The sequence below is a fragment of the Aptenodytes patagonicus genome, chromosome 3 (genome assembly GCF_965638725.1).
Source record: "Aptenodytes patagonicus chromosome 3, bAptPat1.pri.cur, whole genome shotgun sequence".
In the NCBI taxonomy this organism is placed as follows: Eukaryota; Metazoa; Chordata; class Aves; order Sphenisciformes; family Spheniscidae; genus Aptenodytes; species Aptenodytes patagonicus.
In genome coordinates, this window is record NC_134951.1 from 85,300,128 (window position 1) to 85,433,438 (window position 133,311).

The window sequence follows — 133,311 nt, forward strand, 5'->3', positions numbered from 1 at the left end:
CTATAAGACAGCCTCCTTTTCTGATCAGTAAGTATCTCAATACAAGGAATTTGTTGGGAATGTATGCTCACGTGATTTTTTTTTCTAGACTCTACCATTTTGCAGACAGGTCCCCCACAGATATCTCAGCATAGAATGGAAATTATTTTTCTCTAACCAGGGGCAGGGATTTAAGAGTAAAAAATTTCTGAAGGCCAAGCCCATCCCTTCCAGTACCTAAGGCTTTCTCTCCCTATAGCAGACTCTCTGTGCTTATGGGCTGTCTTCCTTCCCACCTCATTTGCTCCTACCTTGCTGGTCAAGGGCTGGGCCTACGGACCATGAGAAATCCATTTGCACAATCTGCACCTGACTTAACAAACTCTGACAACTCTAACAGAGGTCTTCATTCCTCTTTGATCCCCCAAAACACGTAGCAGTCACCACAGTCTGGGTGGCCTGGAGACCTGCTGGCATGTCTGGAAGCCAGTTAAGACGGTCCCTGCAGGCTAATCCTGACCCTCTGACCACTGATGGCTCTGCATGGCTGATAACTTGATTTGGAGAAGATGGGTCTCCAAAGGAAAACGCGAGCAGTTGACGCGCCGGGGAAGTCACGCTGCATTGCTTCTCATAAGAAGTGGTGTTGAAAAGCACCTCTCAAGTCTCCATCATGCTGTTTTGCTACAGGTGAGTTGCAAAGCAAAGAAGAAAAGCGAGTTATGCTCAGATAGCGTCAAATACAACTTGTTCCTATTAACTGGGCCCTGGTGAGTATCCAGAACAGATGTTACAGATACACGTCTCACCTCTCTGAAACCGTCTTGACACTTCCTGTTACATTCTGGGACAGTTGTGAAATTAAATATTAGCACCGATGTTACAAAATCCAGCATGTGCAAACAGTGAACTGAGATGTCTTATCTTTTTTTTTTTTTACCGCTATACCTAGAATAATGACTAGGTAGCACAGGTGTAGGGTATATGTTGGCAAATGTGAATTCTTGGGGGCAACTACCCCACTATGTATTACAGTGACAGTGTTGGTGTTTGCAATGTCATTCTCTGTCACACTGCAAACCAAAAATTTCAAATGAAAAGATCTAATAAAGAGGTTGTGTATTCACTATTCTCCTTTCCTCTACCTGCATATAGCTTCATTAGTGGGAACAACAGAGGGAGAAATCCATCTTCTTCCTTCACCCATTTCTACTTTACACTTCACACGTCCCAGAAGCTGCCTCACCGTCACAGGGACCACTTCTTATGCCTCTCCTTGCTGAACAATTCTTAGCGAAAGGCCACAATAGCTTTGTGTATGTAAAATGTAGCAGAAATATTAAACCAAAGATCAAAGGCAGTTCTGTTCCTCAGATATTTTCCCTGACCCTTTAAACTGGCTAGGTGCAGAATGAATAATAAGGACCAGACTCTGCCATCAATTATGCGGAGTTAAATCCAGAGTGGGCTGTTGTAAATCAAGTTACTTTAGACTTACACAGTGTAATCGGGAGCAGATTTGGGACCTGAGTCTGTAGGCCAAAGAACCAGACCACAAAGGGAAAATCCCACCTCTCTCCCTCTTCATTTCACTTAAACTCTCCAGCTCTTCACATAAGCAGCCCCATCTGCCTGCCTAGAAAAGCACACAAAGCTAAGGCCTTCCTAAGCTACCCAGCCAGAGCAATCCCACCTTCAAGCACAGCCAAATGGATCACAGATAAAGGAGGTTTTTATTTAACTAATGTGGCAACATGCAGCCCAAAAGGACCAAACAACATCTAATTTTTATCAGCAGCTATAAAAGGTGGAGGGGAAAGGCTTGAACTGCCCGAGTGCAAAGCTTACTGGAGGAGAAATAAAACCAAAAGGCTTAAGTGTTGAGTAAAGGTTGTCTGGAAGCACATTTATACAATAAATTCTGTCTCTTCTCTTTCTCTTCCCGTTATATGACACTTCTCCCCCTCACACAAGCCTAATGCTTTAATCTAGCTAAATATCTGCAAATTGGCACCACATCAGATCAGGACAATAGAGGGGAATAAGCAAAGTGATGCAAGTCATGATACACTTCTTATTACAGCGATAGCGTTTCACAAGATTAAAGGGGATTTTCTAGGCAATGGAGACAAATCCAGCAACAGCTTTATTGAGCAAACGTCGCAGATGCTTCACCCGTTAACATGTGGTAGTGCAAACAAAGGAGATTATCTCCTTTTCCAAATGAGCACCATCAATGCTGCTATTCCATTTATTACACATTTTCTCACTCAAGTGTTCGCTTTTGAAAGGCAACGTGTGTTGGCCGTGGGGTCCTGGGTGACCCAATGGAATAGTCTTTGAAACAGAAGTCCCAGCCTGATTGCCACACCCGGGGGAATTATCAATCGGCGACACGGCTCTTGGGAGTAACACTGCCAACCAAGATGAGAAAAGGAGAAGGGGGAAAAAAAAGCAACCCCAAGCCTTTCCAACTTGGGGATTTTATGGGCCATGTGTCCTGAGAACCTCCACTCTGGTCCACCCACTGAGACAAAACTATTTGTAAACACCAGATTGTGCTATCTTTTTGCCACCCTGATTGCTAATTAATCAGAAACAGAAGTGCCTGGGTGAGAAATACAAAGTGTCAGCGGAAAATGAATGGGAACCTGTGCAGCAACTGCTGTCCTCACTGTGGAAACACCCCTCTGAAGCCAATAGACTGGACTACAAAGCAAACCGGGGCTTGCGTTAAGCCAGGACCCTAGGATCTAGTACTCACCAGCCCCGAACACCTTTTTATCCTGTTTATTACAGAAATGACGGCTGTCAGGACTATGAAGAGCTCCAGCAGCCCCAGGGCACTGCTTGGTTGCAGCCCTGACCCGGCACACTGCCACTTCCATTTCTCTCCCTGTGCCCCTCTCTCCTCCAGGGTCTTCTGCGTCCAAAGCGTAGGTCAAAATTTCAAGCCTCGTAAATGTTAAGACTCTCAGCTGTACAGTAAAGTGACGCAAAGGACCCATAAGAAAGCTGCTGTGACATGTCGTTTCACTTTGAACTGTCGCAGACGGATGAGGATCTGGGGCTGCTTCCTGGTTGGCCAGCCCTGGTTCATGCCAGAAAGCTTGACCAGCAAATGCAGCCTCCAGTCAGAACAACCTGGTCCCAATTAGGACCAATCTGTGGCACTTTAAAGGGATTTAGTGACTGCTTTAACTGACCCTTCAGATGAAGAACTCCAAAAATCTGGACTGGATCCCAAACGATAACAGTACTTATCAAGGCATCCTGTCATCAGGCTTGCCAAGTGCCTCCTGTCCGTTTCTCATAATTATTTTGATGTTGCTGCTCCCAAAAGCATTGAATGTAACAGTTGCTTCTCTGGATTTACAGGGGTAAAATGCCTGATCATCTCTACAGGCTGCACCTCGCATCCTGACAGTAAGCTCCCAATGCGACAAGGGGGAGTTTCACCTCTTTAAAAATTAGGTTAGAATCCAACCTGCTTGCTTCTTTTGCATTTTCCTGCTAAAGGTAACAGTTACAATAATATCACACTCCATTTTTTTCCTAGCCTGGAGTAACAGTATATTAAGTGTCCCCATTGCCTGAAGTCAAGCAACAGCAGATGTGTATTGCTGAAAGCCTGGGATCACAATCTCCCAGAAAATTGGGAATATTTTAAAAATACTAGGCCAAATCTGCTCTCTGTGACCCCACTACAAACATTACATTTGTACAAGTGCCTTTCACAACCAAATTTATTATGGGAACATTTTCAATGCCATTTTGATAAAATTTACTGAGTTTCCATTCTAACTGGGCAAATGACACATTCTGCACAAAATATTTGTCCAGTGAGTCAAAATCAGTTTAAGTTATACTTTAAAGAAGGACATGGAGACTCCTTTCTCAACGCACTTTGGCAGGAGAATATTATTTTGTGCTGCTGCTCTACCTCTCACCTCAGGCACCTCAAGCATTTGTGCCCTCCTAAGGGCAAAATGCAGCCAGGGATTTGTGCAATCAGACCTGAAATAATAATAAAGGGACTTGCTTTCTACTGGGTCGGTGATCAGCAAACCTGTTGAACTGTCCCTGGTGAGCTACCCACCAAAGCGGCCAAAAACTTGTGCCACACCTGAAAATCTTGGCCTAGCGTACTGGAGCCTTATAGTACTCCGATACAATAGGAAATTTTCACTGTCCGTGTCCTCCAGATGTTGGGGATGATGCAGAAAGCGTTCACTTGACTTTCATCCTTGGTAAGATCACAGATCCATAGAAAAATTTGGATCAGAGGAACCCCTGGGCAGTTTCTCCTTCCCAGTGCTGTACCACTCTCACAACAAAGACTATTTCCCATATGTTCATGTGGAGGGTAGATGCTACAATAAAGAGTAACATAATGGACCACATAGACAATACGGTCTGTTGGGAAAGTGTCAGCCTGCCTCCTCTGAAGGGAAATCCTTCTGGAAAGCTGCTGTAGTTGTAAGGGGTGAAGGCAAGCTTGGTGGTAACAGGGGTCCCAGGGACATGATACGGCTGGATTTCCAAAAAGTTTTTGACAAGATTCAACACCAAAGCTTGTTGAAACACCACCAATAAAAGGTCTATGCCCTATGTTTGAAGAATAAAACATAGGGCATAGACTTTGCCCGTGGCTCTGCTCTCCGCCCCTCAGGAGTGGGGCAGTGGGGTTAGGGGAGACCCAGAGGGACGGCAACTGAAATGATCGAGGAGATGGAGCAACTGTCCTATGAGAAGACACTAAAAAAGGCTGGGATGCTTCAGCAGGTGGGGAAAAAAGCAAGTATGACGGTGGTTTACAAAACAGAGAAGGCAGTAGATCAAGTCACACTCTCATTTACCTGGTCACCTGGCCACCTATTTACCTGTAAACTGCTCTTCACCACCTCCTACAATGCTGGAGCTAGGGGGCATGTGATGGAACAAACAGGAGCTCAGTTTAAAACAAAGAAAAACAAGCATTTCTTTATGCAGCGGGTGTGGGACCTTTGGGGCTGGCTGTCCTGGGCAGCTGCATGGGCAGATGGCATCGGCGAGGGAGAAGGCAAACTCACAAATAACAGCTCCATGCAGATACTGAAAGGACCAGGCAGGGATGTACCCACCAATGTCTGCCTCGTACAACTGCAGGCCTGAGTCAGATGCTAGAAGAATGATTGATTTAAACTTTAAAAACCCAAGGTTTCACATTACTTTGCATTTTCTGCTTGAATCCCTGCATATCTTCTTGGGTGTCAGCAGCCCAGGTTTTGGCCTCCTTCTGGGTCACCCAGATAAACATACGTGCTGCTGAAACTGTTTCCAGGAACGCCTTCCTCTCCCTGCAATCTCTTATCTCCCAGAGGAGATTGTCAGAGGGTACTTCAAAGCCCTTTGAAAATGGCCAGGGCTCTGCCTGTAGCCCAGCAGATACAGGCGCCCTCGCCCCGAGATGTCAACAGCCGCCCCGCGCACAGGCGTTCGGTGCCGCCTTATCACCACCACAACAACGAGCAGTGGGAGAGACTTTACCCCCTTGCTATCGCCGCTCAATCTTCAGTCTTTGCTCTGCGATACACTGCCCGCCTTCTCCCCACATTCATCCAGGTGGGTTGTGGCAGATCACGAAGGGGAAAGAAAAAGGAGTGGTTTTTCTCAGCCCTGAGGAACAGCGAAGCCTGAAGCCTGCTGAGCTTGTAATTAAAACGTGGAAAGGCCATGACCGAGCTCAAAAGATGGAAGAATGGGATACAGGGAGCAGAAAAATGCTGAGCACCAGGCTTTGGGCAACACGCCATTTTGAATTAAAAATAAATGAGAAAATTGCCTATAGAGAGAGGAACGCGGGGGGAGAGGCGGCTGTGGAAAGAGAGAATGAGTGGGGAGGGATATTGTTCGAGCACTGCCCTCAGACAAACCTTGTTCGGCGTTCCTCCGACGAAAGACTACAAAGTGTAGTGAGGCAGAGGAAAGTGGTGCAGCTGTTTCATGGTGTTATTACCCCTGCTGAACCATGGAAGACCAAGTGCCTGCCAGGACAAAAGACAGGACTCCGTGCACACAGCTCTCACTCCATCAGCAACTTGAAAATGGAAACGTGAAACATAAAAGTCACATTTCCACCTGGAACTTGTTTTCTGCCATCGTTAACAAGTAGCACCACCACAGGGGCCGGCATCAGGGACACAGATGAGATGGCCACAGAGGGCCCACGACACACACACGGCCAGGGACATCCCACCGTGATAGGAAAAGTAGCAGCTGTCTGGACCCTGCTTTATCCCATGTCATGTTTATCCCATCCATATTAACCTCATTAGGCCATTGCTGCTAAAATTACCATCCCAGAGAGAAGGATTTTTAAAAGATGTTTGGAGTTAACTGAATAAATTGTGGACCAGGAGAGAGAAAAATCAGATAGGTACATAGGGAGATTGGTGATGACAACACACTTTTAAGAAAGGGTGAGCAAAATAATTTGCAAGAGGTGTTGGGTTGGGATTGCATAAGCCAAGTGATTAAGCCTGTCCTCTGATGAACAATAACCAAAGGACTCCTATGTGACTCTGTGCGGCAGACACCGAAACTAGCTCCTTTGGGTAATTAATGCTTATGCACAGAAATGGCAGGCTAAAATTTACAGAGGACTTGAATTAGGTGGGCTGGACCCAGGGGACCACCAAGAGCAGCAAAACTCTGAGCAGCAGTAGAGGATCAATATTCATCCCGGCCAGTGAAGTTAGGGGGGAAAGAGCCATATACAGGCAATGCCATTACAAGCACGCCTCCAACTCCAGAAGCTTAACAGGGATCCCTGCTTGACACTTTTTCATGCTACATACAGCTTTACAGGTCTGCCTCTCCGCTGACCTCAGTGAAACGATTCCTCTTTCGCCCCCAAAAAATAAGATCAGGATCAGACCTAAAGAACAACAGATGCCTGGTGACACTCTTGCACCCACCACTAGCGTCTGAATCGGTGCCTGCGGCAGGTCTCCTTGCTCTGCGCTGAAGAGCCAGAGGAGCTCCCAGATCGGTGTAGTCCCCTGCAGATCAGCAGGGCTGCTCCTCACACTTCCTCCTCTAGACACATTTCCCTTGCTGAATTAAAAAAGCTGGGGCTGAGTTAAAAAAGCTGGTCCAAGGTGGGGCTTTATGCCTTTTTTCATACACATCACTGATTTATCCATCCTGTTAAAACAGAGTGGGGAAATAAATCAGTAACACTGCAGAGTACTCTGCCTCAGATGGCAAAATTCATTGGATTACACAACTGCTTGTTCCCCAGTTTATACCATACAGGACTGCACTAAATGTGTAATGAACAATCCTCATCACATTACATCTTCCCTCTGGCTGCCAGCAATGTGGGAAGCTATAGCTTTAGAAGGCCCTATTGGATCTTGGGGCCCTGCTATCGGCCTGAAACCCATCCTGCTCTTTCAAAAACATTAAACACATTAGGATGGCCGTGCTGGTTGATGCCAAAAGTCCACCTCATCCCACATCTTGTCCCTAGCCAGCACCGATGCTCGGGGAGAGAGTATAAGAACCGAGCAAACGCAGAGTGATTTTTCCTTGTAGTGCGCAGTGGTATTTCCTTCCAGCTTCCAGCTATCCACAGCTTTGAGACTTCCTAAAGAAAAGGCTGTATTTTTGTACCTAACAGCCCTCCTTGGGGCTGTTCGTTTCCCCATGCATGTCTCTAATTGGGCTTTTAATCTACTTAGGCCTAAAGTAGGTAAAAGTAGTTTCCCCATTGCCCAGGAGTCGCTTTGCCAGTTCTTCTGAGCTTTATAATGTCTCATTCTTTCCTGAGTAGTTGTTTTTCCCTTCTCCCTACCTTGCTGCATGCCAGGGCAACACTGAAGCCAGAAGCTGACAGAGGTCTCTTCTGTACAAACCTCTGAGGACATCGAATATCTTCTAGAGCTCAGAAAGGTTGCTCAGTTGTAAGGGCACTCACATGCTTCAGCGAGGTTCAATGTTTAAGCATAATACGTATGACAATATTAGGTCAGCAGCATGTAGTCATACAAAAATAATCTCTCTTGCAGCAGTCTCTCCCTCCCTATGGTCAGTAACTGATGTCTAGGAAGAAAAATAAAAAGCAAAGTAAGACTGTGGTGAAGTTTTCTTAGGGATTGCCTCTCCCAACTGGGTCTGAATGCCACATCTGTCAATGTCTCAGCTCTAGTCAACCCTCAATCATACCCTAGAGGTGTCCAATGCACAAAATACATGGGGAAAAATGGTAAAGGGGACATTTTTTTCCATGAAAAAAAAAGATCGATTTTTCCTAGAGCACTTTAAATTTCATATGAAAGAAAACAATATCCTCTCTTGGAAACTTCCATCCATCACAAAGTAGCAGCGATTTCAGCATTCCTGGAAAACCTTACGTAGAGTGGGCTTACTTCAATATGCTCTTATCAGCCTCAGCTGCCAGCCCATCCGGTATCTCAAGCAGGGCAGCTGAAGGAGCCTTTTGATTACAGCCGCACACACATGCACGTTACCCTGGCATAAAGGATGACCTGAACTGCCTTAGCCTCGTCCAGATGTTGGGATGCGTAAGACAGCAGCCCGCCTCAGCAGGAAAGCAACGCCCCACAGGTAGCAGAGGGATTTTTGTGCAGGGACTCCGCAACGGCAGGTTCTGGGCTCTCAGCTAGCACAGCCCCTTTTCCTGCAAAGTCAGCGTGCAAAGGTGGGGTGACTCGGTCTTCAGCGAGCACACCCCGACTTCATGCCACCCAGCACATAAACCCAGTGGAAGTGACTCTTCAAAGGCACCAGCAACGGCAGTGGTGATTCAACACCAGGTACTCACCAGAAAGAAGCCCACTGGTGAGTTGGGCACCCGGGCAGGGTTGCTGTGCTGCAGGCATGACCAGGTGAACAAGCCTCCCGGCAGTCCCCGGCATATCAGGTAATGAAGCAGAAAAGAAGCCAAGACTTTGTTTCAGTGAGGAACTGACCATGGGGAAGATGAACGGCATCAATCTCCTTCCTCTACTTCGTGCAGGCTGCATGTGTTTTGATGGTTGAAAATACATCAGCCGTATGACTCGGGAGTCAGGCAGCATGGGAGGGCATCCCGGTATGCCACCCCGGTGTGCCTGCTCCACTCAGCTCCCAGGAAAACAAATGCAATGGTGACAGTTTACAAACCTCATCCAGAGGTTCCAGAGCAGTTTCATAGCGGGACCACCGGCTCCACAGGGATGCCCAGGGATCCAGGTGCTGCTCCCCGCTCGGCTAACACAACCCCAGGGCAGCCATCACGGTACCGAAGGGCGGAAGGCCCCTGCACCATGGCCATCCAGGAGCCGGGCACAAACAACCTCCAGCCTCTCACACCTTGGCCCAAGTGCCCCAGCACGGGGAACAGGACCCAGGGAAGGGGTGACAAGACGCTTGGTGCCAAGAGGCAATGGGCTTCGCTCTTCAAAAAATGCCTTCTCTGGCTCCCCCGGGGCATGCGTGGTGCAACATGCGGCAGGTTAAACACCACGCCACTGGTCTCGGTGTCCCCCCAGCTGTCCTCAGCCGGGCTGTGCTCCTGCCGCTTGCCCCGCTTTCGGGGGCCAGGTACAACTAGCCAGCCCGCACCTTGGCAGCCGCAGCAAGAGGCTGCCGTGCTGCCGGGGAGGCAGAAAGCCCGCCATTGCACCCTTCCCACCCAGCCCAGCCCCCTGGGGATGGGGCAGCACAGGGGAAAGTCTGTATTTTTCAACCATGGAGGCCTTTTGCCGCTGGCCCAGGCTGGCAGCGCAGCTGCCTCCTCCCTGCCAGGTGTTGGCACGGTGCACAGCCAGGGACTGCCCTCCAGCCTCCCCGAGCGGGCAGCAGAGGCAGACACATACACAGGTTAGAATTTATTTCCAAATACCTCCTTTATATCATTCTCACATGAAATATTTCTTTCGGAATATAGCCTACACTTAGAAAACAGAAGAGAGGGGTTTTTTTATAAGGCACATCAGATTATAGACTACACAGAGACATCTCCCCCTCACTTGCGCTCATAAAATACTGGTGATTTTAAAAGTAATATTTCTAAAACCTAGACCCTGTGTAGCCCCGTGTAGAGCAGTATTCGTAAAGTTATCAGACCTCAGTTTACATACACCTAGTAAAGGGCTATAACAAGTTGTATATACATCACATTTTCAGAAACAGTCACAGCTGGCTACATTTAAAAGTAATGCTACTCCAGACTATGAAACAGGCTGTTTATAAAATATAACCTACTGCTCCCAGTACAGCGTGATACAAAGCAGTATGATCTTGCAGAAGAAATTTTGTTATTTTTGCAAATGGAAGCTGCTCAGATTCAAGCCTGTCTCCTCCCCAAACCCACATTTTTGATCGACTGAGACCATTTTACAGAGAAGCAAAGCACCCAAGAGAAATCTGGCTTTATGTTTTTCTCTAAGATGACGGCATATCTGAAATCCTGTCAAAGCATTCGAGTAAGAAGTATAAAGGCTCAGATGTTAACTTCATGACCAGTAAACATTAAACCATTACCAACCAGATGCAACCAAGTTAAATGCATCCAGCTTCTGTGCTATGGAAACTGTTTTTCCAGGCTGTTCCAGTGCAGAAGCCAACACATTTTTATTGAATCAGGCCCTAGGTAAAGATTTCCATCCCATTTTCAAGTTTTCAGCGATGGAACATTACCCATTCTGCACTCGTTTCACTGTAGAGGAGGAAAAAATACTGCCTGTGGAGCCTATGCCAATACAGCCCAGAATCCATTTACATAGTGTCATTTTCTTTAATGGGCCAGGAGGTAAACTGTGGTCAGCTTTATCAACTCAAATGGCTTCCACAGTTCTTCTTTATATCAGGCATTGATTCATTTCTGATGAAAAAAAGGTTCCGGCTTTCTGTCACTGCAGTTTAGTTTAAGACTATGAAAAAGGTCACTTCGAGGCTATGGCTGAAGGAAAAAAAAAAAAAAAAGAATATAATCTGATCTTGAAATATCTAGGGAATAAAAAAAAGCAGTCAGAGCCATAAAAAGGCAGACAGACAGACAGCATAAATTAAATGTCCTCTGCAGAATAAGTTAAAATACTGATTCTTGCAGAGAGTCACGTTACCCCTCAGGTCTCTCGAACTTGCCGGGGCTGGAATTAGGCTTAGTCCAGTAGGAACCAGATTTAGTCAGAGGGTAGGTCACACTCAACTCTGCACTACACTGATCACTCAGCTACATTTTAGGCACATTTCCGTTAATCTGTTGGACTGATCTGGGAAAAAAAAATTATCAGTTCAATTTCTAGGGTGGCCTCAGCCAATTTCACGACTATGAGCTTGGACAAGATTTAACCACAAGCGACTGCCTTTAGAAGGGAAACATTAACCTGATTGGGAACAGCATCATGAAGAGGACACAGCAGCCTCAGTTTCTAGAGTCCAGTTTGTTACAAATCTTGATCTGCCTGATTTGTTGTTTGTTTAGGAGCCTTAAAAGGTAAGGAGGGGCATCCTGAAATTCTTGGCTATAGACTTAAAACCAGATGCGGTTTACATGGTGCTGCACCGATATCTGTTACATCTCTTTAAAAAAAACCCAAAACAAAACACAACAGCATTTACATTCCTTTCAGCTGAAATAGATGAACTGTCGTCATGTCTGCAAAAATACAGAGGAAATCGCCGCTGCTCGAGGTAGGTTAAAGCTTGGTCATGTTCCTCGGGCTTCCACACGACTTCCTGGGAAGGGCAGGGGAAGGACAGAAAGGACTTTCACACAGTCAGGAGGTGACAAACAAGATGTCAGCTCCATAAGGGATTAGGTTCCCTCACCCCATGCTGAAGGTATACTCATGACCTTTCCAACCATGACATTTGTGTATAGATTACACCTCTCGCATACCCTTTTTAAAGCGATCCCTAAGAGCGTTGTCTTGGGAGGACATGGAGAAGAGAGGAGGAGTGGGGTTTTAAAGCTACAACTGTCAGTTAGGAGGCACGGTGTTATTTTTCCCTTTGACCGTCCATGCACAGAGCTCTACATTTCCACAGTCGCTCGCGCGTTCCTCCTGCGAAGCCCTGGCAGCAAAGGCCTCTGGTGTGCTCCTCCCCATCGCATACACCTTGTAACACAAGAAGTCGAATCCTTTGGACAAATCCTTCTACCCTCAGACACGTGGCGCTCTTCTTCCTTAATGAGACTTTTAGTCATGAAACTGGATGCCAGACCTGATTTATAGCAATTATTTAACTAAGAATCCTTCTGCCACCCTCGAAAGGGCAACCGAGATATCCAGTAGCAACATATACACATACATACAGATCTACACTATACACTTGGGACGACACAGAATGAGAATTCAGCTAATATAGCCTCTATTCGATTTCCTCAGAGCAGCACTCAGGTCCTTGCAACTCCTATACAAAACAGCAGTATTTTTTCCACCAGGATTTGGAGAGGTTTTTCATCTTGTCTGGAGTCCTACACTTTGCTTTCTTTGGTTGCTGCTGGGTATCCGAGTACTGAATACCAGCCACGATGGCCGCATCAAAGACCTCCTTGAGGTTTTTCTGAGTCAAAGCAGAGCACTCGATGTAGGATGCGGCTTTTATTTCCTCAGCACAGAGCTTCGCAGCCTCCTCCGAGACCGGCTTTTCTTTGCACTTGTCCAGCTCAATGAGAACTTTGACATCCTCCCGGAGGTCCGACTGTGTCCCAACCAGGATAATGGGCGCCTTGGGGCAGTGGCATCGGATTTCGGGAACCCACTTCTCACTCACGTTCTGGAAGGACGAGGGGCTCACCACGCTGAAGCACAGCAAGAAGATGTCCGTGTTGGTGTAGCACAGAGGCCTGAGCTTGTCGAATTCATCCTGCACGGAACAAAATCGCGTTAGCACCCCACGGAAAGAGCACATCAACCCTGGAGGACGCCCCGGTACGCTCCCAGTTCTAGCCTGCCGCTGACCTTTGGGGAAGCTGAGGATCACCTGCTGCTGCCATCTTGAGAGACACCTCAACATGAGCACCCAGACCACCCAACGAGATGTGTTATGAGCAGAAGTTGCCTGTACCCAGCCTTCAGGTCTCACGGCTGCTAGCCAGCAGGCACCCTGCCACTGTCAGGCATGCAGGACGAAGGTGGTGGCTTCCCCACGTAGCCAAGATTTACTGACTAATGCCACAGCTTGTTTTGAGTGCTTAATTATTTCCTTCGCTCTTCGTACACAGGCCCTCTGCCCCATTTCAGCAAAGGTGCAATGCCGCAGGAAGCAAGTTAGGGCACACGAGCGACAAAGCCAAAAGTGGAAGTATGGGAGGCAGAAGGTACTTCTACAGGTCCACCTCTCACAGGGGTGAGTCAGCGAGCCGCTCTGATGAGGAGTACCTGTGTACCTCAAAGCTGCTCTGCCAACACCTCTACCTCCAGATACAGGCAAGAGCGGAGCAGACAAGCAGCAGCAAGCGTACCTTTCCTGGAATCGGCTTTTAAACTGGTGACTACTTAACAACATCCTACAGGATATGGGAATAATTTCCCTGCCATTGTGCCCAGGGATTTAAATCTGATGGCAGCAATAACAACTCACAATGTGCAGGCTTAACATGCCAATGGCATAGAGTAAGAGCTTTACCTTTCCCTCCCACCCATGCCACATCAAACAAACTGCAAACAGGCCTTCCAGTGCTACCTTTCTTGCTTTTTTATTTCCTTTTAGTGCAAACTCCAGCAAAGCAAGGCCCTTTTTCAGCTTCAGGAACTAGCCACAAGAAAGCCAAACACCTCATGGTAACAAAGGCGTGCTGATCCTCAGTGAAGAATGCAGCAAGAAGCAAGGGTTAACTCCAGGCAGGCAGCTTTTATGCTGACAGCAGGATAAAAGCGGGGTAATACTAGCAGCCTGAACAGGTAGGATTTGCCTCAGCAGCAGTGACATTTTAATTAAAACGGACCGTGTTCTCAAATGCTCTGAATTGAAAGTGCAAAGAACACACACAGCTGAAAACATCTCTCTGGTACCAGCAGTTTACTGCTGAATTGCAAGTCCCATGTTAATTTTTGAGATGTGAAATTTTGCTTTAAAGCCTCTGGAGGCCCAGGATACAGGGTTTAAAGCCCCCTGGAAGCCTCAGAAGTCTTGTTTCACTTGAATGAATTTCTTCCAGCAGTATCTCTGAGAGAGACAGCGATTTATAAAACACGAGTCAAGAAAGCAAGCTTCATTAGCTCTCTTGATTCTCCGATTAAGCCTCAGAGGAAACCAGGCTCTCACCGCTTGGCTGAGAGAAACCCTGCATTTACTGAGAGCCGCCGCTCTGAAGGACAGGGCCGTTTACAGAGAGGCACCTTGCCATGTAACTGCCTCTTCTTGCTACATGATAAACCTCAAATGGGCTCGATTCAATGTGTTTGAAAGCCAAACCCAGACCTTAAGGGTTTCTATCCGGATGAAATAGTGCCCTTTATATTCCAAGTACACTCCTGCAGTTTCAATGGTAGGTACATGACCTGCAGGGACTCTACACCTCTTCGGGCTGGAGGCGCTGAAATACAATTTCCCTCTGCCTGGAGTGCTTTTTTTTGCCGCAGATTTCAGCAGCCATCTCACTGCAGCACTGTTTTACTGAAGTATCCAGCTAGGTATCTTTTATTTGGGACAGCTTCTGTCGGTTTAGATAACCCCTTCTTTTTTAAGGCAGTGACTCTACCCATTCCAGCTGCACTGGGGCAGCCAGAGCAAACATCTTAACCATTAACAGCAGCGAAGGCAAGAGGTGACGGGGCCTGCCCGTCCGTCCCTCCCGCAACTTCTGGTTGCATTTCCACAGGCGCTGCCTGTCCACTGGCTGTCACCCGATGGCAATTCCACCTGCCACACTCTGCACGTGAACACACACAGCCAAGGTTGTTGCGGTACCACCCCATCCCTTCAGCAGGGCAAGAAGTCACGGGACAGTTCTGCTGTTTTACTTCGTATCATTACCTGCAGAAGGCTGCTTGTAGGATTTTAGCAGCGTAGGCACACGAGAGTCCTACGCTGCTGTCTAGGACCGCACAGCCCTTCAAAGCCCTTTCCTAAGTAGGGCGCCCAGTTACAACTCATCTAAATAGGTTTGTATGTTAAGGCCACTGAGATTTTTCAGCGTGATTTTAGTGAAGGCGTAGACCCAGATCCACAAAGCTGCGCAGGAACCTAACTCCCACTGCCTTTAAACACGAGCTAGGTAGCAAAATACTTTTGGCTACTTTTGCCTATCCAGACTCAACCCCTGGCAAGCAGTGTTGCACACTGCTCAGGGTGGTACAAGCCAGGGACTTGCAGAAAATATAAGGCAGCAAGAAATGGGTTCTTTTTATGTATCAGGCAAACTAGGAGCTGAGAGGCATCAGCCACCCTCAACCCTTCAGGACTTAGGACTACAGCAAACCTCGGCTTTGGGGCAGCAGCAGTACTTTTTAAGGCGGTGGGAATGGCAAATACGAAGTCTCCACGGACAACACCCAATAGGACTCTTTTCTCCCTTAAGCTTCTGCCCCTTCAAAAACACAGTCTCTATCTCCGGACACCTACAGCTGTGGATGTTTTGCATGCGTACATCCCAAACACCATAATTCTTAAACCCACAGTTATTTAGCAAAAATAAAGACAGTGACAACTGCTCAAAGAGAAAACCAGGTGGCCCTTGAATCCCCAATATGTTCAGCCTTTCTAGTCAGGCTAAGCAGAGCAGCAGCTTGAGCCAGCAGAGCAGCAGCCTGTGCCCAGCCCCTATACGGAGGCACAAGCACGTCCCCCACCCTTCAACAGACACCTGGCAAAGCAGTGGGTTAAGCAGCAGTGCAAATGATAGCAGTTTAATAAGATGATCAAACACTGGCAATCCTTTCAAACCCATGAAGTCATTAGCAGGACTACTTTGCGCAACAACTTCTCCCCTCCCGCTGTCACTTAAATCAAATAAGTGGCTTCACTGACCTGACCAGCTGTGTCGCAGAGCTGCAGTCTCACCGGCTTGCCATCGACAGACACGACAGCTTTGGAGAGAAAGGAGGAGGGAGGGGGAAAAGTGTGGTGAGTCCAACTTTACACGTTTTCCATTAAGGAAAAAAAAAGGAAGGAAAGAAGATTTACCATCCCTCAGCTCTTTCAGTCTTCTCTTCAATTAGTTTAGATTTAACAACTTGACAGAGCTGGAAGGGAGTCTATCGCTAACACTTGGGCACACACAAGCCCTTCAGGGCTTTCCGATTCATTTCACTGCAAGAGAGGAGGTAGGCAGTGACCGCACTAACCCTCAGCTGGCGGAGGGGAGAGCGAGCCAAGCGGTCCGGGTCCTTTTTCTGCTACAAAGGGTTTAGTTTATTATCCTCTTGTACATCTTCAACACGCCCGGGACACAAAAAGCCCCCCGCTGGACCAAAGAGAAAACCCAGAACCTCCCCCTTTGCCACGGTGAGACATGGCAAGTATTTAAGCTTGCCTTTTAGGCGTTTCCTATCTCGCCGAGAGCTGGAAGTTTTAGAGCGGAGAGTTCACAATTAAAGCCCGGCTTTGGCCGCACGGCTGGGCGCGACACCAGCTGCCAGCCTGGCTCCGCTACACGGGAGATCAGCCGGTGCTGCCGGCTGCGATGGGAGTCTGACAAACTCCGGTCCTGCCCGAGTAGGGTCCTGCCCCCAAACAAATAAATAACGAAATAACCGAAGCTGTACACCCCCCCTCCCCCCCCCGCCAAGCAGCCTCGCCACGGTCGCGGGGGGAGGCACAGGCGGGACGCGCCGCTCCCCGCGGCGGCGGCACCCCCTCCCGCCGCCGCGGTCCCCGCGGCCGCCCCCAGCCCTTACCGGAGAAGTTGTCGAAGGCGGTGGGGATGTACTCGGTGGGGTACCCGTTGGTGGTGTAGCTCACCACCAGGCTGGTCTTCCCCACGGCGCCGTCCCCCACCAGCACGCACTTGATGCTGCGCCGCGGCTCGGCTCCGGCTCCGGCCCCGGCTCCGGCTCCGGCCCCCGCCGCGGCCCCGGCCCCGGCCCCCACCGCCCGGCAGCGGCCGCCCAGCGCCGCCCCCAGCGCCGCCGCCGCCCGGCCGCTGCGCACCCTGCGCGGGGGCACCGGCGGCACCTCGCAGCCGCCCGGCGCCGGCTTGCCGATGTAGCCCGCCTCGCCCTCCTGCTGCGGCGGCATCCGCGCGGCGACGCGGAGCCCCGCCGGCCGGGGGGCGGCGCGCGGCCCGGGGCCGCCGGCCGGGGGGCGGCGGGGCGCGGCGGCGGGGGCGGCGGGCGGGCGGTGCGGGGCCCCGGCGGGCCGGCAGGCGCGGCGCGACCGCCGCGAAGCCAGCCCCGGCGCCGCTGGCTCTTCCCGGGCGCAGGCGGTGGCGGCGGCTCCCGGAGCAGGCGGCGGCGAGATCCCGGCTGCGCTGCGCTCGCCTCGCCCCGCGCTACCAAGTCCCGACCGCCGGCCCCGCGCCTCCGCGTGACATAGCGCCGCGCGGGGAGGAGCCGGCGCCGCACGGCCCGGCCCGGCCCGGCACGGCACGGCCCGGCACGGCCCGGCAGGCGGCGCCACAGCGCCCCGCGCCGCCCGCCCCGACGGCCGCGGGCAGGCGGGCAGGGGGCGCGCCGCCGCCGCGCGGGCGCGCCCCTCATTGGCCCGCTCGCCCCGCCGCAGGGCGGCGGCGACCAGCCGCGCGCCGCCATTGGCTGGCGCGGCGGGGGCGCGCCGCCCGCCCCGGCCCGTCCGTCCGCCCGCGTCGGCGGGGCGCCGCGGGCCGGGGGCTTCCCCTGCGTGCCCGAAGGCGCCCGGGGGCGGGGGAGCCCCTCGCCCCCGCCGGGTACAGTGCCGCCGATAGGACTTGCCAGGGCGGGAGGGCAGTTAAGTTTCGGCGGGTACTCTCGGCGTGTTTGCCGCGGGAGCAGCGGGCGCTCCGTAAGCTCCCACCCGCAGGCCTGGGGAGGGATAAAGTGGGCCGTGTGCCGCGGGAAAGGGGGGACTACGTTTTTAGCACTGTTGAAATAAGTTGGCCTTGGAAAGTTTTGCGGTTGAGCACAGAAAATGAAAGGCTGCTGAAAAGTTTGGCTCTGCCCTAAATTGGGACCATTATTAACACGTTTCTTCTGGGGACCTTAACAGCCCTGCACACACATGAACGGTGCCACCTGGAGAATCTGGGATACAGCTGCTAGTATCCTCATTTTGCAGACGTCAAGTACAGGTAGCTTAAACGACATAAGCGTTGGGATTTCAGTTTACTGTTTTCAGCATCACTGAGTTCCTAGTGCGACCTGGAGCGCTGTTTCCCCATTCCCCGCACTGAAATGCGAGCCCACGGGATGCAGCTGGTTTCGTACTGCAGCGCGTGCTGCTGCTGCCCGTCATGCCCCAGCTGCCTGTCCCATGCTCACTGGCGGAGCTGGAAATGTTGGGCCTATGGGGCTGTCGTCTTCCTCCTTCTATAAACCCTGGATCTGTGGTCTGACCACCGAAGGCCCTGCCTCATGGAAATAAGCACTCGGTACAGCTAATCTTGCTTTCCTATGTGTGCTGGCCTCTTCCATGGGAACAGCTGCTGTGGCTGTCCGTGGGGTTGCGGCACTCGTGCACTCTAGACAACATTTGGGGCACTCCAAAAGCAGGGCCAGAGCCAAGGTCCTCCCTGGCCGAAGGCAGCTGGGAAGACCCCGGGTTGGACACCCTGTGCGTGCAGTTGGAGGGGTGGGGAAGAAACAGCTCCCCCGGAGCCCTGCGCCGGGGCATCGCCTACCCACTCCCTGCGGGGAGCGCAGGCAGGCAGGGACAGAGCACAGCAGCCAGCAGAGCACAGGGCCTCAGTGTGACCCTCATGCTCAAGACCCATAGGGATCACTGACCCTCCTGTGGGACTCCTCAGTCCTGCAGAATTACCTTCCCTTAAATGAACAAAGACGGTGCTGTCACGTACAGGAGTTAGCGCCAGAGAGAGGCATCGCAGGGCACCCGACTACAACCAAGAAGCATTTCCCTGTCAGGTGCTTTCACATATTGATCCCCCTGTGATGAAGCCTGAGAAGAGGAGATCACGTGGGCAGCTGAGCTTTGCCAGGATCGACAGCCAGAAGGATCGGAGTGGGAGCCTGCCTGCGCTCAGGCATATAATAAAATAACAGAAATGGCTTAATTCGTACCTTTGGTTATTTTGGTGCAAGTCCTCGTGGGGATGCCTAGGTTAGAAAAAAAGCATTCTGTTTTAATTTAGTGTATTTATAGCCTGTCTACCTACAAAAGCTGAATTGCTTTAACAATACTGTTGCAGCTAACTCCCCAGAGTATGGATGCAGTTGTGCCGGGATAATGCTAGTATGGCTTATTCTTGTCGGGAAAGGGAAAAACATTACGTGTGTAGGTGCAGGCTCGCATTGCAAACAGCTGCAGCTGTTTGAAAGGTTACCACCACGGCAGCCTGTTGCCACACTTGTTCCCGGCGTTGCTCCCTCCATAGCAGAGCCCTAAAGTCTGCATGCTCCACAGCCACCTGGCTGCAAAGCCACAGCATTTGTTTAATTTGGTATTAGACAGCTTCAGCCGTGCAGATGTTTCACTGAAAAGGGTGAGAAGCCTTTGTGTGGCTGCTCTGCTGTAATGGTCGAGGGGGCTCAGAGCTACCTGTAGTGTGGTAACATCTTGAGCACCAATGCTGTTTCAACAGTGAACCACATAGCTTGGTGTAGGAGTGATACAGGTGACAAATCACATCCCTGATCAAAATCAGGTACCAATCCCAGTACCAAAAATTGTTATAGGTCCTTCTTTTCCTTCAGCTGAGCCAAGAGGAAAATGGGTGAATTAATTACACAGAGACTTGTGTCCCTTCTTCTGAATTGAAAACAAATTGCTTCAGTGAAACTTTGAAGGTAGTCAGGATCTACACAAAACAAGGAATAATATCTTCAGTCATTTCTGAAGAACTGCATGGAGCATGGAGACCAGGTGCTGTTATGTCTGGTGCATTTGCTCCCTACTGCTCTGTGCAGGGGGCAGAGCCACATTTGCAAGTCCCGCGTCTCATTTTTATTCTGCATGGTTCTGAGTGTATACAAAGCTGCATCTCTACACAAGACAAGGCAATGCTAACAAAAGGCACTTACAATGGGAAAAGGTATGGCTTTTAAGACTCCAGTTCCCTGTGAGAGTTTAGTCTTCAGGCTCCGAGCAGCGCCTGAGAAAGTTCTCCCACACACATGAGCTCAGGCCCGTTGTGCCTGAGGAGCAGAGATGCCAAGAGGAGTCTCCATCGCCATGCCCAGATGCTTGTTACCCTTCTCCTGCCAGAGCCCAGCAGTTGGTAGTTTTCTATCTCTAGAAATCCAGAGGAACTTTCCACCTTGAGGAACAAGAAATTGGAGAAAACTCAATAGACCAGACTCAGTTCATACCACGTTTATGCAAGGAAAGAAATAAAAGGAGAACTATAATTAAATTTTAACTATATTTTACTCTTGGCCGCATGCCATAAATCAGGTACCTTGTTAGTACTGTGGAATGGCATGTGATGCTGGAAGTCAGCATACGGTAAATACGCTGACAGTAAATAAGCTGATGGCAAATACAGTAAATACTGTATGCTGGTCGGCTTTGGCCATCTTGGGCAGTGTGTCATGGCATGCTGGAGTCATGACAGCAGATGAATTGCTGTCCGTTTTGGACAGTGTGCCAGCTGAAGGTGAGTAGACATATTGTGATCTCTGACACCAGGACGGAATATGACTCAACTGAGGACACAAGGATGCCTGAGCAATGTCACTTCTTATCTGCAGTGACAAATGGCAAATCTGTGGCCCATATCAATGCTGTGATGAGAACTCATTAAGAGGAAAGATACACAACCACAAGGAAAACTCCTGTAGGTGGGAGATGAGAGGGCGGGCAATATGCACTGGGTGACAATCCGCTTGAACGGTGGCGAAAGATGATGTGAGAAAGCTCTTCATGCAAATGCTGCGAGTGAAAAATGCCACGTGCACATTTTTAAACATCTTCAGTAGACAAATACAGTCATGGTTTGAGCTAAGTAGGCTCCAGTGAGATAGCTATAACGGTCTGCATTGTTTCTGTGCTCGGGGAGGGGGGGCGTGAGTGGATTCAGAGCTGCATGGTTGCCCTATACTGTAATGTACCCTACCAAATACAGTAGCCTTTTGTGTAAGAGGATGAGCTAACCAGTTGTTTTGCAGAGGGGGGGGCCCGTTTGCACCACAGCAGCAAGCCAGAGCAGCTCCCAGGCAGCCGTGCTGGCGGTGGGCTGAGGGTGCATTGATGGAGGGATGCTGTAACAGATAGCCGCTGTCTCCGAAGCTTTCGGCCTCGGCCCTATCGCATGCACACATCTTACAGGTTTGAACCCAATTGTTTTCAGAGCTCTGAGCTGGGGGATAAACAGGCTTAACTCCACATAGGTCAACAGGGTGGCACTTGTCTGTCTCAGGGCTGAATCTGACGTATTATCAGACAGTTCACAGAAAAGCTTTTGCTCTATCTTCCATGCTTGCGTTAGTCAAATATTATTCTTTGAGGAAAATGTCAGAGAGAGGAAATTATTTTATCAAGACGTGAAGCAGGTCATTGTTATATCCTGGCTTATCATTTTCCTTGCGATATAAAAAATATGAACTGGATGCTGGCCTTGTAGAATGAAAGCTTTCTTTTTTTTTTCTTGTAGAAACTTGAAAAGCCTGACACAGAGAGAGGCGAGGGAGTGAGGCGGCGCGCTCTGAGCATGACATGATGCACTGCTGCTTGTTCAAGGGCAGGGTACAGCCTGCTCTGCAGGGCTGTCACCAAGATCCTGTTCTTTGTCAAGAAGAGCAACCCCAAGGTCTGGAAAAAAACCATCTGTGATGCACCCGTTCATTTTCCAAAGAGCAGGATCGCGGCGACTCTGCTGAGCTGGCTGGTGGCAGAGGAGGTGGGGAGAAAAGAAAGGGGAAGTATGAGGGAGCAAAGAAAGGGCAACAACCTGGGAAAGAAAAGGCAGCTTGTATAAAGGACAGCTCTGACCTGCTCTGACTCCAGAGAAGTGCTTTTGAGGCTGTTCTTTGAGAACTAGGAGGGAAAGGGCTAGAGAAGTGCAAGATATTGCTGCTTTTATTATAGATTTGATTTGTAATTAAAAAAATATATATATATATTTGCTAGGGCTTTTTTTAAAGAACACTTTCACCACCCAAGATATCGATCGTAGGAAAGTTTTCACTGCCTGGGGAAAGGGATCAGTAACCAGCATACGTTATTAACACAATAAACTCTCCCCACCCCTCCAGCTAAGTTCTGATTGAGAAGACGCTACCAAAAACTCGCAGGCAAAAAGGGTTGTTGAGATAAACCTGAAAAACAAAACAAAACAAAGCACAATTGCTTCAAGCCTCCAAAATTCCTAGTTAATTCAGAAAACAAATTAACCCTAACCTGCTATCTGCAGTGCCTCTGCAGGGGAACCACGGTGGGAGGTGATCCCTTTATCTTGCTTTCAAAATCCTTTTCAGCTGATCAGGGGTCACAGCTGCTCAAAAGTGCTGCATGTCCTGTATTTTGTGTGATGGTCACCAATTTGCCTGCTTGTCCTGAAGCCCTTCACCACCCTAGGGCTGCCCCACACCCCTCCAGGCGTACTAGAGGTAGGAGATCCGCTCGGGACTGGCTGCTCTTCCCAGGACTCTCTCTGCTGGATCTGAGCGGGGACTGAGCAGTGGCCCCAGCAGGTTGCCTGGGCACTGCTGGGGTCAGACTGGGTAAGGTCTCAGTGGTGGCAGATAAATGTCTCAGTGAGAACAGTAATAAAGATACCAGTTTTGCCAAACATCTGAATGAAGGAACTGCCCCTGCCCTGTGGCATACTGCATTTCATTGCCCTCCTGCTCACTGGGATTTATAACCTGCCACGCTATTTCTGCCCCTGAAGCCCCAGTTTACAGAGACAATCTGGAGAGGGGAAGGTAAATCCAAGGAGTAAGCTGGAGGAAAAGAAAACATGCTCGTGCAATGTGCTGCACATTGGTGGGGCTGGTGAGAGTGGTGGAGGAGAGAGCAGAGCAGAGAAACCGCAGCTCAGTTTGGACACACATCTCTGAGGAGCCAGGGGCAGAGGAGCTAGCACTCAAAACAGGCATGGTATCTGCAGCATGGATGCTCTTTGCCACACTGCCCGTCAGGCCATATGTGAATCCCCTTACTAGCTTTTCTTAGCTACCACAACCCCACCAGTTCCCCAGGTGGACTCCCAAAACAGCTGTCAAAATCCTAGTCAGCCGCTCTTTCCAGCAGCTGGGAAAAACTTTCCTTCCTACTAGCAACACCCTCCCTGTCAGGACAGACTAGTGGGTAACTTTTTTCCACAGCCTTCCTGGCGTTTGTAGCACTCCTGGGAAGAAACCCTGCTGGCTGCCTCTGCCAGTTCCTGCTCCAGGCCTGCTCTCATCCCTGCTGAGAGCACTCTCTTCACCCTTCACCCATGCTTGAGCTGAGATGACCTGCATTTATGGGCATCTTCATGTGACCCCACAGGTAGACCTCCATGGCCTTCATGCCCAAGCCTAGACTGCAATCCACCATCTCCCATGTACGCTCCTACCCCAACCTTCAGTGTCGTAATCTGTGTTCCTGAAGTTGTCTGTACCTCAGAGGTATTTTCTGTACAGCAGACATTTTCTTTTCTAGCCAAGCTAAAAGACCTTTGTCAGTTTTTCTCTCAGGGTTATGCCAGGCATCTGTTTTGTTTTTATACTAATTCGACACCCAGAGTCTCTTTGAATGGGGATGAACCCCAGCAGTCCGTGTGCACCAAAATTCATCACCCCGCTCCGTACACCTCACCTGCACGCCGTACCCGAACCCCTCACCTTGCCAGAGTTTCAGGCCTCAGGGCTGCTTCAAAAGGGAGCCGAGTTCCAGAGCAGCCTGCCAGACCTGGGGTTTCCTCCCCAAAATGTCCACCCTTGTGGCACGACAGATGTAAGGAGCCGGATTGCCCAGGCCTGCAGAGGGAGAGCTGGGAGGTGCCAGGGGGACTCCAGCTTCGCAATGGGAGAAGCAGAGCTCGTGTCTGGACCAGGGAGTCCTCGGTGGCCAGACCTAAAAATGCTGACACTTTTACATATTGATAAAGTAAATGCAGGGATATGTCTTTGCATTGTGGATGTGGGGCTGTATTTAAGAATAAGGTCCCAGTTTGCAAATGAGTTGTGACAGAGGATAATGTGATCAGACCTCACTGGAAGACCGGGAAGAGGCAGCCAGAGCCCAGACTGATGGGGCGGAGCAGCAAGCGCAGGGGGAGACAGTCAGCAATGAGGCAGGTGGAAGGAGGCAGGTTTTGCACACCTTAAACCCAAATGCAAACATTGCGAGAGGAAGGGGAATGCAAGGGAGCACAGTCTGTGTCTCCCATAGGCATATGGACACTAAACAGCCTCATAATGCTGAGCGATATCTTACGGTGCTTGTAAAATATGCCCAGATCAGGCTGAAATGGTCGGTAGCCAGGGTGAACAGAGATCGGTACTCCCTGGAGAACTCCACCACCTCCCCACCGCTGTGGGATGTCCCCTGGGGCACCTCTTGCTGGGCCATACATGTCATTGCCTGAGCCCACGTTTCATGGGGGGTGAAAGCAGCTTCCTAACGGGGGACTTAACTTCTGTCAACGGTGCTGGGAGGTTAGGGGGGCAGAGACCCATCCGCTCTGCAGGGACACTCCCCGCACTCACTTCTGCACCCAGCTTCCCCAGTGGAGCTTGCCCCAGCCAATGGATCTGTGCTGATGTGCCTCTGTGGACAGTTTGGCCTGTGCATTTTTAGTTGGTTACTCTTAAAAGTCTGAAAAACAACAATTGGTCCTAGTGTTATCTCTTTTGGAGCCAGCCGCTTCCTCTTGGTATCAAACTTGGAAGAACCCCGTGGCCACTGCTGGAAAGCCTTTTCCCTTTCCACATGTAAAGATCTTTTCTGAAAGCAGTTGCTAGGATCTTCTTGGTGGAGATTAAAAGGCTTAGAACAAGCCAGCACAAGTGTCAGTTTTATTGAAAGTGAGCAGGCTGTGCTTCCCTGATAGCTGCCCGACTTCGAGGGTGGGCATCGCAGGACAGCATCCACAGCTGGCTCTGGGGCAGCTTAGCAGAGGGAGAAAAGCCGTGGCTCTTTCTGTGTTGCATGGTAACACAAAGGCAGGAAAGCAAAGAATGTGATTCACTTGGTGCAGAGCAAACCCTGCCATCCAAATCTGCAGTGTTCTGGCTCAGGTGTTTCCACATGGAGGCTCCCAGGTGCCTCCCTGATCCCCAGCTTAGCTGAGCCAGCTCCCCGCTGAGTCCAGCCCACCTTCCCGGCACTGGCAGCCACGGCTGGGAAGGAGCAGGTACTTCTCAGCAGGCTGTGCTTCACCCCACCAGAAATCTGCTTTGTGAGAGGAACTGTAAGCACGTTTGGGATACTGGAAAGCAGTTAGCCAGGCATTATGTTTATCTTCTTTTTCAGGGACGGGATGAAAACCTTCAATTCCCAGATTTCCAGGACAGAAATTTTCAGCCATAATAGGTATACATAATCAGATGTAGAAGCCAGCCACAATGTAAGTTATTTTTTTCCTTTCAAGTGTACTGTCTCTACCTGTTAGTCCCTTACTAACTATTCTGTTAGCAGCCAGAGTGTCGCCTGGCCAGCATACAAGGCCAGGCTCAGGAAATTGCCATTCTCATCCCAGCTTTCCTGCTCACAAACCTCCCTCTGCCTGAGGATTTAGCTGGATTTAGAAAGAAAGAGTTGCCAGAATGGTACTACCAACACGGCTCTACAAGGCAAACCCTTCCAGGGTGGTTTATTTTCACCAGCCAGCCTAGTTTAAAACAGTTTTCTGAACAGATTGAGATTCAAAGGACTCCTTTGCTGGATAACCTTGCCAGACTAGTGTCCTGTGTTAGCTGGGGAGGGAGAGAGAAGGCAGAATTCATGTGCCTAAAAACAGCTCTACAGGAAAACTTCTGTAGAGTGAAAACTGAGCCTCACTTTATCAATGTATGAGAAGATACTTTTAGATGTCTTGAAGTCCTCAGATTAAAGATGTGAACAAGAGCAAAGCATTACTGGTAGATTATGTGGTCCTGGCTTCAAACCTACTTCTCCCGCTGCTTTGCAGTTCTCCATACCTTTGAAAGAGAGTGCCAGAGCAAGAAGGACAAAAATGCTGAACCTCCCCCTGCTCCAACAGCTAAGGAGAGAGGTTTTCACGGAAAGGTGACCTAGGGGCTTTGAGCACCAGCCTCTGTCAGCTACAAATGCAAACCACTAAAAGGCCCCAGCGCTTCCCCACTGAAGTAAAGGCATTGGGATCAGGAGATTAATAGGTTGCCAGCTGTGTCGGCATGATAAGCCAAGCAAGGACCCGGATGCTTTCAGCTGAAAGTGGACTGAGACCTCAGCAGGGACACATGGCAAATCAGCCAGAAGCCACACATGGAAAACTGAGCAAGGGCAAACATTTCTTATCTTCGGTTTACGCCAATAGTAATGGCATTGTAAAAGAGGCAGAAAAGTATTTGCTAGAGAGGAAGAGGGAAAAGTCCACAAGCTTTTTTGGCTGTACATGTCATTTTTAAAATGCTACTATTTTCCTCAGAAACTTGTCACTGAAAACGAACAGGCAAAAATCACCCAGCGAGTTCTTCCAGAAGGCTGGTTGGTTGCTTGCTTGTTTCGGTGGATTTAGCCGGGCCGTGCTGGCAGGAATGCTGCCTGCCACTGCTGTTGCACTCCAAAGGCAGCTGAGAAAGTACAGCCTCTTAAACCAGCCCAAAACACAGCTGCGATAATTACCCTGTCTACTCTGATTTGCCACAAAATGGGGCTCGGGGGAGAGGCAGACCTCAGAAATCTGGGGCTCTCTGCAAGGTGATGCTCTCCGCAGCTGTCTCCCCATTTCCCACAGCTCCTGCTTCTCCAGCAGCCCGTCCCAGTTACCTCAGTCGGCTTTTGCTTTGCTTTTTGGTCGTATTGTTTTCTTTAAGGCTAATTAACAGAAGAGTGTATGAGGCCCAGACTTCTTGCGTGGATTTTTTTTTTTGGTGGTGGTAGTTTTCATTTTGCTGAGTTTTCTTTTGGCTTTTAAGCTATTTTGATAACGCAAGAAAAACATCTTTCCTACCAGAGGCAGTACCGAGCAAGGAGAAGACTCAGCGAGGAGAATAATGATTAGGGAAAGGCCATGAGCAGGTTTCACCTCCTCGGTGGGGTCCAATTTTGCAGCCCTACCCTATGTAGGTAATGGGCCCTCACTGCACCTCCGCTGTCAGCGCCCTGGAGCAGGGGAAGGCACAAATATTCCCACCACGTAGGAGGTGTGCAGGTGTCAGTGAGAGGTGAGCCAGGAAGAACAAAAGGCTGGGATAAATACAGCTGAAGCCTCACAGCTTGGATCCATATGGCCCCCGGATCTGTCCCTGCCCTGCGGACCCTCAGGCTGGCTGTTGGCCGGAGCAAAGCTCGTCGCCGGGTTATGGCCAGGGGTGGGCTCGCTGCAGCTGGGTGGCTTGGGGCAGGGCCGCCTGCCGCACCGCCAGTGGGGAGCTGCGGCTCCTGACACCCTCCTCCTGCTGCAAATCCTCACCCGAGGTGCACAGGGCTCTGCAGGAACTTCAAACATATGCCTGGGACCTGGCCTGGAAACCTGAAGGCACTCTGTCAAAAGGTCCAGCTGTGACTGTTCAGGTATCAAAATAATGATATTGCTTATAAAAAAAATCTCAAAATATGATTGTAGATAAAACAGTGCATTTTCACATAATGCCTTAATTAATGAACACAGATTCTCTGTAATCGCAGTCCCTGACACCATGGTGATGGACATGATCCAAGAGCAGAGGCAGATGACCCAGTAGCTGAAAGACTGATCATCTCCCTGTTAACAGAGGCATGGGGAAAATGAACATGAAAAATTCACGATGAACTGCTTTTTGTTTTTCTCAGCAGAGGAACTTCAGGCAATGCGTCTGTAAAGCACTGAGCATCCTCTGCTCTTCCTGACCCCACCAATTTCCTCTGCACAAACTATCCGTATGGATTTGACATGTGGTCTCTGAGAGGCCCCGAGGCCTCATATGTCCCAGTAAGGCAAAGCGTACGGGGTGGAGGAGCCAGGTCCCTGCCTAAGCTTCTGCAGGTCCCTAAGGGTCAAGTTAAGTGCAAGCCTGACCCTGTTCTCGGGACCAGACTTGCCCAGTGCATGCTTTAAGCTGTCCAGCCTCACCAGGCTGGGTTTCATCTCAGCTGCAGAGCTCAGAGAAGGTGGCCCTGTCTTGCCCTGTGCGGTCCTGGGCAGCAACTGCGCCAGACCTGGGGCATATCTCCTTGGCTGGCTCGTCCTCACCGACCCAAGGGGCTTCAAGCCCTGGGGCTGGGGCAGGAGGTTGGGAAACAAGGACCTGAAGGCTGCTCTGGAGCCACGTTGGCCTTTCAGTGTCCCCATGGGTGTGTTTTTCCTGCCAGACCCAGGGGCTGTGCAGTGCTTCCCTGCCCTGCAGGGATGCTAGGATGAGTAAATCCATTAAAAGCTGTGCAGTGCCGAGACACCAAGGCTACAGCTACATAAATTAATAAGACAGGCCAGGGAATGTTTTCCGCCCCTGAGACCCATCGGCGTGCCCAGCCATCCCCAGAGGGACAAGCTCTTGTCCCCCCGGTGTGGGAGAGCTGTGCCCAAACCGCCTGCTGGGAACCCTCCCTGGCCCACCTCGGCTCCCGAAAGATGTCTGGGCACCGGCTGAGGGAGTATTCGCTTGGTCTGGGACAAACTCATGCAAGGACAATGCCAACCATTTAACTGTACAGGCAACTGCCTGGTCCTGCACCCTGCCTTCGCTTTGTTTATTAGTTTGTTAGTACCTTGCTGCTAGCCTACACTAGTATAGACAGAAAGCCTGCCATTAACCAGGGCAATAAAGTACCTACAAGAGAAAAGTCCAAAGTGTTTCATCTGTTTTTATAAGAAAAAGGTGCTTTCTCATCTGGGGTTCAATCTCTTGTCCTGGTCACTCCAGAGCTGGGTAGTGTGATTTTTTGTGCGGTGCCTAGCAGACGGACCCCTGGCTGCCCTGCATCGCTGCCATCCCATCCCATCCTATCCCATCCCTTCCCATCTCATCCCATTGCTGCTATTACAAGTAATAATATGGCCAGGTTTAAGACAGGCCTGCCTTGCAGGAATATAATGATCTGAGTGGCCAGCTTACCAAAGGGAACAAAGAAATGATTATAGGGTCAGGGAAAAAATAAGGAAAAAAAAACCTAAAAGAAAACAAAGAGCCATTGACAAGAGGCACAAATTAGTTAGGTCTCGAGTGTCATTCCCCATCTGATAAAGCAAAAATGTCCAGAGCAACAATTAGCAAAAAAATATGAGGGGTAGAATATCTCTGTTTAGCTCCAGGTACTGACTATACACAGAGCTCTCTTTTTTTTCCTGGTGCTTTGGGTTATCTTAGGTCTTGGTTAATGTGGAGCTGGTTGCGTGTGTGTGTGTGTGTGCGGTGCAGTCCCTGCGGGTTTGGGAGCTGCCTTTTGTGAAGGGCAGCCCTCCTGAAGGGAAGCAAAGTGGGTGCAGAGGAAACAGGAATGTGCTTTGGGTGATCCTGGGAAATACACCTCAGGGGTAGGAATGAGAGCTTGAAAAGGACTCAAAACTAGAGGCAAATCCAGCATGTGGTTAAGGATGGGAAGACAGCACTGAATAAAACCAAAGCAACAGAAAAGGAAAGCTGTAGAGAGCGCCGTCCCCGGGCTGCTCTGGGGTAAATTGGGCATTGCTGGCTTGCCGGCAGGCAGCGAGGCAAAGGAGGGATGGGCTGCCCTCACGAAAGGGACCTATGAACAACGGGGAGCTGAACACAATTTGGCTTTGGCACATTGAAGAGAAAGGGAATAATCTATTCTCCACAGCACGTGGAGGTAAATAAGGCAAGAAATAATGAGCTTAAATTGCAGCAAGGAAAGCTCGATACAGGTGGCAGGACAAACTTTCTAATGGTACAGACAGTTGCATATTGCAGTTGCCTCCAAGGGCTGAGGCATCTCCAGCAAGGTGAGACACCCAGGGCTGTCAGGAACGGTTAGGGACAGCTGATTTTATTTCTAGGCAGCTGGGATGTGCTGGTGTTTCCTGACAGTTCTCTTCCAACTATACTATCGGAAAACAATCCAAGGACTGTAACGTGCAATGGCTCTGTGATGATTTTCACTGACAACGCTACGGAAACCAGACAAAGCCTAGGATACATTTCAATAGTCTTGCTCCCTCACCATAGTATTTCTTTGCATGTGTGGAAGTAGGTGTGCCTGTTTGATTCACTTTTTCTCCATCCATTTCACTGACCACCTCCTCTTGCCCTGTGGATCACCGCTGTGTCCCTGGAGCGCAGCCCGAAAACCTGGCTGTCCTCCTAGGAGCCCTCTTGGGTCCCTTCCCTGTGTGAGTGCGGCCAGCTGCCCAGCGGTGGGCACTACCTGCGGCCAGGGGACTGCTCGTCTCTGTGGGTGAGGCACACACGGGTGCGGGGTGCGGGATGCCGCCCAAGAAGCCTGTGAGAAGACATAGTCAAGAGCTGTCAGAGGTACAGCCAGATCCTGTTAAATGCTGTCTGTTCTGGATCTCAGGTTGCTCTCTAGCTGAAAAAGAGCACAGAAACAAGAAATGACACTTGCCTCTTACAGTTTAGTGTTTGGAAGCAGCAGTTGTTCTTACCTATATTATTTCATTTACCTGTGTCATACCATCTCTGTATCGTCTCGCTGGAAAAGTCCCCATTTAGTTTGCAGTGATTCCTCTTTCCTTCCCTGCTGGATCGACAGACTCAGCTGGTGCCCTCACAATTGGTCTGAATTCCTTCTACTTTTCACAGCAGCTAGTGGCATCATAGGTTATTCACTCAAAGTTTGCCCAACAATCTTGTTGCCGTGGAACGAAGCAGAAGGGAGAAGCCCTATCTTCACTGCGTTAGCTTTTGTCGTTCAAATAATTAACATTTCTTTTGTCAGTAACCTGAAGAAACATGAATTGAAGATGGACAAATACCTTTTTTTTTCCAGTGCAATAAGGACTGGATTCTGCAAACCCTCGTGCAGCTTGTTTCCCTGTTAACCCAAGCGTAAATGTTCTTGCGTTCAAGGCCTCTCTCCCCTGACTGGAGCTCTTCTGCACGGCTTGTCCTTCAAAAGCTACATGACAATAATAAATTGTCCTACCTACAAGGGACCTATTTCACCTTTTCACCACACTCATAAAAAAAGGGCCGTGCTAAAGACACTTAAAGATCAAAGGCCTGGTATGCAAAACAGGTCCTGTGCACCAAATTGACGGACTTCTTACAGATTTGTTGCTATGGTGCTATTGCCTTGACAAGTTAAAATATCCCTCGTCAGCCTCCGTTGGAGCCTAGACAGAAAAGTAACCATCAAAAATTAACCGAATATTGTCTTTGACTACAGTCACCAAGCAGTTAATTTTTTTTTAAGCTTTAATCACCCTTAACTTCACGTTTGGCTATTAACCCACCAACTGGTCATTAACTATACAGACTAAATGACTGATTTCCAGAGGATTGGTCCAAAGCTGGGTTGGCTTTTAGTTTTTTTTCTGAAAGACTTTAATATCTCCCACCAGCATGCCGACGACCGATTGAATCCCCCGTAAGACTCCGGGGCTGAGCAGGGAGATACTTGCAGGTTATCTGCCTAGAAACACACTGCTCAGAGCTGATAAACTCACTGAGGCTCTATCCTGCTTTCCAATTTAACTCAAGCCTTGCTAAGCGGCAGGAGTAACCTGACTGAATTGTTGTGGGTCACAGCTTGAGGTCTTTAATCAACATTCCTAGCTTAATCAACGGGAATTTAGCTAGCCTGAAACCCAAATCAGGATATTTCTGGTATTTAACCTGGTGCTTGTCCTTTTTCTATCAGGACAACTGGTTATGGATAAATGTAATGTTGCTGCAGAAATGATCAAATGTCAATTGGACTTTTTTTTTACCCCCTCCAGCTTTAAAATGCCTACAGCTGAAATTTTCTAGTGGCAACTTGCTTAGGCTGGTTAGAGACATCTGCTAATAAATGAAAGGAGCAATTTTTTTTTCATGAATAAACTCTTCTGACTCACAGTCCTTATCCTAAGCCACAAGACCATCCTTCCCTCCTGACTTAAGATCCATAAGACCTAAGAAGCTGACTCTGACTCACCGGAGGAGGGCTGGGATTGGACTGTATCTGCTATGTGCATCTTTCTCCTGAACACAACACAGCCAGAAATAAGACGGGAGAAAGCCTCCGGTACACTGGCCCTGATTTCTCTCTGGGAATTGCTGGGGTTTTGATTGCTCTCTTTGGTATGGGAATGAATTAAGCTCAGATTTGTAAACAGCGGTCTAACCACCCCTGCGCTGACAGGCACAAACATCAGGAAACATGTAGTTAGTTCCACTGGCGCTGCATCTTTGAACTTTAATTGTAAGTACCTCTGTCATACCAGGGGAAGCAGAACAACACATCTGGAACTAAAAGCTTCCTGCTAGACTTTTCACACTAACTATTTCCAGCTTTTTTCCAGATAGGAATTTCCAGCAAAGTATTTTGTAATTGAAAAATACTGATTCCTTAAAACTGTTGTTTTTCTTGTGGGAGCTACAAAAGAAAATATTCCCAATACATTTCTCAAATAAAAGTAATAAGGAAAAAAATTACGAATATCAAAGCACCACGTCTTTCCATTGTTGACATTTAGAATAATGTTTTCTTTTTTCAAATGTCTTCTACAATATAAATAATTTTACTTTTAAGTGATCAAAAAAAATCAGCTTGAAAGTACTGAAATGAAATATTTCTGTTGACTCAGACTGCATTTTTATTGTTTGCCTGCAAATATTTTCCACGGCTTGATTTTCTATCCCATTTTGTGACTTGAGGGAATTTTTCCATTTCAAGTACCTTCTCTCCACTGACAATAGTAACCAGATATTTTGTGCCTGAATAAAAAAATAGGATGAAGTTCCAGCTAAGGCAGCCCACATGTACCTTTGGAATATGTTCACAGAGGAGCAGCATACCTGTGCCATCGCTTCGGGTACACAGCAAGGCTCTGCTATAAGTCAGGCAGGAGAGGAGTGCTCCGTCAGATCAAACACGCTACCAGCCTCCTGCAAGGAGTTGCCAGCATGAGGCTCAGCAGGATGAGAAAGTGGACAGGAATAGACAAAAAAATGGGGGAGAATAATTTTTCTGCATATATTTATTGAATTTTCCAGTTGCAGAAATGCAGTCATGTCGATTCACAGTCAGCAGGATGAATGTCCCAGTGTATTAAAAGCACCAGGTTTCCAGTATTCATTGCTAATGCTAAAATCCTGCAGAAAAATCTGTTGCTGTGCGTAGGGAGGGACTGTACCTGATGGGGACAAAGCTCGCAGTAAAGTACCAGGCTGTAGCACTGGAGCCAAGAAGTTGCAGAGGCAGCTGCTGCTGCCTTTCTTTAGCCACGTTGCACGCCTGCCTCCAGCTCTGCACTGCGGTGGGACCGGGAGTGCACCGGTAACTCTGGCTGCATCCCGCACATTTGTAAAGCTGCCTCCTCAGGCTGCGGCAAGCCCACACTAGAAAGATTTTTCCAGCTCCCAGGAATGAAATACCACCTCTGCCAGTACAGTTTATAACAGGGCCTCAGGCAAAAAAGCCTCAGTATAACTACAGCCACCTCCATGGTCACAGTTGTCATTGCCCCTGAGGGCAGAAACCACAATAAAACCTAGACCCCCAAGCAGCAGCACTGTGCCAGCCCAGCCTGCTGCGTGCCCTGGGCTGGGATGCTGAGATGCTTGGGCTACTGAGCTGCTGGGTGTGGGGCTGCAGGGATGCTGAGCTGCAGAGCCGCAGAGGTTTGGGGCTGCTATGCAGCTTGGATGTTGCCGTGGATGGTGGGCTGTGGGGATGCTGGGCGGTAGGGCTGCGGGACTGCAGGACTCCTGGGCCGTAGGGCTGCGGGGATGCTGGGCTGTGGGGATGCTGGGATTCAAGGATTGGGGGCTGGATGCTGGGCTGTGGGTCTGCAGGGCTACAGAACTGCACGTTTGGATGCAGGTCTGCCAGTGTGCTTGGCTGTGGGGCTGCTGGGACGCTGAGCTGGGGGACTATGAGGCTGCTGGGCGGTAGGCGTGTGGAAATGACGGACTGGAGGGCTGTGGGCTGGGTCCAAGGCTGGGGGGTGCTGGGCGGCGGGGCTGCAAGACTGCGGAGCTGCGTGCAGGTCTGCTGGGCTGCGGGGCTGGGCTGTGAGGCTGCTGGGCTGAAGGTGGGCGGGAGGTGTGGGGATGCGGAGCTGCTGGGCTGGGTGCGGGGCAGCGGAGATGCCGGGATGCGGGGCTGGATGCGGGGCGGCGGGCGGGTTGCGGCGGCGGCGGCCGCCCCCTGCTGTCGGTGCCGCCGCGGCCCGGAGGCCGCCCGGGGGGGAGACGGAGCAGGGGCGGGACGGGGCGGTGCCGGTGCCGGTGGGGAAGGCGGCGGGGTGCCAGCCTGGCCCCCGGGGGAGCATCTCTCCGGCCGCATCCCGGTGCGGAGCGGGCGTGAAGGGCCGGGGGCGCCGCCCTCCCCTGGGAGCTGCTCCGGTCCCGCTGCCTGTGCGAGGCGCCTGTGACACCCCTCTGCTTTGGGGCCTGGCAGGCTGCAGGGCTGCCTCCTCTCTCTGCACTGGCAACGGCCACTTCCCTGCACGCCTGTCCCCTGTTTTGGCCGTAGCAGCGGCCTGAATTTGCAAGATCTTGACATATCGTGGGTTTTTTTCTTTTTTCCCTTTGTGCCTAGAGCTGGCAACAAAGGAGCCTGCAGTTTCCATGCGAGATGTCCTGTGGTGCCATCAGGTTACTGATTTATACCATTAGTCACAGCTTAGAGATCACAGCATCACACTTGGGGGCTATACGTCCACTAGTTGGAGTCGCTCACAGGACACCAAACCTTGGCATCGTCCTTGTTTGCAGCTTGCTGTGGCCGTGTGCGTAGCGGAGCTGTGAGCAGGAATGGCACCCGCAGTCCTCAGCACCCCTCTTTTCCAAACTGCAGGGCATCCCCATTAAGCAGCACAACAAACTTGTGCTTACAGGTAGCTTCCTCCTCCGGGGACTCCTGCAAGCTCCCTGGCCACCCGTGGTGGGGCTACTTTTTTATTCTCTTGCGTATACTTTTGCTTCCTACCCTAAAAACCCTCCACTATCAGAAATGTCCTGGTGTAAGTACAAATAGGCTGTGCTGCACTCATTTCTTAATCTCCTCTTGGATGAACTAAATAATTACTCACCTGATTGACTACTTCTCATCAAATATAGACAGTACTAACCTCTAGGACACTGCATGCAGTACAGTGAGTTTCCCAGAGCCGTCCTGTACCACTTGTGCAGTGTTAACAGCACAGCTAGAGCTCAGGGAGCAAGATCCAGTACAGCGCGTTTCTCAGCCCTCACGTGCTCTGTGGACCACTTTTGGAGTCTTTTCAAGCAGCCAAAAAATGATGCTTGAACTGCTCACGAACAGCAGGAGGAAAACACACTGGTTTTTACCCAGTTTTAGTTTGCAGACCCCAATATTTTCCAGAGGAGGTGCAGACCATCTGTCATGAATTTAAGGCAACTGACAACAGGGTTGATTTTCTTAGCTGCCTTTCCCCTACAGATAACCCATAGATCCCCTCAGGGCCTGCAGACAATAGGTTGCAAACTGTTGGCGTTGATAGATGAGCTTCCTCCCCCTCCACACAGCCTGGAAAAGTGCTTGCTTGTCTCCTACTTAAACAAATTAAATATTCCAACCCTAAACAATGCTAGAGCTAATAATGGAAACAGGGACCGGTTTTAGGATTCGAGTCTCCTACCTCCTCCCTCTGTTCTGGTACCTGCTTCTTAGATTTTCTTTTAATAACAAAGTGCACAGATGTGTGGATGTGTGCGTGTATGCGGACTTGCAGTGTTAACCAGAATGCCTGAGCAAGGCAAGGGACAAAAAAATAATTCCAAAGGTATCAGTGTTTCAAACTGTGGCCTTGATGCAGAGTTTGAGCTGGCAAGATGGGGAATTACAGTCTTTTGTACAACAAGAAAAAAATAACTTTCTGCCTTTCCTACTCCTAAGAGGCTCTTCTGCCTCAGCCGAGCGATACTCTCCATATGAGGTCCCAGGGATGGGAGCCGGTCATAGGCAGAACCAAACACGTATAGCTGCAGCACCAGCATGAATGCAGATATACAGAAGCAAGGACACATTGAGTGCTGTAGACTCCTGGAGGCAAGCTTGGCTTGCGGCTCCCATACCTGTGTGCCAAGATACTTATATGCACTGCAGTATAGACGTGTTCAAACCCTTGCACCACAAAATACTGGAACTATTTTAAGGGTGGGAAAGCATCTGGCTAGTAAACAAGCTTTGTGTGTTTGGGCCTGGCTCGTTTAAAAACCTTGTTTCTTCCAGAATATTGGAAGTAATGAAAGTGCCTGCAGTAAAATACCCGATAAGCTTCTCCTCCTCTATAGAGAGGGTAAATGCATGTCATTTTCCAATTAGCTCTTGCTCTGAGCAATTATGTTGATCAAATAATTGAATAAGTGACAGGAATGTGAATTCTGGAGACAGTTAATTTCATTCATCTGCCAGTTTATAGCTTGACTTGCATGAACACATAAACCAGGCTAATGTGTTATTTATAACTTTGAAAATACAATTATAATAGTCAAACATGAAGAGTTGTGTGTGCAGAGAGGAAGGTTTCTGCTAGTAAATTATAATGGCATAATGAGGGAGTTTGTCGTTTCTAGCCGGCATGTAGGACAGGAAGGATGTGTGGCTTGCGTTTGAAAAAGCGAACAAGGTTGGTGTCAGCATTAGCAGGGGGGAAATGGCCCTGACCTGAATGTGGGGCAGAGGGGCAGCTGAAGCCTTACCCTCCTCTTCTGTGAGACATTCTGTATGTGCTGCCCCAGGGACTGTCAATGAGGGCTAAACATCCCCCCAGCTCTCCCTGCCCCGGTACACATACACCTCTCTCAAAGTGAAGCTGAGCATCGTTTGGGGACTGTGATCCTTTGCATGGAGGTGGGTGCAAAAGAGACAAACTAGGTGTTTCCAGCTTTGGATCGGTCTTGGGCGAGCACCAGGGTGCTCTGGAGAAAAACCCAGTCGAGCATGCTCAACATCGAGGTACGGGAACAACGCTCACAAACCTGGTCCTGACTTCTATCAAAAGCATGAATCCTGCTTGGGAGTTTTCTTCAGAAATAATAATAATAATAATAATAATAATAATAATAATAATAATAATAATAAATAATAATAATAAATAGCTCAGCAGGAAAACAAACCATTTGTTTTTCTTCTTGAAGCAATCTTTAGATTGTCTTAACTAAATGTACCTTTTATCTGAACCCCCTGCAGCAACCTGGCCTACCATCCAACAGGAACTAATTAGCAGAGATATACAGTAATAAAAGTAGTGCGCAGGCATGAGCCATCGCCTCGCAGGGAGTATTACCTGGATGAGCGCTACACTGACTGCAAGGAGGAAATTTGTGCAATTAATTGCTTCCTGATTAAAGGCATTTGCAGTCTGGCCCTTAAATCTTCAAGGTCTAAAAACACATGCTGAGTTAAAAATGGAATTTGCCCACAGTAGTCAAAAACATTGCCCCAGACAGCAGGATTCGGTGCTGTAATTTTGGTTGGGAATGAACACTTTGCTGTCTAAGCATATTACAGCCCAAGCCAAGTACGTAGAAAGTGCTCCAGTCAAAACTAAAGGCCCACAGAAGGTCTTGCGTGGGTTTAAAAGTTTCTAAACCAGTTTAGTTGAACCCGTACAATTTTCCTGTGAGGACACCATCTTAGGGGAATTAATTTCACAGAGCATGAGGCAGCAGAGCCAGAAACCCCCCAGGACATCTCAGGCTGGAAGGCTATTTAAATGGTAATAAACTTCAGGGGAAAACAAAAAATGGTGACTGATTACAGGCACACCAGGAGAGGGGCTATTTGCTGTGAAGATGCCAGGAGGCAGCGCAGGGGCCTTCTGCCTACTGTGCACGTCACTTGTCGCCAAGCAAACAGGATGGGGTTTAATCCCACCGAGGGAGGAGACCTATTTCAGGCCGGGTGGCCGGCAGGAGGGAAGCGCTCGCAGTGGGAGGCGCTGGGTTTGGGTAAAACGAGGGAGGATGGAGGTGTGACAGGAGGCTGGGACTGCCGTTCCCGGTGCCAGGCGGCACCGGTGTCGGGCTCAGGCTGGGACTGCCGTTCCCGGTGCCAGGCGGCACCGGTGTCGGGCTCAGGTGGAGCCACACCCCAGGACTGCAGCTGATCCACCCTCCCTGCACACCCTTCATTAAGCATCGTAGTTTTCCCGAGGGCATTTCCTCCACCCTAACACAGTGCCACGTATCGCGCCCGGTCAGATGAAGCAACTTTATTTTAGCGTGTCCAACTCTATTATTGCTGCCTCCTGGAAAGTTGCAACGCTGGTGATTTATGGAGCCTACTGCTCCCGCTGAAGAAGGGGAAGGCTTTGTCTGGGACCACAATTTGTCACACTAGAGTTGAGGTGTCACAGAAATGCCCACTTCCCTCATGTGCTGCTGTTGCTCTAGTATCGCCCCCCTATCGCTTCTTTACCATTTGGTTTTGCGAAATTCAACAGAACTTTACTGATGCTCCACGAACGAAAAGCACTTTAACATCTAATTGACTGAGTGTAGGAGTGGGCCTCTCAAATTCAGGGGGACATATTATGCTCTTCAGTGTGTGCTTAAGTATCTTGCTGGATGGAAGTCAGAGGGACAAAGGTTAGAGATCTTTCCTTGCAACCCCCCCAATCCCCCTCCTCCCCACGTACATTGTCATTAGCGAGAGCAGGCAGGGAGGTATACGGCCTGAATTACATTGAGACAGATGCATGGACGGTAATTTAACACGCAGTTTGGCCTCCTTCCTCCACAAAGCCAATCTGGCACCTCTGCTGGAGAAGTTACATTGCGGAGTGGGAAAACAAACAATCCTGCCAATTGTTAGTGGGGGGAAAAAAAGCAGAACAGGAGCTGCTTATCAGACACCCACATTTTGAGAGGAAAATTCACTGAATCCTGAGGAAGGAATGATTCTCTGCAGAGCTTCAAGTACTCTTCTGACAACCCCATCCTGCAGGAGCTGGGGCAGGGAGCTGGGCCCCTTCCTGTTGTGAAAACTGGGTCCGGAGAGCTGAAAATGAACATAACAACAGGAGTCCCCAGACTGCAGCAGTGCTGTAAAGCTGCAATTGAAAAAAACCAAAACACATTAGTCTTAACAAATCTGACTGGCAGAGCCGGTTGTGATGAATTGTAATTTTAGAAACAGTAGGAATGACTCAAAGCCCAGAGAACTTGAAGTCTGGAAGTGTTTGAGGCAAAGTTTTCCCTCGGCCCACAGACAGGCGGGGGGGTATCGGAAGTTCAGATCTCAATTTTGCCCAAGTTTGCAGGTGTTTAGATTCACATGCCTCGTATCGCAAAGGATTTGGCTAACCCTCTCTCACCTTCATGAGAATTTTGATTTTGACTGGATCAGCTTTCTGGGAGGACAGAGAAAGAACTGTGTGTGTTGGTACCAAAGAGCTGCATGATTCATTTTTTTTAAATAACTTGAAATCATCATTAATCCAAGCATCTCTAAGGACTTCCCAAGCAGCAGTGAAGTTAATGCTACCTGCTCTTCTCCCTGGTCCACCTCCCTAACGCAATACATTCAATAATCACATGCCAACATATTAGCACATCCGAACAAGATTCCCAACAGCTGCAGGGCCAAATTGTATTTTGGGTAATCTTCGCCGATGCCTCAGAGTCCAGCTCCTGCCATCACATGAAGAGATTAATATCTCAGCTTTCACACCTGCTTTTAGCTCTTGTACCGATCTATGAGAACAAACTGAACGCAATTGTACCTGCTTGCATATACGGCGGGTGCCTGTTTTCCCTGCGCCGAGGTGATGCTCGCCAATGCGGAGCTCTTGTGGGACCTCCACTGGTAGCCACGTGCCATCACAGCTCTCTTCAAGTAATTTGGGGAGCAAGTTCTCTCCATCCTCCCATATAATCTTCTGCTTGGGTGAGAAGTGGGCTGCTCAGGCCATCGAAGGGAATGCAGCTGTGATCCAGCCACTGCATGGGGAGGATAAATACCACAGGGTCACAGAAGGGTGATCTAAAATTGCCTTAAAGCTGCCCTGATCAGCCATGTAAACCACCGGGGAGGGGGAATACTGCTCAGTGGTCAGCACAGGCCAGGCCTCTTGCTAGTACTTTCTCTCTGCTGTGTCAAACAGATCACATCTGTAGCACGGAATCTAGTTCAGTCTGTAACCCTGAAGTTGAGAACTGTATTACAGGGCGCGCTGAGGCCACTGAAGTTGTATTAGCGAAGCTTCCTAAATACTCAAGAGGTAATTACTCTGTGTCCAAGGTGGCTCAATCAAATTCTGATCTATTACTCTAGTCAGCATCCCTTGTAATTATAAAGGGCGTAAATCTATTTTCACAAAACCAGTATAAATACGTAAGATTGGGAAACATGCTTTCCGCAGTTTGCGGTGTTTCTCTCTCCGCTACCTTTCAGAGTCTGTAGGGATTGAATGCATATCACAACTCTTAAGCCTCTGAGGAAAAAGTATGTGTCTACAGGCTACGCTCACAAAACTCCTTGACAGGTAAGCCCCATTCTGGATTTGATTTTCTTCAGAGAAAACACACTGAGAGTTTGCAGAACTACTAATATTTTTAAGTAAATGGTAACCTAATTAAAACGTAAGAGTTGTGCAGCAAAGGGAATGTAAAGAGTGCATAAGTTATGCAGATCGGTGGTGGGGACCTTCCGCATTATTGTGCTGGAGTGCAACGCTGCGTTATGAGCATGAGCTCTCATTGGAATTTCAGTCCAATACTGAAGTAAAATGACAAGAGGTCACACAAGCTTGACTTTGAGAAGTCATTAAGCTGAACGTCTTACACAAGACAGCTGAAGTTGGGACAAGCGACTTTTCACATCTCTGCAGGGGCTTGCAGTCTAGCAGAGTGTCTCTCAGGCAGAACAAAAGTCACATGTTGGTACGTACCTTTAGAAAAAGTAGAAAGCTGAGATCCTCTGCAGGATGCCCGCCGACAGTATAAACACACAGCAGGAAAAGAAAACATGAAGAATTAAGAAATTAACAGTACAAAAATTAGAAAATGCAGAAGAAAAGCACTACCAAGGAAGGAGAAAGAGTTGACCCTAACATCTGAATCGTTCGGTGCAGCATCTTCATTCCCTAGCGTGCTACAAAACCATCCCAAGCCACGCTGCGAGGTAGCACAGATTTAATGCCCGTGCCTGCCCACGGCATACTGAGGTTTCAACGGACAGAACTCCACCTAGCGAGGAGATGGACTGTACTGCACATTCGGCATTCAAGTTAAGTACAAAGGGACTCCAGTGACAAAATAATCTCCGGAAGGTAACAAACCCTATAGCATTATGCTGCCCTGGTGTTGATAAGGCCTCACGTATCTACCCAAAGTCCCATTAGACTAGAGTACAGCCTCTCCTCAATTTGAGTCAGATAGAATGTGGAGAAACATTTTCTTCAAACTTCACCTTATTAAGCCACATGCTGACTTGGTAAGAATGTAATTGAAGTGACATCACTTGGCTTTTATCACCTCGCTGCCACTGACATCTCCCTCACAAACGACTGACCTGAAGCTCTTTGACTTCACTGGAAATTTATTAGTGTTCTTGAACTTTGAACCAACATCCCCTTTCTGATGGCGATATAATAAAACCAGAAATACACCACTAGTGTTGTATGTCCAAAAGTTTTAATACATGGTCCTCACTGCTCAGAAAAGTTATCGCATTAAATTCTAATACATAAATTCGTCTTAATTAAAAAAAAAAATCTTCATTTTACACATCACAATTTTGTCACAGCAGCTAAAGGAAACCAGATTTTATATGCAATTGTCTCAAAGCAAAAAAAATACAACTAGTTCTTCCCCAAATCAACAAAACTGCTATCGTATTATTCAGTAGTTACTGCAAATCCCAACTTGAACAACACTATCCCCACAAGTGTACAGCTCAGGAAAAGAGAAGTGCCATTCCAATTTATCATCTGCAAATCTGAAATTTATTAAACCAGGGCTCTCAGCATATGTTGACTTTTTCTGTTAACTGAATTAACATACAAAGCGTGTTTAATTTAATTGCACACCATTTTCTTTAAGTCATTGTTCTTCTTTTATTATGACTTGAATAGATTCACAAGTTACAAAATATCAATGCTACCTACAGCAGTTTATACAAATCCACAGGCGTGTTTGAATTGTGACAGGCACATGAACATGATATTTGATCACCCGAAGGAAAGGCCAGATTCCCTGATCCATTAAAACCAACATCCACATAAGCCCACTGCTCTATGGATGACAGCAGAGACAAAATCAGTAGGCCGTGCGTGCCGTAAATAGATTGATGAAGGGAGCGGTGACAGAGGCATAACAGAGCACATGGCAGAATTACATTCTACATTTCATCCTCCGACGAGGGTAAGATGTGCTACACCAGCTTGCAACAGAAGCATGAATAGGGCTCTCCTCCTATTCAGTCTTATGCCAGAGCTGGGAATCGGGAAACTACAATTCAGCTTCTTACACAAAATCCTCAAGCATCACAATAATCAGTCTTGAGCTGCAGTTCCACAGCTTACCCTTCTCTTGCACAGGAAAAAAAAAAAAAAAAAAAATTACATAAGGCTTATCTGTACTTATTCTGTGCTCACAAGATGCTTTCTTCCGCTGTAAAGAAAACAATAAAATATACCTGCCTTCTGAGAAAAAAAGCCCTCCCTTCTCTCTCTCCTCCAAAATACCCGTCATCATGGAGAGCTCTCACTTATAATCCACTTGCAAATACTTCTCAAATTAAGTAAGGCCAGGTTGCTACCTTTGCCCACTTTGAACAGATGACAGAGAATATATTATTTCGATATTCTTCACCAGGTTCTGGTATCAAAGATAGTTCACTAGTAAATATCTCCAAGAGAGAGCCGCACAGCTGTTAACATGTTCACACAAGTTCTAACTCTCACTGTCCCTGTACCTTAAAATAAAACTATAGCTATTTCAGTGGTTTTCAATCAGTTTTAGCTAAGAGCACCGAGTCACCCTTTAAAACCATTTTGTACATTTTTTTTGTGTGATTTGCTAGCAAAAGGCTCAAACACTGGTGAGCGAGTGAGCAGAGACAGTAGGATGCTTTGCAAAATCTGACAGTTCAAAAGGCATCCAAAGAGATGCGAGAAAGAAAACTAGCCACTAAAGTGAAAACTGCATTGAACCAGCACTGTGAAAACAGGGAGAAATGAAGCAGCTCCAGTATAAGCAGTTATGCAGAACATTTTACTAGCGATATCTTTTGTTTGTTCAGGCAGTCACAAGGCATTCATTACCATGATACAAATTGCAAAAGCTTTCATTTGAAAGCGCAAGAGGAATAGGATACTCAATTATTCCAGTTAAGAACACTTATTGAGAGTCTAATACAAGGTTACTTAGCTGTGACATGATTTTCTCACAATTAAGAAAGTCTGCACTAAAGGGGAAGAAGTTTACACAGCTTAGAAGATGATGCTGACAGCTTTCTAAAGCCAGCCTTTACACAAGACTTGGCTTATTTTATATCGAGACACATACTGAACGAGACAGCCATCACCTTCAATCCAAACAAACGAGCGTTTGCATAAACTTCCCCCATCTACATTAGAGTTCCCAACCAAATACAGCCCTTGTGTTTTCTGCAAAAAAGGTAGTTCTTCTTGGTTATTGCTGTATTACAGGAAACGACGCTAACATTTGCAGGAGAGACAGAGTGCATATTTTGAAGATTGCATCATTTACAAAAAGCCTCACACCCAGTCTCTTCATCTTGTGCTGCTTCTGTACAGCAAAACTAGCATTCTGTTTCTTCCAAACGAAACAGTACCTTCGGACCCTCTCCCTGCCCTGCACATCTCAAGAGCACTTATGCCTCTTCACTATGGTTTCTACCAGTAGGTAATGGCCCATCATGCATTTATGACAGCACCTCAAGCAAAAGCGCATACTTCATCCAATGGACTTGACCCCAATGAAGTCCGTAAGAAAACAAGGAAGGGGAACACAAAGGGGAAGGGAAGAAAGTTAGTCTCACTTCACTGAAGGGAACAAATGTTTCTAACAGCAGAAGGTTTGTTTTCAGAGAGCTGTAATTTAAGCCGACAGGCCAGCTTATTAAATAGAAGAGGCCCCTTCACCCAAACACAAAAACCTATACAAAAGACATTTTTTATTTAGATCTGCCTCTGAAATGAATGAAGAGAATTTGAATGTTGGAGAAACTGAAGAGTCTGCACTGCTACCAAACAAATCAGACTGTGCAAATCCATGTTGTTTATCTGCAGTGCTGAGTCACATCTGGATGGTGGACTTGCCTCACCGAATACCACACCTTGGAAGCGTTTCAGCACTTCCCCTCCTACCAGAACACTGCCTTAAAAAAGAATTCCTACAGTGACGTGATGAGAAGTGATCTTTTCCTGCCGTACGGTGTATGTATATTTAAGACTTTCACAAACATTTGGCCAAAAAATGTATATTATAGTATTTCCCAAGCCACAAACGCTACACAAGCCATTCTTACAGGATATTCTGTCCAATGACATGTGACCTCGACCTTACTTCTCGCTCTCCTACCCGCCATCCACCAAGCAAAGCATCGCATCCTTGCAGGCTTTGATTGTAAGTCTTCAGCTTCTGGAATGCAGCAGTTAGACTTCTGCATTTTTCAGGGACTCAGAAAAACCATTTAGCTCTCATATTCAATGTACAACATTTTCAGTAAGTGCTTTCACGCTCCGTTCGTAAGGACAGTCAGGTCACTTCACACCACAGAGGTGGTACTTTCCGGATTTACACGCATCAATCTTGAAGCATTTCTCAGATCCTGTAGCTGCTTGGCTGGCTTTCCAACTCCTTCCTCAAATCTTTTTTCCACAACAGGAAGGACAGTTTCATACAGGAAGGATGCATTCTGCCTAATGAATGCTTTTTTCTCAGGGTCCTGTTCACACCGTAAACTGTAATCAACATGCTGGACAGCCACCAGGATGATTTCCACAAGACTCTCCAAAAGAACCATATGCAGCTCTGGAAAGTAAAGCTTCAACGCTTCCTCCAAGAAGGCCATAGTCTGCTTAGTGAAAGCTACTACAGTATAGCTAAGGTTGACCCAGCAGTCATCACCCGTATATTGGTCAAAATTGCCTACCCCACAGCCCCTCATCTCCTCCCTGAGTTTCCCCAGCGCCTCTGGAGTCATTAGGTTCATCCTTCTCCACATCTCCTCAGAGTTGCGGTGCTTGGTGGCCTCGATGATGATATCCTTGTAGCTCTGTAAAGCATCTTTGATATCCTTTACCAGGAGGGCATGAATGATGAAGGTGAGATCCAGTCCAATCTCGCTAAGCTGCTTGCAGTGCTCTTTAGCTACCTTGGATATTAACAAAAAGCAAAGGGTGTTACTAGTGTGCAGGCCCCCTTTACATCTTACACATTTCCAGAATCTATCATTCTCAGAAAACGGGGAAGCGTTAGTCATACGTCACTTATTTCGCCTGCTCTAAGAAATTCCTTATTAATGAGAAATTAATAACTGAAAGATAAACCCTGCCTTTCAAAAATACTCTGGACAATTACATTATAACCCCCCCAGACACACTTCGCTCCTCCCCCAAATTAGCAGCTGAAAGAAACCATAACCTGAGAAAGTTAGTCTTGAAAAAAATTATGGAAATGTAGCCCAGGACAGGCTTGAAAAACAAACAAAAAGTCTTCAAAATACTCATCATTCAGATGTAGCTTACGTAAATTTTAGGACCTCCTACTGATTAAAGGCAATTTAGAAGAAACACATTTTGCATTTCTGATAAAGGCAGGGTTTTTCTTGCTGTGTATTTTCATCTGAATGCTTTCCTCTGTTAAACTGAAAAAAACCAAACCAACCCCCCATTAACCTTTCAATGCAGGAAACCTCTTTGGAGACCCACTCAAGAGCCAACAACTAACCTAGGGTTAGAAAAGAGGATTTACAAGTTTTGCAGCCTTTGGTTTGGCCATCATGTCACACCACCCTCTTTGGACCCTCTTACCTTGACGCACTCTGCCGCAGTCGACAAGCTCTCTTTACTGTCAAATACTTGCTTACTGAAGGCATCTACAAACATCTTCATGGAAGAGCGGGCCCAGACAACGAAGGCTGAGTAGCAGCCGTTGTTACCAGCAAAGTCTGTCTCAAACTCTCTCGCCGTCTCTAGAAGGCTGGTGAAGAAGACGTGGCAGAGCTTGTGGATGTAGAGCAGCGTGGCACCCTCGATGCGCAGCTGTCGGATGGCTGTCTGCACCGCGGCCGCCCGGTTCTTCAGGAAGAGCTCACACGCCTTGGTGGACTGGCCCAAGCGAATGAGCTGGGACACGGCTCGGCGGGTGGCCCGCGGCCCTCCTCGCAGTGAGCGGTCTGGAGACAGCTCAAACACCAGCACATCCGTAAGCTGCCGGACCCGCTCATCCACCTTGAGCCGCAGCTCCTTCACAGGCTGGCTCACGGGCTTGTCCCCCAGGTACTCGTTGAGTTTATCCAAGAGGTCCACCGCCCCCTCAAAGTCCCGCTGAGCAATGCAGACATCCAAATCCTCTGGCAGCTCCTGGATCCACTCAAGTGAGAGGTCGACCACCTCCTCCTCAGCAGAGGGCTCTTCCTCCTCCTCCTCCTCATCCTCCTCAAAGGGGTTGGTGGACTCAGGGGGCGTCGGGGCAGGCCGGGGCAGGGCCTCCTGCTCCAGGCGTCGCTTCTCGCTGAGAGCCCGGTTGCGCTTGGTCTCCTCCAGCACCTCCAGCCACTCCTTCTTGATCTTGGCGTTCTCGGCCTGGAAGATGCGGCTCTCAGGGAACATGAGCAGCTTGAACATGTCCTTCATGGGCGGGTTGTCCTTGACATTGACCACAGCCAGCCCATCGAGGGGGTAGAGGGCATCATAGCGGTAGGCACCGCGGCGGTTGGGCAGGGCGGTGGCCACGAGCAGGCAGTCGTTCATGAGGAAGGCATGCACCCGCTGGATCTGTGCCATGTGGTCGGCGTCGTACTCCACCAGGTCGCCGTTGTAGACCAGGTACTTGCCGGGGCTCTCGGGCAGGAGGTCGCGGCAGCCCTCCACCTTCTCCAGGAGGGTGGTAAGCGTGCGCTGCCGGCCCTCCTCGCTGGCCGCAGCCTCCTTGGCCGACAGCGGCAGGAAGGGGTCGGCGGCGGCGGCGCGGCGGGCGCCCAGGGCGGGGTCGTCGCGGTCGGCCTGGAGGAGCAGGGCCTGGGTGACGGCCTCCATGATGCCCTTCTGCTCGGTGAGGATGTGGCTGAGCTGGTACATCTCGCTCTCCAGGTAGCTGATCTCCCGCGCCGTCTCGATGAACTGCCGGTAGTTCTGGTAGACGTTGCGCTTCAGGCTCTGGGCCGTCTCCTCGCTCAGCGCCTGGATGCGCTGCCGGTGCTCCTGCAGGTCCCGGTCCCCGTCGGACTGCTGCGACAGCTGCTTCACGTACTCCCCCGCCGCGAAGCCCCCCGACTCCAGCTGCCGCCGCAGCCGGCTCCCGCCGCCTTCGCCCAGCGACAGCGCCATCGCCGCCACCGCCGCGCCTCCAGCCGCCCCGCTTCCCGGCGCCCGCCGCCCCGCCGCCGCTGCCGCTGCCGCCGCCGGGGAGACCGCCGCCGCGCCTGCGCACAGCGGCACGTACGCCGCCTGCGCCAGCATCGCCGCGCCGATCGCGCATGCGCGGGCGCCCCGCCGGAAAGCGACTGCCCGGAGCGACGCGAGGCCGCCGCGCTGGGGAAGCGCCGGCCTCGGGCGGGGCGGGGCGGGGCGGGGCGGGGGAGGAGTCGCGCACGGATCCCGCCGCGCGCATGCGCCCGAGGGGAGGGCATTGGAGGGTGTTCGGCGCATGCGTACTCGGAACGAGGTGGTGGCGTTGCGCCGTTTGTGGCGCAGTGCGCATGCGCGGGGGGCCCCCCTCCTCGGGCCGTCGGGGCCGCTGTAGCGCCCGGCCGTTGGGGTGGCCCCCGCGGCGGAGCTGCGCGGGATGGAGGAGGACTTCGTGCTGGCGCTCCAGCTCCAGGAGCTGTGGGAAGCGGAGGATAAGGAGGCGGCGGCGGCAGCGGCAGCAGCAGCAGCAGCAACCTGCCCTGAGGCCTCGCCGGACCCCTCGCTCCTCCGCCCGCTGTCGGTGGTGGACGAGGCCTGGGAGCTGCTGGACCCCAGCCCCGACGTGCACGGCCTCTTCGTGCAGTTCAACGAGACGCTGTTCTGGGGGCGCCTGGCGGCTGTCGAGGTGTCGTGGAGCCCGCGCATGACCCTGTACGCCTTCGGGGGGCTGGGTCGGCTCGGAGGGCAGCCCTGCGTGGGGAGGGGGCCGGGGCTCTCGGGCCGGGCGCGGCGGAGAGCGGCCTCCCGCCAGGCATCGCCCGGCTGGGGCGGGGAGCCGGGGTGCGGAGGGCCTCGCCAGGAGCGGGAGGGCGGCGGGGGAAGCCGGTGCTTCCCGAGCAGCGCTGCCGGATGGCGTTCGCGGGCCCCAGGTTTCAGAAGCCGCCGTGCCTCTGAACGGCCCCAGCGGTGTGCTGGTGCTGCGTCAGAGCTGTCGGAAGAGCCTGCGAGCCATCAAATAAGCAACGGCTCCTCTCGTCATACAGCTATGGGGTTTGGGGAGGGGGAGGAAAAGCTGTCGGTTGTCCCTCTGTGCCGCTCCTAACTGCGGCTTCGTAGGCACGATTGACTAGTGCCACAGCTTCTCTTCCAGGCATTTGAATCTCCTGCTTTTCTAACATAGTTCGTACCCCAGGACGTGGGTTGGTCGCTGTCGTTGTCTGTTTTGTCCTTCATTTGTCACCTTTGGCAGCCGTAAATGGCTTTTCCCGTGGTGCAGGCAAAACTAGAGAGATGTTAAAGTGGAATAACTTGGTCTTAAACCACGTATGTCGAAACTTACAAGAACGTACTTGCATTGCTGTTATTTTTCTTCTTCTCCATTTTCTGGTAGTTTTACAGCATGGCAGAAAGGCAAATATGAAACTATAATAGTGTATTAACAAGACAGAATAGTCTAGGAAGGGGAATACAGAAGAAAACTGAGATACAAAAGAAAAAAAAAGCTTGGAAGTGCGGGCTGCAGTTCTGCAGCAGATCAGCTGATGCAATTGCTGGCTGCTGGAGTCCTGCCCCCTCTTGTCCTCTGCTGGTTGCAGTACTCTTTAGACACTTGAAAACATTTGGATACTGAACTGGTAGAGTACTAACCCAATTAACGAAAAAAACACAATTGAAATGTTTCTGCTGGATTACTGTGGACAAGTGATGATATGTAAAGGTTCAGTAACTGTCAAAAGTTGGGGGAGGGTGAGAGGTGAAATTGCAGCAACCAGTAGTTAAGTCAGTGTTGGCTGCTGTGAATCTCCAGGCTCTGTTTTATGTATTTCACTCCATCAGGAGTTCTAATGAAAACAGTCCTCTGCCTCCTAAACAGGTTAGCTTGGAACAGTCCATTGTGATTTTTTTTCTTTTCCCCTCCAATTGCTAGCTTTGAATTAAGTGATTGCGAGAGATCTAATAAATTAGTTTCACTTTTGCTAGTTTAGTCACAGCTTATTCTAAGGAACTTGCGGGCTTTTTTGTTTTTTTTTTTTTTGCTTAATGATGTTGAGGTTTTCAAGTAACTACTAAAAGTGTTTTTTCATGTTCTGAGTTACCTAGTGTGTGTTGGAAGGGGACAATGTTTTAACTCCAATTCTCAATTTTCTTTGTGAACCACAGAAACAAGTAGCTTTTCATATTTTCTTTCTGTGTCTCTTTCAGCTGTGCTGGAGTGTGTAGATATGAAGGAAAAGGTGGAATGTGTTCCATTCGTCTAAGTGAGCCGCTCCTAAAGTTAAGACCAAGGAAAGATCTCGTTGAGGTATTTGAAGATTGTTCATGAATCTGCACATATAGTGTATTTTGCCTCCCCCCCACTCCATACAGACATTTTACATTTCATAGTGGGATTCTTATACACGGTGACTTACAGATCGTAAAATAGTGGTGACTTTATTGTTATATTTGTGTTGCTTGTGTTGCAATGTCATGGTAATCTTTCGTTTTTGTGTTTCTAAATGGGCAACTCTGAGTAGGAGTCTAAAGTCACTTGTTTATTTTACTGGCTTTATAAAGAAAAAAACCCTAACTTTTTTTTACTCCTAAATCATCCTCTAATAATAAAAATAAACATGGGCTGAAAGCACAATCAGAAAATGGCTGTAGTTTCATCTTTTAGGTCAAAAGGCCAGCAGCAGAAAATAAGGATGTAGGATATGACTGTAAACATAACTTTGTGTTGCTTCTTGTGCCTCTGTCAAGGCTGCTTGTTTGAGTTGGCTTGACATTCAGATTTGCTTAATGAACAGAAAAGCTGTAAAGTTTCAACCTTCTCACAAGTGTCTCTCTTTTGGGTTGCAGAGGGGATGATCTCTTTAAAGATCTGACTTAAGTTTGAGGATCATTCCTCCTTTTTGGAATGTCACTTACTATAGTAAAATTCTCTAGCATGTTTTGGTGGTATGGGAATAGAGGTAATTTGATTTGACAGAATAAGCATTATGTTTTTATGACCCAGACTGAACATGTGAATGCATGAAAATAAGATCACTACCAAGATAAATGTAGAAGAGTAAAATACTTCCAGCTTAGTTTTGAAACTATATGTAATGCTTTTCAGAAAACAGCTAATGATTTGCATCGTTTCAGACACTGTTGCATGAAATGATCCATGCCCTGCTTTTTGTTACTAATAATGACAAAGATCGTGAATCTCACGGACCAGAGTTCTGCAAACACATGCGTCGCATTAATCGCTTGACTGGAGCCAATGTCACAGTAAGCATAATCCACTTAACCTAATTTAATAGAGGTTTCTTCCTGATTTGGTTTTTTAGTATGCCTGCTGTGGTATGAGTAATATACTTGTTCTTGTTAGACACTCCACAGTTGGCACCAATACAAATTTGCATCCAAGTGTATGCCAGTTCCGTAGTTATTTTGTTGGGGACAATGGTGGGAACAGGTTGAGGAAGATGTGGTGAGTTATTAGTCATATAATTTTCAAGTATACCCTCTGTAAGTATTTTCCTTGAAACTTTTGTTTTAAACTTGAAACAATTTAATGATACCAGGGACAGAATAGCTCCATGTTCAGAATGGAACAAATTTGAGGAAAAGCAGTCTGTTTTAGTTAAGATTTATATCAGTAGAGGCTAATGGGTTGATGATATTTAAAAATAATGTGTCTGATAAGATCAATTAAGATAATAGCTGGAGGGAGAATACAATACTGGTATTGTTTACAATGCATTCTGAACAGTATGCCATGTAGGGTGAAATTAAATTGTAGATAGATTTTTAAAATTATATTATTGCAGTTCAAACAAGATAGCCAGGACATATTCCTATACATCCTGTCTTTTTTTTAAAGCTTTGTTTTAATGGTATCTAAATGTTGATCAAATTTCACCCAGGTTCAGCTCTTTTAGCTGGTAATGTAAAAATCACAGCAGTAATGGAAGGAAGGGAATGCTAATATATTTAAAAAAAAAAAATAGAGCTAGTGATATAAAATGAGAACCTTTCTGAATGACTGGGTGTTTGGGCTTTTTTTTCTTCTTTTTTTTTTTAAATCTAGATCTATCATACTTTTCATGATGAGGTGGATTTGTACCGCCAGCACTGGTGGCGATGCAATGGCCCCTGTCAAAATAGAAAACCTTACTTTGGATATGTGAAACGTTCAATGAATAGAGCACCCTCTGCACGAGACTTTTGGTGGGTTGAGCATCAAGAGACGTGTGGAGGTACATTCACAAAAGTGAAGGAGCCAGAGAACTTCTCTAAGAAATCCAAGGAGAAAACCCAGCCAGCAAAACTTCCAAATTCAGAGTTAACTAGCAAAGGTATTTAAAATAATTTTTTTTTCTTTTCCAAACTGTTTTTGTCCAAACAGTTCTTTGAACAAATACAGATCGAGCACTACATGAACTCTGTTTAGATATTACTGTTTCGTAGCAAAGAACAGGGCCCGTTTTATTTGTGCATTTCTAGGCTCCTTCTCAACTGTTTGCAAAAGGTTTAGTTTGCTGCACTGTTTTCAAGCAGCAGATTTTTCTGGTGATGCACATAAAATACTAAGCCCATGATTTGTATACAAAAAAGCTACTAACTTTTCTTACTTTCTTCTCTTCTTATTTTGCAGGCAAGACACAAACGCATGATACGCAAGATCTGATGCCTTTTAGTGGAAAGGGATATCGGCTTGGAGGAGACAGTGATCTTTCAGAAAAAAGCACAAATTCCAGCAGCAGTGTTAGAAACAGTGAAACACCTGGTTCACAGCATCGCTCAACACTAAAGACAATACCGATCCCGAAAAATGAGATAAAATTTGAAAAATCACCCCGTAGTGGCATCTTCTTTCCACTTTATACTGATGATGCCAGTGAGAAAATCAACTTAGCTTCAAAGCGTGAGTTTCCTAAACCCTCTGTTGCTAATACAAAAGCTTACAAGAATGTTAGTGGATCGCCTATCAAAATTGCTCGTGTTACAGAAGAAAAATCAAACCAAGGTTCTGCAAATGGCAAGAGGGTTATGCCACTTTATAACAGGCCACTGAAACAAATTTGTTTTGAGCAGGCAACAACAGCTCAGGTTGCACCTGAGAAAAAAAGCTCAGAACATACTAATGCACTGCAGCAATGGCCAAAAATGGAAGACAAAACTGCCTTTGAAAACTATTTCATTAAAAAAGGGAGTACTGATGTCACTTTAAGTAGAAATACACCTATGAAAACCAAAGCTGAATCTACAGTGTCCTCTGCAAGTTCCAGCACTGCTGTAGGGCAGGATAAAAAAGTCAGTTGTCCTGTTTGCCAGACAGAGGTTTTGGAGTCAAAAGTAAATGAACACCTTGATTCTTGTCTTGCATAAAACCTTTCGGAAAGCTGTCTCAAAAAGATAAACCAGGGCTGAAAACATTGCTTGAAAACTACTTTGCTCAGGGTTTGCTTAGCTGTGGTTACTTCCCTGTGTGCCTGTTCTGAACTGGAATTTAAACTACTGTCAGCATGCTGAACAACAAGTTTTGTGGAGTCGCACATCAGTGCTGACTAGGAAGCTAGCTGCTACTTGTGGTCCAAAGAATTGAATACTCACGTTTTAGTAGGTGGATGTTTGTGCCAACGTTCTTGCTGCGGAATCTGGGTAATACAAGAGAAGGTGGATACTTGCTGAACTGTGTGTTTTCAAGGCAGTTTTTAAAATTAAGACATTTTTAATCCTGCTAATTTGTCTTTGTTCTTAAGACCCCTTTGTTGTTTGGGGTTTTTTAAGTGGTTTTGGCCGTTCTTAACCACCTATAATAGATAAGAACTCTTCTGTTTACTGCAATGTAATTAAGTGGCATGTATTTTTAGAGTAGTAAATTTTTTGCATAAGCCACAATTACACTCTCAGGTGGTCCTTCTCACCCGTGACCTTTTTGAAAAGATAGGTGAGAGTGAGAATCTCAAATACGGGCTTTTGTCAAAGATGGGAGAGGCAGGAGCATCAAAAACATAGCAAAGCATCCATTTAGGTTTAATGGGTGGATTGTAGCAGGAAAAGAGAAAATCCAGAAGGGCAATGAAGGTGCTAGGAAATCAAGCACAAGATACTTGGTAGATGAGGAGAAAGCTCTACCCTTAAGGGCTAACTAAAAAAAAAAAAAACATTTTGAGGAGCTTGCTTTCAAAAAGGATTTAAAAATTAGCTATACTGTTAAAAGTTGGAGTGGTCAAATGGAAGCTAAGGAACTTCAGTCTTACCTGTGTCTTTTGGTCCAGGATCCCAGCTAGATTCTCCACCTGCTTTTTCTGATGGTTTGCACAAACTCTGTTTAAAGTTCACTAGTTTTTAGGATATAGGTATTACGTGCACGAGTAACTGACCCCCATATCCTGACACTAGTAAGTAAAAGTTGTGAGGAATATTGGTAGCAATACTGGTAAAGGCTGTTCCTGGCCATGCCATAAAAGCCTTCCTGATTTTTTCAGTTAAACTTCCAGTGCTGTACAGGTCAAAACGGCATTACATTGACATCAGCTGACAGCCTTCATTTTGCTGCTTCTGGAAGCCAGCCAGTATCCAACAAGCCAGTCAGTTGAGTACTAAAGCCATTGTGCTGTTGGAAGTTACGAATGCTGAGTGGATGTGTTTTCTATACAAACTCTCTGAAATGTTAACAGTTCTCTTGCTGCACTGAAAGTATTTAACTGGTTAAACAGTTAACAGCTTGATTCCTTCCTTGTAAAACTGATTATAAATATTTTTGTTTAAAAGAAAAAATAATTACGCTGTTTCATATGTTGTTGCTACAACTTTAAATGGCTATATTAGCCTCGGATGCACGTTTGCCTTTATATAGTGAATTACTTGCTGTTCCCTTTTGAAATTGAGAAATAAACTGATGTGCAATGGAATCTGGCAAATTATACGTTTACTCTTTTTAAACATTGGTGTATTTTTTTTAAATGCTGACACTACAGATGTTTAATGTTAATCGGATTGTTCTTGCATGTTCTGAATAAATTGGTACTGAGTTTTAAATTTTCATTAAGCCTGGGTTTCGCATGGCAGTTGTGGCCATCTTGTGTTGCTTACCTGTGGGCTCACCTGTATATCTAGTAACAGTCTGGTTTAATAGATCCTTTCTGTATTAACACTTTTCCTTCTTAAATTTCCCTGTAAACACAGGTGCTGGTAAATATGGACTGCATCAACCTCTGTCTTCTCCGTCATATGTTTAGTACAGTTTCACTTTTGTTGCATTTCTGTGGAAAATTTTACAAATACTGATTCTAAAACTTGATTTGCCGTGTTAATTTTCCATACTTCCTTCTTAAAACTGCAGTATCTGTCAGTGTTCCTGGTGAAACGTGACATTCACAAGGACGGTACTACTCAGAAGTATTTGTACTATCATATGTTTTTTAAGATGAGGACTAGATTCACATCATGGATGGTCTCTCACATCGTGAAGCATTTTTTTGAGAGATACTTCGCTTACTATTGTTCCCATCAGTTTCCGGGTTTGTCTTTCCCACTGCAACCGATAAAAGTAAAGGATTGCTCCGGGAAGGAAAGATTGTGGGTATCGTTAAATACATTTTCATATTCAAATAGATTTTTTTTTTTCCTAATGTCATCTTTTACATCAACTGTTCATTTGAACAACAAAGAGAAAACCAATGTGGGAATTGGCCTGTAGAATTCGGCGAATAGTACAGCCTGTTGGGGGGCTGGGGGGGGACTCAAGCGATAGGCAAGTCCTGTCTCAAATATACAAGTGTCCCAAAATAGATCTGTTTTCAGAACAATTGAGCAATTTTGGAGCAGCTGTGGAAAAACATCACCTCTGCCCAGGCATGTTTTTACAATGAAGTATTATGATGCCAAGATCTCTTTTATACAGAGATAAAGGTGACAAAGAGCTGGGTGGATAGGCTTTGCGGTTGCTACCTGTTGCAGGCTATTATTAACAGGTCACGGCCTTGTTTTTTTGGGTATGTTACTGTGAATGGTGTTTCTGTAAGATTTTGTTCTTGAATACAGTGTCCTTCCCACAATTACAACAATGACTACCAGTATGTTTTTAAAATACGCTGTTGAATTTGGGTCAAAGGTGAGAAGTTTCGTCTTCTGTATCAGCTGACTTTGTCCTGAGTGAGTTTAGATGCTGTCTGTAACAACACAAACTGGTAATGAATCTTGAACGAACATGCTTCACCGAACTGCAAAATAAGTTGCCTGACTGGAAATCTGAGAAACAAGTTAATATACTTGACTGTCAAGACAAAGCAGGTATGAGAGAGGTCAGCACATGGTTCTGCGAAGGAAAGGCAAAAGCAGTCTCATTCTGTGGTGATCTACTGGAATTGCTCAGAACGATGCAGATGATAACGTTTCTAGAGGTTTAACTACCTAAATGGGGGTTACTTAGCTATTTCATTATTATGAAAGAGGCAGCTCTTAAGTTGCCTTGAAACTGGTTATCGGGCAAGAAATCTTGAAGGTCAAATACTTTCAAGTATTTTTGACTTTTTAGGGAGATCTTATCTAGGAAGTTTTCAAAATACTTGATGAGTTCTGATGAAGGAATCAGAAGCAGCATTTTTCCCTGGACTGATAAAAACAAATTAGTATCTTGCAAGAAGATACGTAATAGAAATACTCTGCTTCATAACATGTTTTAAAAGTGATAACGTGCCATTCCTCTCTACTTCACCATCTCCAGTAGTCCAACCACTATTTGTATTCACTCGGGGTACCTGGGTCCCATGGGAAGTGTATTCTTACAGCACGTTCAAGCCCAATTCCTGTGCGTAAGCTGATGAGCAGGGCTATTTATGTCTCTCTTTCCCCACTTCTCGGGCAGGGAAGGTGCTGCTGCTCAAACTGTGTAGGAATTAGTTACCTGAGCCTCCTTTCTAGGAACGTTTTTCAAGAGAACAGCTAAATGTTGTTCATTTGGAACAACCTGCAGAAGGCCTTATGCTATGCTGTGCTACCTGCCGCTGTACCAGTGTTAGTAATAAAGGATACCAGGTAACTTGTTAGAAAATCAAAGGCTAGAGAGGGCTCAGTCGTAACCGAACGACTAGTGAGCAATTCCTGAAATGCGAAGTAGCTATTCAAACTTCAAGCTTCTCTTGCTGCAGCAGCAAGATGTGCTGTAGAGTAAATGGCTTGTAAGGATTTTTCTTCTTCCTTGGGTCTTCGTCTGGAGCCCCTCGGTTCTGTCGCATTTTCTATACACGCAGCATCCCTACACATCCTTCATGTAAAGCAAGTTACGTGGACTGAAGCGTAACAGCAAGAAGGAACAAACGGTGAGTTTCTGAGAAAAAGCGAGATGGACATCTCTTCTAAATCGGTTAGAGCAATTCATGGCGATGATGGGGTGACACAGACTGCTCTGGCTGCCACCACAGCTGTTTGCTTCATCGCTGCTGGAGCTGGTCATCCTTGAACACGGTGTCCATGCATCAGCTGTCGCGTTTTGCCACCTTAAATTGAACGGCCACTAAAAGGTTGGACTGGGTGACCTCCTGAGGTTACATCTGACCTAACTTCCCCTGTGCGCATATGATTGATTGTTACTGCCTGACACAGTAAGGACAGAAGTGAAACAGCTGCTCTCTGTCAGCTGCTGCTTACCTGCTAGCCAGCATTCATGAATTTTACACTCCAAATTAAATACCCAAGATCTTACTTGTGTCTGCGTTATTACAGCTGGTTTGAAGTCTTAAGCTTAAAGAAACAATTGCTTGTATATGAACGTAAAGACTCTACATTAAATTACCCTTAAAGTGTGGTTTATGGGTAGACAGGCCATGAAAAAGACTTGCGTTTCAGTGCGCGTGTGAAAATACACTGTGCGTTTTCATGTACTCGTGTATATGGAAAAACCAAGGCGCCAGGCTGTGTGGAGCTTTGGGATTCTTCAACAGGCCGTCAGGTGGCACTCCGTGCACTTAAGGAATACTTCTTTCTTCCTCTCCAGCCTGTACAGGGAAAGAACAGAAAGTGCAGAATTAGCAGCCTTGTGTTTCACCTACAGCTGCACTCCAGGCTGAAGCTGGATCGTCAGGAATGCCGACTGGACCATAAAACAGGTTAAAGGAGGAGGAATGGGGGTGGGGGAAGGTCTGCAACTAGCTGAGAGTTGAGAAGTAGAATTTACATCTAACTGGGTTTTCTGTGTTTCTTTTAACTTTGCTGCAAGAGGGACTTGGGAGATGAGCCAGTAGCTCCTTTTTCTAGTTCAGAGTTCAGTGAATAACCCAAAAGGCATCCTTTTGCGGTCTGCGTGCACCGCACCACTTGCATCCACTGCAGGGAAAAGTCCAATCTTCTGCCACCATATGGCATCAACCCAGTTCCACAAGAGAGGCAGGATGAAGTTGCAGGAAGTCAGAGAAACACAAAACTTGTCTCTGGCTCCTTGGCAAAGCTGGGGAGCTGGAGGGGTGTGACCGGCTGAGGAAAGGGTAGGGTACCGTAGGTGTGAAAGCTAAAAAAGGGAGACGGACGTGGCCTCAATCCCTCCGTTCGCTTTTAGCTTCTGCCAGGCCAGGCTGCTTTAAGATTAGATTAAATTTCTAAGAAGGTGCAGCAGCTTGGCCTGAATAGCTCACCCTGTCTCTGTCCCAACCACCCCCTATCCTTCACATCACTTCATCTGCTTTTTTGTCCTAATAAGCCTTAGACCTGACACTTCATAAACCGCATAACAAAGAATGTTTGAAGGAGCAAGAACCAACAAGCCAAATATTTGGCTCCCCCATTGCTTAATTTAGAAGCAGTAAATACTTTATTTTTCTTTAAATGACATTGATCTCTGGACTATAATTTGTGTGTTCACTGCAAGTACCTTCTCTTTAGAGATGTTACTAATTGCACAAAGTCTGGGGGAAAACGTGGACTAGAGCTCAGTGAAGTCCCAAAACAGTATCTTACCTACAGGAATATGGTTTAGTTGGGGTTTTTAATTCTTCTAGTAGTTTCATTCAGCGACTTACTGATGGGGGGAACAGCCCAAGGGTCTCTCTGCTCTTACTCCACTTCCTCCCCACTGCTTCGCTCCCCTGCCTGTGCCTTCCCACGGACCACCCTGGTCTCTTCCCAGAAGCATCCCAGTAATTACCCGCTTTCTTCCCAGAAGGATCCATTCAGTGGGTGTGCTGCCACCCAGCAGATTTTTGTAAGCGGATTTTTGATTCACCAGGAGGGTGTGGGTTGTGTTTTGAGAGAGGCACAAAGCAAAAAAGCTGTGCAAATTGCTTGCTCGGAGGGTGCCCACCTGCAGAAGCTGGCGCAGCCTCTGCAGCACTTGCCTGCAGCCGATGCGTGGTGGAACGCAGCCTGCCCGCAGCACCCACATGTGGCTTGAGGAAGCACTGTCCATTTTCTTCAGCTCAAGGGCAGCGCTTCTCAGAAGCAAGAAATAATTTGACCAGAGCAGTTTATTTTTTATGCCTCTTCATTTTGAGCTGTCCTGGTTTCGGCAGGGATAGAGTTAATTTCCTTCCTAGTAGCTGGTACAGTGCTGTGTTTTGGATTTAGGGTTGATAACACACCGATGTTTTAGTTGTTGCTAGGTAGTGTTTACACTAGCCAAGGACTTTTCAGCTTCCCATGCTCTACCGACTGAGGAGGCTGGAGGTGCACAAGGAGCTGGGAGGGGGCACAGCCAGGACAGCTGACCCAAACTGGCCACAGGGATATTCCATACCATGTGACGTCATGCTCAGCATATAAAGCTGGGGGAAGAAGAAGGAAGGGGGGGGACGTTTGGAGTGATGGCGTTTGTCTTCCCAAGTAACCGTTACGCGTGATGGAGCCCTGCTTTCCTGGCGATGGCTGAACAGCTGCCTGCCGATGAGAAGTAGGGAATGAATTCCTTGTTTTGCTTTGCTTGTGTGGCTTTTGCTTTACCTATTAAACTGTCTTTATCTCAACCCACGAGTTTTCTCACTTTTACCCTTCCGATTCTCTCCCCCATCCCACCAGGGGGGAGTGAGCAAGCAGCTGTGTGGTGCTTAGTTGCTGGCTGGGGTTAAACCACGACATGAGCGCAGTGTACCAAGTCCAATGTTTTTGGCCTGTTTAATGCATAACCCAGCACACACTTGCTATTTTACAGGCATTACTCCCAAGACTTGTAGGGGCTGTGCTATTTATAGCACACAGCACATCTTACGCTAGTTGTTTTTCAACCAACAGCAAGATAAACTCCCCGGTATGTGACAGGACCACACAACTTGGCACGGGCTGCTCCAGATAACATGGCGGTGGATGGATACGGTACAAAGTCTGGGCTGTTCTGGCAGATGGCAAATGGGAACATGTCCAAAGGAAAGAGTCATCCTGAGGATAAAACACCCTGGGGGCTTCAGAGGGGACAGCACCTCTACCAGGCGGGGTATGGAAAGCTGTGAGTAGGGGACCTCAGTCTCAAATCTGCTGTCTTCTGCAGGATATGTCGCTAAGAGTTATTTGGGTTAGTCTTTAACTTTGCATTTAGCAGTACCTATATGGGAAGTTTAATTTAAACGTAAGAAACAACTTTATTACAGTGAGGGTGGTTGAACACAGGAACAGGTTGCCCAGAGAGGTTGTGGAGTCTCCATCCTTGAAGATACTCAAACCCCAACTGGACGCGGTCCTGGGCAGCCGGCTCTGGATGACCCTGCTTAGGGCGAGAGGGCTGGACCAGGCCATCTCCAGGAGCCCCTTCTACCTCCACAGCCCTGGGTTTCTGCCGAACAACCCCATGAGCACTTCACAACAGAGTGAACTTACAGCTGAAGGAAGTTAAGATCCATCTGCTTGCCCTTGCGCTGGCGCAGCCCGGGAGTGCTCACACCATCTCTAACCATCAGTTTATTTCCAGCTGCACGTTTCTTCCTCTCCTTGCAAGGTTCAGCATGGGCAGCTCTCATCACTGCCACCACCCAGGCCATGTCCTGGAGGGACAGGTCCCCCATCCCATGCATCAGAGACTGGGGGACTTCAGGCAGGACCCAGGCACGTGCCATGACACAGACAGGTACAAGGAAGCTCTGCCCTGCCAAGCCGGGTGGAGAAGCAGGTAGCTGGGTCACCGCTTCTCACGGCCTGCCCTGGAAAGGCAGGTTTTAATTGCTGCTTCCTCGCCAAGCCACACGACGGGGGGGCACGGGACAGAATTATCAGCCCTGCAGATGATGTGAATTAAAGCTCAGACGTAATTAATTTTGCATGTACCTATAAGAGATTTAGAAGGCAGGAAAAGCATCTGATGACAGGAAATAGGTATTTCAGGCACTGCAAAACCCCAAGACTATTCAAGCTAGCTGGCAACATTTCCCAGGCAATTTGGCAGAGTTAAGAGGACACCACCCAAGAGGTTTTACTGCTAACATTTGGGCTGACGCTTGGGTCTCGAAATGCAGTTTTGCCGAAGCAGACACACGTCCCGACTGGTAAGCAATGCCATGACTTCGGAGCTTTTTGCAAGGCGTTATGGATACAGGCATCCCCTGAAGGAACAAGGAGACCTGAAGTTGGAAGAAAACACCTAAAGTTGCCTTAACGCAGCCTTCCTCTTAATGCCTTTACAGGCTCCAGAAATGTTACCTTCCCTCAGGACTCTTCTGCAGTGGAGCGCTCCCACACTAAACCAACGCTCTGCACCCTTAGCAGCACAGGCGCTGAACCACACATAGGGTCGTGGTCAGTCTGTGCCCGCCCTGCAGCAGGTACTGAGAGAAATGCTGCCTTAACTGCTTCAGGAAGAGAGCTTGGAGGTCTCTGCTGTTGGGCAAGCATCCTCACTCAGCTTTGGGTTGTTATATGATGGGTTGATCCCAGCCCCGAGTGTATTTTCACACGTGGCTGTGGATTTGTGTTGAAGTGATACCATTTTCAGGAGATTGACAAGTAGATGTCCCGTTTGCGAATCCTGCACCAGTTTCCAGTCTCCTTGTGTCTCTCCCTTTCCTTTCTTCAATAGAAAGGCTACCCAAGCTTGGCGTGAAACTGCTCCTGGGTGATGCTAGCATGGTTAGATACACTGCATTCAGCATCTACTGAAGGGTATGTCCCATGAACTGCCACGGTTCAGCTGTGTCATGTATAATCCTGCCACCTCTGCCAAAAGAGGAGGAGCACCCTCAGCATTTCAAGATTAGTTTGCTTCCCCGAGATGGTCAGCAGCTTGCCACACTGAGCTTTTGTCAAGCAGCACCAACTCAGGGCAGGTAGCAGCAGCAGCCAGAGGCTACACTGCTGGCCATGACTTGGTAGCCACTCCTCTCTAGGCATTTTTTTGCAACTCTCAGCCAAGGGCTTAGGTAGCACCTAACCGCCTGGAAGGGCAGGCACCAGGCTGCTGCCAGCCTTCGTCTCGGAGAAAAAACCCCAAATGTTTTCCTCAGCGAAGTATTTTATCGTTTAATCCACCACCCACATCAGGGGCGTAGCACAAAAGCCTGCAGCTCTGCTGAGGTGGGACAACTCTTGGGGAGCTAACGCAGCCTGGAAGGATGCAAAAGCGCTGGGTTAGCGAGGGGGCAGGAGAGGCCCCCACACACGTGCGGGAGCAGAAACGGCAAGGGAAGGTGCCGGGGAGGTAGGAAGCAGAGCTGTTGTTCTCCGTGCGCTCTCGCCGGAGGAAACTAGAGCAAATTTGCAAACCGACTGTAAGCACTGGAGGTGTAACCAACTGTCTCCCACTTCCCCTACTCCTTCATCCCCGCCCTGGTGGATGTTCAGTCGTAGATAAAGCTGCCTCGCGAGTACCTGAACAAGAGCTTACACCATCATAATCAACAACAAAAAAGCCTCCCAACCAAAACACGCATCCTCCGATTGCTACAAGTTAAAATAACTTTTGTTTGTGCAGCACAACATCCGCGAGCTAAAACAGAGCGACTTGATTTTGTCGTCTCTAGGACAGTAAGAACAGGTTTTTCCGCTCTTACGGAGAGGCCTTGCCCCGGTTGGGACACCAGGGGGACCCAGTCACCCGCTCTTGCTTCCCGCTGTCCCCGGGCGCAGGTTCCCCGGGCGTTTCCGCAGCCCGCTCCCTGCGCCCCGCCAACAGCCTCGGGTCACCCGCAGCAAGGGCGCGCAAAAACCCCGCACCCTGCGTGTTCTCCTGCATTTGTACAGGCTAACTTTTACCGTACAAATACATGCTCTCCCTGGTTATGTCATTGAAAAATTTAGGACCGAAGAGAGTTAACTTACTACAGTTTTTGCTTGTTCATTAAAATATGACCGTGCAGAACACGTGCCCAGCACCACATTACTTACTACTAGGTTGCGGCTGGGGAAGGGGAAGTGAAGGGAAAATAAATATGCCCAATCTGACAGCTCAAACCTTGCTCTTTGCTATTGGGAACACCATCGACCAGACTCTAATCTCAGAAAACAGATCCGGTTATTACCCATGGCCCCAACTCCCTTTGCCAAACGTTAGTGGTGTCTACAATCACATTTTCCTTGGAGAAATATTTACTCCTTGACATCCAAAGATGTTGCAAAGTGCCCAAATAAAAACAGTTCTTCTGAAGTATCTTTCAGTTCCGGTAACCCAGGGTACTGCACTCACCAACAGCCAAGACTGCACGGCTCAGGTTTGGGGGGTGGGGGGCGTGGGGGTGTGTGTGTGTTTAGCTTGTTGCTGGCTAGTGGTTTGTTGGGTTTGGTTTTTGGTTTTTTTTTTTTTTTTCCCCCTCCTTTGGCACATTCACTCCCATCTTCACTGTATGGAAAAACTTCTCAAGATTGCAACAGCAATTAATTAAGCTCCAAAATTCTAGTTTCCTTATGTTTCTTAGAGCTGCCACCATGTCCTCTGCTATAATGCAATCTTTATGTAAACAAGCTTTAAAAAGCTATTAATACAGTAACATAAGCAAGATACATTTACAACCCAAGTGACATGACTTGTCTTAAGACAGTTCTGATCTTTTTTGTTTGCTTGGCTTTTCGTTTGACCCTTGCTGTCTTTAGATAGTGAAACACCAGCTCACAACCCAATACAATATTCAGGTATTAGGCTTTCTGTTTGTGAGCAGGAGTCAAATCTCTGCATTTTAGTTATTCTGGATTAATTTTTTATTTAAAAGCAAAAATAAAATTGAACCACACCAGCTCTTGAAACAAGCCCAGGAGAGGAACTGGTTCCACTCTGGCAAACCACACCGACAGGCCTGTGAAGAGCACTGGATCCGCACGGTGAATATTCAGAGATGGAATTTTACTTCCCATCTCCAACAGCATTTGAAAGGAAGAATGGGTTTCCAGTTTGGACACTGCCCTGAAGCAGTGAGTCAGCTGCGTGCAATACTGGCAAGCTGTCAGTCCATCCCCCACCACTCAAGACGTGAGGCATGCTTTCTGCCACGTGAAGGTGCTGGTACGGGGCTTACAGGGTAAACGAGCTGCTCACCTTTTCCAGCATTTATCACCACGTTATATACAAGGTAGTTGCAGTAAGTTCTCCAGAAGAACCCATAAACTATTACCAACTAAATTTAATCCCGAGCTGCACATTTAGTAAGAGGGGGAAAAAAATCCCTGAAGTCCAACAACTTAAAACTGGAAGACAGACAAGGAAACCAACTCCTAGTTCAAGCCTAAAGTTACAAACCTCTCATCTTCAGAGATAAAAATACGCTATTTTGCAACACACATCCATGAAGAGAAAGGATGGATGGGATGCATCAACAATTGTCTTTCTGAGGCAAACACATTGTGTATTCTTTCTCCTCATACTTCATGCTCCTCCTCAAAGCAGACACCTATAGCATATTTCTGCTTGGCACCTCCCATATTCCTCATACCCACCCCACACACGTGTTTTATCTTGGTCTCATGCATCAGTCTCTTCTCATCCTACTTTACCATTTCTATTCAACTCATTCCTTCCCTCCCTGTCCTGCTAAGGGCTTGAGTCTATCCCCAGTAGGTTGGTGATTTGCATCTCATCTGCTCCTTCCACTTTTAGAGCCAACTCTTAGTACCTGGGTCGTCCATTTTTTCTTATTTCAGGAAAGGGATAAATGTGCTGTATATTCACTCAACTTGAAAGCTATGGGGAAAAGCTTGATGGAACTGAGTAAGTGGTAGCAAAAGTCAACAGAGCAAATTCTCTGGAACTGGTTTTGTCTGGTAGGACAGAGGACCTTGAACCTGCCTCTGACAGCTGCTATCCACCCCCACCAGACAGGGTCAGGCAACTCAGATTCAGCAGATATTCTAGAGCGAACACAGGTCTTGCAGCAGTATAATAACACAAACAGGCTTCAATGCATTTGCAGTAATTACTTACATTCAAGCTTTACTTTACACCCACAAAAAAGCTAAGCGAGTATTTTATATGAAAGCTGACTATGGGAGACCCAAGTTTCTGCAGATCCACACCCTCCCCCCCCCCCCCCCCCCGCAAGCAGATGAGATCCAAATCTAATTAAGTCCCATAAATTTCTTCCAAGTCTTTGCTGCTCAGTACTCATAAATTCCCACTATGTATTTGCAAGTGCATGCAGCTATCTGCATCGCTGCATGCCTGCAGGCAAGGTACACACGCTAGACTTCTGGGGTTTTGAAACTGAGTTTGCTGTTGTCATTTAGCAGTCTCCCCGCTTCTTCAAAGCATTCAGCAGGCACACAAATGGTACTTTCCAGCCTGATTACACTTACCAGTGTGACTTAGAGATGTGATCTTTCCACTCCTGACCTTAAAGTGGTCAGCACAGCCAGATGTTTTACGTAAGATACAGGCTGTCAGCTAGCTTCCTCTGATTTGCAAGCGTCTTTCTTTTGAAAAACACCCAAGAAAGACTTCATCTTTCCTTGGTGCAGCGTTTGACTTTACTATGCAAAATGATCCCCCTGCATATTGTGCTTAGCAATGTGGTAACTAAAAAAATAAACAGGTCTACACAGGATGGTTGCAAGTGCTAGAAGGCTTCTTCCTCGTTCAATGTAAAACAACGAGGGGGAATAGGCTATTTCAAGACAACACGTCAGAAGTTATACAGCACTGAAGCATGGAAAAAGCCTCAAGGCACTTTGGGACCAGCTCAGTGCTGCTGCGCTTAGGTTTCAGCCTCACACACTGGCAAGAGCAGAACTGAGCACCACGGGTACCCAAGTGCCATGAAAGGTGCACTAAGGCTGGCAGACTCATCCAGAGCTCCAGGTAACTCTTCCTGAACCAGCACAAGATGGACAAGCACATGCAGGGGGGCTTCACAAGAGTTAGAGCAATGGCAGAAGCACAGCCAGCAAGATGCTTCCTTGATGAACATACAGTCATTACGAAGCTCATCGAAAAGCTTAGGGAAATTGTGTGGCATCTCGTATGGATTCGCATCTATAAACTCTACCACCCTTCTGCCATCTTCAAAGGGCTCCTAATTCATTGGGAGACACGTAAAACTGAAGAGCTCCCATTAAACCTTACAAATCCTGTTTGAAGAGGACATCCATTTTGCACCTCACGTACCTGTCAGAAAGTGCTGAAAAAGCTATAGCTGCCTCTGTGTCCGTCATCACTCTCCAGTCAGCCTAAACTTGGTGCTGCGAGGGAGAAATCATCAGGAAAACGATCACCACACCGAGGTTAACTGTAGGCAGTCTAAAAAAAAAACCCAGATCCTTCTCCAGCGCAGAAACAGCTCTGATTTAAAAAAAAAAAAAAAAAAAAACACAACCAAAAACCCAAAACACCAACCCATCAAACACACAACAAAACAAAACACCCCCCAGAAAACCACCAAAAATCCACATGCCCCCTTTATCAGGGGGCATTTATAAATTAGTTGCTACGGAGTAGTTTTTAAGTTACATAGATTACAAATAACCACATAGTTTTCAAGAACCTTTATACATCATCTTTTTTAATTAGATTAGCTTTACAAGCAACTTGAGAGCTCTTTCATAATGAACACTGCTTTTCAAATTACACAACTTTATAGGCAACCTGTAAATGAATCCTGAATTTCTTTGCCTGCTATAGATAAAGGTCTCATATTTTACAGCTGGCTAACATCATGAATAAAAATAGCAGTATGAAGCTTTATCTTTAACCAGGACTAGACACATACAGATCATAAGACAGTTTAAAAAATAGTTTTAAAACAAGGACCTGCTTGGTGATGCTCAAGACCGAATATTCAACCGACATGAAATGAACAGTTTCTAAAGGACATTGAAGAAATGGCTGACCTGATTTGTTGACTTACATGGAGTGAAAAATTAAGCACTTTTTAAACCTGTCTGGCAAGCACAAACCTACAGTGTGATTAGAATTTGATACGCCGTGTAACTGCAGAAGTTTGAATTACAGAGGGACTGAAATGAGTGTAAAGGCTTATGCTTACATTTCTAAAACAAAACCAACCAAACTTCCGTTAAAGTAGTACTTAAAGAAGATGAAGTAGAAGAGGTGGCTTTTTTGCTTGTTTCATTGGTAGCCTAAATGAACTGCAGACCAGACAGTAATGAAGATTTGCACTCCTTGGCCAGGTTGGCAGAGGCACTTACAGTAAAGGTATCCTGTCTGTTTTTCTGGGAAGAAAAGAGGAAAGAGGAAGAGAACTGTAAAGGGCAAGAACTTACTAAAAAAAGGAAAAGCGAAATCAAAACAAAACTGGGATTTCTGTTGGTTCTCCTAAGTGATATACCAATACTGAATTTTTTCCCCCTTCTGTCCGTTTGTTACTAAACAATTAGCTTTTTCATGTTTTACATGAACAATAGTAATCTTTTTAATAAAAAATTACTGAGCTTTCCATAGAAAAGGTCTCTAATTGAATACAAACTATACAGATGCTAAAATGGTCACAAGTTGTAATATATACAGAAATATTTCTGTACACTCACATTGTTTGGCTAAGTAAGGAAATAAGGGACAGATAGAAAACTGCAGTGGGTAAGTTGATCAACCCCCAAACTCCTGTAAATATGAATGCTGTCTTTTATAGGTTTGCTTCTGTTTTCTCAAGCTTTTAAAGCTCAGGAAAAAAAAGAAAGGAGAAGAAGAAGAAAAAAATACTCAGTGTCCAAAACATCCATTTCTTAAAAATAAGAATATCAAAGTTTCTGCACATCTCACATTTATTCTGTGATGTCCCCTCTCCTTGATAAAATGAAAACAATGTAAAAGAAAGTAAATGTTTTCTTACTAAATATATTCCTCAGTATTGACCAAAGGGCAGTGCCTTTTTGGGGAAATCCTTCAGTACAGTGAAAACCTAAAGATGTATTGCACAAGGAGCCTACAGTGATGCACTTCAGCTTCAGTGTGCTGACCATCTCCTTGATCCTATATAATAGATCAAGGTGTCAACTTATAGACCGAATGGGACACCAACATTTGAAAAGGAAATTTAAAAAAGTGAATTTTAGATATTCTATTAACTTATATACAAAGGAAAGGGGGGTGGCAAGCATTCTTTAGAAAAGGGAGAAAGCTCAAAATTTTCTGTCAAGTACGCAAGGAGGTTCTGGGTACCTCTAATAGCCTAGGAAAGCCCTTGTATATTCTTGCAACTTGATGGTATTTACCAGGTCCCCAAAGCCAATGACAGCAACCGATAGTGTCAAGTTCACTTAGTGCCAGTCACTTAACAAAAAAACCAAAACAAAAAAAAAAACCAAAACAAAAAAACCAAACCAAAAAACAAAGAAGAGACAGAAACTTCCCCTCTGTGGATTCAACATACAAAACCACAAACTGAATGTTACTAATAGCAAGATACTGATTTGCTTCTGTTAATAAGGTTCAAGAGGACATAGTCAAAAAAAAACAATACAGCAGCAATCTTTAAAAGTTAAGATTAGTGTGAGATATGATATAAAACAATCAGGTTTTTAGCTGGTAATTAAAGTGCTCCTTTTCTGACTTAAGGTGTAAAGAAAATTAAAGTGATTATCAGTTACTGGCAACCCTTACATTAAATTAGGTCTTTCATGGCAGAGGAGAACAGTATGAACAGTTTTACAAAAATAGATCCATGTTATTTTGGAGAATACTGTAATTTTTTTCTTTTTTTTCAGTTTTTCTTTTTTTTTTTTTAAGACTCAATTTTGATAAACTGTACCTGGTCATACAAAAATTACCCAAAATTCAAACTTTTACCATATAAAAAAAGGGAGAGATGAATTGGATTCAGCTGGATGACAGGTCTGGCAAAATATAAGGATGGACAAATTCTATGTAGGGCACTTATTTATGTCCAGATGCATATGCTGTTTCTTACTGATTGCTTATCTTCTTCACATAAGCAGTCACAGGCCTGGAGTCACAATCACATAGTACAATGCTTCAGCAGTCAAAGAACCTTCTATTTGATGCAACATTGAAACACTGTTTGCTTCTTTATTAAAATGTTGGTTTGTTGTTGATTTTCCTTTATCTTGTTATTCACATTCAAAAGTTAATAGATAGCATCAAGATTTATCAGGGAGAATAGCAGGGGGAGTTGCTAAATCAAAGGCTTATAAAACGTCTTTCCCAACTGAGTCAGAAGGTTTATTAAGTTCAACCCTCACACCTTTTTCACCTGCAGAAATATGAAAAGGAAATCGGTATTATTTTTCAGCATTTATCGAAGTACAGTCTATAGAATTGCTACATCACTTTCCAGATTAGTTTTAAGAGAGTACTTCAAAGATTGTCTAGTACATATGATCTAGCAAGACAGACATTTTCATATACATGCTCTGTATCCTGTGCTCTGTAAAGTTAACGAGCCGCGGTTACCCATCATCTCTGAAAGCGGGCATGTATTTGGCTGCCCAAGTAGAAAACCGGATACTTCGAATCATACGTGCAGTTCTGAAGCTCATCATCTCAGCCTTTATAAAGGTAAGCTTTAAGAATGGCCTACTGAGAATCTGAGGATATTGACCATTATTCTGTATCAGAATATCTGGAGTTTCTGGGTATTTACCTTTGTAAAGAAACTGAGGGATTTTTAAAATGCAACATTCCATTTGACTTGCTGCTAAAAAATAAACAAAACAAAACCACCAACCAACCGACACCTCTTCTGTCCTTTTTTCTAAAAATTGGTAACTTCAGGTACCCCCAAATAAAAGTTTGACTATCAAAACATTAACAGACACAGTATCCCATATTCAAGAAAAATTCACACATTCTGCATGGCTTTAATTAGACTGACACTAAGCCAAAAATGAATAGTTTTCTATTTTATGACATTTTATTCTATAATTTTATATTTTATTGTCAGTAGAAAATAAAAAGCATCTCGCACAATTCTTGCTGTAGATACAGAGCAAAGAATGCAATTTTAATTGTAAATGAAAACTGAAATCGCAACAATATGATAACGTAAATCAATTACAGGGCAAACCGATACTGAAATTTAAACAACCTCTCCAACCCAGCCTTCCTTCCTTAAGTGCCTGCAGTTTAGGGGGACCCTGGAGAGGGAGGAGGGCCGAGTGGAGCACCTCCCCTGCAGACACAAGCCCACCCGAACCACTTCCCTGCACTCTCTCTGGAAGTGCAGCAGCTGAAGCTGCGCGGAGACAACCGAAAGAGCTCCGGTCTGGCAAGGCTGGCTCCAGGGGCTGTGACATGAAGACCGGCTTACAGACAGACAGGCTTCCTGCGGAGACCAGGCGGGCGTTATCCGGCATTCCTGACTGCCCGGGAAGTCACCGTGCCTCGCCGGGTATGCGCCACCGAGCAGCAGGACAGCCTGCCTGGCCGGAGCTGAGGGGCTCCCTGCATTTCTTCGCAAGCCAGGCAGGAGCTTCATTGCTCTTACCGCTCCCGAAATGCACAAAATCACTGGCTGCGCCAAGGGGGACTGAAATAAACTGCAGCTTTCACAGCCGCGAGATAGCTCTGGGGCTACGTATGAGCTTCAGACGCCTAACAGCAATGAAAGGAAACCTCCTTTGGAAATGACTGGCACATGTCTTCAACATCATCGGTTTCAGAGCTCTTGACGAAACCGTGGAGAAACTGGCCCTGTGCATGTATGCACTTGCGGCACACCTGATTTTGGTTTATTTTTAAACTACTGCAACAAACACAAAATCGTGATGGCAATTACAAGCATGACAGAAGTCCTAGGCCATTTCTCCTTATAATGCTAATTGGAACAGGAAAATTAGATCAACTTCCTCTTGAGGGAGAAGCCAGAAAAGGAAAACAGATGCTAGATATGTGGAATTGGAAATGGAGGAAGTAACTCCATTCTTTGATTCCAGATTTTAATTTTAGGCTTTTGTTTTTCCAATATAGAGATTCTAGTCAAGCTAAGTTGCATTCACTTGTTTAATCACTATATTTGATCAAAAGTGTTTCCAGGGCTCTCAGTTCTGCAGTGCCTTACAGTCTCTCATCCTCCACACCTATTAGGGAGACAAGACTAGGGAGAAGCTGTATCCCAAATAGAAAAATACCCAGCAGCCTCAGGTCTCAGAGGAAGTGTGAGCAGGACAAGGCACTGACCTGGATTTCCCAAGTCACTGCCTAGCAGCTCAACCAGTGGGTCACCCTCCCTGTAAAACCTGACTCTCAGTTACACTTGTTTTCTCCCCCTTTTTGTGCACAGGGTAGGCCAAGGAGGTGAGGCTGCACTATTTAGCTATTCTTCCAGAAAAAAAGAACGCGGAAGATATTAACAAGAGATTACCTGTTAGATATTTTACTTTAGCTCGTGCTCTTTCATCTGCATCAAAATACCACACTGTTATTGCGTACCTGGGGAAACGGATGGAAAAACAACTCCTGAACTATGAAGAAAAAAAAACAGTGAAGCACTTGACATAAAACACAACCTAAATGAGATGATACTTCTGCAGTCTGACAGAAGAAAGATTTCATAAAGCATAAAGCAAGCAGGTTTTTTTTTCCATTAGCATGTATTGTCTGAACAGTCATTGAAAGGGTGACACTGATGCTGTAAGTTTATGCTTCTTTTTCTTGATGAGTTGCTATTACGGTTCTTGCCCAGAACCTGTAACAGAATTTTATAACCTCTGTCCGTATCACCTTGCCCTATGACCTCATCTTTTACTTTACTCAGTCAAGTCTGCCACTGAGTCACACTGCAAGAACCTCTTTTTTTGAATATTCGCCATAAGGGAAAATTAACTACCCCTTCTTACACAGCTCCTCTGGTTTTCCCCTGCCCGTAAAGGATTTAAATATGAAATGCCAGCTGTTGAGAAAAGACTCTAAGGAGCTTTAGTAAATGGCATTTCACCCTCCGACTGCTCGGAGCACAAAGGGGGAGGGGAGAGCGGTACAGCCTCCCGAAATGGCAGTTTCAAGTTACTTCTTGCAAAGGTACTTGCGTTATCTCACAGCTCCAGTCAATGTTCAGTGCTCCGGCCACACAAACATGTTGCAACATGGGCAACAGGAAGTCTGGATCAAGGACTCCAATGATTCACCTATTAACGCTGTATCAGGAAACGCCACTCAAAATGTGGGGGCAGTGAATGCAGGTACCTTTAGCATCACCCGCTGTCCTACACTGAGGGATGAAAGAGATACCAAGTTCCCCTTGTGACTCAGACTGGGAGCAACTCCTCTAATACTCCATAGAAAGAAAAGATTTGTGTATCAATGGTCATTTCTGCCCAACAGCCCTCTCCCAACTAGAATGTGGTGGCTTAGTTTGAAAATGACTATTTTCTAACAACTCCCTCCCAACAAGAGGGGACAGAAAACTGAAGTACCTCATCAATCTTCCAGTAACACAGTAAGGTGCTAAGGACAAAGGGAAGGGAGGAGAGTGTAAAGCCATTACAGAGAAATAACGAGGACAACACCCCTTGGCTAAAGTGGGGTCTTCTTACAGCTCTGCGTGCTCCTACCCAGTTCTGTCAAATACACGCTCAGAAACTTCTGGTGTTTCCAGTCCCCCCTCCCACCCACCCAAGAGGATGTTTTCTCCAAAACGAGATCAGACACTGGTACAAACTCAGCAGCACAGCAGAAGCCTAATCAATCAGTAGAAAAAAAAAAAAAACTTCTCGTCATAGTGCAACTGGAACTGTACATGGAAAGACCTGGGATCAGGTCATAATGCATAGTGTAACTCATTTCTCATTAGGATTCACTTATTTCTTGATAAAAGAGGCATCATGCATTATATGGAGAGTCCATTAGTCCTACCTTGTAGCAAATGCTGGCTGTACTTCATGAGGGTTGCGGCGATCAGACCAGAAGAATAGCAGTCTATCAAATTTGGGTTCAATATCAGCAAATTGGGCTTTACCTTCTGGAAATATCCGAAGGATGCCTCCACTTACCTACAAATTAAATATTTAAAACCAGTGCTTGAAAACAATGTCTCATTGTATTTAAAAGTACTGAATATCACATTTGAAAATATTTCAGACACTTGGAACTGAAATAAAACCCTTTATCAGATGCTATAGAAATTACGAATCTACAGCTTTTCTGTTGATACATTTCATTTAACAAAACATTTTACACATTTTTTACTGAGTAATTTCAGAATGCTTGCAAATATTAAACCTCCATTCACGTTTAAGTAAAAAGCTGTGGGTTTAGATTGGTTGTTTTTTAGCTGCGTTAACCTACTCGCAAAAAATGGACAAGACTTACTGATACTACACAGGTGGCTAAAAATATGCCAATGCAGATGAGAGAAACATTGTATTTCACACCTGAGTTTCACCCTTTCCCATTAAAGAGATTGTTTCATTTAACAGCAGCACAAGTTCATGTCATGTTTCTGTAATTAAGATGAGAGAAAGACTAGGAAACTTCAAAGTGAACTTGGAATCTGTATTACTCCTGGTCAATTTAGATCTCTTCCAGGCTTTGAAAAAAACAGTTGGACCTACCTATGCACGCCTAGAAAACAGCACAAGTAGGTGGGGTTAATTAAGTCACTAGGTGGGGTTAATTATTTTTAAGTCACATTAACTTCTTCCTACTGATGGTATTGATGTTGTTAAATCTAACTATAGATAGCCACCATAGGCCTTCATGGGAAAGTCATAACAGTGCAAGTACTAACAAAGTAAATTGATATAAATGACTGTTTTTTAATTGTGATCTAAATCAGTGAACAAGAAGTGACAATTTATATCAATTTGTTCTCCTAAAGAAAGTTTGAGCTTCTTTCTTTGCTAACCAATATACTTGGTAACACATTAATTTGCAATTTAAAATAGATTTTGTAAGAAATTAAATACCTTTGTTCATAAATTAAATATCCAGCTAGTAAATTTTTCACAGTTATTGTGAAAATGCAATTTGCTTGACTTCTACACTCTGCTATGTATTCATTTTTTTCCAGGAGAGAAACTGTAAATCAACTAAAAGTGCCCCAAAGCTGCATTTTAGGATGTTCAGTCCAACCAATGCACTTATATGTGAAGATGCTATCATGGCAAAAAAGGCTAGTAATTTATTTTCTAATTGAAAGATCAAATTTGACATTTCAAAGAGCAAGTCAGAAACAGAAAGCTTCAAGTGCATCCATTTCTGACTCAGCTTTCCAATCTACCAGTTTTATGCGAGTATGTTATCAGTCTCATTGTCTCATCCAGCTCTTATACAAAATGGACAGCACTCAAAAAAAAAAAAAAAGTAAAAGAAAAACTCTCAGCTGCAACCTGTGTTATCCATACCTGGTGCACCCAATTCACAGAAACTGACTGCTTATGTGCTCTTCCGCATGCTACTTCCTAAGTATGACAGAAGTATCAGTAGTTTTATCTTTTTTTCATATACAATGAGAATAAACTTCTCCATAGCTAACTGCAAAGCAATCAAGGAATAAACAAAGCTATCTTCGCATTACTTTCATGCTTTCAATACAGCCAGTTAGCTATGTCCATTCTTCATATCTACCTAATCCCACTGAATCACTAGGAAAATCCTTATTAAAAAGTTACTTTATCATAGTCACTACATCTATGGAGAGTTTCAAGTCACTGGTGGTAAATTCTTAGACAACTAGAACTGTGTTATAAATCCTTATCTATTCTACACCCTGTATCTACAATGATACAAAGACTCGTGCTGCTTTGAACTACAGTGATACAGCAATAACCATAACACTTGGCTTATCTGAAACTGCTCCCAAGCTACAGCATCTTTCTTTTTATAAGCATACTCAATTAAGTAATCTAGTTGAACAAACAGTAAACTCAAGATTCAACACAAATATAAGGAGAAATAAACTAAAAGCAATTATCGCTCAACTATTCTTTATTTACTCTTTGTGTGTGTGTGGGTTTACCATACAAATAACGTACAGTAAGTTGCATAATTAGGTATTTATGAAACTTGGATACTAGCAGATACTTATACGTATAATTAAGAAACATAGATGAAAAACATGGAACTTTCCTTCAATCTCACCGTCAAGGAGGTCCTGCTGGCATCGTTCAAAACCTTGAAAATAAAAGCCTCATCTCTATCTGCTCTCACTAACAGCAGAATCGGGGGGCCAAAGGATACCCACAGTTAACATAATGTAAGAACACAACTAAGGCACAGAAATAAGGACATGAACAAAGACCTGTAGCAGAAGTGCATTAGCAAGTATATGTAAAAAAAAAAGTTATAGAAAGAAATTATTGCATACCTTGGCATCCCAGTCTTTATTAAGATAATATATACATGTAACACATCTTCCGTCTCCATTTGGATTATCAACATGGCGCACATATCCCGTTCCATTGCCTGGATAACAAGCCACCATAGCCTAGAGTCAAAGAATCAAACACAACGATTAATTTTATCTGTGTGTGTGGGAAAAAGTCTACGTTTTATCTGTATTAATTCCTCAGTAATTTTTCCTCAGAAAAATTAAGTTAGAAATAGTGGGAAAAGACTTTTTTAATCTGTGTTTTCTTTCTAGTTGAAAACTGGTTTTGAACACAAACAGACGTCTACAACAAAGGCAATGAAACACATTAAGAGGAACACTGTTAATTAAGGTATGGAAGGTGGGGCTGCTCCCATGTTGTGACTAATCCTTCAGACGTCCCTCCCTTGAATGAAATACAAGAGAGGAAAAATGTCTTGTGTATAATTAAGTAGCATGTGCTTCTCCTTGTGATAAGAATACTCGTTTTCCAGACTCAAGTTCACAGACAGCTATCTTTTTGTCTTTTTTTTTCCTTCTGTGTTTCCAATGCAAAGAATTCCTCCTCAAAAAGTAGCATCAAACTTTATTTTTAGCAGACTTTTTAGACAAGACCATTAGCCCATCTTACTCAATCACTCCAAGTGCATTCTTGGGCTTGTGTTTTGTCCTGTACATAGGAGGTCTTTGAACCTTTGTTGAAACAAGCCTACATGTATAACAAAAACATCCTTTTTAGTCAAGAAGTGAGAAACTGAAAACAGACACTGAACAGTAATCTGCAATAACCTTCTGACATCAAACGATTCCCAGTACAGTAATATATTTAACTTCCCATGCTGCACTTAGCTCAGCTGACTTGAAAGACCCCTAGAAGGTGGTTTGGTTTCTGAGTCTTCAGACATGCGGATGTGCATGTGAAACAAACTGGCCATCTTGCTAACGGATGGCCTGATCAGCTCGATTAGCTATCAGTTCACATGGCCGGTTTGTTGTATGGCACATCCCCATATCTTTATGCATTTGCTGGAAATAGTAATCATTTCAGGTTTTTGAAAGAGATCAGAACAAAGTTTTGCAGGCCAAGTCAGCCACTGCCACCACAGTACTCAGATGTCTGCACTGACAATATCCTATCTGCAAAAAGTCGTAACATGAATTTAAAAGAAAAGCAAAAAAGTGAGTTTCTACCAACAATCCAATACACTACTAACCTCAGTGAGTATCTGCTGTCTAAAATAAAACCTAAAAACTTTTAAACGCAATCATTCCTGTCTAGATTTAGCCTGGTTAAGTTTAAATTTAAAGCCAGACCTCTGGATTGCAAACTCTTTCACCTCTCTTATGTAAAATATCAAAAATAGTTTTCCCAATAAAGTGTTAACTGTGAAAATGTAACCCATCAGATTAAAAGTATTTCAAATCAACTGTTTCAGTACATTTTTTGATTTATACTGATAATTTTAACTTCCCCCCTCTTTTTTAAATGTTAACAAATAAAGCTTTCCACAGTTTGCATTACTTGCAAGAAACTGTGCTTTGAGGAGGCTGAGAAATAGTTTAAAGTACTCGCAGTTCAATCAGTAAAATATTTGTGTATCGCATGTAAGCAGAATGGATTTTGCTATAGCAGCAAACATTTTAAAATCTTTATTTCCATATATACTCTACTAAGGGAAGAAGCAACTTTTTGGTAGCTCCTTCAAGGCAGAAATCGGAGCACAGTATTTGCCAAGCAGTAGCACCATGGTTATAAAAAAACCCTAAAAATTAAGCCAAACTTCATTCACATGAGATGGAAGTGACTACGCTGCATGAAAAGTACTCAAAACTACAAAATTCAAGTATACTTGTAGTTTTGAGATTAGGCACTTCAGCTTCTCGGTCTCTTTACTGTAATCATAGTGTAGTCATCATTACAGGTCTCACATTACATAAACATATTACACGTATCAAGTAATGTGACCTAATATTTGGCAAAGTCATTACTTACCAGTTTTGCTGCAGGAAGATAAACCGACAAGAATCAAAACAGTGAGTTAAAGATACCAAATAATGTAATAAGGGTTCTGTAATTTCCTTTCTTACAGAGAAAAGAGGAACAAAACAAAAGCGAAGCTGGGCTGGAAAAGGAAGATATTTGGTTTCTACTGAAAGCCGGCCTTCTTGAAAAAAGTCCCACGTAACTCATAAACCCTATCAAGCTCTCATGGAGCATGAGCAGTGCTGAAAGCAGATCCAAGTCCAATCCTGTAACAGCATTCCTAATAACAGGAAAGTTTTAATTTAAGGGGTTTTGCTGAGAAGTTTCATGTAAATTAAACCCTGACATTAATTGTTGGTCAACATCTGCGTGAAACAGCTACTAAAACTCACTTAGAATGAAGAAAACATTGAGACCGAGTAGCTAAAGCAATGTCAATTTCTCAGTGAAATCACGAGGATTTAGACTCAGATATGAGAAGGTCTTTAGGCATGTAAATGACCTAAGTATCTGTCACTGAGCTAAAAAACCTAGTGTTAAAAGTTTATGACGGGTCCCACGTCGTCTCTCTGGCCAATACAGGTTTTTTTTCAAGGGTGCACTTGGTTACCATCTGTTCCTCAAAAAGATAATTTTGCAGTTAGAGAAGCATAAATTTGCATCCTATTGCTACATTTTCCTTTAAAAGGTACTGAAATGGGTACTTGTTCTCTTTGCTGAAGGGAAATCAAGAAAGGAATCTTTAACATCAACATAGCTGAAGAAAGAGGACCAGTGGCACTTTTTGGAAAGTCTGGGGAAACACCAGTTGTCATCAACTTCACATAAACAGCAGCCATATTCAATGTCAAACGCGTTTCATACAATCATTTGAGTCTAAAATACTGTCAATGTTTGAAAAAAGCCCTTGTTTTTGACTTTAGAGTCTGAAACTTCTGCTATCATCAACTGCAAGAGACGAGAAACAGTTTTGCTGCGATAACTTATCTAATATGTATTTGTTATAACAGTAAGAATGACTCAGCCTTTAGCGGCAAATTGGAAAGCAAACAAATTTGCGAATCGGCCAGCGTAGCATAATATACATTGCTTTTGCCAGTTAGTGTGACAATTCCCTCTCCCCGGTTGAACTATGATAAGGAAAGTCACAAAACTTAACAATTTACAGGACATGGGAAATATATTGCTTTGTGAAACAATATGAAGTGAGTTCATGTCCAACTGTCATGTACTGCAAGATTACCCACGTGGAAAGGACAAAAAAGTGACCCAGGCAAATAATGAAGTCACATACTTTTGTTGTTTTAACATTTGACAGTATAAATAAACAAGCAAATACATGTATGCCAAGCAGAGAGAAAATTCTGGGGTTGTGGCTTTTTTTTTTTTTTTTTAAAAACACTGTTAATGGCAGTCAAGAGAGCCAGGCATTTGAGACCAGAATGTCCGAGATTCCTTAACATTTTAGACTGTGAACAATAAAGTTGTTACCTCTCCAAAACAAAGAGCTACCTGTCTCATCAGTTCTCCCATAAAAGTAATCGATGAATTCAACTCAAGGCATTACCTGCATTTTCTTAATAGACAAGGAGGTCTCCCCTTTTGTGCTTCTTGGGCATTAAATTTTTAAGCATTCAGTAATCTTAATTTCTGCAAAGAATATATTTAAGTGACACTCTGGATTCGTTCACCCACTGGATTCCTTTGCAAACACTTTCAATATTAGCCTTCTTTAACCCAACAGCATTCTCTCTTAGTCTGAGCACTCATGTCTAGCACGAGCGCTGTCCTAAGACACCCTCTGGAATTCATGAGTAATCGAGAAAGCATGAAAGCGCCCTCGCCACTCTGCAATCCACCCAACTTTTGTCTCTCAAACCGAAGTACTCACACACTTAAGAAGCTGCTGATCACTCATTCACATACGGATGTTCTACTTGCAAATGTTTAACTCTGGAAAATTAACTTTAGGCCATCAGCCCAAACGAACAACATTAAGTTGTTAACAGAAGAACTAATTGAAACCATAGATTTTTTGCTAAGCGTCGGCATCCTTAGTGTGTCAGCCATTACTCTAATTAACAATTAAATGCACGAAGGTAACATCAGAGGGAATAATCCATAATCCATACGGTTTTGTTCACTATGTAAACAGGCATCAGCTAAGACACTCAACCCTGGGAGGCACAGCACATCAGTGCAGCTGAAAACGTGATTTCATTTGGGAGTAGCCTCAACCTCCTTTCACAGAGAAGTATGACAGCCTCACCCATATATAAAGGAAGACTTGCAGGTAAACAGACTGAAGCTTTCTCCTCTATCCTCTCCATTCCTTTCACAGCTGGATACCTGCAAGTTTAGGTATTGTTCCTAAAAAAAAAAGGAAGCAACAATAGCAAACTCTTAGGAAAGAGGGGAAAATACCAGTTACATGACAACGTAAAATTCCTTAAGGGGGGAAAAAACCCCAAACCACAAACATAAAATGGAGAGAGGACATGTGTTCTGTCATATTAATTTATTAATGTAAAATAACTTTATTGTTTAGTTCAGATTAAAGAAAGCTGCATCAGTCAAGGAGATGTCACTTTTGCTGTTTGCTGAAGGAACTGCAAATCTCAGTGAGCAAAACAAGATGTCTAAACGCAAGACTGATGACTTCCTACCAAAATTTATCAGATGCTCTCACAAAGACTTCACTGGAAATCCTCGGCATGGGTCATCTGACAGATTATTCAAAGAAAGAAAAAAAAAAAACCAAACCACACCCACAACACACACCACTGGAATGAAGAAGCAAAGAAAAGAAAAAAAAAAAACAAACAAAGTCTGACCTGTCCCTGTTTGGTCCATCTGTGATGTATTTCTAGTTCAAGAATTTGTTCATCCCTGACAAACCACAGTCCTGGGGAAATACATTTCAGTTTAAGCACACGTCAGTCTAAGATTTTTCACAAGGTGTACAAAATAACAATCAAATTGAAGGAAAAAAGACTGTATTGGTACTACCTCGTGTGAGCAGCCTCAAGATTACCGATTTAAACATGCTAACGTAGTACAACTTGGCTTGGATTCGTAACTCTTCTCCTGCAAATTCTTCACAAGCAGAGACAGAAACTTGCAACAGAAAGAAGGCACGGCCCCCGCACGCACGGAGGCTTTGACTGAGCCCTGAGGAAAGCAGGGCAATCGGAGAAAGACATCTCAAAAGGTGAACCGATGAGTGACTGAAACCAGTGTTATAGACAGACATAACAGGAAGACCTAAAATACACTTCCTAACTCCCAGCTGAAGTCCTGCAGCCCCCACTGCTACTAAACTGAGATAACAACATTTAAACATTAATGAGGTTCTCTCTGCTCACCTGTACCTGAGCTTGTAAAGTTGCAAGTCTCAAATCTCCAAAGGCAAAAAAAAGAGATCGCCGAGTCAGCTTACAAGCTTCGGGGGGGGGGGGGGGGGGGGGCGGGAAGATTGTATCTTCCTTAATAGTTAGCACACTGGCATTTTCCAGGCTGCTCGCCAAGTTAGGTAGGACATGCCTATTCTCAAAATTGTGCCAGTTTAACCAAAAGGTACTGTTTTAAAACTGAATCAGTGAAACCAGTGCAAACACCCTTGCAGTCCTTCAATCTTATGTAGGCCTAGCTTCCATTAACTTAATCTAACTGCTTATTAGGAAAATAAATTAGGAAAATAAAACTGGGTTCAAATCTAAGAAAGTATACAGAGTTGTACACTGGCTTAAACAGGATATTAAAAAAGAAGTAAAGTTTATCTAATGCTTCTCTGAATATAAACAATTATCTTCAAGCCTAAACCACCTGCATTCTGTTAAAAAAAAAAAAAATTAGTATGAGCACATCCAAGCTATGTTAGTGCTTCAAAGCACTAATAGCTCCTCTAAGGTTCAACATGACACATTCTAACAGTTTTGATACCAAAGTCTACTACAAACTTAAAAAAAAGAGTCAACAACCTAGAACAAACAAACCAAAAAAATCCCCCAGATATACCTAATGGAGGCTTCCCAAAGAAGGTAGATGAAAAGCACTGTCACCGGGGGCAGAAAGTTCTCTCTTAAAAGCCTAGGAGCAAACACAACACTCGACTTCGCAGCTGAGAAGGGTTTAAAGCATACTTTGATTTGTGTCAGCCTAAATCTGTCTGTGTTATGATTAAATAAGTTGACCAATACACTTCAGATTCAATCAACTGTTGAATAATGTAAAACGTGTTTGTAAAATTGGATGGCCTCCATGGATAACTCCCCATTCCCTCCAAGAGAAGCAGACTGGTAACTCAGTGTTTTGGTGCTGTACAAAACTTTGACAGAGAAGTCAATCAAGACAAATTTTAAGAGTCTGGTTTTAATTTAACACCATAAATGCTTTGAAATTAATAATACCATTTAGAAAATAAGTACTTCGAAACTTTTCTTCCCCAAGATGGGGCGGAACTTTCTGCTCTCACGTAAGACTAGTCAGCTTACTAGTTTCATCATTAACCATTCAGAAAGAGGGCAAAGAAGCAACAGCTTTAAAAACTAAAAATAACACAAACAAATTACAACAGTGTACTAAAATAGTAAGAAGTTAAGTCTCATTCAGCTACATCACTTAAAATATATTCTGACAGTAGTTTGTGCACACCAGATTTCCAGAGCCAACCACATGACACCAGCAGGCACACTGATGGATGACACGTGAAGAAGCGTGGTTACCTATTTTAAGATTATTACATACGATCAGTGAATTTGTTTAGTTGTGTGAGATCTACTGCATCAACTGAACTTACATTACCTTAAAAATAAAGCATGTACGCTAGTCCAAACTTCAAAGCCGGAGACTTTTTATACTTCTTAATACCAGGAGAGGCTAGGGAGGAAGAAACCCTAAGGATTAAGGATGGGCAAGGGGTGGTTGTTTTTTGTTTTTATTTTTAAATAAAACCTCACTGTAATATCTGCGAAAGTGAATGGCTGAGAGATTTGCCATTTAAAGAATACCACTCATCATTACTATCATTCTTCCCTCAAAACTATACATACTGAGAAGCCTGGAACTTCTTCCCTATAGAAGATAATAAACTGTACATGATAGTTTTGCTAAATACTAGGAGATATATATAAAAAGGAACTGGTTTTAGTTATTTCATTTCTTACTTAAAACTGTAATTTTGTTTCTGCTTTAAGGAGCAAAATAACCATATAACTGAAGTTTAGCTTGCAGGAAAGAGATCTTTATATAAATTTTAATGTTGTGCAACTGCATGGTAATAGGATTGCATGTTTAGTACTACAGTTAGCCAGATACTTGAAGGTACTTGTGTACTGTAAGCATCTTAAGTTTACTGCACCTACATGAACATTTAGTGAAGTGTCCAAGTCAAGGTCTCAGCTACCATCTCTAGATTTTAACCACAGAAGGATTTACTGCCATAAACAGTATGTTGAGGAAAATTATTTTTAAAATAGTTTTTAATGATATTTGCAAGGGGACATACATGATTCAGCATGCCCACAGCATTCCAAACTTGACACCATACACTACAGCATTCACTCCTACTATTAGAGACCAGACAATTCTTTGAAAATATTTACAAATTAAAAAACCAAAAAACTATGCACTGAAATGCTAATAGACAAAGCACTGCTTTAATTTATATTAACACTGCACAAAAGTCTGACTAAGGTTTAAAGCTGAATAGCAACGAACAGCCTGTAATACACTTTCAAGTCACCTACAATTTAAATACAAGAAATGCTGACTCTGCCAATACTGCTTCACATATAAACTGTCTCCATCCAAGCCCTTCTTTACAATCCCACCATCACACTGTAACAGGGCCTCTCTCCCAGCTCGTATAAACAACACATGGGGTTTTTTTGGTTTTAACCAGATCACCCAGTGCATCCAGTTCAAACGTAAGTAGGCATTATACAAATGTATTGGTGTTCCAGCTGTGTCAGGTTCCCATCAGCGCCCGGGTAAAGCCTTGAGGAACAGCTGTGGCCACACAGAGTTAAGGGCTGACCATAAACACCACAAGCAAGGACTGCTGACGTTGGCATGTGAGTCAGAAAAGTGACTCCAAAACCCACCCCTTCCATGTATGTCCCAGCAGAGCCATCCACAGTTATTTCAGGTTAAGGAGGCATTCTGCCGCGTTGGGGAGGCTGCGCTGGCTCGATGCAACTGCTGGAGGAGGGCGGCTCAGGAATGCGATGTATTTGCTCTAGGAGTACGTGGCCACGCGAGCATGAGAAAGATCTGAATGTACCCAACACTGACTCCAGGCAGCGAGAAACACCTGAGGCCCATCCTCGCCTAGTCGATGCAAAAGCCCCACCATCATCTTAAATGCCAATTCAGCTGACTCTACAGCAAGTTTACACTCATGGCAGCAACAAGATCACCTTTAGGTTAGGACCTCCTGCAGAGAGTAGAGCTCCCTGGTGCTGCTCCAACAGGCTTTTCCCCACTCTCCCCATCGGTCGCAACCACTTATGCCCCAAGAGACCAGCGTGATGGAAAAACACATCACCCTCACACCTTGGGAAAAATAAAAAGTGTTGCATTACCAACTATCAATTGATTAAAAGGAACCCATCTGGTTTGTTCCAAGTCCATTTATACTTAGCATTAGGGAACTGCTACGAAAACAACCAATCCAGGCAAAAAGTTACCTACTTTCCTCTTTGCCACTATTTCAATTAAAAAAAAAATATTTTATATATTCATCAAGTTATTCACCCTTCCTAAAAGGCAAGTAGGCTTCTCCACAGACAGGCCCTTTTCTGTGAACAACAACTAAAATACCTGTTGATGCTACCTGTCAAGGCTCCTGTCAATCACCATTGCTGTGATTATCTGTAACTCGACAAGTATTTGTGACCAAAAAAAAGATATAAATAAAAAAATATGCAAGAACATAATTGATGAAAAACTTTGCTTCAGCCTGCAAACCCTGAAACAACTCAAGGATGTGAACTCCTCATCATCTTAAGCAACAGCAGTGGAAATTGCTGATGGACAGATGATGTACAGCGAAACAAAAGGAAGATGAAGAAAGAGAAGCAGACACCAGAAGGAACAGCAGCACTGACAAAAGTCTGCACTACTGGAAGGGGGAAAATAACGCTGAGTGCCATGAGAACTAAGGAACAAGTGGAACAACAATCAATTCTGCAAAATGCTAGATTCCAGATTTCTATATAAGAAATCAACTTCCCTTTCAAGTCAGCAGGCAATCACTTCAGATTTCAGGGTTGGCAGACATATATTTTTCAGCCATAGAACATATTTTAAAATGAAATTTCTACATCATTACTGAAAATAAACAACAGATCTTCTAAAACATGCATCTGTTGTTGTACACTAACAGTGGATAGTAGTTTCTGAATAGGAGACAGCATTTCAGGAAATTACCCGAGGGCAGCCAACTGATCTACTAACTTCTATTACGTATTGTAAATGGCCCTGTATCTTTACACTAAAGATACTACAGATCCCAGAACTCACTTTGTATCCTCTCTAAGTCTTCACCTGATCTGAGATGTGCAACCAAAGAAGAAAACCAATTTTGAAGCCAGAGGAAGGCTGAAGGGAAGAAGAGGAAGAGGAGGAGCGGGTAAGAACCCGTGGATGGCAGAGGCGCTTGCCAAACATGCGCTGCAATAACAAAGGGAGCAAGTTCCACAGCATGGGTTTTAATTGTGACTGCCCTGCTACTAACCCCATGAAATCAAGCTGCAAGCGCTAACGACTGAGATACCCCAACAGGCCTCAGCTATAATTGCTTTTCTGTGTCCTCCGGTCCCTTAATCAACCGCACTACAAAACATCTCGGACATCAGAGGTTACTCTCAGCACACAGAATTGCAACTGAAAGTAAGAAAAAAGCCACCGCTCCATGCACGGCACAGTACTATCACGCTCACATCCACCCACTGCGTGCAGAAGGCTGCTCACATAATCTGTCTTCCAGATAAAATGTTCACACAGAGTGGTCTTGCAAAAAGCTAACTAGAAACAAAAAAAAGTAAATTCAAATTGCAGGTGCTGTAACAATTGATAACTGCAGTGTTCCTAACAAAATTCTTCCATTAGTTCCAAATGGAATTGACTTATTTCATGTTTCAAATAAGTACCTAGTTTTTGCTGAGGGGTGGGTACACACAGAATTATTATATATGAAGATCTAGCTTATATTTAATTATAAATTCTTCAGGGAAAGCACTGGTTTTGTATTGTTTGTTCCTGTAAGCAAAATGGGTTTCAAGTCTATAGGCAGTAACACATAATGATATTATCTGGTTACTTAAAAACTGTTTAAAACTAAATTCACAAATAGGAAAACAACAGAGCTTAGGATGCAATCTGAAAACAACACAGCCCAGGATGCTCAAGAGGAGCCAGCAGTGTACCGTGGCAGCTGGGAAGGACAACAGCATCCCAGGCTACGCTACCAGGAGCGGAGCCTGTAGATTGAGGGAGGTGTCAATCCCCCTCACCCAGCACTTGTTGGTCCCCAGCCCGTATCACTGCACAGGACTCCTCCAGGTGCAGGGCTTTGCATTTGCCCTTGCTGATCTTCACAAGGCTGCTGTTGGCCCATGCCTCCAGCCTGCCTGTATCTCTCTGAATGGCAGCTCTGCCCTCAGGCGTATCGACTGGTCCCCCAGCTTGGCACACACACAAACCCTCAAGCGCCAGTAAAAAGACTATAATGTATTTTATTCCCAGGATCAATACAAGCAATGCTATGCAGCTATCAGCAAGACTACTGAAAGTTACTCCAGAAAACAAGAATTTTCTTCCTCTGTAAAGGCAACCTCAATTAAGGGTTCCAAAGCCAAGATAACTCTTCTTTGCAAATGAAGGACAGCTGATGAAAAAAAGTGTAAGAGGTTTTTCAAAGGGAGAAACCTCAAAGGGACTCCATCTTCCTATCACTGGCAAATTCTGTTCTTCACCGAGCCCCTGAAGAATTCCTTCACTCCCTCTGGAAAGCTGTACCCAAACTGGGGGGGAGAAAAAGGAAAAAAAAGTGTTTTGGAATTTTCCCTCATTCTAAGGCAATTTTTCTCTGGGGTTTTACTATGGACCTACTACCAGTTGAACTGTAGAAGCTGAAGCCTCAATGGTGAGGAAGGGTCATTTCTTACTAGCTTTGTTTTTCAATGGATGTACGTTTGAAGTAGCAGGATATGTGTTTAGAAAGACTAAGAGGCACAGTAAAAAGTAAAAATCAGAAGCAACACCTCTGCAACATCCATGTTGCTACACGAGAAGACAAACTGAAAGTAAAGGTAGTTGATAGTATCTTCATCTACATTTTTTGTCCTGTAGAGGAATATTATTTTCCATGTTTGCAAGGCTCTTTATAAAGTTATAGGACTAAATAGGTAAAAATAATGTATGTTTATCTTATTAATGCCTATATAGCCTACAATATAACTTTGGCATAGCCTTTGGCTCATGAGAGAGACCACTCCTGTTTTCTATTTTCGCTGAGGAAAATGACAAAGTCAAGACTCCAGTCTAGGAACTCCTGTGTTGTTCTTGAGTCCGTGCCAGGTGTTAGGAGGCCTTCAGGAGTCACTACATGTCATTTTCTCCAAGTTATAATGGAGATCTAATAAAAATTTACTCGAGGCATTAATTTTAATGCAAAAATTAGATATTTTGAAGTATAAAGCATTTTAAACATGGATCTTACTCCCGAGGCATTCCAAAGTACTGGAACAGGCAAAGCAAATAGCAATAAAATAGTAAATTGCAATAGGAATTTCACTACAGCAAACTAACCTCCTTTCAGCGAAAAATGGGAGTTACCAGCAGGATCCCCACAGGACCTGTACTTTTCATACGTGACCTGGGAAAAGGGGGCGAGCAGCAGAGTGGCAATGTTTACATGCAGTATGGATATATGTTGCATAATCCATCCTAGCCCTGACTGCAGAAAGATGCACAGAAGGGTAAAATGATACCAAGTGCCTAGACAACAAAATGGCAGGTGAAATTCAGTAAAGAGTAAGTGCAAAGGAATACTCGGGGGGGGGGGGGGGGAAGCCTCCTTATACACAGTGATGTCTTCTAAACTGGATAGCATCACTTTAGAAAAAAACATAGTACCTACAGGCAGTTCTCCTAAGAACATCATCTCAGCACAGCAGCAGAGGCAACTGAAGTGTCATAAATCACTAGACAGGGAAAGGCGACACAGAATACACCACTATGCCAGCATACAAATTCATGGTGTACTTGTACATTAATACTGTAATTCTGGTTGCCTTAAAGAGGGATTAGCAGAACCAGAAAAGCAAAAGCTGCACAGAAGGGTGGCAGGAATGACCAGAAACGTGAAACAGTACTCATCTGAAGAAATACTAAAAAGACTACAATTCTTCAGTTTAGGAGGGAAAGTGTGTCGGCTGAAAAATATATGGACGAAAACGCCAGACTTCTAAAACCATAAAAAGTAAAACTACTGGGAAATGAGTTTTCACAATAGAGAGTCTAGGAGACACTGAAATCACCAGGCAGTAGGTTTTAAACAAAAGGAAGTTCCTTTTCCATCTAATCAAACTGCGGGTCTCGTTGTTACAGGATGTTGCAGAAGCCAAAAGTACAAATGGCTTTTAAAACAAGATTACCTAAATTAATGGCAAATATGTCCATCCATCTGTGTGTATTACGAGCAGTGGTCCAGATGCAACCTCTGGCTCAGAGTTCCTGAATTGCCAGAAGGTGGATGGTATATAAAAGCGTCAGTTTATATACATGTCAAAGCTTTATATACACACCAATTATTGATTATTTACAACAATGACATGATGGTATGAACATAGATGACAAATACTTGTGTGAAACGGAGACACCCAATAAGGAAGAACTCCCATCTAGCCAACATGAGAAGGCAACTTGCTAGAATCTGAAACTAATTAGCCAGACTGCAAAAACAGTGCAAGTTTTTAGCAGAGTGGGTCATCAGCATTTTGAACAGTAACAACAGCATTTCTAATTTTTTTACAGTAAGACTGGATACTCTTCAAAAACACATAGCTTTAACCTACAATTCAGGGATGGCCTAGCATCTAGTTCATACAGAAGGTCACTTCAGATGAGCACAACTCCATCTGGCTTCAATTTGCGACTAGATATAGGGCACGGATGATCAAACTGGCATCTCCCGAGAGGCACGCGGCTCTTATCTTTCGAATGCAGTCCTTGCAGAAGATAGTGCATCAACAGGGTGCCTGCAACTGCTGAATACCTGGCAGAGAGCAGCAACTGAGGCAAGCCTAGTCCTCTGCACCCCTGCCAGGGGCAGCCCGCCTCTCTCGGCACCTGCTCCTTCTCCCTTCTCCTCTCTCTCAAAAGCAAAGGAACCCACCACTGCAGACCGAGGTCTCCACAGGAGCACAGACAGGAGGAAAGCGGGCAGGAGCAGCAAGTACGTGTGGGGAATACAGATGGAAGAAGAATGGCTACAAGTTAAAACAGGGGGTGAGGACTCTAACTTGAGAGCTGCAGGTTTTTGATTTATACAACAGCCTAACAAAATATATGACCCTGACTCTTACTTGTTCAAAGGTTCCCTCCTCACACTTCTCTGATACTGTTTTTAATGTTAAGTGGGTGGCATTTTTCTTAAGTAAAATAAAACTAAAACATACTGAAAATAATTTTGTCCCGATGTTTGTTACAAATTTGCTACATAAAGTAAAAATATGGGAAATATTAAAGTAAAGCACTTTTTGGTAGTTTGTGGCTTTGAAACAGCGTATTTCACTTTTCTGTCTGTCTAGCAAAGAAAGGATAGCTATCCCTGGTGCACTATGCCCTCTCACTATAGAAGAGGTCCCAAAATCATATATAACTTTAAAACAATTTTGGAAAGAAAGTACGAGCCCCCTTATAGATAAATAATTGATTTTAATTTCTTAAACTTTTGCTTAAATCAGTCTTGTGAAGTGTACACATGCTTTAAATCAGCAAGCTATCCTAGCACAGGACTGCATAATGGGCATATGCACGTATGAACTGTAAAACAGGCAACATGGGAGAAAACAGTGAAGAGGCAGCAGCACAGACTGTAGTACAAGTGACCACCCAGATGACCAAAAGGGATTCAAGCCAGGAATATTTCAAGCTGTTACATTACATACATATCTGACCACAATGTTCCTTTAAGAAGCAAATGACCACTAGTAGGAAGACAGACGTCTGGTCACTTGACTCAGAGATGCAATAAGCAGGACGTACTACTGACTGTGCCATTGCTGGAAAAAAACCTATTTTAACAGACTGCAAAAATTGGTTTGTTTTGTATCTCCTCCACTCCAAACTGCAGTATTTTTTTTTTTCCACAGGAGGGCTGAGGTTGGCAGGCACCTCTGGAGATCATCTGGTCCAGCCCCCTGCTCAGAGCTGGGTCACCCACAGCAGGCTGGGTGACCAGCAGTCGGGTTTCGAGTATCTCCAAGGATGGAGACTCCACAACCTCTCTGGCAACCTGCTTCTCCGTTTGACCACCCTCACAGTGGAGAAAGCGTTTCTTACGTTTAAATGGAATTTCTTGCATTTCAGTGTGCCCACTGCCTTGACACTGGGCACCGCTGAGAAGAGCCTGGCTCCCTCTTCTTCACTCCCACTATCAGGTATCTGTACACACTGGTACGGTCCCCCCCATGCCTTCTCCCCTCCAGCAAAAACAGCCCCAGCTCTCTCAGCCTCTCCCCATATGACCTGAAAAAGCAAATCCACTATTATGAAGAGTGCTACTGACTGGCTGATGCTCTGTCATATAGGGGCTAAAGGAGACACAAATAAGGTTAAGCCAAACAGAGGTACTATTAGCCAACATCTATTTCACTGGGCATCATATAATATGCTAGCTGAAACTGAGTCAGTTTAAGATGCCCTTATCAACTGGCCACAGTTTCCTTTCTCACAGCAGCAGGGCTGCGTGCCAGCTGCCTGAACAACAATGCAGCAACCGCTGGAACTGGAAGGGCCCGATGCCTTCAGCCAAGCACAGACCACACGCTGTTCGAATACAGCAGAAGCTGTTGCAGGAGCTTGGCGTCCACGGCAAGGATTAGCCGCTTGAACAGATGCCTGAACAGGATGGAGAGCAGCAACAAGAAAGATACGTTATTAACCAACTATAAACTGCTTTGGAAACCTTTCACGTTGCATCCCTGGACTTTTTCATAGCGCAGAGAACTTAAACATATGAGGATTTCTGCCTCAAAAGTAGTATGGACCAAGTTTTTGATCTATAGCAATTTAAATTCCACATTATCACAACAGTCAGGTTAGTCTATGATTGTAACTTTTTGGTTTAATTTGACTAGTAACTTCAGGACTGTTCTAACTATATAGCTGCAGACTCCTGAACTACACAAGCAGGAAGATAACAGACCCTGGCACACCAGAAGGTCAGCAAGCCACAGCAAGAGTGCGCCCAGCAAAGAAACCTGCAGCCTCTGCCACTTCACCAAGAATTTCGAGCTACCAACAGAACAAAGTGATGTGAATTGACAATACAAGCTCCTCCTGTAAACAGATTTAAAATATCTTTATATAAAAAAAACAAACCACAAACCAAGCAAATACATATAAGCCCCTCAAATCTTCAGCCAGTTTATTGCATTTTAAAACTTCTTACAGTCATCTGACAACCAATGCAACAAGTCTTCCACCCTGTTAGGACCAAAAGGGAGAACAGCTTCTTGAACTCCCTCACTGTGTTTACCTTTGTATCATTTTCAACATAATGCTTGTTTTTGCTGAAACAAGGCAAGGCAGTCTCAGGCTCTGCTCTCGCAGCAGCAGGCTGGGGCCACATAGCAGCATCTCCTCAAAGTTGTACATCATTTGTACAGTCCAGAATGCTTCACGGTCAAACTACGTGCTCTGAGCTGGTCTGACCCTAAATTAATGTGTAAAATTAATCCTCAGGTATAAAATAGTCTTTTTCATTAGGCCCCATTAATTACCCTACAGGTATAGCCTTCATCTCTTTGTTAGAGCACTATGCACACAACATATACATAACCACCCTACCTTCACACACAACGTCCATGTAGACGTGCAGGCATGCACATTTCTACCCGATTCCTATTTATAACATTATATGCTAACAAAAATACTCTTGAGTAGTTTTAAGTTAAATACCAAAGAACAAGAAAGTCTTCAAGTGTAAGCAGCTGTTACGTGCGTAAAAGCATTGCTCTATTTTTGACAGACACTGCCCTGGAACAGTGAGTGAATTCGCTTTCAACCTGAAGCTTATGACTGCCACTTACCAGCTAATTCTGGCACAAGCCTGCACTGAAAATATGCTTGATCAGCTATCGTTAACCAACCATCTTCAGAAACTGGAAGGAGTTTACAAGGATTTAATGAGCACCGAATGACTTTTTCAAAAGGCCAAAGACCAGCATTAGTCCTCCTTTTGAAGGGTCTAAGTAGTAAGTCACAAATGTGGAAAACAAAAAGGGTATCATAAATAATGATTACTCCATTCAGTAGTAGCTGCAAAGTCAAATAACTTTACTCTTCTGTTCACTGAAAATATTGCTTTCAAAGTGTTATTTCCTTAGTGCAGTGTAAAAAACCATGCCAATGATTAAAGATCTTGTATTGATATATTCCAAGTAAGTTTATTTCCAAAAAATACTTGCACAGTCCTGGGATTGTCCGCAGTCACTCTCTTACTGTAAGGTAACAAAACACAGCAGCACAAGAGACAGGGATCTCCACGAGTGTTCCACTAAAGAATTAACTAACCAACCCACTCACAACAGTGCCAAACTGAATTCTGAACTGAAAAAAGTGCTGTCTTTGTACAAGTGCTCTCCAAGGAGCCTAAAGAAAACCGATTTAGTTTCTGGATGGGCAAGAAGAAACTTTTGCTCTCTATACAGAGTACCCATTTCCCTTTCATAAAACAAGTTTCCTTTCTGCTGCAGCAGAAAGCCTTCATTTAAGCTGCTACAAGGTTAAATGTAGCTTACTAGCTACACGTATACTATGTACATACCTAAAGGAACATAGATATATACTAGCACTCAGCACAGGACAACATGGTAGCAACTAGAAAGACAGCATTTTGCAAAATTCCAGTAGCAACCTAGCCTGTTCAAGCCAAAAGCTGTCAGATATTAACCAGGACAGTCTAAACACCACAACTGAATTACAAACATCATGAACGCAGGTAAATATCACGGAAGAGAATAATATGCTGCCGATTTATTTACAGGAAATAGCTGGCAACCTATTCAGAAATTAAGCGTCATCCAGAAAAAGGGAAAAAAATCTCTCAAACACCCAGTCAAGGTCACCGATACAACTAACCCAGAGATTCGAGGAGAACTGCTGTTCAGACAGTCCTATGACTTGGCAGGACATCACTTCCAAGGAATTTCAGCCCAAGAGGCCACCGTCAAGGGAAGACAGCTCTTCCTCTCGAGCTGTACAGCTATGATGAGAAGCATCCCGCTTGATTTTTGGGCGGTACTGAGTCAAGCCATTCTGCGCAGGAAAGACAGCATAGTACATCAAAGCAGCAACATGGTCAGAAAATCATTGATACCACTGCCAGGAAAAAAGTGAAATTAATTACCCACAGTATACTGAAATCACTGATGTGCACAAACCATAAGGCTACAGAACAGCAACAGCTCAAAAACTAACTGCAGTTGCACAGTCAAAAATTACTGGAAAAAAGCAAGCAACAAACCAACCCAGAATTTCATAGAGCTATCCCAGGGAACAGAGAGGAAACAGGTCAAGAAAAGTGAAACAGTACTGAAATTGCCCATTTCAGACAGAGCCCCTGACAGAGCAAGCGCTGGACCTGGCAAGCAGGGACCTTCCTTACCAGCAGCAGCCAGCAGCAAAGAGTAGCAAGCTACAGCAAGGTGTTCATCGCAGAGGATGCCAGTCCAGCTCTATCTTGAAACAGAGACACCAAGAATGTCTTCGGTGCTAATAAAACTCTAGAATAATGGGTAGGGACAGCCAACAAGCATAAGAAATCTAGCTAGTAGGTTGGGTTTGAAGCTTGAGGGGGAGGGGGGGATCATTTTCATTTGGAGAAAATACTTTTTTCCTTGTGCATATTACATGGGATGATCACACGGTGGGTAGACCAGCAAAGCTTCTGTATAAAACTGTCACAAGGAAGATCCTTGGAGGACAGAAGAATGCATTTCTGATGGCAAGAATTGAGTCTCACACTGAACATGGAAGAACAAAGAAAAGGAAGGTTAAGAAAGAAAAAAAAAATACATAGCTAGCAAAGATTTCTTAACTTGTGTTCAAATTTTCAGGGGCAAATTTTGGGATAATCGGTCCCTAAGTGTTAAACTAAGGCTGTAGTTTGGCAAAGCTTTAAGCTGGCATAAATTTGCATTGCTGCTGAAAGAAAGTCTCACCATCTGCCAGTCCCCTGTGCCAGCACAAACATCCGAACACTGAACCAGGAGCACTTCTTTTGCCAGTTTATTTTTCAGATGGATCAGTTCCCCAAACCAGTTCACAGGATGGCCATGTAAATACTTGTGCTGGCAAAGAAGAGTGACTACTTCTCCGACAGCGCCAGCCAAAAGTGTTCACTGGACTACAGCCTAAGACACAGGGGTATGGAGAAGTTCCTAGCAGTCACAGGCGGTGCTCCCCACCCTCAGGCATGCTATATTCATACCACACTTCAAAGTTACAATCACCACACAGTTGCCCCTCAGAAACTAGTATATCTTTGTAATTTTGTCTAGTAGGAGAACCTGCCAGAATCTCAACAATGTTCACATTTTAATTTTCACCGGCCATAAACAAGTATCTTTTCTGGATGCTGTGCTTCTCGATCAAAAGACCATTTGCATTAGAGACAACAGACAGCCTTTTGATCATCTGTTCCGTTTGGGACCCAAAATGCTTGTGCATGAGGAACAACAAATGAAACTGTACTCATCGCATGTCAGGGCTCTATCCCAACAGGGATATAAGAACTGTGAGCTGCTGAGTGTCCATGAATCACCATACAATCCTTCACTGACCAGCACACTCGTCTAGAAGAAAACACCATCGCCAACAGAAACATCGCTGTCAGGAAAAGAATTGATAAGGACGAGCATCGGTCATATTCTGTATCAAGGTCAAGCAACTCAAGTGAGTATTGGGAGACTGAGAGAGACCTAGCCACACTTTCCCACAAGCCAGTGACAAATTCAAACCCGTACAGTCATCCATTAGGAACCAATTAGATCAGTAAGTTTTCTACCAAGAAATAAATTCAAGGCGTGATAGCGAAATAAATCCTCAGAATGATACAAAAGGATCTCTGTAACCAGGCATGCCACAAGCAAATTGAGGGGAAGCCTCCCACTTTACAGACGTTCCTCAGCCTGGTTCCCCAGCCGCAGCTCTTGGGTCCTCCGATCAGAGCAGGACTCACCTGAGCTGCAGCAGAGCCCCGCACCCGCCTCTGTGCTCACTTTCCTTCTACTGGCACTCTGCCACCATCATCACTTCTCAGTACCTGCTTGGTTGCCGCGTCCTTATTCTCTACCTCTTATTTTCATCTGTCATCTTACTGCTGCACACACACCCACGGTTATACTTTGCAGAATAAGATATAATAGAAAGAACATCCAGAAATCTTGCTCAGGTCTCCTGTATGCTATTTTAAACAGCATCTGCAAAACTCGGACTTACCTATCCCTCCTCCCATGTTCCCTCTGCCCCCTCTCAGTGCTACATGGCTGCTGACAGCTTCAGCTCTATCAGCTGATTGCTGCTTCTTAGTAACATTTCTCTTTCCTTGGCAACATTAATCCAACATGTTTGTAGGAAAGCTGCTACATAAATAAATGGCCAGAGCAGAGAGCCTCTTCTTTCCAGGTTCTAGAAAAGCTAACAGCAGGGTATGAGAAATCCACTCACTCTTAGAGGATTATTTTCTAAAGGAGCATTACTAACTTTGAAAGAAGCTAATTTAATAGGGCACAGTCGGACTAGTCTGAATCCAGAGCACTCAAGGTCTTCAGAAAACTCCAGGATGCTCTCGTGTGCAGCATCATGTTGAAAACTGATGAGCATCCAGGGAATTATAAGCAGAAGTTAAAGTACTTACAATCAGGTCAGTTTATTTTGAGATTGGAGGCGGGGACAGAGTAAGAAATGAGCAATTATGTAATTCAACAATTTCAAGAAAAAACACAAAAGCAGGCTTGCACAATGTGCAGCCAATAAAGCAATTTTTTACGCCACTGGCGGCTGAGAAGCAGTGGGTGCCACTGGCCCACTGGTAGAGACAAAAGAGCATTAAAATGGAGCAATTTGTACTGTAGCTCTTCTGTCAGGTTAAAGGAATGGGAATGAAGCAAAAACTAAAGGGATGTAACAGGGACTGTCAAACCGTCTGTTCAATCTCCTACCAATAAGAGGCACGGGGTAAGGTTAGGAGATGGGTGGCACTGGGTGTGATGGGAGCAGAAGCAGGAACAGCTGACAGATCAGATGTCTGTTTATACAGTGATTATTAGGAACCCAGTGCACAACTGGGATCTCCCAATATTATTGCAATACCAGTGAAGGATGCAAACTTCAGATTTATATGAAGCTTTAGATGATCAGCAGAGTCCACAATAGGGGAAAGAGAAACCTAGCAAAAAAATCATAAAGCTGCCCCCTCCCTTGCCCCCTTCTCAGCCTCTGTGTGGGGATGGAGGAAAAACCTTCTCACCTGGGTGAGATTCAGGGGGATTTAATTCCCTGACTTTGATGAACATGTTTATACCTCCACCGGCTATCTAAGACAGGACAGGCAGGAAACAGAAATACGTGCACATACAAATGTGGCAACTGGTAAGAGAAAGAAAAAAAGAAGATAATTAATATTTTGGGAAGAAATGGAAGAAGAAGAACCTTGAAAATAACAGGAAGTAGGAGAAAGACACTACAGCTCATGTATGCAAGTACGTGCCACCATCTGCTAGAGAACAGAAGGAAGCAGAGTGTGGAAAGAAAGAGACTAAGAGAACAAAAGCAAGGAATGCAGTAAGTCAGGACTTCTGAGATGAGTAAATAGTTAGCCGTTCTCTTATACCTGCTGCTGCACTGTCCACACATCTCAAAGGTAGTTGGCTAGTTTATACCTACTGCTATATAGATACTTTTCAGGCTGGAGAGTAATCTACTGATGGTCAGGTCTAAGCAGAACCACATCAGTTTAAGTATATCAGTTCTAGGTAGCCCAGTTAGTCTAGCGAAAACCCCTAACAGAGATGTCAAAATGTAAAATCTCAAGTTTCTCACACTTAACATTTTACCTTATTTCATGTCCTTTATCTTAAGAGACTGGCCCTGGTGAATGTAAATTAGTTTAAAATAGATTCCATTAAAACAATGTAGCTTTCTCCCTGTTAAATAGTTTTACAGGCTAAGAGATGCACGGTATACATCTCAAGACCCATTTCTTTTCTGCTTTTCAGGTACTGCTTCTAGACACTTTGTAGAAGTGATAGCAAGTTCAATGCCAACACCACCAACAGGTACACAAGTTGAGCCTTAACTAAATTTGAAGTGATAATCTAGGTATCATCTCTTCCATTTTATCTACAGCTATTTTTTCCCAATGCCAAACACAATCAGCCTTGATCAACATCATTAAAGCCTTTGATCAATAATCCATTCACTTTTGTAAAAATACCCAGCTGCTAGTTAAACCACAGAGAATAAAACTCTAAGATTTTATAGGTATATTTAGTCAACAAAACATTTTTGAAGACTCAGTAATAGAAAGAGGGTAGGAATTTCAGCACACTGTGAAGCGGATTTATTTATGATTCATTCCCTCTAATAGGATATGCTTGTTTACAGAGCTTGAACTAGATCTGGTAAAGGTTAAAGATTCAATAAAAGCTCCTGTGACTCCTGCAACATAATGCCAACCCTTGCACAACATTCAAAAACAAAGCCAGTTTTCTAAGCAGACACTGCAGTGAACCCAACAACAATATTTTAAATAACTGGCTGCAAGCGGTTTGGGGTTTTTGCTTGTTTTTCATTTAAAGGTCTAATAAAAAAAAATTGAAGTTAGGTTTAAAAAAAAAACCAAAACAACACACCTTTAGAACTGTTAATACAAAATCACCTTCTCCTCAAAGTTACAACACCGCACATCTGATTTTTCAGTAAATGACTTTTTGAGGAAACAAACTCCTAGACTTCACCACCCCAGATCTCCTCAGCACAGCTACATCCCTGACATTTATGAGCACAGCCCAATTCTAGCAGGTCCCCTGTTGCATGAGGTGCCGTACCAAACTGCAATCATTTAATACCGTGCCAACCCATCACCTTGTGTGGCTAGCATTGGTAGCGTTTTAGAGAGGGCAGGGGGATCCCCAAGGGCTGGAATTCTTTTGCTGGTTCAGATGCCGAGGAATTACAGATCTCACAGTGACGCTGCAAATTGGTTTATTTAGCACCTTCAGTAAAATGGTACACTACGTTCTCCAAACACCAACTATGCAAACCACAGTATTGCAATATATGCACACAGGAGTAGTAAAATTACTCTGTAAGAGCTCAGTCAGTCAATGTGTGCTACGTTTCCATGCGTTTTGGTCCTATTACTTGAAATGAAATCAGTAAGAATAAGTATTACATGTGGATCGTTCCTTTTAAAAAGTCTTTGCTGTGAATGCAAATCCAACATACCCATCAAGATCTGAAAGCAGACCGTATTTGACTAAATGAACTAAGCAGCTGTCACCACGCAAAGTGCACTAACAGAAAAGCTCCAGAGTAACCTGTTGCAGCTATTAGAGTATCTCCACTGCACACCCATCCATACTGCCAAGAATAAAAAGTATACCGGGACTCCGGCAGCAATGCAATCAAACCTCGATTCAGAAAAAGCAGGGGCAAGAAGTGAAGAAAAAATTACTTCAGATAACCAAGAGGTATCTCTGTGTTTATTTTAAATCTTCCCTTTCCCCCTCTAAACAGCCAGGAGCCCTGAAGGGATGTACAGAAGAAGTTTCACTGCCGGACTGCTCCCCCCACCACAGCCCTTCAACTCAACTTACTGTGGCATTAATGGCGGAGGAAAGGTGCAGTTCTCCACGGACGCAAAAGAAGAGAAGGTAAAAGTCACATCTCTCCTATCCCTGCTGACTTTACGAATAAGCATTCCCAAACACTGACAAGCCCCACGTTTCAACAGATCAAATTCTTCCACTGACTTGTCCATCTCTTCTCACCAACTGCTTATGTTTATTCAACTCAGGGGGGAACCTGTGAGAGTGACTGACAGTCTTCATTCTGCTCTTGCTGAAACTTTAGGGAACTGAGCTTTCCTGCAGCACTACAAGCACTGACTTTTGTGGGGAGATAAGCAAGGGAAGGTGAGAAGGCAGAAAGTAATGCGTTTCTGTGCCACCAAGCAGTAAAGCACTGCACCTTTACTGATTTGATCCCTGCACCTGTTCTGATCCCCCAAATACAGAGGAATTTCAGCAGTGACTGAAAACCAAGTGGGGCTAAACAATCTTCATTGCTTTGCTGTTGCTCCACAAAAGCGTGCAGCGTGAAGAGATTTTTCTCTGTCTTTCACAATTAGCAAAAGTATCAGTTACTACTTAGAAGTGTAAGATACAGTAGTCCAGGAACCGCACGCATGATTCAGGATTACATTTCCAAAAGTCCTTTTCTAAAGCCCTGGCACGTATTTACAGAAGCACACCACTGCACATAAAAACAGAAGCGGTATTCCTCTTTCCTGCATAAAATTGAAACCCAGAAAAGCCACTGATATTTTTAGAGTGCAAGTTTGAAGCACTGGGGCCTTGAAGAGATTTAGGACTGTCTGAAAGATAGGTTGGCTTAGAAGAGTCCGAGATAACAGGGATCTAGAAGGAATCTAGACCATGTTCCCGTTAAAAAGTTTTAGCACAGTACTGGTTCATCTCAAGGTACGCAAAGACGGCATTTCGAAAAAATGAAGAATTCCCACCCACTTTTCTTTATCACAGGAGTTTCCTGTGCCCCAAACAAATCCAAGGCTGTTTTTTGCCTTCCAGTTTCTCCCCTCCTCCCTCCCACAGCTTCCTACCAGCTGAGATTTTGCAGCTGCAGCAACAACAGTCTGTCTGTGACACTGCAACCACCACGGCGGGATGGTTCCTACCAATTCACTAGCTTCCTTATGTTTTAATAGAGGTAGCAAATTGTGAAGGGGCTTCCCCCCCTCTTTTTTTTTTTTCTTCTCCTAAACTGAAAAGATACTGATGAATATTCATTACTAGTCCTTTACCAAGAGCGTGAATTCTATTTAAAGGACTGGAAGGGAATTGCAAATTAGGCTAATACAATGGGAAATTTTGACTCAGTTCTCTGGTCTCAAAATACAGCTAAAGAGTAAAATTTTTGCAGAAAAGAGACTTGATGATAGTTAAAAAAAAAAGAAACAGCAATCTCTCCCCAAAGACACCCTGCTCCTCACGGCTGTGACCGCTGCCCACCGTAGCACCAACCGCCAGAGGGTCGCACTGTAACTCACTGCTGTACAGTGCCGCCGGGGCACTCGTCCGCCGACGCGGGTCTCCTATCCGCATTTTTAGGTCCAGCACTTGGCAGGCCGCATTCTGAGCCAGGACTTGCCAAAACCCGACCCCTTCACGCGAGCCTGCAAACGCCGTGCACAGAATTTTTCACGCTACTCGGCAAGCGCCGCTCCGGCGAAGGTGCGCGCTGCTGCTCCCCCCAGAACGCACACCGCAGCCGGCGCCTAGCACACGCTGCCCCCCCGTTTTCAGGAGCCAATGAGTATATCGCTTTCAGTTTTTTCGGGAGACCTCGCGTTTCAATACGCATCGCCTAGCGGATAAGCTTCCAGGTCAAGTTTTTAAACAAAACGCAGGGATATAAATGAGATACCATTTATATTTTTCCCTGCTCTGGAAAAGCGAAGAGGCAAACAAACCCTTTCCACACCTTCTCGGTCGAGAGCAATCCCCGGGCCCCGATGGCGGACAACACCCGCCCGCCGCCGAGGCTGCGGCCAGCCCGGCCCGGGCCCGCGGCTGGGGCCGAGGGTCCCGCCGCGGCCGGGCGGGAAGCGGCTCCGGGGAGCGGGGCGGCAGCGGGCGCACAGGCGCGCGCACACCCGCGCAGGCACACGGGCGGACGTGCGCACACGCACGCACACCCGCAGACAGGCGCACACGTGCGCGCACACACGCCCCTGCCCGGGGAAGCGCCGGCTCCGCCGCCCCGCCCCGCCCCCCCCCCCCACCCGCGGCAAAGCCCCCCGGCTGCAGGGGGGGGGTTACCGGGGGCCCCGGCTCCCGCACTCACTTTCGTCCTGCCGTTGATTTTGTAGTTGCCCAGCTTGCCGTTGCAGTGTCGGATGAGATCGTCCATGCTGTTCATGAGGAGCCGGATGGTCTGGCAGCCCGGCTCCTTGCCCTCCACCCAGGTGATCTTGTCGCCGCGGATGTCCTTGGAGGAGTCGCTCTTCTGGCTGACGAGCTGCCCGTCGGTGAAGCGGCCGGTGTGGTGGAGGGCCCGCACCTCCTGGGCCACCAGCCCGCCCAGCTCCTTGCCGAGGAAGTCGTCCACCACGCAGATGCCGTGCTTGTTCATGCAGGGCACGATGTACTCCAGCGCCAGCCGCTGCGGCACCAGCGACTTCGTCTGCCCGTTGGGGCGCAGCGCGGCCCCGCCGGGCCCCGCCTGCCCGCCGCCCGGGTACAGGTTCGACTTGTCCCGGTACAGCAGCACCGCCTCCCCGGAGGGCGACGGGGACTGGGCCGCGGCCGGGGCCTCCGCCTCACCGCCGGCGGCTGCGGCGGCGACGTGGTTGTTGGTCAGCGGGGCGGCCTCGGCGGGGGCCTCCGACGGCGGCGGCGCTGCGCCCTTCCCCGCCGCGGCCGCGGCCCCGGCCCCCCCCGCCGCCCGGCTGCCGCCTCCCGCCGCGGCCCCGGCGCTGTGGGCGCGGGTCGGCGGGGGGTGCCCGCCGCGGGGCTCGGCAGCGCCCCCTGCTGCGGCCGCCGCCGCCGTGCCTCCGCCGCGGCAGATGAGCTTGTGCTTCTTCCAATCCTGGCGCTGGTGCTCCTTGCTGCAGTAGAAGGAGCTGCGGCAGCGCCCGCACCGCAGCAGGTTCTCCATCTTCCCGCACAGCTCGCAGTACTGCCGGTCCCGCTCGCTGCTGCTGCCGCCGCCGCCGCCGCTGCTGCTCTCGCCGCCGCCCTGGCCGGCCCCGCCGCCGCCGCTGTCATTCGCCATGGCGCTGGTGGTGCCGCCGCAACCCCGCTCCGCCGCCGAGGGGTTATGTAAGGAGGCGGGCGGGAGCGGCGCTAACGCGGGCCCCCGCCCGGCCGCGCGGGGAAGGAGCGCTCACTGCATCATGGCCGCCCGGCTCCGCCGCGGCCCCCTCCGCCTCCGCCGGCGCGCGGCCTCCTCCGGGGCGGCCGGGCGCGGGGCTGCCGCGGGGGCCCGCGCCGCCCTCCCTGCGCCGCTAACGCCGCTAGCGCCGCCTCATCGCCGCCCCGCCGGCGGCGGCGCGGCCGAGGGGGAGAGCGGCGGCGGGGGGCAGCCGGCTGGCGCGGTGGGGGGGCTGCCTTCCGCTCCCCGCCGGCCTCTCTGCCCAGTGCGCGGGCCGGCGCGGCCGCCGCCTCTCCCCGCCGCGCCTCCGCCGCTGTGTCGGGGCGAGGAGGAGGTGCCACTCTCGCGGCCCGCTTTGCACGTACGCCACTTCCAGCCCGCCAGCGCCGCCGGCGCGTCAGGCGGGCGGGGCCGCGCCGCCAGGCGGGCGGGGCCGGGCCGGGGTAGGCCGCGCCGCGCGGAGGGTCGATCGGCCTCACCGCACCGCCGCAGCCGCCGGGCCCAGCCCCGGCGCCGAGCGCACAGACAGGCCTCGGGCCGGGGCCGGGCGGCCTCGGCCGCGGCGCCCCCGCGGCGGCGGGAGGGCGGGCGGAAGCGGCCCCTCGAGGGCCGCGGCCTCCCCGGCCGCCTCCGCCGCGGACCCACGCCGCCAGGGACGAGGGGAAACTCTGCTGCGGGGTGTCACCGGCCTGGGCTGCCCGGGACACCTCCGCCGCCCGAGGGTGGGCGGTAGATCGCTAATCCGTGGGTGTCCTTGTCCCTGTCCCCAGCGGCGAGCTGCCCCTCTGCTCCTCCCCCGGGTTGAGCGGAGGGGATGCGGGCCCGCCGCAGGTGAGGTGGCGGCACCGAGGAGCAGGAGGGGCGCCGGGCTGATATGGAAGCCCGGCGCTGTGGCCTTGAGTGACAGGGAGGGTGGCGGCGGCAGCGGCACCCGGCCACAGTGGAAGGCCAGGTTTTGTCACTCCCGTAGGCCCCAAAATATCCCTGCCAGATAGCTGGCAGAGTGGGACGTGCGCTGGCTCCCTTATAAATAACCTGTGGCTTGTGTCCCACCTAACTCGGCGGTAAGGAAGGCCAGAGTCAGGATGGTTAAGAAAAAAAAAATGCAGGAAGAAGGAGCAGGCGAGGTGGCCGCTGAAACCAGGAGAGGCCAGGAGTTGGGGCCAGCGCCATGATCAACATGGCAAAGCCCCTGACAGGAAAAAGGAAGCTGATTTGGCAGAGCAGCGACGGTGGAGGGACGAAGGTCCCGACACAGTCACATCGGCTGTCAGGAGCCACACGAGGACCTGGACTCCTCTGAGGTGATGTGTAAGCTCCGATCAACCAGGCTTAACCACAGCTTTGCTTGCATGTAGTAGATGTTAGGAAAGTGGAGTATATTCTGTAATTTCCTGCGATACAGCCCAACATGGTGGTTGGTGCCTCAGAGCCTCATGGTAAGCTGGAGCAAGGACTCTTCCCGGGCTGGGGGTTCTCCTGCTCACCCCCTCGGAGAACCATTTGGTGAGCAGACAGCAAGTGTTCGCTTCGTGGGCTGGGTTGGTGAGAGGCAGCACCTGCAGTTGGTGTCCACTGCCTGTAAGTTAAGCAAATCCATTCTAAAGTCCAAGAAGTGTCAAATACATGAGCCAATATACGGATCTGGAGGTAGAAAGCTGAAATGAATCCTCTGGTTGGTAACCCATAGGCTGCCACAGGCTTTCATGTAATTCTGGAAAAATCAGTTTTTCTTTGCCACTTTAGAAGAGGAATAGTAATGCTTTTGCTTCTCACAGGCTGTTGTTAGGCTTAAGATTGTAATATACTTGTATTGTAGTGAGATGGCTTTATGTATGCAATTAAAATGGTTTGGTTCTTACCACCTCTCTCTATAGAACTGGATTTAAAATTAACTGACGTAGCAATAGGACTTGGAGGAATGTTAGGCACTGTGTGTACTACGTGAAGGATGTAAAAGGAGAAACAAAGTGTGCCAAGGCTACAAACGCCTGTGGTACATATAGAGAAGATGAGAAGGAAAAACAGGGTGAATTATTAGAAAGGCAAAAGGAGTACTGAGAGGACAAGGTCATGAAAGCCCAAAGGATGAGATTTCAAGGTGAATGTGATCAGCAAGCTCCAAGGCTGAATTAAAAAAAAAAAAAAAGCCGAATGAACTGGAAAAGCCGGGAACTAAAAACAGAGTTGCAGATTAGTAATTTCTTTGTTCATTGCTCTTAAAGGGAGGAAAATACAGCGGTAGAGGCAGAAGGAAGTGGGTTAAAATCAAGTTTTAAATCCAGAGCATAAAGTGGACAGATTTTTTATCTGGGTTTAATGAGAGTTGTTCTTTAACTACAGGTATATGAGGTTGTCAGAAATACTAGGCTAGGCATTCCTCTAGCTTGCTTTAAACTGAGATTAACGCAACTGAGTTCCCTGGACTTGCAGCATTGTTAAACGGGGCTAAATGAGAAGAGAGTCAAGCCTGTTATTTTCAAAAACTTCAGAAATGCAAACAATGACGTTCTGCCAGAAAGAAACTGAAGAGTTAAAGACCTTTCACATTTGTTGTTGCGTACTCCTTCAGCAAACATAATGGAGATGAAAGTCACAGACTGGAAACTCAATAGTCCAACTACGAAACAAGTAAGAAAAGGACCAAGGTACAAATATGGTGCCTGGCTAAAACCTAATGATAGTTATTAATTCATGGGCTAATTTGGCTTCAGAAGTCTTTTGTTCTTTCCCTCTCTTTCCCACATGTCTTTTGGGATGCAATTAAAAGTCTTGGTCTTAGTTTTTACATTTGCTAATGTGCTGAGCTACTTCAGGTTGTCTTGACGTACTGTTCCCTGGCGCGGTCAACAGAAATACCAAGTTCAACAAAATCCATCTTTGGGTATATGAAGCATTTGCTGTATTTTACGATTACAGCACTTCGCCAGCGGCACAAAACAATTTCGTGAAGGTTGTTGTCCGGTGACAAAGCTGCAGAAAAGAGTGGTGGTGGTAAGGAAACTCTGGAGGACAATGAGTGTTTCTATTACAATAGTGTCTACAACATGCTAGAAATGTTTTCCAAGCATATAAAGGCTATTCATTGCCAAAGAGCTTGTTCCTTAAAAGACAGCGTAAGGACAAAGCACGACGAAAAGCAACATACGGTATACAAAGCAAAACGACCAACATGATGGTTGCCAAAACTGAGGGGGAAGGGACTTCCTCCTCTTTCTTTTCTGCTGGTTACTCTTCACTTGCTCCCTAACGTGGCATTTCCAAGACAGCTAATTTCTCATCTGTGTCAGTGAATGTTGGAAAAGAACTTGACTGGTGACTGGGTAATGATGAGACATACTGCTTTGCGGAGGATGCAGGTGAAAAGTCTTTGAAGGAATACCAGCCATGATGAGGATGTTGTGGGATAAACTTAGTGCAAGGTCATAGTTTTTTGCCACCACTTAGATACAGATCTGGTATGTTTATTAGAAATGCGGGGGGAAAAAAGGGTTGGTCAATGAATAACTTTTCTGTTTTCGTTAAGTAGTAATAATAGCTGCATTTATACCATGCTTTATATATCTTGAGTACTGCAGCAGTAAGGTTGTATGAGCAACCGAAAAAGAATCTTTGAAGCCCAGGGAGAGGGGGGAATGCAAAATAACAAGATTAGAGAAGTTTAATTCACAGAACAAAATCAGCTTAGAAATAAAGTTGAAATAAAAAGTAGTCTCATCTTCAGCTAGTTTTTCTGCGAACAGGAAAAAAGTCCCTGGGACTCCAGGCTAAGTTTTTCACTGCCGCCAGAAGGCCACTTGGAAGCTACACGTGCTCCTGAGGCTGGCGGTAGTTAAAGGCATCAGTCAGACAGATATGTGTCCATGACAATGTCACAATTAAAATTCAGAACTTGGGGGCTTGTAGCATTTGCTCTCTTCCCTTCAGACCACTCCACCGTGTTCTTCAGCCTGACTGCTCTTATTCCACTTAAACTGATCTCAGCAGTGGCATTTTTCAAGCTAGCTTTTCATACAAGCAAGCGAACTGTAACAGGTTTGCAGCTTTTCCAAATAAAACTAGAGAACTCTTTGTCTGAGTTGGATCCTCTGTTAAACTCACTTCCTTTCTAATCAGGACAAACTGTACAAAGTACATCCACAAGGCTATGCAAGTGCTCCTTTGTTGAATGCATGCTCTTTTCCTGAGGTATTCAAAGGGTTAGCGTGGTTTATTCACCTCCCAAATGCCTCCGCTGTTTCTGCAAAGCCAGGAAAGGGTCACCCATCAGAGGCGATCAGGAAGGCGTAGGGTTATTGACTGGCTGTGCTAGTGCCGACCATTACCCGAGGAGCACACCACCGCAGGGTCCTGTCAAGTCACCCTGTGGCCAGCACAAGCTCAGGGGTCTCGGCAATTTTCAAGATCCAGGCTTCAGCTCTCTGGTACGCCAAGAGCTTGATATTCTCCTGTCCCAGTATGAGGTAACACGCAGCCCTTGGGACAGTGGAGAATCAGGTTCAGAGCCCTGAAAATCATCCGCAGTACCCTGGATCACCTCCCATCCTGCTTAGTGCTTGTTGATGCCGTCGTAGAGTTTCCCTAAGAGTTTTTGCTGAAATTAAAGTAACAGAATAATTTGGTTGTTTATCACTGAATATCATAATGGTGTAATGTTTAAAGGAAAAACCTTTAATTATAATCTGAGATTATAAGGGTTGGGCTAAATTATAAGGAGAACTATTCTCGATTACTTTGTGTAAACTTGTGTTTAATATTGTGTTTAATATTGTGGGATTCCTCCAGGCTCTTCAACTAAAATTGTTTTTGCTGTCCCTGAATCTGTCTGAAATGATATGCATTTGCTTCGCTGGGAATATAGCCTATTTTTATTACACCAAAAATATGGTTAGGGTTGATCCAGAGAGATTTACATATATTAAAATACTTGACTACTTCAATAATTTTATTAATATTTAAAGAAAAATTAATTACGCTAGTGAAGTACAAGACAATGTCCTTTTTTTTTTTTTTAACTGAAAATGCTGCTACCAGATGTCTATATCTGTAAAGCAATGGAAATGCAGCAGAGCTTAGAAAATGCTCAAGACTGACTCATTCCAGTTTTGTCCTCATTTTAAACTTTGTACCATGGAAAGTTCAAAAGCTTTTTCCACATTGTTTGTGAGGTTTCTCCAGAGGGAGTATTTCTGGCTTTGGTTAGAAAAGAACTCTGTCTTGCTGAAGATTGACAATTATGTACATTTTTGGCCTCTAACTTAAGCAAGCCAGCAGGCCCTCGGGGTGCTTAAAGTCCAGTTATGGACAGAAAGTTACTTTTAAAGAACATTTTTTAAACACTATTTGAAATCCATGCACTGATACAGCGATAAGCAGTTTTGGAAAAAAAAAAAAAAAGATTCCTCTTTTATCTGTATGTAGGTCAAATTTTTCTGAACTGCTCCGGAAGCTTTTCTCGATTTCGGTGCAGACCAGTCTTCCAGCGTGAGAACAAGGGACTCCAACATAAAGAAAGTCTCTCCAGCGCTTCATAGGGCCACAATCATAACATGACCTTTTCACTTTGCATCCGATACACGCTTCCTGCCACTGTGTCATCATGATTCAGCATCGTGACATGCTGAAGGATCATCAAGGTGGAAACAATGCAGAGCAGTGTTAGGATGATGTGGCCCGTCATGATTATTTTGCACGTACCTGATTTACTGCACATCGTATTTTCTCTTTCCTCGGCTTTCAGCTGCCAGGCACGTAGTTCTCTCTTCTGCCAGTGCCTGGCCTTGCATTTGGAGAAGGGAATAGGGATGCCCTGGGGCGTGGGCAACGACAGCTTGCTCTGTGCCCCTTGGTTTGGGAAGCTTGAGAGCGCCTCAGCTCATGCATTACAATATATCCTGCTATTTAATGAGTTACAGTCTCCGGGTTTTTTTCCTGATTCCCTGGAAACTATTACCCAGAGCTCAAGAGAGGAACTCAAGAACTGTTCCTGAAGCCATGAAATTGTATTTGTTAAAAGACGGGACATTGAGTGAAGATGCAGCTTCTTTTCCCTCTCTCCAGCTGGCTAGCACAATTTCTGATATCTCTGAATTCTTTTTCTTACCGAGGCAGTTGTACCAGTAGAGAGATTCCGAGAACAGAGCGAGCTTCAAGCATTTGCTGCTATGAAAAGAGAAACCTGTCTCGGTAATTTAAGAGAGGAAGGAAAAGACAATTGTGAGGGAGTTTTTGAACTGATAAGACTGACTAGGTGTTATTCCTCAATAAGACTTAGGGGTTTTATTTTTTTTTGATGAGGCAATTTCTTGAGAAGAATGGGTGCAGGCTTCATTTTTGTTTGTTTTCCAAGTGAACAATGGTGTCCTCCCCCTTTTCTTGAACAATGGGGATACAATATTATAGCTCATGTTTTGTTAAACTATCAAGATAGCACATCTGTCCTGAAGAGCTCACCTTTGCCAGGGCTGGCTACAGACAAGCACACGCACACAAGCATTGTGAGCCTGAACCCTGAAGAGCCATCGCGATCTGGGTGGAGTCAGTACAGCTCAGCACCGGGTTCTCCTGCGCTCCCTGTTCCCCCTTCTGCCAGGACAGTGCCTGTGTGTTCCTGTACACCCCTCTGACGCATATCAGGATGCAATGTCCTGTTGCTCCCAAGGACTTCGTGATGCCTTTTCTTGCATGTCCATCCTTCACGAAGACACAGGCTTTTACTCCATGCCCTTCTGTTTGCCTTCAGTGCTCCTTTTGTGCCCACCTGCAACACTTTCTTCGGTTGTGCTACATTTAAGCCACTGTGTTGAGTTGCTGCCCACTGAAAGGGGTGGTGGTTCTCCCTCCAGCAGCACGTTCCTTAGTACCACGCTTGTCAAGCCCTCTGGTGAGTCAGTTCAAGAGAATAGTTTTCTGTTGGATTAACGAGTTGGATCGGCTTACCAAGTGGTTTGATGTGGTGCAAGAGAGGGTGTGGACCAGCAGGGCCAGGAGTCAGGGAGGGAAAAGCAGGACCACCCAAGTCAGAACGGTAAGCTGACTCAGTCATGTCATATAGCTTCACCCTTATTTACTTCGTATTATATAACTTGACCCATTTCTACTTTCTCCCTAACTGAGAGAGAAGCCTTTCCTTTTGAAACTGTATAGAGAGAATCAGCGGATCCAAAGTGCAGGATATTCTATACCAAGACAAGATAATGGCTAGCATCAGCTGATCCCGCTATCTAAGGATGCGGGGAGAGGTGTTTTAGGCTATTGATTCTGTGAACAGCGTGCCAGGGACTCACATTTTGTAAGTTGTTGGGGTTTTTTTCTTTTCAGTTTTTCATAGTTGAAAGGTTCTGTCTGTTGATTAAAATAGTTCTTGAGATTTTAGAACTGAACAAATGTAGTATTAAAAATTGTGATATTGATGCAGACTCATTATGATGGTGTTCTGTGTCTTCTTGTTTCCTACGCTAACAAGCACAACCCTCTGTGCAAATACTCTTGGTCTAATACCAGAGTAAGATATTTCAGCATGTTTTAAAGCACTTCCCAAGCAACTTATACCAAGGACAGATATTTACTAAACCAGGAATGCTAGTAGTGGATATATAGTAATTTAAATTCCTATATTAGTATGAAAAATTGTTGTCATTTTATCTCTTTCGATGGACATTCAGATGGCACAACACTGTTAATGAATCCAGTAAAACATAACTCTGGAATTGTACGCTGGAGAGCCCTTACAAAGCAGTACCTAAATATTAGGTCCCGGAAAATTAAACTTGCCAGGAGTTCGTGCGAGCACACAGCTGAATATGAATTATTAACATCTTTGGTTTGTTCTCAGAGTGATAGTACGTGCTACAGAGCTGTAATTAGGGCTGGGTTGCATCTGAGTCTTGCTATCGTGCTGCATCGGTTTGTCACTGTTACAATTGCTACCCCTGAACCTGTTCCTTGCTCACTCAGCTAGCTAATTAGTGACCTAGAGATAAGGTGGCATTTATTGGTACTAGAAGAAATAGCCTTTCATTTTTATGCAGAAGCAAAAAACAGGTCAGCAAGCAATTGACACATTCTTCATCCACCCACAGTGCAATGGAAGATGATAATGCTTATCTTGTCAGGAGGTGGATTTCACTTTTTTCCTTACTGTTTTATTAGGCTTACATTTCCCCTTGGCATTATTCTCTCTTTTTTTGGTTGTTGTTGGTTGGGGGTTTTTTTTTGTTGGTTGGCTGGTTGTTTGGGGGGGGGTGGTGTTAACCTCAGACTGTGTCTTAATGCTAGGACCATGTTCCTGAGTTTTCATTAAAAAACAGATTCCTAAAAGGGTTCCTCAGATTACAGTTTCCTCACTGTGTGATACAGATAGAGTTTGAACTGGAGGGAATAGGCAGAGAACAGATAGAGACTCTGTCCTCACCTATTTACCAAATGGTACGCGTTGTTGAAATTTGGGTGGGAGGCAACGCTCCTCCCTTGTGCAAACATATCCTCCAATAAAAGCCATGTGCTATGGGCAAAAGTAGTTAAGGGCTTGCTGCCTTTTTTTTTTTTTTTTTTTAAATAAACAGGAGCTTATCAATGTGAGAGCCAAACATGGCTAGCTCATATACACACAAAGGCTCGTGTGTTTGTAGATATGCCTACTCTGCGTACCTAGCCTGGTTCCCACCTTATTTTAGCTAGGGTGACCATTTCTCCCCGATTTTAAGAAATAGTCCGTATTTCATTTGTGACACAAGTAAAAGAAATGCTGAATTATATCTTGGTGGAGCAACACTCAGCAGTGCATTTGTTAATGGAACCTTATTTTCAATTTAAAAATATCAGCCTCACGAAACTGACTCTTTTAAGAAAAAAATACAGCACGAAGCTAAAAACAGTTCTCCCTCTCTGTTATCTTAAGATAGCACTGAATTGCAGACCTAGGGTAAAAATCAGTTGAGAATGTGGGTTCGTGTTAGAGAATCTGTCCCAAGCCTCTGATTTTGCATTTGTAATCCAGATATGGAGGAGGCACGTCGGGAAGAAAACTTCTTCAAAGGTTCATAAATGCCAATGTATAACATCAAATGCTTGCCTGGTGCACTATACATTTTACTGCAAAGGTTTAGTGCAGTAAAATGCCATATGCAGGGCAGAGCTATGAAGCAAGGTAGCAAGCTCGTTTCCCTTTGTAAGCCTTCAGAGCAGCTAGATGGGAGCCCTTCCAGAAAGCTCTCTGGAAACTTTCATCTAGCCTCAGTGCTCTATAAATAGAGAAGGTCTTCATCCCCGAGGAGGTTTTGCAATGCCGTTCTGCAGGGGAGTGCCGAGCTCCGATGGAGGCAACGGGAGGAGAGTTACGGAGCGGCGTGGTGGGACCGGGAAGGGGAACGGGTTCTCCTTGAATGTGAGATGCGGTCCGCGGACAGGTTGAGAGGAGAATAATTAAGATGGAAGGCTCTTCCCAAAAACATGTGTGCAGGGAGAAATTCCCTTAGATCCTACACAGAAACTACTGCTGGCAGAGTGGAAAATGCAGCCACAGCGACTGTCAGCTGCAAATGACAAAGAAAGATACCTGATACTCCCTCAGTCAGTCAAGAAACACTCCTGAATAGGAGATCTTTCACTCTCCAGAACGAATGGAGAAACAGTTTCACTAGGATCAGTGAAAGCAGCAATAAATGCTGTAAGAATTACTGTAGTTTACCACGTAGAAATGTTTTAATTGCTCCGATGGACTGTCATGAGTGAGATAATATGCGGCAGAGTAATCACAAACATAACTCTGGAGTAAGTCCCAAGAGCAAAACATTTGGAACTTTGTTTCTAAAAAATATGTAAATATAGAAGAAAACCAGCTGACTGCTACAGAAGCTAGAAAAATCTGTCCTAAAACTCTCCATTTTCATTAACGTAGGTCCGTTGATTGTGACAGCAGATTAAAAAGCATTGTCTTCCAAAATTTAGCTACAGTGTCTTTTCCAAGATTTATCTACAGTTTAAATGGGGCAAAAATTTTGTTGGGGTCAAGCTTCATGTATTATTTTCAAAAGAAACAGCTTAAAAAATGGGATTGAAAAGGAAAATTGCCCTCTGACTTCTGATGGCTCAGCCTCATGGTAAGATCAAAATCTCGGTTACTATACACTTGAAAGAGGAATACTCCATTGCCTGTTTGATTATTTTTGGGGAAAAAAAAAGAAAATATAAAAGAGGCTTAATTTTGACTAAGCACAGTAATTTGCAGCCAACGAAGCTAATTTGGGAGACAACATTCTGTCTACAGAAGAATGAAAAATGAAAGCAAACCATTTTCCTGCTCACAGACTGCACATTGAATACGTTGGGCTATAGATAAGTTATTATTTGATCTCAAAGACCATTGATGTGCAATCTTTAAATGTTTTTCTTGCTGCCAGCAAAGTTTCAGTGTTAAAAGAGATCTTTATTTTGTTGATATAAAAATAATATGGAAATGATAATATAGGAACACTGAGCCATTGCCCTACAAAATTATCATCCCTTTGCCTTCCTGAAAGTGTCATCCAGATACAATTTCTGTAAAGGTGAGGGAGATGTGCTCTCTGTGCCAGAACAGTACTTATTTCTTTCAGTGTGCTAAGGTTTTATGGTAGAGTTTTAAAATCAGAACAATCTGATATTAGATGGGCTAGAATGTATGATACGATGTGCTAATTATAAGGTAAATTACAAGAAAAAAAAAAAACAAAACCAAAACTGATGACAAATTACTTGGTCATATGTATGGCTTTTAAGTACACCGTGACAAAACATGTACAAATGGGAAGGGATTTCAAATAGTAGCATTAGCTCCCAAACATTTCCCTTTGCTTTTTGATTCCAGTGAGCAAAATCATCCTAGCCTATCCTAGCCTGCTTCAAATGAATCGACTACTGCAATCTCAAAGGCCAGAGTGGAAAGAGTTTTCTTCATGTAAACAAACCTGTTTACACACACAAGAGAAGAGTAGTCAGTCACTCCAATGTTGGTGTAATCCCTCTGAGCAGCTTCACAGAAACCTTAAGGCTGTACTCTTGAAATGGTACGCACATAGCTGTGTACAGTGGTTTTCAGAATATTTTGTTAATATTTTGCTAAGTACTGAAATACATTGTTCATTAATTTGTCTGGCTGCACGCTGTGTTGGTGTGAGAGTGCCTGAGAAGGAAGGGAGAGGCCAGAACTTGTTTCCAAGTGGTTTATTGACTATTAAACTGTTGTAGCTAGATAAAAGCAGCAGCAAATAACCTGATCCGTGTGTTACAACAGTGCACAGTCTCACCTTCTCCCTCCCTGCATCGTATTTCCTATCTAGGTCACTGTGCAGTGCGAGGCTGTTGGTTTAGCAGATAATGTTTCCACACGTTGACCCAGACGCGGTGATGACAGGCACGTTTTCAGGCTGTTTATGCAAACCACCAGTGTCCCGAGCCTGCTCCTGGCACGTATTTTACCTTCCTCCTTGCTGGTTTGGTGCCTGGTATGGCTTGCCCAGCTTTATGGATGGAATTGGCTATATTGACATCTAAACAGCTTTGTAGATAAAGTCATCTTGCCGTCAGCCTGTCAAACATAAATTCCATCACTACCCTGCAACTGCTATGTAATTAAATGTTCTCCTGCTAGGCACACTCTGGTTTAACAAGTTTTATGAGTCATGGCAGCAAAGGGAAAGGAGAGTCCCCAAAAACAAGAATGGGCACAAACACCCCCTTGATAATCATCTTATTTAGAGAGAAGAAGGTTCTCGCTTGTCCAGAGAAGTGAACGCCAGGTCTCCTCGGATCCCTTGTCAGAGTATCTCACACTGATGCTCACAAAGGTACCCGGAGAAAGTGATTTTGGAGTTCTGAATTACATAAAACTTGGTAGTACAGACGCTTGCAAGGAAGCGGTTTGAGTGTGCGGCATACTGGTTTGAAAGTGCTTGAGAAGGAAGGAAGAGGTGAGAACTTGCAAATTCTGTGTTCTCATAAGCTCAACCCCAAACCCGTCTACACCACAGGACATGTATTACACGTATGAGGAAAGCACGTCCCTTTCCTTTGCATTGCCCAGCAGTCAAGAGCCCAGCATCTAAAGCAGCACCGAAACAATTTCTTCCTAGCTGCAAGCAGCCAGGTGCATGAAAATCGCTGGTGCGAGGAGGCAGCTCAGCGGCACCACCCTCTTGCCCCGCCAAGGCAGAGGAATGCATGCCGTGCATCGCCAGGACCGTCCGCACCCCCCTGCTTTCACACCTCGTTCCAGCGGGGAAGGACTGTGTCCCTGGCAGCGTGCACAGGGTGGTGTGGCTTTACTTGCCCCTGAGCGGACCTATATGCTAGCTGTAGATAACTGCCACGGCGGGGAAGAGGCAGTCAAGGAGCATGTGGGGATGAGAAGGGTTGGGCGCAACCAGAGTTCCTCTGACCAGACTCGCCCTTTCGGTGTAGCTCGCACTGAACACAACGAGCCATGGAAAGCAAATGTCGGCTGCCTTACCTTCTGGGTGCATGGGGCAAATCACCACAGAGGTGTATAAGCCAATCTTTAAACTCCAGGTCTGTCAGCTGAAGAGATTACCACTCACCCAGCACTCAGGCACACACCCCCCCTGCCAGCTTTCCTTGACCTATTTACTAGCAATGAACTAGATGCAGGCAGACCTTGCGTTTCAACTGCTTGAGCTAGCGCGGCTCGCTTCGACTCCAGAGGGCCGAGGGAAGCACGTACAAGCAGTTTTGCTGACAAACCCGGGAGGGTAGTCATGGTTAGCAGGAGAATGGTGACAAGCTGGGGTGCGGTAGACTGGGACATTAACCCTTCAACTACAGTTGGAAGAAGACTTGGGTCTCCAGCCTGGTTGTGGCCATATGGCTGCGTACAGGCTATGACTGCCCAAGCAGGGCTTTGAGAAGGGCTGTTCCCTCTCTTCCTCTCCCCTATCACCCCAGAAGGTGCTGTAGCTGCCCCAGCAGCCTGCCTGCTCCTCCCGTGGCTGCCCTTGTCTCTCCCAGGACTGAGCACTGCATCCTCATGCAGGGGCTGGCTAAACCATGCTGAGCCGGCTCATGTTCAGTGCTTGCAGCAACACACAGCACGAATGACAGGGCTCTGTGCTGTCCCCTAGACGGGACAAGGATCAGCCTCTGCTGCAGCCCCTCCGCTTACCTTGTCCTTTCACCTTAAGCTCTTCATTTATCTGGGTCCCGTTGCAAATGCCGAATTAAACCCTTAATACCCCTGAGCAGGTATAGAGGGTTAAATAAGATGAAAGATTAGAGTACCTAAGCAGGATATATGCTTTACTAAGGGTCCTGAGTCTAAAACTAAAGTCCCAAACGCCCCCAGGCAGCTGGCTACAGCCCTGGTGGTGCCAAGACTTGCTAGGCAGCTGCCTGCCCGAGTGAGCTGCTGGTCCTTGTTCACAGCCAGAGCTGCTGCTCTCTGGGCAGCTTGGCGCTTGCCTGTTCAAGATCGGGACACCAGCCCCATGTGGTGGGCATCCTAACCCACTGACAGGAGGAAGCGGCACATGAAATACTTCGCAAAACCCCACAAACCTGAGGCAGGTGTCTGGCTTCCAGAAAGCAGTGGGATTCACACACAGCCTGCTCCTCCAGACACAGCCAGTTTCTTGCTTCTCCCCTTTCAGTCCTCCAGGCAGTTTTTGAGGTAGCCACAAAAGCACGTGCTTGAGGTGCTGGCAGAAGAGAGGGGCCTGTGCAAGCAAGAAACATGGTCCATACACGAGAAGCGCAGGAGGTCTGGCATACAGCGCCTACAGTTTGTATATCCCAGGAAAAATGAAACATCAGTAAATAAAACTGTCTGCTTGTTTTGGCTCAGGTGACTGGAGACTGAGACCAGGTAATGTGAATTAGTATAATTTAATTTCCATTTCTTGGTCTTTTATAAGCTGTGAAGTTTGTGCTCATTTTCTGTACTCATATGACTTTCTCAATCTTCACAGGCTTCAGTTCTGATCTCTTTTTAAATCTTGATATATCCATGCTATTTTTAGTCTTGCAGACTATTTTTGGATAGTATCTACAAGATATGGTCTTTTTTAGCTAGCCTCACAGCCAAAACTGTGCCAGACACTCCTCCTCTTCTACCTTGATTGCTGCAACATCCTTTCTCCGGTTGTGAGACACACACACGTTTGCCCTGCGGATATTTATTCACAGAGCTGCTGCAAAAGTTGTTCTCTTTGCTGTTTTGTCACCCCTTTCCACTGACATCCTTATATCAGTAGAGGTACTCAACCCAATTAATACAAGCCTGTTTATATTGTGGCTGATGGTATTACTGTATACATGCAGATGGACTAATTTTCACATGCACAGTGGGTGGAGCGATTTTGCTGCGCTCCAGGTTGCTGCAGGAATGAGCGCAGCCGGAGGAGTCCTGCTGCTGCTGCAACACCCCCAAGCATCACACACCCCTCGGGGCTCGCCACAAATGAGTCGGAGGCCATTGAATCACTGGCAGCAGCTGCTTGTTTCCAGCACCACCTTTCCTGGTGTCCCAAGGCCCCATCGCTGTCGGATCAAGGATATGCACCACCCACATGACGGGCGAGAAAGCGAGGAGGCTTGGGGAAAGGCGGCTGCAGGGTGCCAGAATAGCCCTGCCACCCCCAGAGCAAATTCCTCCCTCCCGCAGCCTAATTGCTGCGAGTTCCAAGTTGCCTCAGGAAACAGGTCATCAAGGGGAGGCTCTAGGCCAAAGGACCTGATTTTCATTAGTATAATCCACACCGGCCACTCAGAAGCAATCTGCACAGTCAGGTAGCCCAGAGCCCCTTCTTCCCTGGTAGATCGCCTGCTAGTATCCTACACAGACTCTTTCTCCTTCACCATCTCTCCTGTCTCTGCTGATATGTTGTGCAAGTTGTCTGGTGGCTTATTTCAAGGAACAGTATGGCACTGATCTGTAATTTTTCTAAGGTGCATGCTATACATATGGAAATACTGTAAAGCTGTTCTCAACAAGCACGGATTGAATTTCCCCTGATTTTAAACCATCAAACACAGCTGCTTGTCTTTGCTTTCAGTGCCTTCAGAGCCTATCTCTATTCTCTCCCTGACAAAATACAAGGTGAAATCCCACCTTCAAGGAGATGCCCTATACTGCCCCATACTTAGATTTTATCCCTGCAACTTCGTGCTCTGTCACGCTGCCTTTCACTTTCAGGAGATGCTCCCAGTGGACATCTGCTTCCAAAAAGCTCCTTAGATCTGTCCGCAGCCAAACTGGCAATGGCAAGGCTGCTGGCGTCCCAACGCCCTGTGGGCTGGCCAGACAGTGATACCACAGTGCTAATGTGTTTCTAAATGGATATGACAGTAAGTGGTATCACATGCAGAATACTGCTCAATTTCTCTGCATGCTGCAAACAAGATTAACTCGGATCTTAGAAATTAAAATAGAAATATATAGGCTCTGGGTTCATGCAGATGGTTATGCACAGAGCTTAGGAAATAAAGATCCCAAGCCTGATAAAAATAAATAAAGAAAATATTCTAGATTTTTTTGTGATTTCTGTTCTCTTCTTGTCACACAGAATTTGCCTTGCAGGCTAATCTAGGGCATCAATCCATTTTATAATTTTTAAGATAATAGTTTCTTTCTTCTCCAACACATGTTCTAATGTTAGCATTTTACAAAATATAACAAAAAGTTTCAACATTTTAGCTTGTCTATGCTAGAAAATGATACTGTTATAACAATGCAGAAGTAATCATCCCCACCTATTGTGCAGAGAGCATAAAGACATTTTATAATAGAATAGCAATTCCCAAATAAGAACTGAAAGAAATTTAACAGTATAACTCACTTTTCTATCATTCAAAGTAGGGCTTTTGCCAGTATAAACTAGTTTGGTTATAAAACATCACAGTTCTTACTGCAATTATTATACTAAGAAAACTAGTAGATCCAGACTGCCTACAAAAACATGACTGTAGCAGCCACCAGTATCCTGAGGACTTGTTACACCAAAGTCAGTCCAGTTGTAACTCTTGATTTCATTGAAAGTTATTCCAAGAATGACTTTGTCCCACTGGACTGGATTCCCTTTCATAACAAGAGTGTAAGGTGCACGTCTACTAAAATCACATATTCCAGGAAATATGTAAAAAGTAATTTTTTTTTTTCTTACGGCTGGGGGAGGGACTGCGGGGTGAAAGTGAGTCATTTCTGTATTGCTGCAGGAATTCTGCCACTCCACTAACTATCCAACCTCCCACCAGCGTGCTGCCGTCCTTGTTTTGCAGCCTCGTGAGATTTTGCAGCTCCAGGTGGCCTCTTTTTCCCTCCTAGATAGCACAGCTAGGCCTCACGGTCAACACAACAGTTAGCCAGAACTTTTCTTAGCTTGATAAATATATCTGCGTGAAGGCATTGCGTGGTGCGTGTGAATCCAAGCGGGGCCGAAGCGTGGGCTAGGCAGCGCGCAGCCCAGGGCTGAGGCAGTCGCATGCCGGGCAGGAGGAACTCGCTCCCTCACAGCACGTAAGCGGTGGAAACTTACAGCACATAGGGCACAGCAGTGTTAATCCCTCTCAGCTACACCACTTCCCAGCCCCACGCTTTGGTTTCCACCAGCGCTCCGGTGGCCTCGTGAGGGGCATGCTAGGTTACCCACGAATGGATGGCTTGGGGACATCCTGGGCACTTGGCCCCACACTCAGCCTCGGCTCTTCCCCCTTTGTGGGACTTATCTGAGCTCTCCTATCTGCTCTGCTGTGTTATGGCTTTTCTAAGCCTGACAGAGAAATAAAAGCACCATCTTCATTTCATCAAGAGAAACAGAGCTGCTTCTGGGCATTGAAGTAGCAAGACCCAGGGAATGCTAACATGAGTCAAGTTTGGCTCTCACCATTGCCAAAGTAAGCAGCTGAAAAATGGTGGTGGCTTTGCTACATATTTTAGCCACACCAGAGCTTGGGAAGCTGGAATGGGAGGGTACAAACTACTGTCCCTGCTCCCACCTCTGCTATTTCCCGCTGCTCTGATGGCAGTAGGACAGCATTCCCAACTCTCCAAGATCTTCTGCCAGCTCCCTTTTCCAGCTTGGCCATTTCCATCTTCCCGTGAGCGGTATGAGCCAGTCCCAGTCCTGGCCTTTTATCCTTGGAGTTGCAAAAGTCAGCTGTGCTGGCTCAGCTGGGGAGCCCAGAGAAATGGTTTTGGCCGGACAGACTCAACCAGGTGCCCTGAAGCGCAGTGTTCCCTCGGTCTGCTCTAGCAAGCACCAGGCATGGACTTGGCATGTTTTGGTACCTTCACTTACGATTAATGCCAACCCGGTTTACTTCATATAGCAGCAGCCTAGGAAAGTGCATACAGTTGGTGACTAGACCTCACCTAAGAGGATGGTAACATATTAAAACTCATTTAATTCAGGCCTTTGCACTTGTCAATCAGATGTTTTGCATGCAGCCGAGTGGTGCTCAGACAGCATAGGCAATATTGCCTAGCTATGCAGTTTCACGTGGCTCTAGCTTTGACCATCATTGCTGTTTCTTCTTAGGTTTGGGACACTTTTTAGAGATGTTGCTCCATTGCCAGGGCGTGTGCAGCTCCGCAGGATCAATGGTGAAGAGAGCCCACTTCACAGGCTGGCTTCTGGCAGGTGTTTCACACGTGGTCAGCTCGGACCTGACTTTGCATTGAACGTGACTCAGAGTGTGTCGCTCACTGCACTGGGCACTGTGTAGACATGTGCATCTGTGCAAAGCAGGTGCAAACCACTGCTGCTCATATGTGGAAATGACCCTGCTCAGGTATCGGGGGCTGTGTTACCTGGGGTGTTTTACCTCCATGGAGAATCACGCCTTGGGCTTCTTTTCACTCCCATGCTTGGGTGAGAGGGAGTTTGTTTTAACAGGTCAGGTTGAAAACTTCAGTGGTTTAGGAGTTGCTTCACATGCAGCTCAGCTGTCCCATGTCAGCAGCAGCTGCCTCCAGGGGAAGGGGAGAGTGGGCAGTGAAGCACAGACACCCTACAGCTATAGGACTCTGCCTGTGTGGATGAGTTAACCTCCTTTGCCCGCTTTTGTAAAATACTGCAAGGTTTATGTATTTCAGTATCTGCCCCATGCACATATTACTCATTTGTTAAAAGCCTGCTGGTTATTCCCCTTCATCTGTTGCACCCAACTGCTGTTTATCCTAATGTGGCATTTGGAAAAATCTCGTCACCCAAATTACATTAGCAGAAAGTGAAAGTAAGCAAGGAGGAAACAAGGACAACTGCATATATTCCATGTGGGTAGTTTACTTGTTCTTTTACTGCGGAACAACTGTGAATGTTTTTCTTACTCAAAACAAAAACAAAACGAAAAAAACCCACCAACCAACCCCCAAACCTCTGGCTAACTACCAGCTTCAGCCACACCAGCCATACCCAGCTGTATGCACGTAGCTGAGTGATGCCTCTCCAAAGCAGAGCACATTCCAGTTACTTGGCTATTTGGGATTAACTGTCCCTTTCATCAAGTTGGCTTGGACTACTGTTGCTGTTGATCATGCAATGCAAATCTTCCTGAGAAAGACTCTCAAGCTATTAATTACAAAAGACAGCCATTTCGGCAACCATTACATAACAAAATCCAAACCCTCGATGTTGCAGGCAGTTGTTGTCATAGATAAGAACTGTTTATTGATCACAGCCAGATATGAAAATATGCATCCTTTACGCTAAGCGATGCTGAATATCTAGTGTAGCAAGATGAAAGCCATCATTTATGCCACCTGGGGGAAAGAGCTCTGCCAGAATGTGGGAGGATGTATGTTATCTAACATCCTACCTAACACGCAGCGGCTGAGAGCATCAAGCAGGAGGAGAATTACAATGCTTCTGCTTGTGAAACATCATGCCTGAGAAGCAGAAGGGTGTGGATTTACCCCCACCTCATTTTAGGTGTCCAAATGAAGCATCAGTGTCAGGAGCACAGTTGTCCTGGGTGTTCCCTCAGAGAGAGATGCAGTTCAGATTTTAGGAGGGATAAATTGCTTTCTGCAGGCACCTCCCTCTCTCTCGACCACAGAAGACGAGCTACACTCCTCACCTGGGAGGAGTCCAGCTGCAGTGAGGGAGCAGGGTGGCAGAAACACTGCCTGAAGGGAAGATACTGGTAGTTGTTTGGGGCCACTCTTAAGGAAGGGAAGGGGGAGATCCTAAATTATTGGCTCAGGATTCCTCTGGTGGGGGGGACAGCCACAGCCAGCAGCAGTCAGCATGTACAGCAGATCCTGTTGTCTCCAGCCCAGAGGTGTGCTCGGGAGGAAGGTTGTGCTGGGACAGTCCCCATGAGATAAGAACCTCCTGTGATGCCAACCCCGAAGCTACGCTGATTTACACTAGGATGAAAATAGCCCTCGGAGTTTTGCACTAGTGAAAGGTCAGCCAGGCTGGGACATCAGGGCCAACATATAAAGGAGCGGGCAAAATAGCAACTTTTCTCCCTATGTGCTGGAGTTCTGCTCTAAAGATAGACTCCTGAACTATTTATTGGGACAATTGTGCATCCCCTCTGCCTAGGAACAGGCTTATCTCTGAATGCTGTCACCATTAGAATACGTATTGGACTGTTTTGAGGAGCCCTGGGCTCAGGCCAGGATTGTACGGTGCTAACAGAGAATTTAAAACATAGCTCTGTCCCATATCCCCTGCCTTCCACGAGCTTGCTCGCAGTGTGTTCCCTGTTAACACTTTCTATGAAAACTGGCCAGATCCCCGTCTCAAAACCCACGGGACTCCTCGGTGCCAGCAGAGCTTACATCCATGTGAGCGGCACAGACGGAGAAGTTCAGTGCACCTCCTTGATGCCAACGTGTGCAAAGGAAGAGCCAGCTTTTACTTTCCCAGCAGATGCTGCTTTCCCGGCGGGTGGGGGGACACCCTGCAGGTACCCACTCCTTCTGGCCACAGAAAGCTGCTGCCAGCAAGGAGGAGGGAGAGCAGAGAGAGGGCGGCTTCAAGGAGGATTTGGAAAAGTTCCAGTTATTGCAAGGCAGTACCATGCTGAAGAAAAAAGGTGGGTAGTTCAGTAAACTTGGCATGGCCAGCAGTGCCAAGGTGACAAAGGACATTTTCCTGGCAGTCAGCCTCGAGCTTGGGGTGGGAGGGTGCAGCTGCATGTCAAAGCAGTGGAGGTGAAAGCGTGCATTGCTATGCACACATGTAGAAAGCCAGTCCCGGGAGATGATCAATGGCTTTGGAGGTCTGAGGTGCTCCAGATGGGTTGGCGCAATTGAGAGAGCTCACAGTCCTATGGCCTGACCCACAATCTCCTCTGCCCCTCCTTCCAAGAGCCAGGCTTTGGGGTTCATAAATATGAAAGAGCGCTTCTGTGATGTGCTTTAGCACCTGGCCATCCACCATGGTCAACATACTGTTTTTAAAGTAGTTGGGTCCGGAAAAGATCATGTTAAACTTTTCAAAATACACATTTCTTTCCCCCAGTGAGAAAGGTGGCTGGCCCACTATGGACACGTAGCCATAACATGGACAAACAACAGTAGCTGCGTGCCTCCCCTTCCTCCTCCGCTCCCCATGAGCCTGCGTGCACCTTCCTGGCAACTGCACTGGTGCGTGTGTTTCGGCCAGACCTGGTGCTTGCTCTGTTAGGTCCCCACAGACACTTGTGCTGCCATAGCTGAGAGCACGGCACGCTGCAGCCCCAGGGCAGGGGCAGAAAGCAGTGAAGTGGCAGGGGCAGAAACGCCACACAAGGGCTCAGCAACCTGCCTGCCACAGAGCCTGCTTCTTCTGCCTTGGCGGAGGAAGCACCTGGGCTGGAGAAATGAGCCATTTAACTACTGCCTAAGATCAAAATGAAGAGCACCCTTGGAAAACTGGCAAGTATTAAGCAATGCCTGGGGCAGCTGGAGAAATAGAAGAGGATTTTGTTTTGCGCAGCACTGTGAGAAAAGGGAGCGACCTTCCTCGAGGGCTGGGAGACAGAGGTTCAAAGATTTGCCTCCCAGTCTGTGCAACCGGTGAGACACCCGCTTGTGTAAGACCAGACTCCAGGAACGCCTTCCTGGGACACCACCGGCAGCTGCTCTGAGGACAGGAGCGGGGACAGAGATGGGAACTGATCTCTCGGAACACTGAGCCTGGCCCGGGTCGCTGCAGGCAGCCACTCTTCCAAAGCCACTCTTTGGACTCTAAAAACACCTCATACCGAAAATCAGCAACATTTGCTGCTATCTTCCTCTGTGGGAAGCCTGTTTGGTCATGCCTTTGGTAACTAGGAACTTTCCTCTAATTTCAAGACTCGGTCTGTGATGGCCAGTTTGCACTCAAATATTTTTGGGTCAGATTGTCCTTCAAGCTGAATAGTTTGTCTTTTTCTCTCCTGTCCCCCCACGGTGTTTACGGAGAGAAATCGTAAGCTCTCTCATCCTTTGCTTTGCTGAAATTCTTCCCATGTCTTACAGGACAGGCTGTCTGTTCCCCATAATTTTCCTGGACATCTCTTCACAGCACCTGTTCCAGTTTGAGGGCTTTCTGAAAATAGAGCTAACTGGAATTGTATACAGTATTCCAGATGAAGTTTCTCCAGTGCCTTTTTTACAATGCTATTAGCATCATTTCCACCTCTTTTCCGTCCAATTTTTGGACAGCGTCTGACTCCATTTGTATAATTTCATCTCTCAGGGATCTCTGCCTGTGATATCCATAACTTCTTGAGTACCGGCAACACCCTCCAGCTTTCTGCTGTTGACAGATTTCATCACACATCAGTCATGTTTCACAACATTTCTGGTTTTTTAATATCTAAACTGTCAGTAAAAATATTGAAAGCCCTAAGACTGGCCTTTGTGGAACCCCCTCATTCCTGCACGGCACCTTTCCAATGTTACTTACCTTCTTCCTTTCAGGCAGTTTCTCACCCCTTTACCGTTTGCCTACTAATCTCCATCTTCTCCAGTTTGCCTTTTAATCACCTAAGTAGTGGCACTGAATCAAACGCTTTACTGAAGTCCAATAGGTGACACCTACCATGCTTCCTCTGCCAAAGAGATTGGGTTCTCACATCTAAGAAAGGTAATTGCTTAGTTTGGCATGATCTGGTTTTGAAAGACTCATCTTGCATCTTATCCTGTTTCCCAGCTACTCATTACATGCAATTTGTAATTATTCATTCCTCTAAATTTGTTCTAAAGGTCTCAATATACAGTTGGCAGATATCTGGTGAGGACATGTTCCATACACTTTCTCGTGAATCAGATACGGGATTTTTGTGTGACAGATCTAAACAATATGCTATGCCTACTTGTGCTTCCATCAGCTTTAAACATGGTCTGTTTTTAACTCTTAATTTGTCAGTCAGGTGAGTGCTTGCTCCTGAAGGTGTAGGCAGATTCACTGACTTTATTCAGGACCTTCCGTACAGGCTTTATGTGTTTTCATGTATTTTATACTTCAGTTCTCAGGTTGTGCACTGTGTGAATGCTTTATGCCTTCAGGCTCTGGGGAAAATGGGTTGTAAAATTTGCAAAGCGTTGCTTGGCTGACTATAGAATATAAAATTAGTCTTTGAAAGGGGAGAGCAAACCAGCTAGGGTAAATGTAGTGTTTCTCCTTGGAGTCACTCAGGTTCTTTGAGAGCTGCAGTGTTCCAGCAGCAACTCAGTGTCAGGGGAACATCGGAATTTTTTTTCGTCAGAGTTGCTTTCCCTGCCAAGTTGGCAGCAGCTATAGGTGAAGCCTTAACAGGGAAGCACTTTCATAGTCCCTGTGCTGGGAGGGGAGTCCTCCACCAGTGACTGAGTGACAGAATCACCTTCTGATCCCTTTCCATCTCCTTTCTGCTTTTTTTTTTGTTTGTTTGTTTAGGGAACTCTTGAGATTTCAGAACTACAGTAATGTTCTTCACAGTGATCTTCACAAGCTCTCCAAAGATCTCTTCTTTATTCTCTAGTTACCAAGATGCTGGATGGCAGTGAACACATGTATCCCTGAGGATTTGCACATTGCAAGGCCAGAATTCACAAGGTGAGAAAAACAAGTATTGCGTAACGCTTAGTTTTCCAGCACAGCAAAGATAAGGTTTCCCTCAATCCTCAAGCTGTTTCCCACAGCCATTCTGAGGATCACCTCCACAGCCTGCTCTGAGTTCTGGGAGATTCTGGAGGAAGTCCATTTCTAGTTTTCATCCTGCATCAAGCCTCCGTGGTTCATGGGTCTAACCTCTAGTGGGCTCTCTACCGGTTACCTGATCCACTGTATTTCATCCACCACGGCGGGGGAGAGTTTCCCTGAGGTTAAGCATCTGACTTAACAACCCGAGTGGGGCACAGCCCAAGATAAGTTAGAGGGGATGCTGACGGCCAGCCTAGTGATAGTGTTTGCACTTTTGCAAGTGGTCCTGGTGTTGGAGGGTGTGTTCCCCAGTCATGTGAGGAAACAGCAAAGAAAGTATCTATTTGCAAGGGTGAAGGGAAGGTCAGCGAGATGAGCATGCAATCATTTGCTAGAATGGGGCCTCCCAATGTTCTCTCTATACAGGAGGATACAGGCACTAATGAGCTGGGAGAAGACAGCCATAGCCCTGTGGATTTAGAAATACACCAAAACACTTTTCCGCCTCTTAAATTGTATTTCAAATTCCCGGCAAACAGGCTAAAATTTCACTGCCATGGGTATTTATGGGACGGTTAAGGCACAATAATTCATACTTTGAAGGGTGCTGTCTACTTGTACTTGAGATATTGCTGTCAGATATCCAGTCTAACCCACTTCTCACGCTGCCAGGTACATAAGGCAGATGTCTGTCATCACCAACCAGTTCTATCCCAGAGCAGTCTCTTGAAGACCTTCAAGTTGCTGACTTGCAATGTTGCTGCTTTAGTCATTATTGTGTTTCCCCGCGTTCCCCGGGGTCACTGTCTCTTCTTTCCTCTTCATGTTGAAACAGGGCTTGTTGAAGGACCTGGTTATCTGGCACTCTCAAAACATGGCCAAGGTCAATCTGTTTTCTCCACGGTACTGTTTGTACAGCTGTGGGTAATCACGCAGGCTCTGAAATCTCAGCATTCCTTTTGCTCTCTGGCTGCTTTATGATCACTGTCCCCCGCAGGCATCCGCACTGAAAGCACTTTGATTTCTGGGGAACAGACATGTTCTTCCAAGTTTTCAACTTGTACAGGTGTATGTATAATGTATTTTTAATAACGGTGGCTCAAAAGAGCTTACAGGGAAGCTTAGCATTGATGCTGATGACTTCCATATGTGATGTATACTTGTCATGGAAACAGAGAAAAGATTCCACTTGTTTTGATATCATATACTTAGACCAGTGAGTAGAGACATGCAAGTCACGTATAGGTATCCTGCAAAGCTCCCTGCTCCAAGCTTACTCTATGTTATGTATTACCCTTACATAGCCTATGGTAAATTTAGAAACCATTAATAAAGGCATTTAGCATTACAAAGGCATTAGGATTAATGTTTCAGTTATTACAGTTTTCTAATCAATTATTGATTATCTGGGATTTGTTGATATAAATAGATTTTCCTGGAGGACAGAAAAATAAAAACTTCATGCTGACTTTTTAAAGGTGAGGTTATAAATGCATTATTAGTTTGCTCTCAGGGGCCTTTGCACTGTGACAGAACTATAAATGTTCAGTCTGTAATGAGCACAGTTTTATTATGATTTCAGTTTTCCAGGTCAGAGCTGATCACACAGCACAGCAGTCAGGGAGAGCAGGGCCAGAATTTTGGAGACACATGGTGAAGTAACAATCACCAGGTCACAGCATTGGCTTGTGTATGGTAGCGAGGAGGTTTTCGGTCTTACCGTCCTCAGCATCTTCAAGGTCATCACCCATGACACAAAATTACATTCTTAGACTAATACCTCTTGACAAAGTCTTCTACAGCTCATTTTCAATGGACAAAGGTCTGTAGCACTGCTGTACTGCATCTACTTGTCTTTAATTCTTTGTTTTGATGCAACTCTATATAGGAAGAGAATTCACCCTCCCCTGAGGCCCAGCATAAACCTTCTGGTTTCTGTGCCTGGACCAACACATCTTTGCCTTTCTCCAGAGTATGAGAAGGCTCATGAGCCCCCCTGTGGCACAGAGGTAGTGGATAAAGTCTTTTGATGTGATACCAAGACATTGTTCCTAGAGCACCTGGGTACAAAAAGGCAGAACTAAGTCTGTATTAGCATTTAAACAACGAGGTGAAACCTGGTCAGTACCGGTCACCGTGACCCTGCGGAGCAGAAGAAACTTGGATGAAAGGAGCAGCTAGGTGCAGGAAGGTATAAAGCTATGTGGGAAGGTAGATGGAAGACCACCAACACACTGAAGCAAAGGCTTCTTCAACACAAACCTGTAACCGGTACCCCCTGCTCCTGACCCCTGGTAATATGGTTAGCATGACTAATGCCATTTGATAAGGCACATGGCCACCCTCTGTGACCAGGCTGGTCATGTATCAGTCCCCTTTCCCCTGTTCATCAGGCCTTGAAGGTCCTGCGCACCAGCCAGATTTCTTCTCCTCCTCCCTATCAGCCTCAAGGTTCCTGAGCGCCAGGCTGACTACTCCTCTCCTTACTGGCCTTGAAGGTCCCAGGCACCCGGCCAACCAGGTTGTGATGACCCCATCACAGAACAGGGAAGTGTAGCAGCACACCGAGCACTGTCTATAAAATCAAGCAGTTACAAGTCCTAAGTGGGACTTGGATCAGAACTGCTGCTGGATGGCAAAACCTGCGATCCCCCAGTGGCCAGGGATGCCTCCACCGTCATCTGCTTCCTCCGAGGACTGAGTTACTCGTATTCTTTTATGTGTTTCGAGTCTAGATTATGATTGTTATATTGGTAATGCAAGCCAAGTATTAAGATTTGACCCAATCTGCAGAGGGTCCAGGTGATTAGGAACCATAAGCTAAGCTGTGCTATAAATTCTGTGCTATGTTACCTATAAAATTGTGATTTATGATTATAAAAATCCTGTGCTGCTCTGATCATAAAATTGTATGCTATGCTGATCATAAAATTCTGGTAAAAAAAATAAAGCTTTAATTGTAACTATAACTTAGTGCCATCATCATTCTGCCCAGGATCCCCGTAGTGTTGGGTGGCAAAACCACTTCATGTAAAATCTCTCCTGGCCCAGCTGGGAATAAATCATCTAGAAGAAGTCCCCTACAAATAGTTGGTGCAGATGTAGCTATTTTTGGAGCAAGCGAACCAGATTTACTCCAGTGTAAATATATCAAATAGCTCATCCTCCAGCCTAATAAAAAGCAATAAACGGCTCTTCAGCTCTGCATTGGGGAAGGGGTCTATGAAGTGGGGTGATCAACCACAGGGAAGACAGTCTGAGAAAGTCAAAGAAGGTCCCCGAGACCAGCAGTAGCAGCAGAGTGCATGCTCAGGGGGGCACTCGTTAATCTCAATTTTTTTCCCATAATCACCATAGCCTCTACGCATGCACCAGCCACTAATGTTAGTGTTGCAGAAGCCAGAGGGTTTTGCACTGAAGTGTGTAGGAGGGATGGGTGTTTAGTTTGTTTCTTTATCCCACAGAACAAGGGAAGCTTCTTGTTGGTGTTTGGAGTCTGTCACTGGGAGTGGTTAATATGAAGCATGCACGGTAGCTTATGGGAAGAAGGTTCCCCTAACCTGTCATTTCTTGTGTGGGTGTTTTGCCCTGGAGCAACCTTAACTGCTTTTTAACAGAACTTTTTGGTGGGAATTGTTAGGAAAGCATTTCTCTAACTACCTGAGCCTTGCTGTGTTTTTGGCCCTACCTATACCACAGCATAAAATATTCTGTAGATTGGGACTTCTCAAGGCCTGATAGTCATCTCAGTGGTACCCAATTTAAACAGAATTATTCCTGATTTACATTGGCATGAATGAGGGTTTTCCATATATAATGTAATATTTTGCCTCTCTCAGATGTAGACACAAACACCATTCTCAGACACCTTCTTATAGAGGGTTAACTGCAGATGAATGAGATGATTAACTCTTTTGCTAAGAGCCATTACCTCAGAACTGCAGCATTGAAGAGGACCAAGAGGGTGAAGATGAATATGTATTTGGCACTGCTTATCCAGGGGGTACTGAGGGCTGTAGGTACCGAAGAGCATCTGAGACTCTTCAAGGTCGGTAGGGTTCAGATGAGAGACCTAGGTAGGTGTGAAAAAAATATGCGGATTCTGCTGTTACGTGATCCGATTTACCATTTCTGATGAGAACTGCACCTTCAGGCTCCCTCACTTTTGTGACTCCCATAGCTGAAGGAAATGTTTTGGATTTGCTTTGTTTGCAGCTCTTACTCCATCAGCACCTTTTCCTAAACTACAACAAACCATAACTTTAGCCCATACCTTTTCTGTGTCCTGCCACTATGGTAGAAAAGCCCAGCATTTCATCAAGTTGGCCAAACTGAAGCATCTACTAATACAAAGAATCGTATCACTGCAGTTAAAATTTGCAAGGGGCTCAGGCACAGAGAGGGGCATGGGAGAGATGGGGGAGAAAGGTCAGTCTCTGCACTTCACTTCTACTGCATTAAGGGTGTTAGTGTTGATGTAGATGCAGAACAAAGATATTCTCACCTTGAATTCCTCCAAAGCAATTCTTTCATGTGGTTGCCTCAGTAGAATGAAATCTTTACGAAATAGCCAGCACACCCACCCAGACATAAGCCAGGCACCAAATGTTCATGTTTAGAAACAAACTTTCCCCATGGGTACATTATTCATGGCCGGTCACTTGCCAGTTTTCCCTTGGAAGATATAAACTAAACATTAGGAATAAAGGCAATGCACAGTTGGGTCTCTCTCTCCCCCCCCCCCCCCCCCAGCTGAATGTTGCAGCAAAGGTTCTCCCTGTCCTTCTCTTTCCCACTCGCTCATTTACAAGTCGGCTAAATCGATGGTGCATTCTCAAAATCTTCCCAGTGATCCACTCAAAGGCTGCACTATGGTGTATTAGCACTTGGGAGGATCCTGCCACTTCCAAGAGAAATCCCAAATTCAACTGGCTGAAAAACATTTGCAGGTTTCAAACATTATTCCAGGAAAAGAGGAAATCATCCTCCTGATCCATCCTGCCAAAAGACTACGGGCATCTCTGTTGCCTGAGAAACATAACAGGTTGTTGTTATAACAACTAGAGACCAGCTGACCTCCCACTTCCTTTTGTCAACCAGCTGCAAAACTCCTCGGTCATGTAACAGTCTCAAATTGAACATCTGACCCCAGTTTATGCAATTCCCCTGTGACCATTTCGTAAGCTTTTTGTCACTTCACTTCACTCAATTGTTTGTTGAAAGCATTCACAGTTACATTGGCTAATGTGAACGTTTCAGTATGACAGATAGGCCTATGGTTAAACCCTCCATCTCCAAGGCAACCTCACAACTTCGCTCTAAGGTTGTGTCATGAGATAAAATGAAAACCAAAAGGATACGCAGAGATAATTCCAGCTCTAACTATCCATAATGCTATTGCTTTAGCAGAGACTTTAGGAGACATTCCCAGGCTGGTTATTTAAACATGGGAGGGCATCGCAAAGATAGCATTTGTCTCTAAATCTATACAAGCCATACGGGTCCATGAAGAGCACGCTGTGAGCTTTGCCAGTAAACCCAGGGATCTTAAACAGTTTCCAAAGAGCTACATTGAAATGATTGAGGGCACAAGATATGGTGATTTCATGTGTCTGCCAAATCACTTGGGCCCTAACTGTACAAGTCCATTACTTGAAGCTGTAGGTATTGAAGCAGCTTCACTAGTGTTGTCCTTGAGTTGGACCCGACACCACTCCTATGTCTGCCCTTCACAGTGTTCAGCTGAGTTGATACTAGACTCGGGCTTTTCCAGAGAAGGAAAGATTCATTCTCCACTCCCTTGAGCTCCCTTTCAAGGTGGTCTCTGCTGACTATACTGCAGCAGAGCAAAAGCCTGGCTGAAGAATATTGTGTAGGAGTGTTATTAAAGTAGGTCATTGCCCCAAAGCAGCAGACTTCAGGGATAAAATGAATGAAGAAGTTCCTACCTCCTACAGTGCTTGTTTTCAGTTGGTTTGCCCACTCAGAAAGGCATAGATCATATCTCGTCCACCTACTCATGCTCTGTCCTCACCACTGTGAGTCTTAAAAAACACTTTTTTTCCACATGAAAGCTGAGTTACCAACGTTGTCTTAGGATCTGGAGCACACTCATATGCAACCCATATGCAACATCTCAGTGTGACCTTATGTCTCTCAGAAAACCTCGTTGATTTGTTGTTAGTTTGGGGTTTTTGCCCTATCCTAAATCCTCGCACCTCCTCTCTGTTACTACTTACTCCCTCAAAATATTGCTATTCCTCCTTCACACTTGTGCGGGTGCAGGTGCCATGCTCTTCAGGCATAAAGAGAACATAACTGGAAGGGGAGGGGGAAAGGTATAATTATCAGCTAGAAGAAAGGGAAAGATATTGCAAATAACCTGTTGCCAAAGAAGTTTAACACTACCACATTTAAATGGATTATCTCAGAAAAAAAACCCCAGTTCTTATTCACAACATCTCAGGGATGTCAAGCAAGCTGTTGAGTATCTCTGGGCACGTGCAAAGTGTCACTGAGTCCAACAGAAATCGGTGGAAGACCAAACCTCCACTCCCCGCAATTGGCTGAAAATTCTCCACTGCTGGGAAACATTTGAATGCCAACGCTCTTTCCACTATCCTGCGACATCGACATAACCAAAACCACTCTGCTTTTTGTCTAAATAGCTGCCAAGAACAGGGAAATAGCACAGTTAAAAAAAAAAAGTGTTTCCAAAAGCAGTTTTGTACATAGAATCATAGAATCATAGAATCATTGAGGTTGGAAAAGACCTCTAAGATCATCGAGTCCAACCGTCAACCCAACACCACCAGGCCCACTAAACCATGTCCCTAAGCGCCTCATCTACACGTCTTTTAAATACCTCCAGGGATGGGGACTCCACCACTTCCCTGGGCAGCCTGTTCCAATGTTTCACCACTCTTTCAGTAAAGAAATTTTTCCTTACATCCAATCTAAACCTCCCCTGCCGCAACTTGAGGCCATTTCCTCTCGTCCTATCGCTTGTTACTTCGGAGAAAAGACCAACACCCACCTCGCTACAACCTCCTTTCAGGTAGTTGTAGAGAGCGATGAGGTCTCCCCTCAGCCTCCTTTTCTCCAGGCTGAACAGTCCCAGTTCCCTCAGCCGCTCCTCATAAGACTTGTGCTCCAGACCCCTCACCAGCCTCGTTGCCCTTCTCTGGACACGCTCCAGCACCTCAACGTCCTTCTTGTAGTGAGGGGCCCAAAACTGAACACAGTATTCGAGGTGCGGCCTCACCAGGGCCGAGTACAGGGGCACAATCACTTCCCTACTCCTACTGGCCACACTATTTCTGATACAGGCCAGGATGCCATTGGCCTTCTTGGCCGCCTGGGCACACTGCCGGCTCATGTTCAGCCGGCTGTCGACCAACACCCCCAGGTCCTTTTCCGCCAGGCAGCTTTCCAGCCACTCTTCCCCAAGCCTGTAGCGCTGCATGGGGTTGTTGTGGCCGAAGTGCAGGACCCGGCACTTGGCCTTGTTGAACCTCATACAGTTCGCCTCGGCCCATCCATCCAGCCTGTCCAGGTCCCTCTGCAGAGCCTTCCTACCCTCCAGCAGATCAACACTCCCACCCAACTTGGTGTCGTCTGCAAACTTACTGAGGGTGCACTCAATCCCCTCATCCAGATCATCAATAAAGATATTAAACAAGACCGGCCCCAGTACTGAGCCCTGGGGAACACCGCTCGTGACCGGCCGCCAACTGGATGTAACTCCATTCACCACAACTCTCTGGGCCCGGCCGTCCAGCCAGTTTTTGACCCAGCGCAGAGTCCACCTGTCTAAGCCGTGAGCCGCCAGCTTCTCAAGGAGAATGCTGTGGGAGACAGTGTCAAAGGCCTTGCTGAAGTCCAGGTAGACCACATCCACAGCCTTTCCCTCATCCACTAGGCGGGTCACCTGGTCATAGAAGGAGATCAGGTTGGTCAAGCAGGACCTGCCTCTCATGAACCCAACTAACATGAACATCTTCTAAAACAAAAGGCTGTGCTTAAATGTGTGTAGCAATAACACTGACAAAAATAATTTCATGTTCTGATTTTGCTACATAGAAAGCAGAAATCTCCTGTGCGTCTGGTAGGGCAGCAATCAAGTTGTTGCACAACTCAGTACGCAGATCAGGCCTGAGGAAGTTCTGCTGAGATCCTCTTTGTACTCTGTTTTTCAAATGTGATTAACATCTGTTTTCTTAGATTAGGAAATTGGAGACAGATTTTATGTTATGCTTCTGAATGATTTTGAACGCTGCACAACAGAGTCACCTGCTCTAGGTATTTGGTAATACCAGGTTTTAGCAACTGCTGCTTGGCTGCCTAAAGACTGTTTAAAGCTCATTGTCAAAGCTTTACTCCTCTACTATCTGACTTAGGTGATTTATTGTGCTCCTGAATCTGTTGACAGATTCACCT

At 46.0% G+C, this 133,311-nt stretch overlaps 4 protein-coding genes across 4 annotated transcripts; 1 reads left to right on the plus strand and 3 right to left on the minus strand.

The window, feature by feature from the left end:
* Positions 1 to 9,844: 9,844 nt before the first annotated feature.
* On the minus strand, positions 9,845 to 17,157 carry RHOU (ras homolog family member U). The gene is made up of 3 exons (XM_076334107.1): positions 16,818 to 17,157; positions 15,949 to 16,007; positions 9,845 to 12,843 (listed from the first exon to the last, which is right to left on the minus strand). The coding sequence occupies exons 1-3, from the start codon at positions 17,155 to 17,157 to the stop codon at positions 12,388 to 12,390; spliced, it is 855 nt and encodes a 284-aa protein (XP_076190222.1). The 3' UTR covers positions 9,845 to 12,387.
* Positions 17,158 to 41,872: 24,715 nt separating this feature from the next.
* On the minus strand, positions 41,873 to 47,794 carry EXOC8 (exocyst complex component 8). The gene is made up of 2 exons (XM_076334108.1): positions 46,262 to 47,794; positions 41,873 to 45,603 (listed from the first exon to the last, which is right to left on the minus strand). Exons 1-2 carry the CDS (start codon positions 47,777 to 47,779, stop codon positions 44,995 to 44,997), a joined length of 2,127 nt encoding a protein of 708 aa, XP_076190223.1. The 5' UTR covers positions 47,780 to 47,794; the 3' UTR covers positions 41,873 to 44,994.
* Positions 47,795 to 48,171: 377 nt separating this feature from the next.
* SPRTN (SprT-like N-terminal domain) lies at positions 48,172 to 54,827 on the plus strand. Its single transcript, XM_076334109.1, has 5 exons — positions 48,172 to 48,511; positions 50,003 to 50,102; positions 50,930 to 51,058; positions 51,861 to 52,128; positions 52,428 to 54,827. Exons 1-5 carry the CDS (start codon positions 48,237 to 48,239, stop codon positions 53,159 to 53,161), a joined length of 1,506 nt encoding a protein of 501 aa, XP_076190224.1. The 5' UTR covers positions 48,172 to 48,236; the 3' UTR covers positions 53,162 to 54,827.
* Positions 54,828 to 66,649: 11,822 nt separating this feature from the next.
* On the minus strand, positions 66,650 to 101,825 carry EGLN1 (egl-9 family hypoxia inducible factor 1). Its single transcript, XM_076334110.1, has 5 exons — positions 100,754 to 101,825; positions 75,385 to 75,504; positions 72,933 to 73,069; positions 71,443 to 71,510; positions 66,650 to 69,333 (listed from the first exon to the last, which is right to left on the minus strand). The coding sequence occupies exons 1-5, from the start codon at positions 101,681 to 101,683 to the stop codon at positions 69,269 to 69,271; spliced, it is 1,320 nt and encodes a 439-aa protein (XP_076190225.1). The 5' UTR covers positions 101,684 to 101,825; the 3' UTR covers positions 66,650 to 69,268.
* Between the last annotated feature and the right edge of the window lie 31,486 nt (positions 101,826 to 133,311).

Coding starts and splice junctions, on each gene's coding strand:
- EXOC8 (XM_076334108.1), bottom strand. CDS start 47,779: ATGGCGCTGTCGCTGGGCGAAGGCGGCGGGAGCCGGCTGCGGCGGCAG. Junction 45,604..46,261: donor CTGCGGCAGAGTGCGTCAAG/GTAAGAGGGTCC, acceptor TTAATATCCAAG/GTAGCTAAAGAGCACTGCAA.
- RHOU (XM_076334107.1), bottom strand. CDS start 17,157: ATGCCGCCGCAGCAGGAGGGCGAGGCGGGCTACATCGGCAAGCCGGCG. Junction 16,008..16,817: donor CGCCTTCGACAACTTCTCCG/GTAAGGGCTGGG, acceptor TTCTCTCCAAAG/CTGTCGTGTCTGTCGATGGC. Junction 12,844..15,948: donor TCTGCGACACAGCTGGTCAG/GTCAGTGAAGCC, acceptor TGTTCCGTGCAG/GATGAATTCGACAAGCTCAG.
- EGLN1 (XM_076334110.1), bottom strand. CDS start 101,683: ATGGCGAATGACAGCGGCGGCGGCGGGGCCGGCCAGGGCGGCGGCGAG. Junction 73,070..75,384: donor ATAAAGACTGGGATGCCAAG/GTATGCAATAAT, acceptor TTTAATTTGTAG/GTAAGTGGAGGCATCCTTCG. Junction 71,511..72,932: donor CAGCCAGCATTTGCTACAAG/GTAGGACTAATG, acceptor CCGTTTCCCCAG/GTACGCAATAACAGTGTGGT.
- SPRTN (XM_076334109.1), top strand. CDS start 48,237: ATGGAGGAGGACTTCGTGCTGGCGCTCCAGCTCCAGGAGCTGTGGGAA. Junction 51,059..51,860: donor TGACTGGAGCCAATGTCACA/GTAAGCATAATC, acceptor TTTTAAATCTAG/ATCTATCATACTTTTCATGA. Junction 52,129..52,427: donor TTCAGAGTTAACTAGCAAAG/GTATTTAAAATA, acceptor CTTATTTTGCAG/GCAAGACACAAACGCATGAT.